This window comes from Musa acuminata, chromosome BXJ2-5 (assembly GCF_036884655.1).
Source record: "Musa acuminata AAA Group cultivar baxijiao chromosome BXJ2-5, Cavendish_Baxijiao_AAA, whole genome shotgun sequence".
Classification (NCBI taxonomy): domain Eukaryota; kingdom Viridiplantae; phylum Streptophyta; class Magnoliopsida; order Zingiberales; family Musaceae; genus Musa; species Musa acuminata.
In genome coordinates this window covers 31,563,299-31,707,477 of record NC_088342.1, presented here as the reverse complement: position 1 = coordinate 31,707,477, position 144,179 = coordinate 31,563,299, and the positions used below count along the sequence as shown (strand labels likewise).

Genomic DNA, 144,179 nt, shown 5'->3' with positions numbered 1-144,179 from the left:
AGTACAATTTGTTTAACAAAAAATCTCATTCAACACTCAAGAACTAAACATATTGATATTAGGCATCACTTTATACAAGATCATGTTAATAATCATGATGTAATCTTAGAGTTTATTAATACAAAACATCAATTAGCTGATATTTTTACAAAGCCCTTAAGTGAAGAATAATTTAATTTTATTAGAAGAAAATTAGGAATATTAATTTTTCCGAATGCATGAATTTATTAAATTTCAGTTTTGGACTTTCTTGATTCTTTGGATCATTCACTTAAATTCTGTGCTGATAATTTTATGTTGTGAATTTTACATGATGATAAGGTTGTGTGCTTCAATAAAATATTTACTTTGATGTTGGAATTTTGTGCTTTGATGCTGAAAGTTTCTATGATGTTGTGATCTCTTTAAATGATGAGCATGTTATCATACAATGGTGCAATATCATATTTACTTTGATGATTATGATTTCTATTGAATATTGAGAAGTTTTAATCATATATCGGATTCTTAACTTTTGAGTGCTACAAGCACTAATGATATTATCTCATACAAGTAGTGATGATAGGCTATGATGAAATATTTAATAAATGTATGAAGTGTTTATACATATCTTGATGTTTGATTCATGGAAATCATTGACAAATGCATCTCTCACGGATTTCACTCTTATGAATTTTTAATGAGAAATAGAATTGATGTAATGCTCTTCTTACTATAAAGTTTTATTTATGAATTTTTTCTTCATGTGATACTCCTCTCCCATGAATAATTGAAGGAATTCCAATAGATATATTAATCCTTGAAAGATGAATTCTCGTGTGTGATAACGAAAGCATTTGTGTGATAATTTTTGTAGTGATTTGATTTCATATGGATATCTCGATCCTTTTCATGAATCCCTTCTCTTTGTCAAAATGAAAGCATGTTTTAACATTTTTTACTTGATTCAAATAATTTCACAAACTTAGTTCTTAATAGATTCCCTCCTTACCTTCTTTCCTCTTCTTTATGCAAAATTATGATGATAAGGGGGAGAAGTTGTTGAAATCTATCGCCTTAATGTTGATAACATTTAATGACGAGAACTTTTAAGTGTGAAACTTGCTTTATTTTTTTTTACCATACTTGCATTGTTGAATTGTTCTCCTTTTTGTTGATGACAAAGGGGGAGAAATAATACCAAAATGTGGTAAATTGATGACAAATGTATGCAATGTATTTCATCATATATACTTGAAATATTTGCTTGATAAATTTCTTTCATTATGATAAAATATCTAGAGCTTAACTTGCTATTTTATAATTGATGTCTCGTCATAGAATGATGAATTGATATCTTTGTCATCTTTCATATTTGAAATATCATACTTGAAAATAGATGTCATGCCTTGACATCATTTTGAGAAATACTTGGCATCGTATTTTGAGAATAATAGATCATGATAGGAATCATGATGTGCATGTTAATAAGTTTAATTAACTTATCTTTTCAGTTTGTTTATTGAATTCAAAGGCCTTGAATTCAAGAATGTCTTTTCTCAAGTATGGCATATAGATAGGGGGAGTTAAGGTTAACTCCGTCATCAATTGATTATCATCATCAAAAAGGGGGAGATTGTTGAATCTCGGATTTTGATGATGAAGTTAATTATAATTTGTTTGATCTAATCTATATGTTGAGAAAAGTGTGTAGGATTAACTATGATAGCAGTAAGACATAAAGCAGATGTTGTACTAGAGTCAAGATCGAGATCTCATTGGGAGTTCGAGATTTCGATGGAAATCCGGACGTTCGTCGGAAGTTCTACCGGAACCAACCGAGAAGTCCAGGAGCTTGCCAAAGAAGCTCGTTGGAACACGCCAAAAAGATCATCGTAAAGTCCAGGAGCTTGCTAGGAGTCCACTGGAACATTGCCGAGAGATCGTTGGATGTTCGTCGGAAGTATGTCGGAAGTACACCGGAAGCTCACCGGAAGAGCAATTGACCCACCGAAATAAGAAGCACTATAAATTATGTCTTAATTATCATAGTTAGAGCGTAAATTAAGTTAGGATTGTGAGGTAATCCCACTAACTTAATTATGGGCCAATTGGGCCCTTAATAGGGTAAAATTGGGTCGAATTAAGTACCCAATTCAGCCCTTGAAAACATGGCCGACGGTGGCACCGCCTGGAAGGCAGTGCCCTTGGTTTTCTAGGCTGTGGTACCACCTCAATTGCACGGTGGTACCATCGGGAATAGTATTACCAGTGGTGGTACCACCCCTGTTTGGCGGTGGTACCGCCCAATAACAGCGGTGGTTCTGCTAGTACCCTGGATTCTGGGGATGTGACACTTTTTAGCTCCAATTTTAAAGTCATTAGGACCTATAAAAATCCCATCATTTTATGTATGAAAAGGCACGAAAGTATTTGCTTAATCTTGAATTATTGAGTCATAAAAGTGTTGTAAAAGTTAGAGTTCTCCTCCTTCATCTCTTAGCCTTGTAACCATCCAAGAAAGATGAGTGAGACTTGTAAGGGTTCATCTCTAAACCCAGGAAAAGGAGAAAGTGATGTAAAGAGATGTTCGGTCTTCACCTATTGAAGGAAGGCCTTTAGTGGATGCCGGTGACCTCGTCGGAGGAGGAATCCGAAAGTGGATGAAGGTCACCTTGACCGAACCACTCTAAATTTCGGTTTGCTTTTCATTTGTGTAATTTACTTTACTGCAAACCTCCTTAATCTTCTCTTGCACTTTTACGAAAGCTTTCAAGTTCAACTTCTCTCTGAAACAGATTGAATCGAAACCATTTTCGTTAGAATTGGTTTTAAACAAAATGAATAATTTTTTGAAATCGCGAAAGTTTTCTGCTGCACTAATTCACAACCCCACCCCCCCCCCCCTCTTCATGCCACTCTTGATCGTAACAAAACCCAACAAAAATTGAGGCAATGCAAGGCTGGTCGAAACCTACAAACGTGAAATTACTATGTGGGTTCCTTGGACTAACGGGCTACTACCAAAAATTTGTCAAGGAGTATGGAAAGATCTGTGCACCCCTCGGTTCTCTATTGAAAAAAGATGTCTTCCAATTGTCGGATAAAGCCTCCGCTGCCTTCGATAAACTTAAGGCAGCCATGACGACAATGCCGGTGCTAGCGCTACTAGATTTCAATCGACCCTTCATCATTGAGGCCGACGTATCTGGAGTCGTAATTGGAGCCGTTCTCATACAAGATGGTCGACCACTCATATACACTAGCAAGGCATTATCTCCCTCCCATCAAAATATATCAACATATGATAAAGAGATGCTCGCCATTATACACGCAGTAAAGAGGTGGAGACCCTATTTAATTGGCTAGCGATTTCAAAATCACAGAAGCCTCAAGTACTTTTTGGAGTAGAAGATATCATCCCTTGAACAGCAAAAATGGGTAACTAAACTTCTAGGATTTGATTATGAAATTATTTACTAAAAAGGGAAAGAAAACATTGTTGCATATGCACTCTCACGACTACTTGAGCAAGCTACATTTTCAGTCATCTTCCTTCCTACCACTGGCTTCCTCGAGGACATTAGGGAAGAATGGAAGAACGATCCAGAGATCAGCAATATCATAAACAAATTGGAGGATCCAAGTGCAATAGCACACTACACTTGGGATTCGAGGGATCTACGCTACAAAGGTTGTATTGTGCTTATACCCGACTCCCCTTGCATCAAAATCATCCTACATGAAATGCACTCCACACCTTTAGCAAGGTACTTTGGATTCCTAAGAACCTACAAAAGAGTGAAGCAAAATTTTTATTGGAAAGGGATGAAAAAAATTATTTCTGAATATATGGCACAATGTGATGTATGTCAACAGCACAAGAGTGAAATAGTGGTAAGCCCATGGAAGCTACTGTTGAATCTCGGATTTTGATGATATAATCAATTGATGGGTTAATTGATCTAATCCATATTATTGAGTTAAGTGTGCAGGATTAACTATGATAACCAGAAAACATAAAGCAAGGATACCGGAGTCGAGCTCGATAGACGTTTAAGAGACCGAAAAATCATCGGAGATGCTGTCGGAACCAACCGAGAAGAAATCGGGAACGTGTCAGAAGTTCGCCGAAGAAATCGTCGGAGGCTCGCGGAGATCACCGAGAAGGCTCGGCTACTCGTTAAAGTCATCACAAAGATTGGGAGCTTGCAGGGAGTCCGTCGGAGGAAGTTCGTCGGAAAGCTCGCCGGAACAAGACTCGACGTTCGCGGTTAAAAAACTTGCTTAGGATGTTTTTTATTGTGTTATGTAGTTCACCTGTAATTAGGATTAGGATTAAGAGATAATCCTATATCCTGGTTAGGGGCCAACTGGGCCCAAAGTTAGATTTGGTTTGGGCAAAAATTAAGCCAAACAAATGAATTGGAGAGCCAGGCGGTGGCACCGCCTGGCTGGGCGGTGACACCTCCTTGGCTGGGCGGTTGCACCGTCCAGCACCCGAGCACTGGGCGGTGGCACCGCCTGGCTGGGCGGTGGAACCTCCAGCACCAGGAACCCTAAGAGAATTCAAATTTTGGAGCCCAAAATTTGAATCCTCTTGAGGCCTATAAATACCCCTCAAATCTCAGCTGAGGTTACAACTTTTGAGAAGCATTTTGATTGAGAGAAAAGTCTTAGAAAGTCTTAGCAAGTCTTGTTTTCAATTTGCTAGAGAGTTCTCCTCCTTCTTTCTTATTGAAAATTTGTAAGAGGTTGAGCTGCTTGTAAAAGGTTGTAAGAGGGGTGTTTACCCTTCCATTTCAAGAGACTTGCTAGTGGAAGGTGGGAGCCTCATCGAAGAGGGGCCTCGCAAGTGGAGTAGGTCATTTGACCGAACCACTCTAAAAATTGGCGTAATCTCTGGTTTGCTCTTTATTATTGTCATTTACATTACTGCAAATCTTCTTACTGCTTTAGTTCCTTATTACTCTTGCTGCGCAACTTTAAGAATACGCCTTCAAGTTAAATTTCTCAAGTTTCGTTCTTAACGTACGAAAGATTTTGTTAAAATCGAAGTTTTAATCCGCTGGACTAATTCACCCCCCCTCTTAGTGCCGCTCCGATCCTAACAAGTGGTATCAGAGCAAGGTTATCTCTCATATTTGGTTTAATACCCAAGAGAGATGGCTTACTCCGGCATGCAAGAGGGTCATTCTATTGCACGACCACCTTTGTTTAATGGGTCGGATTACACATATTGGAAGACTCGCACGAGAATCTTCCTCATTTCTATGGACTTTGAGCTTTGGTCTATTGTCGAGAATGGATTTCAAAAATCTTCTCTTCCGATGAGCGAATGGGATGAATCGGAGAAGAAGGTTTTTGCTTTAAATGCAAAGGCTATGAATGCCTTGTTTTGTGCACTAGACAAAAACGAATTTAATCGTGTTTCAATGTGTGATTCGGCTTTTGATATTTGGAGAACTCTTGAGGTCACTCATGAAGGCACTAGCCGAGTGAAAGAGTCCAAAATCAACATCCTTGTGCACTCTTACGAACTTTTCCGAATGAATCCAAGTGAGTCCATCGGAGACATGTACACCCGGTTTACGGATGTCATCAATGGACTCAAAGCTCTTGGTAAAGTTTTTACTAACTTTGAACTAGTAACTAAAATCTTAAGATCCCTCCCTAAAAGTTGGGATCCAAAAGTTACGGCCATTCAAGAGGCCAAAGACCTTAAAGCATTCCCTCTTGAAGAACTCATTGGGTCTCTAATGACCTACGAAATGACATGTCAAGCTCATGACGAGCTCGAGAACCCCCTTCCAAAGAACAGGAAGGATATGGCACTCAAATCACAAGAAGACCACTTGAAAGGAACATCAAGTGATGAGGACAGTGACAATGACATTGCACTTTTGACTCAAAAATTTAAAAAATATTTAAGAAAGAACAGATTTAAAAATAATACAAAAAATAAATTTGAACAAAAGAAGGACCAAGTGATTTGCTATGAATGCAAAAAACCGGGACACTATAAGAACGATTGTCCTCAAGCCAAAAAGAGAACATCAAAGAAGAAGGCATTCAAGGCAACGTGGGATGATTCAAGCGCATCCGAAGAAGAGGAGTCCAACACCAAGCAAGTTGCTCATTACGCGCTAATGGCATTAGGAGAAGAGGTATGTGATTTATTTAATGAAGATTTATCTTTTGAAGAACTATCTATCGCTTTTCATGAATTATTTGATGAATGTAGAACTGTTAGCAAGAAGTTAAGTATCTTAAAGAAAGAGCATGCTTTGCTACAAGATAAGTTTGATAGTCTTCAAACTCCTCGATGCTCTAAGTGTGAGCACTTAGAAGCAATAAAAAATGAAAATTTGCTTCTTAAGGAAACCTTAAACAAGTTTAAGGTTAGTAGCAAAGGATTAGATATGATCCTTGCACACAAGGGTCACATCGCAAATAGAAATGGAATTGGATTTGTAAAAGGATTACATCAAAATCCTACCACTTTCATAAAAGGACCTACATTACATGTTTCCTCTTATATGAAATGCAACTTTTGTTGCAAATCCGGACATATTGCCTACAAATGCCCATTTAGGAAAATTAGTTCACAAAAATTAATATGGGTTCCTAAAGGAACTATAAAGAATTCAATCATAAATAACAAAGTTAGTGGGTCAATTTTTGAGGCACCCAAAATCAAATGGGTACCTAAAAATCATCCTCTTTTGTAGACAAACCCACAAGCTAGGAGCAAGAGATGGTATCTCGATAGTGGATGCTCAAGACATATGACTGGAGATCCATCTCATTTCTCTATGCTCACTAGCAAAGAAGAAGGGTACGTTACCTTCGGAGACAACAACAAGGGCAAAATCATTGGCAAGGGAACTATTGGTAACAAATTTAATTTTTCCATTGATGATGTCTTACTAGTTGATGGATTGAAACATAATCTCTTGAGTATTAGTCAACTATGCGATAAAGGTTACATCGTTAGATTTGAATCAAATATGTGCATTATTGAAAAACCAAATCATAACATGACTATGATTGCTTTAAAACAAAATAATGTCTATACCATCAATCTTGATGAACTAAGTAATGAAATGTGCTTCTCTGCCGTAAATGATGATGCTTGGCTTTGGCATAGGAGATTAGGCCATGCAAGCATGAAAACAATATCTAAGATCTCATCTCAAGAATTAGTACGAGGAATTCCAAATATAAAGTTTATTAAGGACAAAGTATGCGATGCATGTCTGTTAGGATCGGAGCGGCACTAAGAGGGGGGGGTGAATTAGTGCAGCGGATTAAAACTTCGATTTTAATAAAATCTTTCGTACGTTAAGAACGAAACTTGAGAAATTTAACTTGAAGACGTATTCTTAAAGTTGCGCAGCAAGAGTAATAAGGAACTAAAGCAGTAAGAAGATTTGCAGTAATGTAAATGACAATAATAAAAAGCAAACCAGAGATTACGCCGATTTTTAGAGTGGTTCGGTCAAATGACCTACTCCACTTGCGAGGCCCCTCTTCGATGAGGCTCTCACCTTCCACTAGCAAGTCTCTTGAAATGGAAGGGTAAACACCCCTCTTACAACCTTTTACAAGCAGCTCAACCTCTTACAAATTTTCAATAAGAAAGAAGGAGGAGAACTCTCTAGCAAATTGAAAACAAGACTTGCTAAGACTTTCTAAGACTTTTCTCTCAATCAAAATGCTTCTCAAAAGTTGTTCTCTCAGCTGAGATTTGAGGGGTATTTATAGGCCTCAAGAGGATTCAAATTTGGGCTTCAAAATTTGAATTCTCTTTGGGTTCCCGCTGCTGGCGGTGCCACCGCCCAGCCAAGCGGTGCCACCGCCCAGGGCTCGGGTGGTGGGCGGTGCCACCGCCCAGCCAGGAGGTGTCACCGCCCAGCTCTCGGGTGGTGGGCGGTGCCACCGCCCAGCTAGGCGGTGCCACCGCCTACAGTGTTTTCAGCCCGACTACAGTGTTTTCAGCCACTAGTTGGGCTTCAATCTTGGCTCTCTAGTTCGCTGGTTTAGCTTAATTTTTAGCCTAAACCAACTCTGACTTTGGGCCCAGTTGGCCCCTAACCAGGATATAGGATTATCTCTTAATCCTAATCCTAATTACAAGTGGACTACATAACCAAAACACATCCTAAGCAAATTTTCAACCGCGAACGTCGAGTCTTGTTCTGGCGAGCTTTCCGACGAACTTTCTGCTGACGGGCTTCTAGCAAGCTCCCGAACTTGTGATGACTTTAATGAGTAGCCGAGCCTTCTCGGTGATCTCCGTGAACCTCCGACGATCTCTTCGGCGAACTTCCGAAAATTCCGACAGGTTCCCGATTTCTTCTCGGTTGGTTCTGGCAGCATCTCCGACGATTCTTCGGACTCTTAAACGTCCATCGAACTTGACTCCGGTATTCTCGCTTTGTGTTTTTTGGTTATCGTAGTTAATCCTGCACACACAAGCAAACACTCTACTCCGATCTAGACAATTATTATAACGCAAATTGACATTCTGTTGCCCGGCACGTCATTGGTTGGCGCTTCATCCGATTCTTCGGTGCATCGTCCTCTCTTGCAGCTTGTTGCCCAATCGGCGGTTGACCTCCGCAACCCCGATATCCTTGGCGCAATTTCGCTCTCCTTGGCCCGATGCCCGACGCCCGAAGCCTTCTGCCATCCAATATCCTGACGTGATCTCCTCCGACGCAACGTCAATTCCTCCTGCGTTAATTGTCTAATCCTGATCGAGTAGACCTGTATCACTCAAAATGTAGTCAAACATTTAAACACAATCAATTAGTTTCATCATCAAAATCCGAGATTCAACAATCTCCCCCTTTTTGATGATGACAACTAATTGATGACTAACGGAGTTAACCTTAACTCCCCGGAGTTTAACTAAACTCCCCCTATCAATATGCCATTGATAGAACACTTGGATTATCCCAAATCCAAGTAACATTCATCACATGTTATGAAAAACATTTAAACTATCATGCAAATATATAAAATATTTAATTCAATGCATGAAGTCATCAATATACTTCTCCCCCTATGTCATCAACAAAAAGGAGAAGTAGCTACTCTTATGTGTTTATTATATGGGTTCAAACCATTGCATGAAAAACATAATATTAAATTTTTATCATCATGCAATTTTGAAGATAGAAAATTTAGCAAGTAATGCATCATGCTTGGGACATTCAAGCTATCAAGTTTTAGATATACAAGTTTTACAGCATATAAGATAGCACTTTTGGTAATGTTCAAGATAGCAAGTTCTACATCATGCAAGCTAGCAACATTGAGATGTTCAAGAAAGCAACTCTTGCTTCTTGAAATATGCAAATTGTAAGCTAGCAAATTTTTGCTTCCTTTGCAATGTTTGAGCTAGCAATTTTGCTTCCGTTGCAAAGTGCAAGTTAGTATGTTTTGCATCTTGAGATAAACAAGATTGTATTTTTGGTATGCAAATTTATAGTATACAAGCTATCAACTTTTGCACATAAAAAGTTAGCAAAATTTTACATCTTTTGAGATGTGCAAGATGGACTATTTTGCCTCTTTTCAAATTGTGCAAGCTAGCAAATTTGCTATCTAGCAAGTTTTGCTCCCCCTTTGTCAGTGTCAAATAGAAGGGAATAACAATACAATCATGTAATTCATTTCTCTTTACTATAATATTCAAATCATGATAAGGGTAAATAATAAAGATGAAAAATGAATGTCAAAAGACATATATCATTTTTGACAAATTTCTTCTTTTGTAGATAGAAAACATGATAGGAAACAATCTTGATTCAAAAAGAAAACTCAAGTTATAAATTATCAAGATGTCAAGTAGCATGTCATGGTTTACAAAAACAAGTTTCTTGCTAGTTAATAGCAAAAAGAATCTCAATTCATGCATATAAAATCTTATGATTCACATAGAACATCTCCTCTTTTATAAAACGAGAGAATCATGATGAAGAATCTTGATTTACATAGAGTTTCAAAATATAATTATCAATATCATGAATACTAAAAGACCATGAAAATTTTGATAAATATCCTTTTAAATAGAAAACAAACTTGATTCATTCAATAGAAAATTGTGAGAAATCAAGATCATGATTTCAATAAAATCCATTAAATTCAAATCATTTTCATAATCCATGAGATTCATAAAAATAATACAAATAGATTCATCAAAATCAATAATATAGAAAAAATAATTTTCAAGAAGAAAAATGTTCTTCTCTTTTAGTTACTTCAATTCATGTGATTTATTTCATTCAAGCATGCCTCCCTTTTTTTTTATGTCAAATAAAAACATGTATCATGTTTAAAACCGAAAGTGCTAGATTTATTATGACAAGGATCAATAAGGCACTTTCATTATGGTAAAAAGAAAATCGATAATCTGTAAATTACAAGATTCATTATGCATAATTTTAAAAATCTTATGCATAGAACAAAATCATCAATCATGATATCAAGACATTTATCATTTAAAGCATTCATGATTCACATCATATGCAATACATCACATATATTATCATAATAAAAGGCATAAGTATTGCATGCATCATTCCAAATTATAAATATTTCAAATCATAATGGTATTAATTTGTCAAATTGCATCCTACCATGCATGATCATAACTTTTCATTTGTATGCATCAAAATAATCTCAAGAGTATTTCATGCATGATTTTATATCACCAAATAAGGAATATCAAGAAGAAAATAATTGGTGATGAGATAAACATTTCATGAATATAAGGAATTACATAAAAATTTTATCATGAAGGATTAGAACATGTGAATACCAGAAGACATGATTTCTTTTTGAAAAACCTACTCATTAATAATCAAAAGAAAATCTTAGGAGATCGATTAATGAAAAATCTTGATTCATAATAAATCTTAATTTGTAAATATCACGGAATTAAGATCATGATTTTAGATAAAACTCATTCAAATTCAAATCGTCTAAATCATCAAAATCTCAACATTTCTTTCAAGAGATTCAAAATGACATAAATAATTTTATTGGTCTCTTAGGTATAAATCAATAAGATAGAGAAAAAGAAAATTTTCAATAAAAAATCTTTCCTCCTTTTGTTTCAACTTATTGATTGATTCCATGCATGCATCTCCTTTTCTTTCAAATCCATGCATCATCGTTTTAAAACAAAAAAAAAATCAAAGATCATCAAGATAAAAAAGTGCAACACATAATTCCAAAAAAAATGATTTCAACTCATTACTTCAAGTCAAATCAATATCATGATTTTGATATAACTCATTTGTAATTCAAATCATCAAACCAAAATCATTTTCAAGGGATTCATATAAATCAACAAGATAGAGAAAAATAATTTTCAAGAACAATGCTTTTCTCTTTTTAGTTATTTAAATTCATGTCATTTATGCTAGATAAAAATGTGCATCAACATTTAGGATCGAAAAATGAATTTTGTCATAAAAACCATCAAGACCAAAAAATCATCATGTATAACTTTACAATCTCATGCATAAAATCATCAAATCATAGCATCAAAATTTTCAATAGTTTTATTACAACATCAAGTAAGGTTTTATTGAACATAATTTTGAATGATTCTTATAGATATTTAAAATTTCTTTAGTTTTACTTTATATGATTGACTTTATATTAGCATGCTTCAAATTTTTGTTCTTATGTCAAAACTATACATCATGTTTGAAAACCAAAGATAAGGTTCATAAAAAAAATCATAAAACCTTCCATTCAAAAGTCATGCATCGTCATTGAAAATCAATATGGAAATCGTCAAAGTACAAATTCTTGCTTCTCAAGCACATATATAAGATTAATCTTACTAGGTGTATAAGCATTATATTTATATCTAACATTTTATTGCATTAACATAACACAAGCAATTTTCAAGAAAATTAATCCTAAACTAAATTAAAAATAACTCAAGAAAGTATTATGTAATTTCGAAATGAATTAGTGGGATTTTGATTACCTCATTGTTGAAAGAGGGTGAGGCATAGTTTGCCACCTCGCCTTTCTTGATTTTCTCCTCGTCTTCGGAAGAGCTCAATTCATCCCAACTTTTGTTCTTCTTGCGTTCAAAGCAAGTAGTTCCATTCTTTTTGCTTTTTAATTTTTGTTTCATTTGTAGTTTAAGTTCACCATCACTTGAGCTTATGCTCGAGTGGTATTCATGTGTTCTATGTCCCAAATCCTTCCTATCATTTGGAAGGTTGTTCTCGAGTTTCTTTTTTGCCACATTGTTCATTTCGTAGGTCATTAGAGACCCAATAAGTTCTTCGAGAGGGAATGTTTTAAGGTCCTTGGCCTCTTGAATGGCCGTAACTTTTGGATCCCAACTTTTTGGAAGGGATCTTAAGATTTTAGTGACTAGTTCAAAATTAGAAAAACTTTTACCAAGAGCTTTGAGTCCATTGATGACATCCGTGAACCGGGTGTACATGTCTCCGATGGACTCACTTGGTTTTATCCGGAAAAGTTCATAAGAATGCACAAGAATATTGATTTTGGACTCTTTCACTCGGCTAGTGCCTTCATGAGTGACCTCTAGAGTTCTCCAAATATCAAAAGCCGAGTCACACATCGAAACGCGATTAAATTCACTTTTGTCAAGTGCACAATATAAGGCATTCATAGCCTTTGCATTTAAAGAAAACATCTTCTTCTCCAAATCATTCCAATGGTTCATTGGGAGAGAAGACATTTCAAATCCATTTTCGACTATGTCCCATAAATTCAAATCCAAAGAAAGTAAGAAAACTCTCATTCGAGTTTTCCAACAAGTCTAGTCCGTCCCATTGAAAAAGGGAGGACGAATGAGAGAGTGACCCTCTTGAAAGCCATAAAGAGCCATTTCTATTTGGGTGTTAAACCAAAGTAGAAAACCGTGGCTCTGATACCAATTGTTAGGATCGGAGCGGCACTAAGAGGGGGGGGTGAATTAGTGCAGCGGATTAAAACTTCGATTTTAATAAAATCTTTCGTACGTTAAGAACGAAACTTGAGAAATTTAACTTGAAGACGTATTCTTAAAGTTGCGCAGCAAGAGTAATAAGGAACTAAAGCAGTAAGAAGATTTGCAGTAATGTAAATGACAATAATAAAAAGCAAACCAGAGATTACGCCGATTTTTAGAGTGGTTCGGTCAAATGACCTACTCCACTTGCGAGGCCCCTCTTCGATGAGGCTCCCACCTTCCACTAGCAAGTCTCTTGAAATGGAAGGGTAAACACCCCTCTTACAACCTTTTACAAGCAGCTCAACCTCTTACAAATTTTCAATAAGAAAGAAGGAGGAGAACTCTCTAGCAAATTGAAAACAAGACTTGCTAAGACTTTCTAAGACTTTTCTCTCAATCAAAATGCTTCTCAAAAGTTGTTCTCTCAGCTGAGATTTGAGGGGTATTTATAGGCCTCAAGAGGATTCAAATTTGGGCTTCAAAATTTGAATTCTCTTTGGGTTCCCGCTGCTGGCGGTGCCACCGCCCAGCCAAGCGGTGCCACCGCCCAGGGCTCGGGTGCTGGGCGTTGCCACCGCCCAGCTAGGAGGTGTCACCGCCCAGCTCTCGGGTGGTGGGCGGTGCCACCGCCCAGCTAGGCGGTGCCACCGCCTACAGTGTTTTCAGCCCGACTACAGTGTTTTCAGCCACTAGTTGGGCTTCAATCTTGGCTCTCTAGTTCGCTGGTTTAGCTTAATTTTTAGCCTAAACCAACTCTGACTTTGGGCCCAGTTGGCCCCTAACCAGGATATAGGATTATCTCTTAATCCTAATCCTAATTACAAGTGGACTACATAACCAAAACACATCCTAAGCAAATTTTCAACCGCGAACGTCGAGTCTTGTTCTGGCGAGCTTTCCGACGAACTTTCTGCTGACGGGCTTCTAGCAAGCTCCCGAACTTGTGATGACTTTAATGAGTAGCCGAGCCTTCTCGGTGATCTCTGTGAACCTCCGACGATCTCTTCGGCGAACTTCCGAAAATTCCGACAGGTTCCCGATTTCTTCTCGGTTGGTTCTGGCAGCATCTCCGACGATTCTTCGGACTCTTAAACGTCCATCGAACTTGACTCCGGTATTCTCGCTTTGTGTTTTTTGGTTATCGTAGTTAATCCTGCACACACAAGCAAACACTCTACTCCGATCTAGACAATTATTATAACGCAAATTGACATTCTGTTGCCCGGCACGTCATTGGTTGGCGCTTCATCCGATTCTTCGGTGCATCGTCCTCTCTTGCAGCTTGTTGCCCAATCGGCGGTTGACCTCCGCAACCCCGATATCCTTGGCGCAATTTTGCTCTCCTTGGCCCGATGCCCGACGCCCGAAGCCTTCTGCCATCCAATATCCTGACGTGATCTCCTCCGACGCAACGTCAATTCCTCCTGCGTTAATTGTCTAATCCTGATCGAGTAGACCTGTATCACTCAAAATGTAGTCAAACATTTAAACACAATCAATTAGTTTCATCATCAAAATCCGAGATTCAACAATGTCAACTAGGCAAACAAATAAAAACAAGCTTCAAACCAAAAAATCAAATTAGCACTACTAGACCATTACAATTGATCCATTTAGACTTATTTGGACCAATTGATACAACAAGTCTAGGTGGAAGCAAATATGCTTTTGTGATTGTGGATGACTACTCTAGATACACTTGGACCTATTTCTTAGCTCACAAAAGTGATTGCTTCAAGTGTTTCTCCAAATTTTGTAAACTCACTCAAAACGAAAAAGGCTTCATGATTTCATCAATTCGGAGTGATCACGGTGGTGAATTCCAAAACCGTGACTTTCAAAATTTTTGCGAAAGTAATGGGTACAATCACAACTTCTCAACTCCAAGAAATCCTCAACAAAATTGAGTAGTTGAAAGGAAAAATAGAAACCTACAAGAAATGACAAGAACTATGTTGAATGAACATAGTTTACCTAAGTACTTTTGGGCCGAAGCCGTAAATACGGCTTGCTACATCATGAATAGAGTCCTAATAAGACCATCCTTATCCAAAACTCCCTATGAATTATGGAATAACAAAAAACCAAACATCTCCTATTTTAAAGTTTTTGGTTGTAAATGCTTTATTTTAAATGAAAGGGATGCTTTAGGAAAATTTGATGCTAAATCCGATGAAGGCATCTTTCTTGGTTACTCTTCCGTTTCTAAAGCTTTTCGGGTTTTTAATAAAAGAACTTTAGTAATTGAAGAGTCTATTCATGTAGTTTTTAATGAAATTTCCGATTTAAAGAAAAATGATTTTGATGATGATCTTGGTTTTGATAATTTGAATTTAAATGAACCCTCTCCTCAAAATAGCCATTTGAATGCATCTTCTTCCGAAATTTCTTTACCAAAAGAATGGAAGTATGTAGATGCTCATCCAAAAGAGCAAATTATAGGAGATACATCAAAAGGGGTTCAAACTCGTTCTTCTTTCAAAAATTTCTGTGCTAACGCCGCTTTCGTTTCTCAAATTGAACCTAAATGCATTGACGAAGCCTTAAAAGATGATTTTTGGATCATTGCAATGCAAGAAGAATTGAACCAATTTGAGAGGAATGAGGTTTGGAAGCTTGTTCCTAGACCAAGTGACCACTTAGTCATAGGTACTAAGTGGGTCTTTAGAAACAAGCAAGACGAAAATGGTATCATGGTTAGAAACAAGGCTAGATTAGTGGCCAAAGGTTTCAACCAAGAAGAAGGTATCGATTACGAAGAAACCTTCGCTCCCGTGGCTCGATTAGAAGCCATAAGGATGCTCCTTGCCTATGCTAGTAGTAATAATTTTAAACTATTTCAAATGGATGTTAAAAGTGCTTTCTTGAATGGTTTTATTTCCGAAGAAGTATTTGTCGAACAACCTCCCGGATTTGAAAATTCTCTTCTTCCTAATCATGTATTCAAATTGACTAAAGCTCTCTATGACTTAAAACAAGCTCCTAGAGCTTGGTATGAAAGGCTTAGTTCCTTTCTTATTTTAAATAATTTTACCAAAGGCAAGGTTGATACTACATTGTTTATTAAACATTTTAAAAATAATTTTCTTATTGTGCAAATTTATGTTGACGATATTGTGTTTGGCTCTTCGGACGAATCACTATGTGAATCATTTGCCAAATGTATGAGTCTTGAATTTGTAATGAGTTTAATGGGTGAATTAACTTTCTTTTTGGGATTACAAATCAAACAACTTAGTGATGGTATATTTCTTAACCAATCTAAATATACATTAGAATTGTTAAAATGATTTAACATGGATAATTCAAAAGCAATGAACACCCCTATGAGTACTGCGACTAAGTTAGATATGGATGAAAATGGTGAAAGTTTCGATCAAAAAACATATAGGGGAATGATAGGTAGTCTACTCTACCTCACTGCGACTAGACCGGATATTATGTTTAGTGTAGGACTTTGTGCTAGGTTTCAATCTAATCCTAAATTATCTCATCTTAAGAGTGTTAAAAGAATATTTAGGTATCTTAAAGGAACTCCAAATTTAGGATTGTGGTATCCAAAATCTGAAAAATTCGATCTAATAGCTTATGCAGATGCCGATTTTGGCGGATGCAGGATAGATAGAAAAAGTACATCCGGAACATGCCAATTTTTAGGACATGCACTTGTTTCTTGGACTTCCAAGAAACAAAATTCAGTTGCACTATCTACGGCGGAAGCCGAATACATTGCTGCAAGTGCATGTTGTGCACAAGTAATTTGGATGAAAAATATATTAGAAGACTATGGAATTCACCTTGAAAATATTCCCATAAAATGCGATAATACCAGTGCCATATGCCTTACTAAAAATCCAATTTAGCACTCTAGAACTAAGCACATCGACGTTAGGCATCATTTCATACGCAATCATGTTCTTAACAATGATGTTGTTCTAGAATTCATTGACACAAAGCATCAATTAGCAAATATATTTACAAAAGCTTTGAATGAAGACCAATTTGAATTCATCCGAAGGGAATTAGGCATGCTAAATTGTCCCTAAAATGAACTTCACAAAAAGGACTCGTTCTATTCCCTTCGTTTATGAGTTTGAATTCTTCCTTCTTCTTCAATTCAAAATGATCCATTAAAGTATAAATTATGATCTTAAGGGAAGAAGCTAAACAAAAGGAAGAAAATTTTTTTTTCTTTCCTCCGCATGATGCCAGCGGTGGCACCGCCAAATCCGGCGGTTGCACCGACTAGCGCTCGGGCGCCAGGCGGTGACACCGACCAGTTTGGCGGTGACACCGACCGAGTCACCCTTTTAACCCGAGGGGTTAGGGCCGGCGGTGACACCGCCCCCAACCCGAAGAAAAACCTCTCAAAAACCCTCTCCCATTCCCTCTAACCCTCATTCTAACTCTTAGAAACATTGGAGAAGGATTCTTGGTGGTCCAAGCTTTCCATCTCTCAACATAATCTCCACGAGGTAACACTTGAAATCCCTCTTTTCTTTTCTCTTTCTCTTGCTTATTTTTCACAATTTCATCATCATGTTGTCTAGAAAATGGCTCCTAAGAGATCAAAAGGAATAAGGATTGAAGGAGATTCATATAACCATGACCTTTTTAGATCAAAAGAGGTAGCCCTTAGCTTTCCAAAATTTGAAACACGATGTGTCCATAAGGAAAAATATGTTGATTTGGATGAACTAGAGGACTTAGAACCCATTAGGTGGTTTGCACACCTAGAAGCTCTACCTCTACTACAAATAGATGAACCAATCTATCCACGGTTAGTGAGATTGTTCTATGCCAACCTATATGAAGACAATGATAGCCTAAGCACTTACATTCTAGGAACATCCATTAGAATATTTGACAGCACCATTTGTGAGCTAATTGGCATAACTGAAAAAGAAAGGGGATGCTATTTTAAAGGTAAATGGGACGTCAAAAAAATAGGAGCAACCTATTCCGAAGCCGTGAAAACAATTTTTGCAAATCCAAACCTTGACTTCCTACCCAAGAGCTGTGAACACTTACTGCCTTTCAACTCTAAAATTCTTCATCATATTATCACAAGCATCATATTCCCCAAACAATTTCATCTTGACGAAATAAGTCAAATAGAGATAGGAACCATGTATTGGATTATGACCGGTCAGCATAATTGTTTTGGGTACTTGATTCGCCAACACATGCAGGAAATTATGACTAAAGATACTATATTGCCATATGGGAGGTTAATCACTAGAATTCTTCATGCCTATGACATTTGCATTCCACCCGATGAAGAATCTATTCAAAATGATCGATATAACATAATAAATAAAAACCTGCTGAAAAAACTTAGGTGCACTTTTAGCAATGGCATATGGGTTAGGCAGCCTAGAAGGACAGATCCAATTCCTACACCAATAGAACAACCCGAAACACCAATTCTTATGGGAAATGAATCTCCTCCTCCTAGTCCCTTTGGAGCAGCACCTTCAGCTCCTGTTTCCTCCTCTGAAGATATCATTATGGCGGAGCTATCTCAGATCAAATCACAGCAAGAACAAATTCAGAATCAACAAGTTGAAATTTTGAAGACACTACGACAGATGAATGAAAAAATAGATATCATGTATCAGCACTGTGGATTACCTCCTAAGGATTAAATTGATGTATCTTTTTATTCTGTTCTATTTGCTTTTAAAAACAAGTTCATGTTTGTCATCGATTGTACGATAACTGATCTTTCCTTTAGATAACTACTGTCTTAATCTGCATAGATGATGATGTCTTTTGGATAAACTATTTCTGGCAAATTTGAATGATGAACTTTGATAATGCTAAACCTTTTTCTATGATCATCAATTAGCTGGCTTGTCTCTTTTTGTTGATGACAAAGGGGGAGAACTGATGACTAACACCAGAACGATAGCATGACTAATATGAATTACAAAAACTTGTGTGATATGAATGTCTTATATGACTTGCAAATCCTTGAAAATATCACAAGATTGATATCATGAAATTTATATTGAAAATCTTTATCTTCTGTCGTAGCAAAATTCGTCCCGTATCATTTAACTTATGATTTTCATCGAAGTTTCGTACTTACTATTGTTTAATGAGGATAACGATAAAGTTCTACGATTAGAACTTATCGGGTTATGCTTGAATCCAATGGGATGGAATTCAAGTGTTTTTTATCTTCTCATAATATGGCATATAGATAGGGGGAGTTATGTTTAACTCCGTCATCAATTGATTGTCATCATCAAAAAGGGGGAGATTGTTGAATCTCGGATTTTGATGATATAATCAATTGATGGGTTAATTGATCTAATCCATATTATTGAGTTAAGTGTGCAGGATTAACTATGATAACCAGAAAACATAAAGCAAGGATACCGGAGTCGAGCTCGATGGACGTTTAAGAGACCGAAGAATCATCGGAGATGCTGCCGGAACCAACCGAGAAGAAATCAGGAACGTGTCAGAAGTTCGCCGAAGAAATCGTCGGAGGCTCGCGGAGATCACCGAGAAGGCTCGGCTACTCGTTAAAGTCATCACAAAGATTGGGAGCTTGCAGGGAGTCCGTCGGAAGAAGTTCGTCGGAAAGCTCGCCGGAACAAGACTCGACGTTCGCGGTTAAAAAACTTGCTTAGGATGTTTTTTTTTATGTTATGTAGTTCACCTGTAATTAGGATTAGGATTAAGAGATAATCCTATATCCTGGTTAGGGGCCAACTGGGCCCAAAGTCAGATTTGGTTTGGGCTAAAATTAAGCCAAACAAATGAATTAGAGAGCCAGGCGGTGGCACCGCCTGGCTGGGCGGTGACACCTCCTTGGCTAGGCGGTTGCACCGTCCAGCACCCGAGCGCTGGGCGGTGGCACCGCCTGGCTGGGCGGTGGAACCTCCAGCACCGGGAACCCTAAGAGAATTCAAATTTTGGAGCCCAAAATTTGAATCCTCTTGAGGCCTATAAATACCCCTCAAATCTCAGCTGAGGTTACAACTTTTGAGAAGCATTTTGATTGAGAGAAAAGTCTTAGAAAGTCTTAGCAAGTCTTGTTTTCAATTTGCTAGAGAGTTCTGCTCCTTCTTTCTTATTGAAAATTTGTAAGAGGTTGAGCTGCTTGTAAAAGGTTGTAAGAGGGGTGTTTACCCTTCCATTTCAAGAGACTTGCTAGTGGAAGGTGGGAGCCTCATCGAAGAGGGGCCTCGCAAGTGGAGTAGGTCATTTGACCGAACCACTCTAAAAATCGGCGTAATATCTGGTTTGCTCTTTATTATTGTCATTTACATTACTGCAAATCTTCTTACTGCTTTAGTTCCTTATTACTCTTGCTGCGCAACTTTAAGAATACACCTTCAAGTTAAATTTCTCAAGTTTCCTTCTTAACGTACGAAAGATTTTGTTAAAATCGAAGTTTTAATCCGCTGGACTAATTCACCCCCCCCTCTTAGTGCCGCTCCGATCCTAACAGCTACAACCACTACCCATACCCAATCGGTGTGGACTGACATCTCTATGGACTTCATCAAAGGGTTGCCACCTTCCGAAGATAAAAGCACAATTCTCGTGGCAGTTGATTGACTTTCGAAATATGCTCATTTTTGTGTTGTGCCAAATCCCTACACTACTACTAGTATTGCCTAGATTTTCATAGAAAATATTATTAAACTGTATGGGATGCCAAGGTCCATTATAAGTGATCATGATAGGATCTTCACTAGTAAATTTTGGACTGAGTTATTTTAGTTACAAGGCACCAAACTCAAGATGAGCACAGCATATCATCCATAAACTAACGGCCAAATAGAGATGGTGAATAAGTATTTAGAGACGTACCTTCGGTGTTTCACTAGTAACCGGCCAAAGGAGTGGGCAAAATGACTTCCTTAGGCTGAACAATGGTATAATACTACATATCACTCATCTACAAAATGTGCCCCTTATGAGGCACTATATGGTTGGCCGGCCCCTATGATTCCAAAGTATATAATTGGCTCGACCAAGGTCGATCAGGTCGACCAAGAATTGATTGACAAGGACAAACTCCTACAATTGCTAAAGGATAATCTATCTACCGCTTAAGCTAGAATGAAGCAATAAACCGACACACGATGAAGCGAAAGAGAATTTTTAATAGGAGATTAGGTTTATCTTTGCCTAAAGCCATACAAGCAACTCTCCATCAACACAGGAGCCTCCATGAAGCTATCCCCACATTTTTATGAGCTCTATCAAATCATAGAGCATATTGGAGCCATGGCGTATAGACTTAAATTGCCTAAGGGTGCCAAAATTCACCCTATCTTCCACGTGTCATGTATGAAGCTCAAATTGGCAGAACATGAGTTACCTCAGATCCAACTACCCAACACCACTGATGATCGAGATATTCAAGCCCAACCACAAGCCATCCTCGACCGCAGAATCGTGTTGCGTAATCGATGCCCCCTCTACTGAAGTACTAGTGTATTGGAATAATCTACCACTTGAAGACGCCACATGGGAATCACTAGAGGAGTTGAAGACCTAGTTCCCTAAGTTCATAGACCATCAGCCTTGAGGACACGGTTGATTTGGAGAGGGGGAGCTTGATAGGACCCTAGTAGGGTTGGGTCCTACTCAACCAAGAAGTAGCTAATAAAACCCTATGAGATTATAATAAACCCCACCTAGCCACCTCTATCCTATAAAGAAGAGTGGCTAGGGTTTATATTTGGGCCTTTGGGCTTGCTAGTCGTCGCCCCCTCTTACTAGGCTGGTTGGTTAGGGTTAAGGACAAAAGGGGTAACTCACTTAGGAAGCAACCCCTAGGGTTAAGGTTTGGAGCCCTATATAAGCATTTAGCCTCCATCTCTTTGAGAATAAGATCTATCTACTATTGCAGCCATTTGGCCAACTTCTAAGAGGGTGGAACCCCTAGCATTCTAATGAGTGATCTCCCTCAAAGATCAATCTACATAGAATTCCTCTGGGGTTCTTTCATGGTACCACCCAGTGTCAGTCTGCAAGCGGTGGTACCACCCAATAATGGCGGTGGTACCGTCAACACCTTGAAATCCAAGGATGTGACACTTTTTGGCTCCAATTCTGAAGCCATTGGAGCCTATAAATACCCCACCCTTTTCTGCATGAAAGGGCATGAAATTGTGAACAATATCTTGAAATCTTAGGGTGTTAAAAATGTTGTAAAAGTATAAAGAGTTCTCCTCCTCCCTTTCTAGTGTTGTGATCATTCAAAAGAGGTATGATGCCTGTAAGGGTTATCTCCTAAACCCATGAAAAGGTTAAAGTGTTGTAAAGAGGTGGTTGGTCTTCACCTATTAAAGGAAGACCATTAGTGGACGCCGGTGACATCGATGAAGGAGAAATCTGAAGTGGATATAGGTTACAACGATCAAACCACTATAAATTCTGGTTTACATTTCTATTATTATCATTTACTTACTTTGCAATTGCTTTAGTTCCTCCTTACTTGGCTTTCACTACCCTTATGAACAAATATGCTTTCAAGCTATCTTTCGAGATCGACTTTCTTTTTAACATATGAAGATTTATAAATCGACGCTTTTATCCGCTACACTGATCCCCCCCCCCCCTCTTAGTGTTAACTCAATCCTAACAAGTGTAATAAGTAATTAAATCACAAAGTAATAGTGATAAAGAGTAGAACAGAAATGTAAATCGATTTTATAGTGGTTCATCGTCCCGACCTACGTCCACTCTCAATTTCTCTTCCGTCGAGGCTATCGGCTTTCACTACTAATCTTCTTTCAACGAATGAAGATTGACTACCCTCTTACAACTCTTTCTCCTTTTCATAGGCTTAAAAGAGAACCATTACACCTCTCTCTTCGGCACTAAGTGCTCACTCCTCCTTTAGAAAGACCTCTAATCACTAGGAGGAAGAGACTCTACACTGAGAGAGATTACAACTTTTTTTTCATATGGATTATTTCCCCCTTTCTACTTTTTTTCTTGCTTAACCCAAGCAGAAATAACTGAGGTATTTATAGACCCCAAATGACTTCAAAAAAATAAAGCCAAAATTTAAATTCTTGAGATTTTGAGGTCCTAGCGGAACCACCGCTTGTGTAGGGCGGTACCACTGCTTGCAGCACTAACATTGAACAGTACCACTTACTAGTCACAGGTGCCTTCCAAGCCAATCACATGAGTAATGACATATGTGACATGATACATATTCTTTTTGCTTATTAATATTTTGATATTTTATCACTTTATATTGCTTGTTGCATATATGCATATATATTATGATGTCTATGGATTTATGCAATAGGAATCGGATCGTGATGAGATCACGATAATGATACCGATTTACCTTTAAACACAAATCCTAAATAATCCTGATCATAGGTTGCTAGAAAGGGACATCGAGATAACCGAACAAACTAATGTGTTATATACTCGTCCATATGTTGGAGGCAATTGGCCTCATAGCTACTCGTGTGGGGACACAAGGGCTATAGTGCATATGCTCATTTGAGAATGAGTTCACTGATTGATCCGCTCACGAAATGCTGGATGGTTAATGATACCTAATTATTAGACAGTGATTTCGTTGTCCTAGTGATATACTTGGTCCTTAGAATTGAGACATCAAGGATATCTTGTATAAGTACTCCACTCTTTGATACTAGACTTATAGGCCTAGAAGTTCTAAATGAAGCACAACAGGTCATTGAGAGTGGTAACCAAACTTAGGAGAATTATTGAGTGTCGATAGAGGATCATCCATTCTTAGTTTCATAAAAGGAATATCTCATATGTTCTTGCTCAAACAAATCTCTGGCCATGGTATTTGGATTGAGAGAGAAAGAGTTCTCCGAGAGATTCCAATTAGAGCGAGAACTCAAGTAGAAATCGTATGGGTCTGATAGCATCATGCCCAGTATACGATCTTTGGAATATTAGATAGATAAAGGACTATTGATACATGGTAATTGAGGATAGATAGGTTCAAAGGATTGGATTCCCTTGTATGGTTTGGGGACTACGGTGTAGTGGCCTAGTACGTCTGTAGTCGATGAGTCGAGTGAATTATTATAATTCACTGAGCCAGAAGGATTTCTGATAGGTATGACTCACAGCTAGCTTGATATTGGGCCTAGAGGGTCATACATATATGTTAGGCATTGCGACGAGTAGAGGTTTAGATATGAGATATCCGTTGAAGCTCCTATCTAATTGGTGTTGAATCTCCAATTTTGATGATGAAATCAATTGATAAATTGTTTGACCTAATCTATATGTTGAAATAAGTGTATAGGATTAACTACGATAGCAATAAGGCATAAAGCAAAAGATGGGCCTAGTCGAAGATTCGAACGATGTACCAGAAGCTCATCGAAAGATCGCAGAGAGCTCATCGGAAGATCGCCTAGAGTTCATTGGATGATCGCCGAGAGTTCGTTGGGAGTTCACCATAAGCTCATCAGAAGATTGCTGAGAGCTTGTCAAAAGATAGCCAAGGGCTCGTTGGAAGATCACCGAGAGTTTGTCGAGAGTTCGACAAAAGCTCGCCGGAAGACTCACCGAGAAGTTCGCCGGAGGTTCGCTGAAAGAAAAATTGACATACTAGATTAATTGCTTGCCTTAATCATAGTTAGAACATTCGTTGAGTTAGAATCGGAAAGTAATCTCACTAACTTAGTCAAGGGCCAACTAGGCCTATAACAGGGCTGAATTAGGCCGAATTAAACAGCCCATTCAGCACCTGAAACCATGGTCGACGGTGGCACCGCTTGAGACTCGGTCTCCTAGGTGTTCTGGGCAGTGGTACTGCCCAAACTGGGTGATTATACCATCGATAGTTAATGCTGCCAGTGGTGGTACCATCCTTATCATGTAGTGGTACCGCCCTTGTCAAGCGGTGGTACCACTAGAGCTCGGTCTCCGAGCTCTGTTAGGCGGTCATACCACCTAGATTAGGTGGTGGTACCACCTAGTGTCAAGTGTTAAGCTATAGTATCGCCCAATAATGGCAGTGGTACTGCTAGTACCCTGAAATCCGGGGATGTGATACTTTTTTGCTCCAATTCTAAAGCCATTGGGGCCTATAAATACCCCACCCTTTTCTGCATAAAAGGGCACAAAAGTGTTAACATAATCTTGAATCCTTGGGGTGTTAAAGTATTGTAAAAGTGAGAAGAGTCCTCCTCTCCCTCTCTTAGCTTTGCAAACATCTAAAAAAGAGGAGTGAGGCTTGTAAGGGTTATCACCTAAACCTGGTAAAAGGAGAAAGAGTTATAAAAGGTGGTTGGTCTTTGCCTATTGAAGGAAGGCCATTAGTGGATGCCGGTGACCTCGACGGAGGAGGAATCTGAAGTGGATGCAGGTCACAATGACCGAACCACTCTAAATTCTAGTTTGCATTTCGTTTTGAGCAATTTACCTTTACTGCAAACTACTTTACCTTCTTATTGCTTTCTCTATGCTCCCATACGCTTTCAAGTTAATATCTTTATGAAATGATTTTCGTCGAAATCAGGTTTAATCGAAACGAAAACTTTCGAAGCTAGTAATTTTTTTGCTGCACTAATTCACCCCCCCCTCTTAGTGCTGCTCTTGATCCTAACAATTAATATCAGAGTGAAGTTACTCTCATTTAGTTTGAAACCTAAGAGAGATGACATTTGTCGGCAACCAAGAGGGTCATTCAATCATACGTCCTCTAATGTTCAATGGGACATATTACATATATTGGAAGACTAGAATGAGGATCTTTTTTATTTCTATGGATTTTAAGCTATGGAACATTATCGAAAATGGTTTTCAAAAGTCTTCTCTTCCAATGAACTATTGGAATGAGTTGGAGAAGAATACTTTCGCTTTAAACGTAAATGCTAAGGCCATGAATGCCTTGTTCTGTGCTTTAGATAAAAACAAGTTCAATCGAGTATTTATTTCTGAAATGACTTTTGATATTTGGCACACTCTCAAAATAAATCATGAAGGAACTAATAGAGTAAAGGAGTCAAAGATAAATATTTTAGTTTATACTTATGAATTATTTCGGATGAAGCCAAACGAGACAATTATCGATATGTACACCCATTTTACGGATGTCGTCAATAGTCTAAAAGCTCTTAGTAAATATTTTTCAAATTTTGAACTTGTTAATAAAATCTTGAGATCCCTTCTAAAGGGTTGGGACCCTAATGTAATGGTTATTTAAGAGTCCAAGGATTTAAATAATTTTCCTCTCGAAGAACTTATCAGGTCACTAATGACCTACGAAATGACTTGTAATGCTCATGAAGAGCTTGAGAATAACCTTCCAAAGAACAGGAAGGATATGGCACTAAGAACTCAAGAAGACCACTTGAAAGAAAATTCAAGTGATGAGGATTATGATGATGACTTGGCACTCTTGACAAGAAAGTTAAAAAATTCATAAAAAGGAATAAATTTAAAAATGACTCTAAAAATAAATTTGAACCCAAGAAAGAACAAGTTATATGCTACGAATGCAAGAAGCCAAGATATTTCAAAAGAGAATATCCCCAAGCAAAGAAGAAACGACCAAAGAAGAAGAAGGCTTTTAAAGCAACGTGGGACAACTCAAGTGCATCCAAAAAAGAGGAGCCAACCAACACTGGCCAAGTTGCTCACTATACATTAATGGCTATCGGATATGAGGTAAGCAGCTCATTGGATGCAAATATATTTTTTAATGAACTACTAAGTGTTTTTCATTATTTATTTGATGAATGTAAATTAGTTAGTAAAAATATAAATTATTGAAAAAGGAGCATGCTTCTCTTGTTAGTGATTTTGATAGACTAAAAATTGAGCATGATGATAGTTTAACTCCTTGCATAAAATATGATGAATTAGAAACGCTTAAAAAGAAAATTTTGTATCTACATGAAACCTTAGAAAAATTTGAAATAGGTAGAAAATCCTTAAACATGATTCATGCAAGTAAGAATCATGTTCATAGAAGAGATGGAATCGGCTTTATGAGTAACATTTATAAAAATCCAACCATCTTTGTTAAAACTTTTATAACAAATTTGGGCATGTAGCTTATCAATGTCTATTTAAGAAATGTAGTACATACAAATTGATTTGGGTTCCTAGAGGAATCATAAAGAACTCCATGCAAAATGATAAGTTAAGTCGATCAATTTTTTAGGCACCCAAGGATAAATTGTTACCTAAAAATCAGCCCTTTTTGTATAAATATTCACAATCACAAGTTAGGTGCAAGAGATGGTACCTTGATAGTGGATGCTCAAGGCATATGATCGGAGATCCATCTCAATTCTCTAAGCTCACTAGCCTAGATGAAGGGTATGTCACCTTCGGAGACAACAACAAAGGTAAAATCATTGGCAAGGGAACCATAGGTAACAAATCTAACTTGTTGATCAAAGATGTGTTGTTGGTTGATGGCTTAAAACATAATCTTTTGAGCATTAGTCAATTGTGTGATAAAGGATATATCATTAAATTTGAATCCAATGCTTGCATTATTGAACAACCACACAAAAACTCCTCTATGATTGTGCTAAGACAAAATAATGTGTACACTATTGACATTGATGATCTTTGTAATGAAATATGTTTTTCGTTTTTGAATGACAATGCTTGGCTTTGGCATAGGCGATTAGGTCATGCTAGCATGAAACTAATCTCTTAAATCTCATCTAAAAAACTTATCAGAGGTATTCCTCACATTAAGTTCATTAAAGACAATGTGTGTAATGCATGTCAACTAGGAAAATAAATAAAAGATTGTTTTAAGCCAAAAAATCAAATAAGCACCTCTAGACCATTGCAATTAATTCATATGGATTTATTTAGACTAATCAATATATCAAGCCTAGGAGGTAGCAAATACGTCTTTGCCTTATAGACGATTATAGTAGATATAGTTGGACATACTTCTTGGCACACAAAAGTGATTTCTTTAGTTATTTTTCAAAGTTTTGTAAGCTTGTTCAAAATAAAAAATGCTTTATGATTTCATCAATTCGGAGTGATCACAGTGGCGAATTTCAAAAACATAATTTCTAAAACTTTTGTGAATCTAATGGATACAACTATAATTTCTCTACTCCAAGAAATCCTCAATAAAATGGAGTAGTAGAAAGAAAAAATAGAAACTTACAAGAAATGGTAAGAACCAGAACGAACATAGCCTTCCCAAATATTTTTGGGTCGTAACCGTTAATACGACATGCTATGTCATGAATATTGTTCTAGTAAGACCATTACTTTCCAAAACTCTTTATAAATTATGGAATAATATAAAACCTAATATTTCATATTTTAAAGTTTTTGGTTGTAAATGTTTTATATTGAATGAAAAATATGTCTTAGGAAAGTTTGATACAAAATCTGAGAAGACATTTTTCTTGGCTATTCTTCTATTTCTAAAGCATTTCGTATCTTTAACAAAAGAACTTTGGTTATAGAAGAGTCTATTCATGTTACATTTAATGAAGTTTTCGGTCTTAAGAAAAATGAGTTTAATGATGATCTTAATTTTAATGCTTTAAATTTAAATGAACCCTCTTCTCCAACTAGGAACTTGGATACATCTTCTTCCAAAACATCCTTACCCAAGGAATGGAAGTATGTAGATGCTCATCCTAAAGAGCTAATCATAGGAGACACATCAAAAGGGGTTTAAACTCATTCTTCTCTTAAAAATTTTTATGCCAACACCACTTTTCTTTCTCAAATTGAACCTAAATGTATTGACAAGGCCATGAAAGATAATTCATGGGTTATCGCAATACAAGAAGAGTTGAACCAATTTGAGAGAAATAAGGTATGGAAGCTTATTCCGAGGCTAAATGATCATCTAGTTATTAGTACTAAATGGGTCTTTAGAAATAAGCAAGATGAATTTGGTATTGTGGTTAGAAGCAAGGCTAGATTAGTAGCCAAGGGTTTCAACCAAGAAGAATATATCAATTATGAAGAAACCTTCACTCCTGTGGCACGATTAGAAGCCACAGGAAAACTCCTTGCCTATGCTAATAGTAATAATTTTAAGTTATTAGTTGATATCAAAAGTAATTTTTTAATGGCTTTATTTCCAATGAAGTTTATGTTCAACAACCTTCCAAATTTGAGAATGATAATCTTCTAATCATGTGTTTAAATTGACTAAACCTCTCTATGGATTAAAACAAGCCCTAAGGGCTTAGTGTGAGAGACTTAGCTCATTTCTTATCCAAAATAATTTCACTAAAGGCAAGGTCGATACTACATTGTTTATTAAAAATTTTGAGAATAATTTTTTTATTATTCAAATTTATATTGATGATATTATTTTTGGTTCTACAAATGTATCTTTATGCTAATCGTTTGCTAAGAGTATAAGCCAAGAGCTTAAAATGAGTTTAATGGGTGAACTAACCTTCTTTTTAGGATTACAAATCAAATAACTTAATGATGATATTTTTCTTAGTCAAACAAAATATGCATTATACTTGCTAAAAAGGATTAATATGGATGGTTCAAAGGCTATCAATACTCCTATGAGTACCTCTACTAAGTTAGATATTGACAAAAGTGGAGAAAGCTTTGATCAAAAAGCTTATAGGGGTATAATAGGTAGTCTACTATACCTCACCGCAACTAGACCGGACATCATGTTTAGCATAGGTCTTTGTACTAGGTTTAAATCTAATCCTAAGCTATCTCGTCTTAAAGCAGTTAAAAGAATTCTTAGATATCTTAAAGGAACCACTAATCTCGGATTATGGTATCCAAAATCTGAAAACTTCAAATTAATTGCTTATACTTATGCAGATTTTGCTGGATGTAGATTAGATAGAAAAAGCACATTTGGAACATGTAAATTCTTAGGTCATGCACTTGTCTCTTGGTCTTCCAAGAAACAAAACTCGGTTGCACTATCCACAACCAAAGTCGAATACATAGCGGCTAGTGCATGTTGTGCACAAGTCATATGAATGAAAAATACATTGGAAGATTATGAAATTTATCTTTAGAATATTTCCATAAAATATGATAACACAAGTGCAATATGTTTAACAAAAAATCCTATTCAACACTATAGAACTAAACATATTGACATTAGGCATCACTTTATACGAGATCATGTTAATAATCATGATGTAGTCTTATAATTCATTGATACAAAATATCAATTAGCCGATATTTTTACAAAACCCTTGATTGAGGAATAATTTGATTTTATAAGAAAAAAATTAGGTATGCTGAATTTCGTTGATACATGAGTTCCTCTTTAATTTTTTTCTAAATTTTCTTAATTAAGTTCTATTTTTCCAGGTCATTCACTATTATTTCTTCACTTGAGATAAAATTTAAATCATGAAGTTATGGCATGCTTAATGAGCCATATGAATTCTTCCATACAAATTTTCTCCTCTTACGAAAGTAGAACTTCAAAAATCTTATATGATGTTGGTGTAAATAAGTGTGTGCACCACGTAATGATAAAGATCTTGCACGATGAAAACACACAATGTCGGCACCACACAAATCTGCACTACACCACTACGCAGCCAGTGTTCACTGCCTGTAGGCAGTGGCACCGCCCAACCGATGGTAGCACCGCTAGTGGTCACTGCCTATAGGCAGTAGCACCGCTAGTGGTCACTGCCTATAGGCAGTAGCACCGCCTAGCTGGCGGTGCCACCGCTCGCAACCTGCCCTATATAAAGACAAGTTAGGGTTGGCAGTAGAATCGACCCTAACTCACTCTACACCTCTCCAACAAGCCCAAAATCCCTTATTTCTCTTGCTCTCTCTCTAGTAACTCAAAGGAACACTCATCCTCTATAAAATTAAGCATCAATCTCAAACCTTCCTTGGGTGATCACAAAAAGGATAAACCACTAAGGTAATCCCTAAACCAAATTGTTTCCTTCTTTGCATTAACTGTTCTTGCCTCTCATTTATTCTTCATAAATGTAGTCTCCATGACTTCTAGAAGATCCTTAAGGGACAAAGGGAAGAGGAGAGTAGATGAAACATATGATTCCCTACTTTTTTATTCTTCTTAATATGCCCTTAGATTTCCTACGATAGAGTCTAGAAATGTTCAGAAGGGTAAATACATAGACTTAAAGGAATTGAGTGACTTGGAACCTATTCAATGGTTTGCTAATCTAGATATCCTCTCAATCCTTCAAATATGTGAACCTATTTATCCTAGACTTGTTAGGCTATTTTACAATAATTTACATGTGGATGAAAATGATAGAGTATCTACTTATCTCTTAGGGCATCACATACCCATTACGGATGGTGTAATTTGTAACCTCATAGGAATTGTTGAAAAAAGTAGAGGTTATTACTTTAGAGGACAATGGGATGAAGAATCAGTTGGGACCACTTATTCTGATGCCTTAGGAATAATTTTTGGTAATCCAAATGTGTCTATCCTTCCAAAAAGCTGTGAAAATATACTACCCTTCAACACCAAATTACTTCATCACATCTCGATAAGCATTATAATTCCAAAACAATATTATTATGATGAAGTTAACCAAATAAAACTAGGAACAATGTATTGGATTATGAAAGGCCATCAAAATTGTTTTAGCTACCTAATACAACAAAACATGATTGAACTATCGAAAAAGGATATGATACTTCCATATGGTGGTTTGATCACAAGACTAATTCATGCATATGATATAGTCATTGCACCTGATGAAGAAGTCATGAAACTAGATAGATTTAATGTCATAAATAGAAACATACTAAGAAGATTAAGATGTATATTCAGAAATGGGACATGGACTAGATTACCTAGAAAGACTGACCCTCTCTCACCTGATCCAGAACCTGAAACACCAATATTTAAGAGCAATCAATCTCTTCCTACTGGTCCCTCTGAGGCAAAACCTCCAAAATAGCAAGCACCCTCTTCGTCTACTGACAACATACGGACTCGAATGGATCGATTTGAATAATGTTAAGATCAAATTTTAACTGAGTTACAGCAGATTCATTGACACCTTAACACTTTGTTTAGATATTTTGACTTACCTCTACCTAAATAGCTAATGTATATCTTTTTGCTGATGACAAAAGGGGAGAAGTTGACAAAATCTCTCTGAATGTTGTAATGTTCACTTTGCTATTGTTTTCACTTTGATGTTGTGATGTTGTGTTCATTTTGATGATGTTGTGATCTCTTTAAATGATTATGATCTCTTAAATATTAAGAATTTTTGATGTTGTGAAATTTTAATGTTACCATACAATGATGCAATATTATATTCTTAATATTGTAATCTTTTGAATATTATCATGCAATATAATGATGATGTTTCATGCATTGTAAGGCTACTTTATCATGCATGAAGTGATAATATCGTTCATTTAATATCTTAATATAGCGTGGCATGATTATTTCTAAACATTTTATCATGCTTGATTTCGCATCAAAATGTTATGATGAGGTATCATGAGCTTAACTTGTTATTTACAATTGATACCATGATGAATTGTCATCTTGCTAGATTCCACATTCGTATTATCTTTCAAAATTTGAAAATGGATACGTGGTATCATATTCTGAATTGGTGAATCATGATAAGTATCATAATGTGCATAAGTTTAAATGAACTTATTGGTTTGATGCTTGAATTCAAGAATGTCTTTTCTTAAGTATGGCATATAGATAGGGGGAGTTAAGGTTAATTCCGTCATCAATTGATTATCATCATCAAAAAGCGAGAGATTGTTGAATCTCGAATTTTGATGATGAAATCAGTTGGTAAATTATTTGACCCAATCAATGTATTGAGATAAGTATGCAGGATTAACTATGATAGCAATAAGACATAAAACAAATAATGGGTCGGAGTTAAAGATTCAGATGATATACTGGAAGCTCATCGGAAGATCGTAGAGAGCTCGTCGGAAGATCGCCGAGAGTTCGTTGGAAGATCGCCGAGAGTTCATCGAGAGTTCACTAGAAGCTCATCAGAAGATCGCCAAGATCTCGTCAAAAAATCGCCGAGAGCTCATTGGAAGATCGCAGAGAGTTCGTTGGGAGTTCATTGGAAGCTCGCCGGAAGCCTCGTCGAGAAGTTCGCCGAAGGTTCACTGAAAGAAAATTTGACATACCAGACTAATTGCTTGCCTTAATCATAGTTAGAACATTAGTTGAGTTAGGATCAGGAGATAATCCCACTAACTCAATCATGGGCCAACTAGGCCCTTAACATGAATTGGGCTGGATTGAATAGCCCATTCAGCACCAAAAACCATGGCTGACAGTGGCACCGCCTTAGACTCGATCTCCCAAGTGTTCTGGCCGGTTGTACCACCAGTAGTTAATGCTGCCAATGGTGGTACCGCCTCGGTCAGGCAGTGATACCACTAAAGCTCGGTCTATGAGCTTTATCAGGCGATCGTACCACCCAGACTACATGGTGGTACCGCCCAGTGTTAGGTGTTAGGCGGTGATATCGCCAGTACCCCGAAATCCGAGGATATGACACTTTTTGGCTCCAATTCTAAAGCCATTGGGGCCCATAAATACCCCACCCTTTTCTGTATGAAAGGTAATGAAAGTGTTAACATAATCTTGAATTCTTAGGGTGTTAAAGTGCAAGTCATAGGTGCCCAGCAAGCCAATCACGTGAGTGATTACACGTGTGACTTGACACGGAATCCTTTTGCTTATTATATTTTGGCATTTATCACACTATATTGATTATTGCATATATGCATGTATATATTGTGATGTCCTTTGATCCGTACAATGGGAATCAGATCGTGATAAGATCACAATAATGAGACCGATTTACCTTTAAACATAAATCCAAAATAATCCCGGTCATTGGTTACTCGAGAGGGACATCGTGATAACCGGACAGACTGGTATGCTATATACCCGTCCATATGATGGATGCAGCTGGTCTCAGAACTGCTCGTGTGGGGACACTAGGGATACAGTATAGGTGCTCATTGGAGAATGAGTTCATTGATTGATTAGCTTTTAGAATGCTAGATGGTTGATGATGCCTTATTGTTAAACAGCGATTCTATAGTCCTAGTCGTGTATTTGGTCCTTAGACTTAAGACACCAAGGATGTCCTATATGAGTGTTACACTCTTTGATACTAGACTTATAAGTTTGGATGTCCCAGATCTAGTACAGTTGGTCATTGGGAGTGGTAGTCGACCTTACGAGGGCTATTGAGTGTTGATAGAGGACCATCACTCTCGGCGTCATGAGAGAAATATCCCATGTGTTCTTGCTCAGACAAATCCCTGACCAGGGTCATTCGGGTTGAGAGAGAAAGAGTTCTCCGGGAGAATCCAATTAAAATGAGACTCGAGTAGAAACCGTATGGGTCTAATAGCACCATACTCGATATACGGTCTTTGGGATATTAGATGGATGAGGGACTATAGATACACGGTAACTGAGGACAGACAGATCTAATGGATTGGATTCCCCTATATCGTCTGGGGACTACGGCGTAGTGGCCTAGTATATCCGTAGTCGATAAGTCGAGTGAATTATTATAGAGATAATAATTCATTAAGTTAGAAGGAGTTCTGATAGGTATAACTCACGGTCAGCTCGATATTGGGCCTAGAAGGTCACACACATATGGTAGGCATTGCGATGAGTAGAGGTTCGGATATGAGATATCCGCCAAAGCCCCTGTCTTATTGGATATCCAATAAGCCCCTGAATTATTGGATCCCATGGATGAGATCCAATAAGAGCCCATGAGAGATTATTGGATAGAGATCCACTGATCTAAAAGGATTGGGTAATTGGATGTATATCAAATACCCACTATGGGATGATCCATTAGGTTTTAACAGGGGGCCTCTATAAATAGGAGGGATTCAAAGCCTCATAGGCTAGAGCCTTTGCTTACCTCTCCTATTCTCCTCCCCCTTTCCACCTTAAAGTAGACCTGGAGTTTTGAGGAGCGTCATCGTAGCCCTGTTGTGTGGATCATCGCTAGAGAGGAGGACGCTTGACCTCCTTCACCCTCTCCTAATGATCTGCATGGAAACAGGGATATACGATCTCTCTAGGTAATACAATCTACTCTATACGCAGTTTTAAGTTTCATGAATTTTGCGCATCAATCTTTGCATGATGACGAACATCTATTTGGGAATAGGGGATTTTGTTTTCTAGTTCTTCCACTGTGCATATGATGTCGCCCCCAGATTTCCCAATAGTGGTATCAGAGCCAGGTTGTTCGTGCGATAGATTGGTTTTGAACTACGTGTGTTGTATTTTGGAGAAACTTTTGAGGTTAAAATCGTTGACACAAAAGCGAGAAAGGGCAGCAATAGTTGCTGCCCTCGATCTGTGTGCATGCTGCGAGGTCGTAGGTAGGTAACACAAGGGTTGCATCTACAGCATCCGACTTGCAGTCAACTACTGCAGGCATGCGACCGGCAAGGCTGGCAACCCACGGGCAGAGGTGCCTACGGTCGCTTCTCCCGTGGGGTTAGGCGCCGCAGGGTAGCGGCGCTTGCCGCCGCTGCTCCTGCAGGCGAAACCCGTCGTAGGGGCGGCCACTCCGCAGGGTAGCACCGCCTGCGGGCACTGCCCCGTGGGCAGAACCACCCACGGAGGCGACGGTGCCCGCAGGGGCGCCCACCTGCAGGGGCAGCGCCGCCAGCGGGCTGCCCGCCTGCTGGCGAGGGCAGCGCCCCACCCTCCACCGCACAACCTATCGCCGGTAGGGTGGCGGTGACAACGAGAGCAGCAACAAGGGAAAAGGAGAAAGTGTTCGGACCGGAGTGGCACTAAGAGGGGGGGGTGAATTAGTGCAACGGTAAAGTATGATAAACTTTCAACGATTTAAACACTTTCGGAAACTTTGTACGATAAAAGCAACGTTTCGTTTGAAACCGTTTCGATTGCGTTTTAACTTGAAGGCAGTAATCTATTGAAGGGGTTTGCAATAAGGTAATAGCAAGAAGTAAATGCAAACCAGAGAAGACGGTAGTTTATAGTGGTTCGGTCAATCGTGACCTACATACACTTGCGAGGCCCCTCTTCGATGAGGCTCCCACCTTCCATTAGCAAATCTCTTGAAGGGGAAGGGTAAATACCCCTCTTACAACTTTTTACAAGCAGTTCACTCTCTTACAGATTTTCAGCAAGAAAGAAGGAGGTGAACACTAGCAAATTGAAAACAAGACTAGCTAAGACTTTTCTAAGACCATTCTCTCAATCAATTGCTTCTCAAAAAGTTGTTATCTCAGCTGAGATTTGAGAGGTATTTATAGGCCTCAAGAGGATTCAAATTTGGGCTCCAAAATTTGAATTCTCTTTGGTTCCCGATGCTGGCGGTGCCACTGCCTGTCAATGGCGGTGCCACCGCCTGTCAGTGTCTGACACTGACAGTGGACTGGCGGTGCCACTGCCTAGCACTCGGGTGCTGGGCGGTGCAACCACCGAGTCTGGCGGTGCCACCGCCAGACCCTTCGGTTCACCGTTTGGGCTTTAAATTTAGCCCAAACCAAGTCTAATTTTGGCCCTAGTTGGCCCCTAACCAGGATATAGGATTATCTTTTAATCCTAATCCTAATTAATGTGCTAACTACTAATTTAAAGACATTTCCTAAGCTATTACAAAGTCCGCAAGTCAAGACTTCTTCCGGCGAGCTTCCGGCGAACTTTCGGCGGTCTTCCGATAAACTCTCGGAAACCATTCTGCGGACTCCCGGCAAGCTCCTAGACTTCACGGTTTGATCTTAGCGAGTTCCAACGAGCTTCTTCGGCAAGCTCCGATCTTTCTCGATGAGCTCCGCGAATTTCTATCGAACTTTCCAACGAGCTTCCGAAAAACCCTTCGGCAAGCTCCCTTACTCATTCTCGGCTAGTTCCGGCAGCATTCCCGATGAACCTTCGGACTTCCGTTGAACTCTCGAACTTGCAACAAATCCTTCGTGCTTGACTTCGATACTTTGTTTTGCTTTATGTCTTCATCGTTATCATAGTTAATCCTGCACACACAAGCCAAAACTCTACTCCGATCTAGACAATTATTACAATGCGAATTGACATTATGTTGCCCGGCACGTCATTGGTTGGCGCTTCTTCCGATTCTTCAGTGCATTGTCCTCTCTTGTGGCTTGTTGCCCAATCGGCGGTTGACCTCTACAACCCCGATATCCTTGGCGCAATTCTACTCTCCTTGGCTTGATGCCCGACGTCCGAAGTTCTTTGCCATCCAATATCCTGACATGATCTCCTCCGACGCAATGTCAATTCCTCCTGCGTTAACTGTCTAATCCTGATCGAGTAGACTTGCATCACTCAAAATGCAGTTTAAATTATAAACACATATCAAGTGGTTTCATTATCAAAATATGAGATTCAACAATCTCCCCCTTTTTGATGATGACAACCACTTGATGACGGAGTTAACCTTAACTCCCGGAGTTTAAACAAACTCCCCCTATCAATATGCCATATTGATAGAACCGTGAATTCAAACTGAATTCAAGTCATTGCAATATTCATCATGAATACTTGCAACACATCATCATGAACATATGCATAAAACTTATGCATCACATGTCATGTCATCAACATAGTTCTCACCCTTTGTCATCAACAAAAAGGAGAAGTACCACAATCAATTATTTGTTATATGGGTTCAAATTATTGCATGAAAAACATAATATCAAGTTTTATCATCATGCAATCTAATGATTAAAGATGTGCAAGTTTAGCATGTTTGGTCTTCTTGAGATAGCTACTGCTTGCTTCTCTTTAGACTACAAGCTAGCAATTTTTACGATATGCAAGTTTTGCTACATACAAGCTAGCTAAAATTTCGAAAGCAAATGCAAGATAGCTTTCTTGTGTAAGCTCATGATTCTTGCTTCCTATTGCAATGTACAAGTTGCAAGTTTTGCTTCTTGTGATAGGCAAGATAGCACTTTTGCAAATTTTTGTTTCTTAAGATAGGCAAGCTTGTGGTGTTTAAGATAGCAAGCTCTTTCTTCTCTTTTGAGAAGTGTCATTTTTGCTTTCTTAGCAAAATGCCAAACTACCAAAAGCCAATGTTTTACATGAGGTAAGCAAACAATTTGGCAAGTGTTACATTTGCATCTTCTCTTTAGATGTGCAAGAAAGTAAACAAGTTTTTGCATTTTCTTGACATTTCAAGCTAGCAATTATCAGTGATGTTCAAGATAGCAATTTCTTCTCTTTTGAGAAGTGTAATTTTTGTCTTTTTCATGAATTGTGCTAGCAATCTATCTCCCCCTTTGTCATTGTCAAAAAAGAAGGGAAAAAAACCTTTACATCAATTTCTAAATCATGACAAAGGTAAGTAATCATTCTTATTTGTGCATCATTATAGTTTTAATGCACAAATTCATTAACATTACATTTCATTTTTTATGCACGATACCGAAAAATCAATCATCATTATGAGCATATCAAACATGATATTCAAGCATTCATGATATATCATTTTGGCAAAATGATCATAGCTATTCAAATGATGGTATCTAAATGTCAAAATTCATTACATCCTATCTTGCATGATCATTAACTTCTCATTTGTATTTCATGCATTATTTCATTTCATCTCATAAGGAATATCAAGAAGAGTTATTGGGTGATGAGATAAATATTTTATGAATACACGGAATTGTATAAAAATCATATCATAAGTGTTTCATGTATTCATATTATCACATGAAGCATACAAGACAACAATGCAAAGAAATCATGTCATGAAGGATATCAATGTGAAAATTCAGCAAAGATCACATGATACAATCGCAAAGCATAATATAATTATGTGATATATCATGAGATGATAATTTATCATATCAATGAAAGATATCCATTGTTAAACATGATATGATAATAGTCTCAAAATTTTTAATTTGTGATACATGTGATACATTGCGATACACTAAAAACTTTAATGCGATGCTTTTAAGGATATCAACCTATTTTTGATACAAAGCATGGCAAGAGCAATTATATTGCAAGTTTTCCAAGTTTTGCATTTTTTACTACTTTCGAAATAGCAATTCTTTGCTTCTCTTTATATTGCAAGATTTGTAATTCATGGTAGTGTTCATGATAGCAAGTTCTTTCAATGAAATGATCGAGCTAACAAATTTTTCTTCCTTTGAAATATGCAGGCTAGTAAACTAATTCCCCCTTTATCATTATCGAAAAGAAGGGAGAACTCAATGGCTAAAAATTTCAACCATTCAACAAGCCAAATATGCAAAGAATTCATGAAAGATATCAATAAGGATCAATTCGTGAATACCAAAGATATGATTCATGGTTCATTAAAATTCTTCTTAACAAGTTCACGATCAAGATTCATATAATTCATAATAAAACAAATTGATGTACAATCATCACACAAGACATACAAGGCAAAGAAATCTTGTTATTTCTATATTATGAAATATATGATATCAGGGCTCATGATTCATTTGAAAAGATATAGCACAAAGAGCAACTTGAAACATTCTTATCAAGATCACATTTTAAAATATTCCAAGTATCAAGATATCAATATGACACTTCATTGAATTATGAGAAATCAAAAGACAAGTTACACTTCATTTGAAGAATTCTTTTTTGATAAATGGAGGGAGCATAATGAACGATCTTGATTTATAAAGAACTTCATGTTATAATTATCAAGATCATGATTTTAATAATTATTTTCTTTAGCAAAGAATCACAAAAGCACTTTTTTTTTCATAAGAAATCTCATTGTATTATGATTTATAAATTCTTTCTCTACACATGAATCATAGGAGATATAATAGCAATGATATCATGATTCATTTGGTAATAAATAGCAAGGAGAACAATTTGTTTCATGCATAAGAAATCTCAATAAGATCACATTTCACAAGAAATTTCAAGTATCAAATATCAAGTAATCATCATGTTTCTTCAAAATTCTTAAGTCAAGAAGTCAAGGGAAAGTTCATGATTCAGTTAAAACAAAATTTCATTTAAGTTAATTCATAAAAAAAATCATAATCAAATTATCATTTTTTAGATTCATAACATGAATAACGTTATTACTATTTCATCAAAATCAATTTCGAGATTCACACAATATCATGAAATCATTAATCTCGATAAGATGGGAAAAGAATTTTCTTTTTAAGTGATTCTTTTAACACATCATAAAAAACTCATTCATAATTCAAGTGATTTACAAGATATCATAAATGAATTTATCACTTGTATTTCATCAAAATCGAGAACTCTAGAGATAGAAAATGATTGAAGCATTTAACATGATTGAAGCATGATTCATATTTAAAATGTTTCTTATGTCGTAAATACGAATCAAACATTTGTCAAATCTGAAATCATCCTCAAAATTACATTCAATAAATTCATATATGACAAGCATAGATTTATTGAAAAATCAATAAGATAGAGGATTACATTTCATTTTTATAAATTTCTATTCATTTGATTTGCTTCTTATGAGCATGCCTTTGCTTTTAATAAAAATGTCAACATTCAAGATAGAAAGGCAAATTTTGTAAAATAAATTATCAAGCATGATTCCATGATAACATCCTTTTAATATCTTGATATTCATTATCAAGTATGATTTCAAAAAGTATGTCCAAGAGAAATCATTAAGACCAAATGCATGATACACTCATTTATTTTCAAAATATTCATCATGTTTATTTTCATGAGATTCACAAGATTGGTAAACTAAATTCATTAATCTCAATAGGATATAAAATTCATTTCCATTTCATACAATTGATTTCATGTGAGGGTGTTCAAGTATTTTTGTGAAAACATGTATTATCATTTAAAATCAAAACATAAGTTTCATCATAAAGCCGTCAAGACCAAACATATCAAAAATAAAACATCATGATATCACATCTATCATCAAAAGACTATCAAGAAATTCATACATATATGTACATGCACTATGTCATCTTAATATGTCATGAGAATGTCATCTTAATTCGTCATAAAAATGATTAAACCAAAAACATGTTAATCCAAAATGAGAGTATCAAATTAACATTTACTTCAAAAACTCATGCATGACATAAAATCATCAAAATATACATGCATGGATTAATCCTAAGCATTATCACATATCATATAACTATCATCCATAATGTTGCATACATCATTCAACATTCAAAACATAACATGCATGAAACCTTAGCAATATACTTTTCATGATCAAATTTTTAATTTTTCAAAGATGCTAAAAAGAAAAACATGATATAACTTTTGAAAAATAATTTTTTATTTCCTATTCCTACTATCTAAATTAAGCACTCATGAAAAACTTCAAGTAATTTCAAAATAATTCAAGAGAGTTGAGTTACTTATCTTGTAGTCGAAGCCTATCAAAGCCCAATTCGTCGTTTCACCTTTGGAAGTTCTTGATTCATCCTTGGTTGCCTTCCTCTTCTTTGGTCTCTTCCTCCATTCAAGTTCATTGTTTATTTTAAATTTTTGTTTAATAAACTTATTAAGATTTAGTGTTCGAAGTTCAAGTTCATCATTGTCCTCATCACTTGAGTCATCGCTCAAGTGGTATTCATTTGTCCAGAGTTCCAAATCCTTCCTATTCTTTGGAAGGGGTTTCAAGTGCTCATTGGGTTCAAAATGTTCCAAAAGTGTCATTTCATAGGTCATTAATGACCCAATTAATTCTTCTAATGAAAAATCATTTAAATTTTTTGTCTCTTGTATTGCGGTTATTTTAGGATCCCACCTTTTTGGAAGGGATCTTAAGATCTCGCTTACGAGATCAAAATTCGAAAAAGATATACCAAGAACTCTTAGATTATTGACGACATCCGTGAAACGGGTATACATGTTGCCTATAGTCTCGCTTGGTTGCATTTGAAAAAGCTCAAAATCATGCAATAAAATGTTAACTTTCGAGTCTTTGACTCTACTAGTTCCCTCATGCGTGATTTCAAGTGTTCGCCAAATATCAAAAGCCATTTCGCATGTTAAAATCCGATTGAACTCATTTTTGTCCAAAGCGTAAAATAAGGCATTCATAGCCTTTGCGTTTAAAGAAAAATACTTCTTCTCCAAATCCGACCATTCGTTCATCGGTTTAGAGGGAAGTTGAAAACCGTTTTCAATGATATTCCATAAATCCAAATTCATAGAAATCAAGAAAACTCTCATTCGAGTTTTCCAACAAGTGTAGTCCAATCTGTTAAACAACGGTAGACGAAAAACCGAAAAGCCCTCTTGAAAGCCATGAAGAGCCATTTCTCTCAGGTGTAAATTCGAAATCAGAAATACCGGGCTCTGATACCAATTGTTAGGACCGGAGCGGCACTAAGAGGGGGGGGGTGAATTAGTGCAACGATAAAGTATGATAAACTTTCAACGATTTAAAAACTTTCGGAAACTTCGTACGATAAAAGCAAAGTTTCGTTTGAAACTGTTTCGATTGCATTTTAACTTGAAGGCAGTAAGCTATTGAAGGGGTTTGCAGTAAGGTAATAGCAGGAAGTAAATGCAAACTAGTGAAGACAGTAGTTTATAGTGGTTCGGTCAATCGTGACCTGCATCCACTTGCGAGGCCCCTCTTCGATGAGGCTCCCACCTTCCACTAGCAAATCTCTTGAAGGGGGAGGGTAAATACCCCTCTTACAACTTTTTACAAGCGGTTCACTCTCTTATAGATTTTCAGCAAGAAAGAAGGAGGTGAACACTAGCAATGAAAACAAGACTAGCTAAGACTTTTCTAAGACCTTTCTCTCAATCAATTGCTTCTCAAAAAGTTGTTATCTCAGCTGAGATTTGAGGGGTATTTATAGGCCTCAGGAGGATTCAAATTTGGGCTCCAAAATTTGAATTCTCTTTGGTTCCTGATGCTGGCGGTGCCACCGCCTGTCAGTGTCTGACACTGCTAGTGAACTGGCGGTGCCACCGCCCAGCTCTCGGGTGCTGGGCGGTGCAACCGCCCAGTCTGGCTGCGCCACCGCTAGACCCTTCGGTTCACCATTTGGGCTTTAAATTTAGCCCAAACCAAGTCTAATTTTGGCCCCAGTTGGCCCCTAACCAGGATATAGGATTATCTTTTAATCTTAATCCTAATTAATATGCTAACTACGAATTTAAAGACATTTCCCAAGCTATTACAAAGTCCGTAAGTCAAGACTTCTTCCGGCGAACTTTCGGCGGTCTTCCGATAAACTCTCGAAAACGTTCTGCGAACTCCCGACAAGCTCCTAGACTTCATGATTTGATCTTGGCGAGTTCCAATGAGCTTCTTCGGCAAGCTCCGATCTTTCTCGGTGAGCTCCGCAAATTTCTAACGAACTTTCCGATGAGCTTCCGAAAAACCCTTCGACAAGCTCCCTTACTCATTCTCGGCTAGTTCCGGCAGCATTCCCGACGAACCTTCGGACTTCCGTTGAACTCTCGAACTTGCAACAAATCCTTCATGCTTGACTTCGATACTTTGTTTCGCTTTATGTCTTCGTCGTTATCGTAGTTAATCCTGCACACACAAGCCAAAACTCTACTCCGATCTAGACAATTATTACAACGCGAATTGACATTATGTTGCCCGGCACGTCATTGGTTGGCGCTTCTTCTGATTCTTCAGTGCATTGTCCTCTCTTGCGGCTTGTTGCCCAATCAATGGTTGACCTCCACAACCCCGATATCCTTGGCACAATTCCGCTCTCCTTGGCCCGATGCCTGACGTCCGAAGCGTTCTGCCATCCAATATGTTGACATGATCTCCTCCGACGCAACGTCAATTCCTCCTGCGTTAACTGTCTAATCCTGATCGAGTAGACCTGCATCACTCAAAATGCAGTTTCAATTATAAACACATATCAAGTGGTTTCATCATCAAAATACGAGATTCAACAGAAAGGGGCTTAGGGTTTTAGGCAAAGCGATAGTTTTGCCCCTATGAATTTGAAAATTTTCAGTTTCTATCTTTTGTCCAAATTATGAAAATACCCCTAGGAATTTAGAAATTCCCTACATGTCCCTGATTTGGAAAAATATTAATTAATTAAAAAAGTTTAGTTGATTATTATTTTTATCATTATCTAGTAGTCCTATATGATGATGATTATTTATACATGTGATATATGATGTGTGGACAAATGATCATGGACCGTGTGATATGTGTACTTGTGATTATTATTATTGGAGTCTGCGAGCCTCTATTATATTTCTCATTTATTATCGGGCCTGCGTGCCTATGATTAAGTTGTAATCATATGAGAAGGCGCAGCGAGAGTGTGGATATGATAGCGAGACCCACGAGACGGACGATTGCAATGCATGGAGATGCATTGAGATGTCGACAGAACCGATGAGGATGAGATGGACGATCATAGGGCATGAAGATCCATCATTGCACACATAGATCTTGATGTGAGTGATCAGGCCTTCTGGCTCGGGTCTGATCACATTAGGCTGTGGTCCATGATCATCTGGTGTGATTGCTTATACACATACTAGATATGTATATATATTTGCATGCAATGTAGATATATATTAAATATGTATATGTGTGACATGTCATATTAGGAGACCAAATCATACAAATATCTCTCTCGATAATATTAAGTCAGTAAATTTGAGGTAATTAGATTGACCCACATGGCCTTCCATCATTATGGGTAGGAATTGATTCCCGGTGTAGGTTGAGTTGGTCGAGTCCCTCGAGGCTTATTTATATCGCGACTCGCTATCTTGCTTATGACATAGAGATGTCATCGTTGACCTAAGGACATGGTATGCTTGGTCGAGTCCCTCGAGGGTATATCATCAAATCAGACTCATCTTGTAACGAAGGTGTTGACTAAACTGAGCATCATGGTTGGCCGAGTCCCTCGAGACCATGGTGATTTAAAGGCCGAACAGGACAGGAATCACAAGGAGTTGTGATCGGCAAGAGTTGCCTACCTTTTGGGCTTAGTGTGATTGGTCGAGTCCCTCGGGGTTACACTAAGACGCTGATTGGATCCTGATCCCCACTAGAAGTCTACCGGAGACTTTCATTTCACATGTTGAGGGTGTCGCGTGACTAGCTAGTAAAATAGTGGGAGCATATTAAGATAGAAGCTCATATCTTGATTCTTTATTTCTTATAAAATCTGCATGTTATTTATTTTTGCTACATCTTTATTTTTAGAAAATATCACATTCAAATCTCTTACGTGGCATACTTGATGTCAACCGCCTTACTGGCCCAAATTATACGGATTGGCTCCGTAACTTGAGAATTATTCTCATGGTGGAGAAAATCGCGTATGTCCTTGATACAGTGATGCCTACGCCCGAGGAAGTGGCAAGCGAGGATGAGATCGCTCGCTACGTGAAGTACATTGATGACTCCACTCTTACTCAATGTTATATGTTGGGCTCTATGACTCCTGAGTTACAAAGACAACATGAAAAGATGGATGCCAGATCTATTCTCCTACATATCCGTAAATTGTTTAAGGAACAGGGAAGGACTCAGCGATATGAGATATCCAAGAGCCTCTTCCACGCTAGGATGACTGAGGGTACACCGGTTTAGAACCATGTCCTAAAGATGATTGAGTGGATGGAGAAACTCATAGTAGGAATGGTCCTAGAGGATAACTTGTGTGTGGACATTGTGCTTCAGTCCCTACTAGATTCCTTTTCATAGTTCATAATTAATTTTAATATGAATAAGCTTGAGGTGACTCTCCCAGAGCTCCTCAATATGTTGAGGGAGGCAGAGAGTACTATTAAGAAAGAGAAGTTAATTCTCTATACTAGTAAGACCAGAAAGAAAAGGAAAGCAGAAAAGTCCCTTAAAAAGGGTAAGGGCAAGGGCAGACCAGGTAAAGCAAAGGTTGCTAAGAAAGACCCGGGAAAGGACAAAGGCCAATGCTTCTATTGTGGCAAAGATGGGCACTGAAAGAGGAACTACAAAGAGTACCTTGCAAAAAGGGCGAAACAAAAGCTTGATGAAGCTTCAAGTACATTAATGATCAGTCTCCATTTGTCAGACTTTTATGATAACACATGAGTATTGGATACCGGTAGTGCTTATCATATATACAATTTGTTAAAGATTCTGGCAATGCCTAGGAGACTAGAGAGAGGCAAGATAGACCTCAAGATGGGCAATAAAGCAAAAGTTACTATAGTAGCTGTTGGCGAGGTCGCCCTACATCTGCCTGGTGGAGCTTTTATTGCATTAGATGTATGTTATTTTGTTCCTTCTATTATCAGAAACATTATCTCCATTTTATGTTTGATAGTTAGTGGATATAAATTAGTTTTTTAGAACAATGTTTGTTCGATATTGTTAGATGATGAGATCATCACGAAAGGAACATTGCATAATGGCTTATATATGATAGACACTACTCTACATATCATGAATGTAAGTGTGTCCAAGAGGAAACGAGATGAGATGAACAGTGCATACCTGTGGCATTGTAGGCTAGGTCACATCCATGAAGAAAAGATTCAAAAGATGCTAAATTATGGATATCTAGATCCATTTGACTATAAGTCATATGCAACTTGCGAGCCTTACCTTCGTGGAAAACTGACCAACTCTCCATTTAGTGAAACTGGAGAGAGAGCCACTAAGCTGTTGGAACTCATACATAGTGATGTATGTGGATCCATGTCAACTCATGCCATTGGTGGTTACTCCTACTTCATTACCTTTACTAATGATTTCTCAAAGTATGGATATGTGTACTTAATGAAGTACAAGTCCGAGGCCTTTGAAAAATTTAGAGAGTATAAGAATGAGGTGGAGAACCAGACTGGAAAGAGTATCAAGACTTTTCGATCAGATCGAGGAGGTGAGTACTTAAGTACAGAGTTTACTCAGTTCCTCAAGGACCATGGGATATTATCTCAATGGACACCTCCTTATATACCTCAGCTCAATGGTGTCTTTGAAAGGAGAAATCGTATGCTATTCGACATGGTACGGTCCATGATGAGTTTCGCTGACCTACTCATCTTATTCTGGGGATATACCCTAGAGATCGCAGCTTACCTTTTGAACAGAGTTTCAACTAAGTCGGTAGTATCTACACCATATAAGATATTGAAAGAGAAGAAGCCCAATCTTAAGGTTGTTAAGATTTGGGGCTGCCCTACCCACGTTAAAAGACACAACCCTGATAAGTTAGAATCGAGGACATAGCGATGCAAGTTCGTGGGATACCTCAAGGAAACTTGTAGGTATTATTTTTTTCATCTCGAGGACCAAAAGGTCTTTGTAGCTAAGAGCACAGTATTCCTTGAGAAGGAACACATTCTTGGCGGAGATAGTAAGAGCATTATAGAGTTGAGCGAGGTTAGAGAACCTAGCTCAAGCACCACTCTACGGGTCGAGTCTGTTTTGGTACTTAATACACAAGTTCCAACTTTACATAGGTCCGATAGAATATTCCATCCTCCTGAGAGATATGTGGGACATATTAGAGGAGAAGATGTTGAGGATAATGGTCCTCAGACCTACAAGGAGGCTATTATAAGTATAGACTCCAGGAAGTGGCAAGAAGCCATGAATTCTGAGATGGATTCTATGTACTCCAACAAGGTTTAGAACCTAGTTGATGTGCCCGAAGGTATTGTGCCCATCGGTTGCAAGTGGATCTTTAAGAAAAAGATCGGAGTAGATGGAAAGGCAGAGACCTAAAAAGCAAGGCTAGTGGCTAAGTGGTATCGTCAAAGGCAAGGTATTGACTATGACAAAACCTTCTCACCCGTAGCAATACTAAAATCCATCCGAATTCTATTGACTATTGCAGCATACTTTGATTATGAGATCGAGCAGATGGATGTGAAAACTGCATTCCTCAATGGCAACCTCGAGAAGGAGGTGTATATAATACAACCTGAGGGATTCGTATCCAAGAACTGCCCATATAAGGTGTGTAGGTTGCTTAGATCCATTTATGGACTAAAGCAAGCTTCCGAAAGTTGGAACATAAGATTTGATGAGGCATCAGATCTTATGACTTCGTTAAGAACGAAGATAAGCCTTATGTGTACAGGATGGTAAGTGGGAGTGCTATCACTTTTTTGGTGTTATATGTGAATGACATCCTAATCATTGGGAATGACGTAGGAATGCTATTCACAGTAAAGGCTTAGTTATCTAGATACTTCTCCATAAAGGACTTAGGAGAAGCATTCTATATTTTGGGGATTCGAATCTATAGAGACAAATCCAAGAGGATGCTTGGCTTGTCCCACTCCAAGTATATAGAAATCATTGTCAAAAGGTTTGGCATAGAAAACTCCAAGAGATGTCTCATGCTGATGAGACATGGGATATCGCTTTCTAGGAGTATGTCCCCAAAGACTCCAAAAGAAAGCGCGAACATGGATATGATACCTTATGCCTCAACGATAGGGTCTATCATATATGCCATGCTATGTACTAGGCCTGATATAGCGCATGCTCTGAATGTCACGAGCAGTTATCAAGCAGATCCAGGCTTGGAGCACTGGAAAGCAGTAAAGTGTATCCTTAAGTACTTGAGAAGGACTAAGGATCGTTTACTAGTATATGGAGGTAGTACCCTCAAGGTTGAAGGCTACACAGACTCGAGTTTTCAGTCTGATGTCAATGAGTGCAAGTCGAATTTGGGGTATGTGTACACCTTGAATAGAGGAGCAGTGTGCTGGAAGAGTTCTAAGCAAGATGCTACTGCTGACTCAACCACAGAGGCGGAGTACATTGCTGTATCAGATGCAGCAAAGGAGGGAGTCTGGGTGAAGAAGTTCATCACAGATTTGGAAGTCGTGTTGGGTAGCGAGGAGTCGATTTCCTTATATTATGACAACAACGAGGTGATTGCTCAAGCGAAGGAACCTAGGTCTCATCAGAAATCTAAGCATGTTCTAAGGAGGTTCCACCTTATCAGAGAGATCGTAACCCAAGGAGATGTAGCAGTAGAAAGAGTTCCATCCGAAGATAACATTGCAGATCCACTGACAAAGCCATTGTCTCAGATTGTCTTTAAGTGTCACAGGGGTCTGATGGGGATCAGACACATAGGTGATTGACTTTAGGTCAAGTGGAAGATTGCTAGTCATAGGTGCCCAACAAGCCAATCACGTGAATTATGGCACGTGTGACTTGACACGGAATCTTTTTGCTTATTATATTTGGTATTTATCACTTTATATTGATTAATGCATATATGCATGTATATATTGTGATGTCTTTGGATCTGTGCAATGGGAATCGGATCTTGATGAGATCACAATAATTAGACCGATTCACCTTTAAACACAGATCCTAAATAATCCCGGTCATAGGTTACTCGAGAGAGTCATCATGATAACTGGACAGATTGGTGTGCTGTATACCCATCCATATGATGGATGCAAATGGTCTCATAGCTGCTCGTGTGGGGACACTAGGGATACAGTACAGATGCCCATTAGAGAATGAGTTCACTGATTGATCCACTTTTGGAATGCTAGATGGTTGATGATGCCTTATTGTCAGACAACGATTTCATAGTCCTAGTGGTGTATTTGGTCCTTAGACTTGAGACACCAAAGATGTCCTGTATGAGTGCTCCACTCTTTGATACCAGACTTATAGGTTTGGATGTCCCAGATCTAGTACAGTTGGTCATTAGGAGTAGCAATCGACCTTACGAGGACTATTGAGTATCGATAGAGGATCATCCACTCTCGGTGTCATGAGAGGAATATCCCATGTGTTCTTGCTCAGACAAATCCCCGGCCAGGGTCATTCTGGTTGAAAGAGAAAGAGTTCTCCGGAAGACTCCGATTAGAGCGAGACTCGAGTAGAAATCGTATAGGTCTGACAGCACCATGCTCGATATATGGTTTCTGAGATATTAGATGGATGATGAACTATAGGTACACGATAACTGAGGATAGACAGGTTCAATGGATTGGATTCCCCTGTATCGTCTAAGAACTATGACGTAGTGGCCTAGTACGTCCATAATCGATGAGTCGAGTGAATTATTACAGAGATAATAATTCACTAAGTTAGAAGGAGTTCTGATAAGTATGACTCACGGTCAGCTCAATATTGGGCCTAGAGGGTCACACGCATATGGTAGCCATTGCAATGAGTGGTGGTTCGGATATAAGATATCCGCCAGAGTTCCTATTTTATTGGATATCCAATAAGCCCCTAAATTATTGGATCCCATGAACGAGATCCAATAAGAGCCCATGAGAGATTATTGGATAGAGATCCACTAATCTAAAAGGCTTGGGTAATTGGATGCAGATCGAATACCCACTGGGGGAGGATCCATTAGGTTTTGACAAGGGGCTTCTATAAATATGAGGGATTCAGAGCCTCATAGGCTAGAGTCTTTGCTTGCCTCTCCTATTCTCCTCCCCCGCTCCACCTTAGACCAGGCCTAGAGTTTTGAGGAGCATCATCGCAGCCCTACTGTGTGGATCATGCTAGAGAGGAGGACGCTTGACCTTCTTCACCCTCTCCTAAAGATCTGCAAGGAAACAGGGATATACGATCTCCCTAGGTAACACAATCTACTCTATACGCAGTTTTAAGTTTTGCGGATTTTGCGCACTAATCTTTACAGGACGACGAACATCTATTTGGGAATAAGGGATTTTGTTTTCATTTTCTTCCGCTGCACATGTGATGTCGCCCCCAGATTTCCCAACATAAAGTATTATAAAAGTGAGAAGAGTCCTCCCCTTCCTCTCTTAGCTTTATAAACATCCAAGAAAGAGAAGTGAGGCTTGTAAGGGTTATCTCCTAAACCCAGTAAAAGGAGAAAGAGTTGTAAAAGGTGGTTGGTCTTCGCCTATTGAAGGAAGGCCATTAGCGGATGCCGGTGACCTCGATGGAGTAGGAATCCAAAGTAGATATAGGTCACAATGACCGAACCATTCTAAATTCTGGTTTGTATTTTGTTTTGAGTAATTGACCTTTACTACAAACTGCTTTACCTTCTTATTGCTTTCTCTATGCTCTCATACGCTTTCAAGTTAATATCTTTAAGAAATGGTTTCATCATAATCGGATTTAATCGAAACAAAGACTATTGAAACCGATAATTTTTCCGCTACAGTAATTCAACCCCCCTCTTAGTGCCACTCTTGATCCTAACAATTGGATATTCAATAAGCCCATGAATTATTGGATCCTATGGATGAGAACCAATAAGAGCTAACGAGAGATTATTGGATAGATATTCACTAATCTAAGAGGCTTGGGTAGTTGGATAAAGATCAAATATCCAATAGGGCAGTATCCATTAGGGTTAAGTTGACAAGGGGCCTATATAAATAGGATGGAACTAAATACCCATAGGCTAGAGGTTTTTGGTTACCACCTCCTATTCTTCTCACCCCTTCACCTTAGATAGCAGGTGTGGAGTTTTGGGCAATGATTGGAGGAGCATCGTCACAGCCCTACTGTGTAGATCACTATCAGAGAAGAGGGCGCTTGACCTCCTTCATCCTCTCCTATAGATCTGTAGGGATTCGAGGATATACGATCTCCCTAGGTAAAATACAATCTTTTATATATGTAGTTTTCGGTTTTGTGGATTTTGTGCGCTAATCTTTGCACGATAATGAACACATCATTGGGAAATTTGGGGATTTTTATTTTTTGATTTTTCGCTACACATGTGATGTCACCCTTAGATTTTCCTAGAGTAGTATCAAAGCCAAGTTGCTTGAGCAAAATATTGGTTTTAAACTATATGTGTTGTATTTTAAAAAAGGTTTCGACGTCAAAATTGTTTATATAAAAGCACGAAAGGGTAGCAATTGTTGTTGCCCTTGCTGCCCTCACAGATGGAAGCGCTGCCATCTGCATGCGTGTGCTTGTGGCCGACGGCCGACGGCCTATGGGGATCGATAGCCCGCGAGTGCTGCTTGCGGGCACAGCGCCTACAATAACAATGCCCACAAGTGCAGCGCTGCCCGTGGGCGTTGTTTGCGGGCACACCACCCGCAATAGTAGCACCCGTAGTGACACTCACCCGTAGGGATGACACCACCCGCGGGTACAATGCCCGCCAGTGACCTACCCGCAAGGGCAAGCCACCTGCAGGGTGACGTTGCCCGCGAGCAAGCCACCTATGGGGGAGGCGCTCACCCATGGGCCACCAAGCCACAGGGGCGACCGTATGCAGTGGCGCCCGCCCACAGGCGAGCCGTCCGTGGGCACGGGCAGTGCCCCCCCCCCTTGCGTAATGGCCGCCGCCGGTAGGGTGGCGGTGGCCACAACCCAATAGTAGGGAAAGAGGGTTAAGGTTTTCTATGCAAAAGAAAGTTTTGCCCCTTAGAATTTTAGAAATTTCAAGTTCTATCCTTTTATCTAAAAAATTTCCTATATGTCCCAAATTTTAGAAAATATTAATTAATTAAAATTTTAATTAATTATTATTATTATTATTATCTAGTTGTCCTACATGATGATGATATATACATATGATGTATAATGTGGATGGATGATCATGGACCGTGTGATGTGTGTACATGTGATTTGATTATTATTATTATTATTGAGGCTTGCGAGTCTCAATTTTTCTAATTTATTGTCAGGCCAGCGTACCTATGATTAAGTTGTAATCACACGAAGAGGCGCAACGGGAGCATGGAAGCGATAACGGGACCCATGAGACAGATGATCACGATGAATGGAGATACGTCAAGATGCCGATAGAACCGACAAGGATAAGATGGATGATCACAGGGCATGGAGATGCATCGTTACACACATAGATCTTGATGTGAGTTATTAGGCCCATTAGCTCGGGCCTAATCATATTAGACTTGATCACATGAGACTGTGGTTCATGATCATCTGGTGTGATTACTCATGTGATATGTGCTTGCTTGTACACCTACTAAATATATGTATATATATTTGTGTGTGATATAAATATATATTAAATATGAATCTGTGTGACACTGCATATTAGGAGACCAAATCAAAATCCCCTCTCTCGATAATATTAGGTCGGTAAACGTGAGATAATTAGATTGACCCATGTGGCCTTCCATCGTTATAGGTAGGGACCGATTCTCGATGTAGGTTGAGTTGATCGAGTCCCTCGAGGGTCACCTATATCATGATTCACTATCTTGCCTATGACATAAAGATGTTATCGGTAACCTGATGACATGGTATGATTAGTCGAGTCCCTCGAGGGTGTATCATCGAATCAAACTCATCTTGTAACGATGGTGTTGACTTAACTAAACATCATGGTTGGTCGAGTCCCTCGAGACCATGGTGGTTCGAAGGCCAAAGGAATCACAAGTTGTTGTGATTGGCAAGCGTTGCCCACCTTTCCGGGCTCAGTGTGATTGGTCAAGTCCCTCGATGTTACATTAAGATGCTGATTGGATCCCAATCCCCATTAGAGTTCTGCCGGGGGGTCTCCAATTCATAAACCGGAGGGAGTTATATGTTTCGCGAGAAAATAGTGGGAGTAGATGAAGATAGAAGTCTATATCTTATTTGTTTATTTTTTTACAAAATCTGTATGTTATTTATTTCTACTACATCCTTATTTTTATAAAATGTCGCTTTCAAATCCCATATGTGGCATACTTAATGTCAACTACCTCATTGGTCCAATTATACGAATTGGCTCTGCAACTTAAAGATGACTCTACACTTGCTCAGTGTTACATGTTGGTGTTGAATCTCGGATTTTGATGATTAAGTCAATTGACAATTGTTTGACTAATCAGTGTGTTGAGATAAGTGTGAAGGATTAACTACGATGAAAGTAAGACATACAGCAGGAGTTGCGCGGGAGTCATGACAATGATCACGTTGGGAGTTCGAGAGCTCGACGGAAGTTCGGACAGTCGTCGGAGGTTCTGCGGGAACAAATCCGAGAAGTCCAGAAGCTTGCCAAAGGAGCTCGTCGGAACTTGCCAAGTGGATCGTCGCAGTCCATGAGTTTGCTGGAAGTCCGCAGGAGAATCACCGAGGGTTCATCGGATGATCGACGGAAGTTCGCCGGAAACTTGCCGGAAGAAGCGAGTGACGCACCGAAGCAAGCTGCAGAATATGTCTTAGGAAATAATCGTAGTTAGTACTTTGATTAAGTTAGAAATGGGAGGTGATCCCATTAGCTTAATCTTGGGGCAATTGGGCCCCTGAAGAACTCAAATTGGGTCGAATGGTTCAACCCATTCGGACCCAGGTTGCTGTGGGAGGTGCAACCGCCCAGGCAGGGAGGTAGCACCGCCCAGGCTATGTCTCCCAGCGAGACTGGGCGGTGCAACCGCCCCAGCCAAGAGGTGCAACCGCCCAGGGCTCAGTCTCTGAGCGAGACTGGGCGGTGCAACCTCCTCTGTCAGGAGGTAGCACCGCCAGAGCTCAAGTTTCGAGCTCTGCCAGGCGGTGCAACCTCCCCAGTCAGGAGGTGCAACCGCCTGAGCTCAGTCTTCGAGCTCTGGCAGAGAGGTGCAACCGCCCCTGACAGAGGTGGCACCGCCCAAAGGCTCAGTCTTCGAGCTCTGCCAGGCGGTGCAACCTCTCCAGTCAGGAGGTGCAACCGCCTGATCCCGAAATTCCGGGATTTGATCGTTTTGAGCTCCAAATTTGAACTGAGTTGGGGCCTATAAATACCCCACCCATTCAGCACTGAAAAGATACAGAACTACACCGAATTCTTGATCTTTTCTGTGATTCTAAGAGCTCAAATTTGTGTTCAGTCCAAAAGTTCTCCTCTTTTTGTTCTTCAAGTCTTGAGTTGTAAAGAGAGGAGAGAAAGGTTTTGTAAGGGTTGTCTCCTGAGCCCGTCAAAAGGAGTGAAACTGTAAAAGGGCAATTGGCCTTCGCCTATTGAAGGAAGGCCTCTAGTTGACGTCGGTGACCTCGTCGGTGGAGGAAGCCAAAAGTGGAGTAGGTCAAGACTGACCGAACCACTCTAAATCTCTGGTTTGCTTTCATTTTGAGCACTTTATCATTACTACAAACCTCCTACATAGCTACTGCTCTCTGCGCTTTTACGAACAAGTTTCTAAGTTCTGTTCTTTCCGAATCTGCATTCAGACGTAAATCGGTGTTTTCGTACGATCTCTACATTGCGGTTTACACTTACGTTTCGATTCTATTTATAACTGCAAACTGTCTTCTGCGCATTTACGAACAAGTTTCTTTGCAGTTTACGTTTACGTCTTGATTCTGTTTATAACTGCAAACTGATTTCTGCGCTTTTACGAATGAGTTTCTCTGCAGTTTACATTTACATTCCATTTATAACTACAAACTGACTTCTGCGCTTTTACGAACGAGTGTCTAAGTTCAAATCTTTCCGAATCTACGTTTTGACGTAAAACTGTGTTTAGACGCAAACTGCGCTTAGACGCAATCTGCGCTTAAGACGCAAACTGCGCTTAAACGCAAACTGCGCTTAGACGCAATCTGTGCTTAAGACGCAAACTGCGCTTAAACGCAAACTGCGCTTAGACGCAATCTGAGCTTCGACGCAATCTACGCTTAGACGCAAACTCAAACTACGCAAACTACGCTTAGACGCAATCTGAGCCTAAGACGCAAACTGCACTTAGATGCAAACTACGCTTAGTCGCAATCTACATTTAGACGCAAACTGCATTTAGACACAAACTGCATTTAGACGCAAACTACGTAAACTGCGCTTAGACGCAAACTGTGTTTAGACGTAAACTGTACTCAATCATAAGTAATCTTAGAATCGGCTTTTGCATCAAAATAGTTTCTATCAAACAAACACAGCTTTCGTTTTTAATCGCTGAAAGATTTCCGCTGCACTAATTCACCCCCCCCTCTTAGTGCTCTCGATCCTAACAATTGGTATCAGAGCCCGGTTAACTCTCAAACGGATTAAAACCCAAGAGAGATGGCTTACGCCGGAAACCAAGAGGGCCATTCCATTACACGTCCACCCATGTTTAATGGGACGGACTACACCTATTGGAAGACCCGAATGAGGATCTTCCTTATTTCTATGGACGTTGAACTCTGGAATCTTGTCGAGAATGGTTTTTCAAAGTCTTCTCTTCCAATGGTCGATTGGAATGATTCGGAGAAGAAGGCTTTCGCTCTTAATGCAAAGGCTATGAATGCCTTATTTTGCGCACTTGACAAAAACGAGTTTAATCGTATTTCGATTTGTGAAACTGCATTTGATATTTGGCACACACTCGAGGTGACTCATGAAGGCACAAGTAGAGTGAAAGAGTCAAAAATCAATCTTTTGTTACACTCTTTTGAACTTTTTCGGATGAAACCGAGTGAGACTATTGGCGACATGTTTACCCGTTTCACGGATGTTGTCAATGGTCTAAAAGGACTCGGAAAAAGTTTTTCAGATTTTGAGCTCGTAAATAAGATACTAAGATCCCTTCCTAAGAGTTGGGATCCTAAAGTCACTGCTATTCAAGAGGCAAAAGATCTAAACAACTTCCCTCTTGAAGAACTAATTGGGTCATTAATGACCTACGAGATGACTTGCAAAGCTCATGAAGAGCAAGAAGACATCCTTCCAAAGAACAGGAAGGATATGGCACTTAGAACTTTGGAAGACCACTTGAGAGAAAACTCAAGTGATGAGGACTGTGACGATGACCTGGCACTTCTAACAAGAAAATTTAAAAAGTTCATTAAAAGAAACAAGTTTAAGAATGATACTAAAAATAAACTTGAACCCAAGAAGGATCAAGTTATTTGCTATGAGTGCAAAAAGCCGGGACACTACAAGAGTGACTGTCCTCAAGCCAAGAAGAGAACAACAAAGAAGAAGGCGCTCAAAGCAACATGGGATGATTCGAGCGCGTCTGAAGAAGAGGAGTCTAACACCGAGCAAGTTGCTCATTACGCCTTAATGGCCATCGGAGATGAGGTAACGAATTTATTAGATGCTGATTTATCTTTCGATGAATTATTAAATGCCTTCCATGACTTATTTGATGAATGCAAGATTATCAATAGAAAATACAAATTGTTGAAAAAAGAACATGATAGTCTTACTTGTGATTTTGTTAAGTTAAAAATTGAACATCATGATAGTTTAAATTCATGTATCAAATGTCATGATCTAGAAACTTTTCAAAAAGAAAACCTGCTACTCAAGGACACCTTGAAGAAATTCGAGGTTGGTAGCAAGTCATTGAACATGATCCTTGCAAACAAGGGTCACGTTCCAAAAAGAAGTGGAATTGGATTTGTGAGAAGTCCTCACCTAAATCCAACCACCTTTATAAAAGGCCCCATCTTACATGTTCAACACCAAGCAAAATGTAACTTTTGTTGCAAAATTGGACAAAAGACACTTTACTGTCCCTTCAAGAAAATTAGTCCAAACAAATTGATTTGGGTTCCTAAAGGAACCATGATAAACTCTATGCAACATGATAAACAATGTAGATCTATCTTTGAGGCACCCAAAAGCAAATGGGTACCTAAAAATTATCCTTTCTTGTAGAAACCCACATCATCGCAAGCTAGGAGCAAGAGATGGTACCTTGATAGTGGATGCTCAAGGCATATGACCGGAGATCTGTTAGGATCGAGAGCACTAAGAGGGGGGGGGTGAATTAGTGCAGCGGAAATCTTTCAGTGATTAAAAACGAAAGCTACATTCGTTCGATAAAAACTATTTTGATGCAAAAGCCAATTCTAAGATTACTTATGATTAAGTGCAGTTTATGTCTAAACACAGTTTGCGTCTACACGCAATTTATGCAGTTTACAGTTTGCGTCTAAATGCAGATTGTGTTTAAGCGCAGTGCAGTTTGCGTCTAAATGCAGTTTTACGTATAAACACAGTTTTACGTCTAAACGTAGTTTTACGTCTAAACGCAGTTTGCGTCTAAACGTAGTTTTACGTCTAAACGCAGTTTACGTCTAAACGCAGTTTTACGTCTAAACGTAGTTTTACGTTTAAAAGTAGTTTACGTCTAAAACACAGTTTTACGTCTAAACCGAATCAAGACGTAAACGTAAACTGCAAAGAAACTTGTTCGCAGAAATCAGTTTGCAGTTATAAACAGAATCAAGACGTAAACGTAAACTGCAAAGAAACTCGTTCGCAGAAATCAGTTTGCAGTTATAAATAGAATCAAGACGTAAACGTAAACTGCAAAGAAACTCGTTCGTAAAAGCGCAGAAGACAGTTTACAGTTATAAATAGAATCAAAATGTAAGTGTAAACCGCAATGTAGAGATCGTACGAAAACACCGATTTACGTCTGAATGCAGATTTGAAAAGAACATAACTTAGAAACTTGTTCGTAAAAGCGCAGAGAGCAGTAGCTATGTAGGAGGTTTGCAGTAATGATAAAGTGCTCAAAATGAAAGCAAACCAGAGATTTAGAGTGGTTCGGTCAGTCTTGACCTACTCCACTTTTGGCTTCCTCCACCGACGAGGTCACCGACGTCAACTAGAAGCCTTCCTTCAATAGGCGAAGGCCAACTACCCTCTTACAGATTCACTCCTTTTGACGGGCTTAGGAGACAACCCTTACAGAAGTTTTCTCTCCTCTCTTTACAACTCAAACTTGAAGAATAGAAAGAGGAGAACTAGCAGTTTTGAGCTCTAAGAAACACAGAAAGATAGCAAGATTTCGAGTGTGTGTTCTGTGCTTTTAGTGCTGAATGGGTGGGGTATTTATAGGCCCCAACCCAGTTCAAATTTGGAGCTCAAAACGATCAAATCCCGGAATTTCGGGATCAGGCGGTTGTACCTCCTGATTGGAGAGGTTGCACCGCCTGGCAGAGCTCGAAGACTGAGCCCAGGCGATGCCACCTCTTGATTGAGGCGGTTGCACCTCTCTGCCAGAGCTCGAAGACCGAGCTCAGGCGGTGCCACCTCTCTGTCAGGGAGGTTGCACCGCCCAGTCTTGCTCGAAGACTGAGCTCAGGCGGTGCCACCTCCTGGCTGGGGAGGTTGCACCGCCCAGTCTCGCTGGGAGGCTTAGCCCAGGCGGTGCCACCTCCTGGCTGGGGCGGTGCCACCTCTTTCACTATTTCAGCTCACTTGGTTTGGCTCCAAACTTGGCCCAAACCAGTCCGAACTTGGGCCTAATTGGCCCCTACTTGGGTTATAGGATTAACACCTAATCCTAACCCTAATTAACATGCTAACTATGATTTTAAAGACATTTTCTAAGCTATTACAAAGTCCGCAAGTCAAGACTTTTTCTGGCGAGCTTCCGGCAAACTTCCGGCGGTCTTCCGATGAACTCTCGGAAACCATTCTGCGGACTCCCGGCAAGCTCCTAGACTTCACGATTTGATCTTAGCGAGTTCCAACGAGCTTCTTCGGCAAGCTCCGATCTTTCTCGGCGAGCTCCGCGAACTTCCAACGAACCTTCCGGCGAGCTTCCGAAAATCCTTCGGCAAGCTCCCAACTCATTCTTGGCTAGTTCCGGTAGCATTTCCGATGAACTTTCGGACTTCCGTCGAACTCTCAAACTTACAACAAATCCTTCGCGCTTGACTCCGACACTTTGTTTCGCTTTATGTCTTCATCGTTATCATAGTTAATCCTGCACAATTAAAGTAAAACTTCGATCGAGACAATTAATCCTAAGCAATTAACCAAGTTGTCCGGCATGTCATTGGTCCCTCGACGCTTCGTCCGATTCTTCGGCGCATCGTCCTTTCCTGCAGCCTATTGCCCAATCGGCCTGTTGACTCCGCAACTCCGATATCCTTGGCACAATACCCGCTCTTCTTGGCCCGATGCCCGAGTCCACGGCCCGAAGCCTTCTGTCGATACGTCGACCGATCCACCGGCCCAACGTCCAATCTTCTGACATGTTCCTCCGGCACAACATGATGTTCCTGCTTTAATTGTCTCATCCTGATCGAAGCACCCTGCGTCACTCAAAACGCAGATTAAATCATAAACATATATCAAGTAGTTTCATCATCAAAATATGAGATTCAACAAGATCCATCTCAATTCTCTAAGCTCACTAGCAAAGACGAAGGCTATGTCACCTTCGGAAACAACAACAAGGGTAAAATCACAAATACAACCTAGATACAATCCTGTTTAACTTTTCAAGAATTAGAAACATATGATTCTCAAATTCACATATCCCTGGATTTTCGAACCCATCAATTTCATCCTTTCATAACCTTCTAACTTAACTCGTATCATGAAATCACTAACTCTGTCATGATCTTGCAAAACTTATCAACTTGAAGAAACTATCACAAACTTGTGTACGACATTGAGAATGTACACGTTAAAAATCTACCTTGATCGTACCAAAGTCCCTGTCTTAAATTGAAAATTCTTACGTAATTACATAGGAAAAGTTGAATGAAAACTCTCCTCAAGACGAAAAATTTTCAGATCAAGTGTTCACCAGGCGGTGGCACCGCCCTAACTGGAGGTAGCACCTCCAGCTGTCACGGGTTGCAAGCGGTTGCACCGCTCCAGCCAGAGGTGCAACCGCCCGCAACTCTGCCCCTTTATAACTCAAGCTAGGGCCGGCGGTGAAACCGACCCCAACTCACTTCCTTCCCTCCTCTACTCTCCTAAGTCTCCTCCATCCCCATTTCCCTCATCTTAGCATCCCAAATACTCTTCATTTCGAAGCAAAGCGTCAACATTCCTCTCTTGAAGTTCCCTCTCTTGAAGATCTCATTAAGGTAATCTCTAAAACTCTGTTTCTTGATTCATTTGCTTTTGCTCATCACTATTATTCTAAACAGCAGTAGTTATGGGATCTAGAAGATCCTCAAGGGACAAGGGAAAGAGGATATTAGTAGAAGATTTTGATTCCACCCTTTTCAATTCAAAATACCATGCTGAAAAATTTTCCTCTTTTGAACTTAGGAATGTTAACAAGGGAAAATACGTAGATTTAAGTGAGCTAAGAGACTTAGAAACAATCCAGTGGTTTGCAAACTTAGATCTACTCCCTATCCTACAAATTAATGAACCCATCTATCCAAGACTAGTAAGATTGTTTTACAACAACATACAAGTAGATGAAGAAGAAAGGATGTCCACCTATCTCTTAGGACAACATATTTTGATTACGGATAGATTCATTTGCGACATGATAGGCATTCCCATGAAAAGCAGAGGACTTTACTTTAAAGGAGCATGGGATGATGAAAATGTTGGAACAACATACGTTGAAGCCCTACAAACAATTTTTGCTAATCCGAACTTAGAATTTGTTCCTAAAAGTTGTGAACATTTATTGCCTCTAAACACTAAGGTACTTCATCACATCCTAACTAGCATCATTCTTCCTAAACAATATCATCATGATGAAGTAAGCCAATTAGAATTAGGAACTATGTATATGATCATGAAAGGACATGACATCTGCCTTGGTTATCTAATCCAACAAAACATGTTAGAACTATCTAAAAAAGACATGATGCTCCCATATGGTGGTATGATAACTAGAATAATGAAAGCCTATGATATTCTAATACCACCGGAAGAAGAAGTAATAAAAGTAGATAGATTCAGCATAATTAATAAAAATCTACTTCACCGACTGAGATGTTTTTATAGAAACGGTAACTGGGTTAGAATGCCAAGAAGAACTGATCCCCCTCAACCTGAACCAGAACTGGAAACACTTGTCTTTAGGGGTACCCAATCTCCTCCGATCTGTCCCTTTGAGGAAACACATCTATTGGAGCAAACTCACACGTCATCTGTCGAAGACATCGGGATTCGGATGGATCGATTCGAACAAAGACAAGAATGACTTGAACATCGACAAGATCAAATCCTAACTGAGCTGCAGCAAATACATCGACAATTTGATTCTTTATTTAGGCACTTTAATCTTCCACCTCATGAATAAACTTGTATGAATACAATAATCCGCTGTTGTTGTAAACTCCTTATGGACTTTATCTTTGATATGGCATGTTGAAAACTCCTTATGTTACTCATCATGAAGGACTTTGTCTTTAATATGGTTACCTGCTATGTTATAAACTCCATATGTTACTCTTTACCTTGATCTGTAAGCATATGCAAAGTGACAAACATCTCTTGTTGTTTATCTCAGATTTTACATTGAAACTAAATGTTTTGAAAACCTTATGCCTTGATAAATATAAAGTGACATACCAATGTAGTTAATAAGTCAGCAATATGACATTGATACGAAACATCAACTAGCTGATATCTTTACAAAACATCTAAGAAGAGAAGTAGGAATGTTGATGTATCCGAATACTTAAACTAGTTAAAATTATTTTTCGGATGTTATTGATTACTATTACATGCCTTGGTATCACTTGATCAAATAACATGTTGAAAATTATGTGACAAATGTTTTTGGAAATTAGTAGCTTACTCATATCCGAATGCATGGAAAAGTTCATCTTATTTTCGGTTTGAATGCTAAAAATAGGATTTTCCTGTACACTCTTATGAAAACCTTTGAAAAATGAGTTTCCTCCTTCAAGCAACGAGCTATAACATAACAAGGAGAAGAAATATTCAATGCATGTCAAGCCTTCCTTTATGTGCTTGATAACCTGCTGGAATCACATCTACCATGCTTTTTAAGAATGCTACCATGCTTTTTGTTGATGACAAAGGGGGAGAAATATATGAATTGATATGTTTGCTAATATATGAATTGATATGTTTGCTATCACTGATGCTATGATTAGGCCATACTTGCATCACCAAGAAATATATGATTGCCATATGCCTTGTATCAAGATATCAAACAAAAATTTGCATCGTACGAACTGATATCTTACCATGTGATGCAATGCTACACTTGCTAAAATATTCGAAATGAGTACATTATGTAATGATATCAAAATCTTGTTTCACAGCTTTACATGTCGATATCTTACAATATGATGAATTGCTACAATTACAATCATTCAAACTTGTTAAATTTGAAAATGTATGTCAAGCCTTGACATCATCTTCAAAGAGATACATTATGATAGGAATCATAATGGGAATATGTCTCTTGAATTTATAAAGTTTTTAAATTCAAGAAGTATGGCATATTGAACGGGGGAGTTAAGGTAAACCCCATTATCAATTGATTGTCATCATCAAAAAGGGGGAGATTGTTGAATCTCGAATTTTGATGATGAAGTCAATTGACAATTGTTTGACTAATCAGTGTGTTGAGATAAGTGTGAAGGATTAACTACGATGAAAGTAAGACATGCAGCAGGAGTTGCGCGGGAGTCATGACAATGATCACGTTGGGAGTTCGAGAGCTCGACGGAAGTTCGGACAGTCGTCGAAGGTTCTGCGGGAACAAATCCGAGAAGTCCAGAAGCTTGCCAAAGGAGCTTGTCGGAACTTGCCAAGTGGATCGTCGCAGTCCACGAGTTTGCCGGGAGTCCGCAGGAGAATCACCGAGGGTTCATCGGATGATCGACGGAAGTTCGCCGGAAACTCGCCGGAAGAAGCGAGTGACGCACCGAAGCAAGCTGCAGAATATGTCTTAGGAAATAATCATAGTTAGCACTTTGATTAAGTTAGAAATGGGAGGTGATCCCATTAGCTTAATCTTGGGACAATTGGGCCCCTAAAGAACTCAAATTGGGTCGAATGGTTCAACCCATTCGGACCCAGGTTGCTGTGGGAGGTGCAACCGCCCAGGCAGGGAGGTAGCACCGCCCAGGTTATGTCTCCCAGCGAGACTGGGCGGTGCAACCGCCCCAGCCAAGAGGTGAAACCGCCCAGGGCTCAGTCTCCGAGTGAGACTGGGCGGTGCAACCTCCTCTATCAGGAGGTAGCACCGCTAGAGCTCAAGTTTCGAGCTTTGCCAGGCGGTGCAACCTCCCCAGTCAGGAGGTGCAACCGCCTGAGCTCAGTCTTCGAGCTCTGGCAAAGGGGTGCAACCGCCCCTGACAGAGGTGGCACCGCCCAGAGGCTCAGTCTTCGAGCTCTGCTAGGCGATGCAACCTCTCCAGTCAGGAGGTGCAACTGCCTGACCCCGGAATTCCGGGATTTGATCGTTTTGAGCTCCAAATTTGAACTGGGTTGGGGCTTATAAATACCCCACCCATTCAGCACTGAAAAGATACAGAACTACACCGAATTCTTGATCTTTTCTGTGATTCTAAGAGCTCAAATTTGTGTTAAGTCCAAAAGTTCTCCTCTTTCTGTTCTTCAAGTCTTGAGTTGTAAAGAGAGGAGAGAAAGGTTCTGTAAGGGTTGTCTCCTGAGCCCGTCAAAAGGAGTGAAACTGTAAAAGGGCAGTTGGCCTTCGCCTATTGAAGGAAGGCCTCTAGTTGACGTCGGTGACCTCGTCGGTGGAGGAAGCCAAAAGTGGTGTAGGTCAAGACTGACCGAACCACTCTCAATCTCTGGTTTGCTTTCATTTTGAGCACTTTATCATTACTGCAAACCTCCTACATAGCTACTGCTCTCTGCGCTTTTACGAACAAGTTTCTAAGTTCTGTTCTTTCCGAATCTGCATTCAGACGTAAATCGGTGTTTTCGTACGATCTCTACATTGCGGTTTACACTTACGTTTCGATTCTATTTATAATTGCAAACTGTCTTCTGCACTTTTACGAACAAGTTTCTTTGCAGTTTACGTTTACATCTTGATTCTGTTTATAACTACAAACTGATTTCTGCGCTTTTACGAACGAGTTTCTCTGCAGTTTATGTTTACATTCCATTTATAACTGCAAACTGACTTCTGCGCTTTTACGAACGAGTGTCTAAGTTCAAATCTTTCTGAATCTACGTTTTGACATAAAACTGTGTTTAGACACAAACTGCGCTTAGACGCAATCTGCGCTTAAGACGCAAACTGCGCTTAAACGCAAACTACGCTTAGACGCAATCTGAGCTTCGACGCAATCTGCGCTTAGACGCAAACTGCGTAAATTGCGCTTAGACGCAATCTGAGCCTAAGACGCAAACTGCACTTAGATGCAAACTGCGCTTAGTCGCAATCTGCATTTAGACGCAAACTGCATTTAGACACAAACTGCATTTAGACGCAAACTGTGTTTAGACGTAAATTGTACTCAATCGTAAGTAATCTTAGAATCGGCTTTTGCATCAAAATAGTTTCTATCAAACAAACGCAGCTTTCATTTTTAATCGCTGAAAGATTTCCGCTGCACTAATTCACCCCCCCCCCCCTCTTAGTGCTCTCGATCCTAATAGTTGGGCTCTATGACTCCTAAGTTATATAGACAGTATGAAAAGATAGATGCAGATTCATTCTCCTATATGTCCGCAAACTGTTTAAAAAAGAGGGAAGGACTCAGCGATATGAGATATCTAAGAGCCTCTTCTATGCTAGGATGACTAAGGGGACACTAGTTCAAAACCATGTCCCAAAGATGATTGAGTGGATAAAGAAATACACAGGTCTAGGACTAGTCCTCGAGGATAACTTGTGTGTGGATCTTGTGCTTCAGTCCCTACCAAATTCCTTTTCATAGTTCATAATGAATTTTAATATTAATAAGCTTGAGGTGACTCTCCCTAAGCTCCTCAATATGTTGAGGGATGTAGAGAGCACTATCAAGAAAGAGAAGCTAGTTCTCTAAACTGGTGAGACTAGAAAGAAAAGGAAGGTAAAAAAATCCCTTAAGAAGGGCAAGGGCAAGGGAAGACCAAGTAAAGCAAAGGTTGCTAAAAAGGACCCGACAAAGGACAAAAGCTAGTACTTCCACTACAGCAAAGATGGGTATTATAAGAGAAACTACAAAGAGTACCTTGCAAAGAGGGTGAAACAGAAGCTTGAAGAAGTTTTAGTCTCCATTTGTTAGACTCTTATAACAACTAATAGAACCCTAGTAGGGTTGGGTCTTACTCAACTAAGAAGCAACTAATAAAAACCTTATGAGATTGTAATAAACCCCACCTAGCCACCTCTATCCCATAAAGAAGAGTGGCTAGGGTTTATATTTGGGCATTTGGGCTTCCTAGCTGTCTCCCCCCTTTACTGGGCTGGTTGGCTAGGGTTAGGGGCAAAAGGGGTAACTCACTTAGGAAGCAGCCTCTAGGGCTAGGGTTTGGAGCCCTATATAAGCATGTAGCCTCCATCTATTTGAGAATAAGATCTATCTAATATTGTAGCCATTTGGCTGACTTTTAGGAGGGAGGAACCCCTATAGCATTCCAAGGGTTGATCCACCTCAAAGATCAATCTACATAGAATTCCTCTGGGGTTCTATCATCTAGTATCAGAGCAGCGATCTTGTTGATTTTGCTACCACCTCTGCTACCCACCACCAGCCAAGCAATTCCCATAATTGCTCCTGATGTCGCCACCTCCACCGTCATCTTCTGCCGTAGATCAAATCAATCTACTGTCGTCACCTCCAATTGCATCAAGAGATATGGTATTCTCCTATCACCAATACTTTTTACTTCTATAATTTTTTATTTAAAATACTAAGAAGAAATCTTCTTATCTATCCCATGCTATGAATTCCTTTCGTCATAAAAGTTATCATCTTTGCGAACAAAGGATTGCTTCAGAAAATTTCAACCGCATATTGTTGCCTTTGACTGATCTATTTGCTATCCTTTTTGAACGAAATTTATTATATGCTTCATAGATCATCTTGGCTTCCATCTAAGATTGATATACTGAGGAACTCATCTCTAAATGGTGGCGTTTTGACCCAATGAATAGAGAAAGTTTTACACAAGGTAAATGGTGGCTTTTTGATGCATCTCCGGTAGCAATCAAAGGGGAAGAAAATAGAAATTGAAGATCAAAATCTCGCCCAATTGCTTGTTGAATTTGCTAACATTTTTGCTAAGTTGCGTGGTCTTCCTCCTACTCGGCAACATGACCATTAGATTCCAATTCTTCCGGGCAAGCCACTAGTGAACACTCAGCCATACCATTATCCTCACCTCTAGAAGGATGAAATTGAAAAGATTGTAAAGGAGATGCTTGAAACAGGAGTGATTCGGCCAAGTTGCAACCCCTATTCCTCACCGGTGCTACTTGTATACAAGAAGGATGAAATTTGACGGAAGTGCAGCTTTCTCCAACAAAAAGTAGAGTACCTTGGGCACATAATATCATAAGAAGGAGTGGCGATAGACCCAACAAAAATTGAAATAATGCAAGGCTGGTCGAAACCTACAAATGTAAAATTACTACGTGGGTCCCTTGGATTAATGGGCTACTACTGAAAATTTGTAAATGACTATGGGAAGATCATTGCACCCCTCACTTCTCTACTAAAAAAAGATGCCTTCCATTGGTTGGACAAAGCCTCCGCTAGCTTCGACAAACTTAAGGTAGCCATGACGACAATGCCAATGCTAGCGCTTCCAGATTTTAATCGACCCTTCATCATTGAGGCCGATGCATCTAGAGTCGGAATTGGAGTCATTCTCATACAAGATGGTTGACCACTCGCATACACCAGCAAGGCGTTGTCTCCCTCCCATCAAAAAATATCAATATATGATAAGGAGATGCTCGCCATTGTGCACGAAGTAATAGGGTGGAGACCCTATTTGATCGGTCGACGATTTCAAATTAAAACTGACCATAGAAGCCTCAAGTACTTTTTGGAGTAGAAGATATCATCCCCTAAGCAGCAAAAATGGGTAACTAAACTTCTAGGATTTGATTATGAAATTATTGACAAAAAGGGGAAAGAAATCATTATTGCAGATGCACTCTCACAATTGCCTGAGCAAGCTAAATTTTCAGCCATCTCCCTTTCTACCATCGACTTCCTCAAGGATATTAGGGAGGAATGGAAGTAGAATCTAGAGATCAACAACATCATAAAAAAATTGGAGAAGGATCCAAGCGCAATGGCCCACTACACTTGGATTCGAGGGATCTACGCTACAAAAGTCATATTGTTAGGAACGAGTCGGCACTAAGAGGGGGGGGGTGAATTAGTGCAACGGATAAAAGTCATCGATTTCGAAAAATATTCGTTGGTTGAAAACTGATCAGAAAGATGTTAACTTAAAAACACTTTCATAAGTGTGTAATGAGGAAGTAGAGCAATAAGCAAGTAAAATGATTTACAGCAAAGGTAAACAGTAAAGTAAAAGGCAACAAACTGATTATATAGTGGTTCAATCATCATGACCTACATCCACTCACGATTTTCTTCACTCGAGGCCATCAGCTTCCACTACCGATCTTCCTTTAATGGGCAAAGACCAACTACCTTTTTACATCTCGATTCTCTTTTTAACAAGTTCAGGAGAGAACCTTTACACCCCCTTTTTATATAGCTTCCCTCACACTCTCCCTTAGAATGGTCTTTAAACTTTAAGAGGAGGGACTCGACACTTTACAAGGGTTTTTAACTCTAGAAACATAGAGTTTTTGTTTAATTTTCTTACTACTCTATGCAGGAATAGCTGGGGTATTTATAGACCCCAAATGGCTTCAAAACATGGAGCCAAAATTCAAATCCCCGAGATTTCGAGGTACGGGAGGTACCACCGCCTACACTGGGTGGTACCTCCGCTTGCATTGGGCGGTACCACTACCTGCAACCTGACACTGGGCGATACCACAGCCCAATCTAGCGGTACCACCGCTTGACACCCTGCCACTGGACGGTACCACCACCTAGTCTAGCAGTACCACTACTTGATAGTCTCTTGAAGACTATGTCTAAGCGGTACCACCACCCAGACCGATAGTACCACCGCCTAACATAGTCTCGAAGACTGTGCCATGATGGTTTCACCTATTGGGTCACTATTTGAGCCTTTTTATTTGGCCCAACACATCCCAAACTTGGGCCCAACTGGTCCCTAATTGAGTCGGCCTAATTACATTCTAAACTGAATCAATTAGAATCTAAACTAACTCGATCTAGACATAATTGATTACAAGTAAATCCTATGTTATCCGGCATGTCATTGGTTCTTCTAGCGCTTCGTCCGATCCTTCGGCGCATCGTCCTCTCCTTTCGACGTATTGCCCAATCAACATGTTGTCTTCTCATAACATCTGATCTCCTTGGTGCAATGTTCGATCTTCTTAGCCCAATGCCCGAATTCATGGACCGAAGCCTTCTATCGACACGTCGACCGATCCTCCGGCCCAACGTCCAATCTTCTGATATATTCACTCCGACCCAACGTCTGATTCCTCCTATTTTAATCGATTTGCTTTTTCTGAACAAAGCTAGTCCTACATCACTCAAATGCACATCAGATAAACACTATCAATTGGTTTCATCATCAAAATATGAGATTCAATAATCTCCTCTTTTTTTATGATGACAACTAATTAATGACGGAGTTTAAACAAACTCCCCTTATCAATATGGCATATGTGAGATGAACCTTGAATTCAAAATGAATTCAAGTCAAGGAAATTTTAATTATTAATCCAAGCAACATGTCATCATAAAATCATGCATAATCAAAATTTCAATACATCATTCAATGCATGATCATTATCTTAACTCTACCCCTTTGTCATCAACAAAAAGGAGAAGTGCATCTAGTAAGTTTTTGATATATGATTTCAAATCATTGCATTATAAACATAATCATCATGCAAGCTAGTAATTTTCTTTCTTCTCTTTTGAGAAGTGTAATTTTTTACTTCGTTGGCAAAGCGCAAGCTAGGAAAATTTTACGTCATTTTACAACATGCAAGCTAGCAATAATGTTGAGCTTTGCAAGTTTGTAAATTTTGCTAGATGTGCAAGTTAGCATGTTTTGCTTTTTGAGATAAGCAAGATAGCACTTTTGCTTCTCTTGATATTGCAAGCTAGCAATTCTTAGTGATGTTCAAGATAGCAAGTTCTTTGGTTCCCTTTGAAATGTACAAGCTAGCAATCTTTCTCCCCCTTTGTCATTGTCAAAAGGAAGGGAAGGATATAATAGTGCAAAATATTTCAATCATTACTATGTATACAAGCCATAAATATAAAGAAATCATGTCATGAAGGATTAAGTCATGAATACTAAAGGACATGATTTATTTTGACAAATCTCTCTTTTAGTAAATAACAAAAAGAAACATGGGAATTCAAAAACAAGATCTCGATTCATAGAAAAATCTCATATATCAAATATTGAGAAATCAAGATGAAAATAAATCTTAACCCATAAAGTTTTCTTGTATGAAATGCCAAGTCATCATCATTATCACACTGGGCATGATATTAAATCAATAAATTTTCAAATCAATATTACTTGGGTATGCATGATACCAAAATATCGTTTCAAGTTTTTAATACATAACATGCATAATTTCAAACCATTGCATTTCATCCTTGCTTCATGCATGATACCAAAAATAAATTAATCATCACTCTGGGCATATCATATATGATACACAAGCATTCATGATATATCATTTTAGTAACAAATCATAGTATTGCATGCATCATTCCAAATCATAAATATTTCAAATCATGATGATATCAAAATATCAAATTACATTACATCCTATCATACAGAATCATAACTTCTCGTGAGTATTTCATGCATAATTTTATTTCATCTTATTTATTTCATCACATGAAGAATATAAAAAAAAATTAATTGGGTGATGAGATATACGCAAAATAAATACAAGCGAGTATCATAAATAAATCATGGCATGAAAGATATGATCATGTGAATACCAAAATACATTATTCATATAATAAATATCCTCTTTAAATAAAATACCAAGAAAAAATCATAGGAATACAAAGAAGAGATCTTGATTAAAAAAAATCTTAAGTAATTCTAAGAAATCAAGATCATGATTTGAATAAAACTCATTCAAATTCAAATCATCAAATCATCAAATCATCAAAATTATTTTCAAGAGATTCATAAAATAACATAAATACATTCATTGATCTCCCTTTTTGAAAAACCGATAACGTACAGATTGAGATATTCTTTAAGAAAAATGTTTTCCTTCCCCTTTTTTTTTTGTTTGATTTATTTCACACAAGCATGCCCAATTTTTTTATGCTAAGTCAAAGCATGCATCATCATCATTTAAAATTAAAAAATAAATTTTGTAATAAAAACCATCAAGACCAAAAAGTATAACACATTAAACATAAGGCTTCTTCAAACAAGAAATTTGATTCATCATTTTAATTTTAATGATAATATATTTTCCTTTTTATGTGTTTCATTTTGTGTGATTGATTTTATATAAGTGTGTTTAAGTTTTTTATATGAAAACCATTCATCTTGTTTAAAACCGAAAAAGCAACTTTCATTGCGACAAAGATTAATAAGCCATAAATTACAAAAATCATCATGTATAACTTCAAAATCTTATGCATAGTATAAAATCATCAAGCATGGTATCCAAACTTTAGCATTTTCATTGCATCTTACATCACTATGTCATTAAAACATCAAGCATGATTTTATTGAGCATTTTCAATCAAAGTCGAAAATCTATGTGGAAATCATCAAAATACACATTATTACTTCTTTAAAACATTCATAATATTAATCTTATTTTGTGTACAAGTATTAGATTTATATCTAATATTTTGTTGTATTTTCATAAAACATGTAATTGTCATTATCATTTTCAAAATTAGTAGCATGATCCCAAAATTTTTATTTTTATTTTTATTACATCATGTAATTTTAAAAAAATTATTTGTAATTTTTCTAAACTAATTTAAAAACAACTCATGAAATACATTATGTAATTTCGAAATAAAGCAAAGGGGTTTTGGTTACCGCATCGTCGAAAGTCATTAAGGCATAATTTGTCACCTCGCCTTTATTGATTTGTTCTTCATCTTCAGATGAACTCGATTCGTTCCAAGCTGCCTTGAGTGCTCTCTTCTTTTGTGATAATATTTTTTTAAGTTCATTTTTATTCTTTAATTCTTGTTTAATGAACCTTTTAAATTTTATAGTGAGAAGTTCGAGTTCATCATCACTTGAGCTTTTGCTTGAGTGGTCTTCATTTATTCTAAGTGTCAAATCCTTCTTATTCTTTGAAATGTTGTTCTCATGTTCGTTTTGTGCCATACAACTCATTTCATTGGTCATTAAAGACTCAATAAGTTCTTCAAGAGGGAAAGTATTCAAATCATTGGCCTCTTGAATACTTTAGGATCCCAAGTTTTAGAAAAAGATCGTAAAACTTTATTAATAAGTTCAAGATTCGAAAAATATTTGCCAAGAGCTTTTAAGCCATTGACGACATCTGTAAAACAGGTGTACATGTCAACAATGGTTTTATATAGTTCCATACGAAATAATTCAAAATCATTCATCAAAATATTTATTTTAGAGTCTTTAACTCTACTAGTGCTTTTGTGTGTGATTTTGAGTGTGTGCCAAATGTCAAAAGTCGTTTCACAAGTAGAAACCCGATTGAATTCATTTTTATCTAAAGTACAAAATAAAGCATTCATAGCTCTAGTATTTACAGAAAAAGTTTCTTCTCCAAATTATTCCATTTGTTCATTGGAGTAGAAGACTTTTAAAAATTATTTTTAATAATATTTCATAAATTTAAATCCAAGGAAAGCAAAAAAAACTCTCATTCGAGTTTTCCAATAAGTATAGTCCGTCCCATTGAACATGGGAGAACGAATGATAGAAAAGCCTTCTTGAAAGCCGAATAGAGCCATTTCTCTTGGGTGTTAAACCAAATGAGAAAAGACGTGGCTCTGGTACCAACTGTTAGGAATGAGTCGACACTAAAAGGGGGGGTGAATTAGTGTAGCGGATAAAAGTCATCGATTTCAAAAAATATTCGATCGTTGAAAATCGATCGGAAAGATGTTAACTTAAAAACACTTTCATAAGTGTGTAATGAGGAAGTAGAGTAGTGAGCAAGTAAAATGATTTTCAATAAAGGTAAACAGCGAAGTAAAAGGCAGCAAACCGATTTTATAGTGGTTCGGTCGTCGTGACCTACATCCACTCTCGATTCCTCTTCACTCAAAGTCATCGGCTTCTACTACTGGTCCTCCTTCAATGGGCGAAGACCAACTACCCTTTTACACCTCGATTCTCCGTTTGACAAGTTTAGGAGAGAACCTTTACACCCCCTTTTTATAAAGCTTCCCTCACACTCTCCCTTAAAATGGTCTCTAAACTTTAGGAGGAGGGACTCTACATTTTACAAAGGTTTTCAACTTTAGAAATACAGAGTTTTTATTCACTTTTCTTACTACTCCATGCAAGAATAGCTGGGGTATTTATAGACCCCAAATGGCTTCAAAACATGGAGCCAAAATTTAAATCCCCGAGATTTCGGGGTACAAGCGGTACCATCGCCTGCAGCCTGACACTGGGTGGTACCACTACCTGATATAGTCTCGGTGATTGTGCCATGATGGTTTCATCTATTGGGTTACTATTTGGGCATTTTACATGGCCCAACATTGTCTAAACTTGGGCTCAATTAGTCCCTAATTGAGTTGGCCTAAGTACATTCCAAACTTGGGCACAATTCTCGTGGTGGTTAATCGACTTACGAAATATGCTCATTTTTATGCTGTGCGAAATCCCTACACTACTGCTAGTATTGCCTAGATTTTTATAGAAAATATTGTTAAACTGTATGGGATACCAAGGTCCATTGTAAGTGATTGTGATAGGATCTTCACTAGTAAATTTTGGATCGAGTTATTTCGGTTACAAGGCATCAAACTCAAAATGAGCACAACATATCATCCATAAACTGACGACCAAATAGAGGTGGTGAACAGGTGTTTAGAGATGTACTTTCTGTGTTTCGCCAATGACCGACCAAAAGAGTGGGTGAAATGACTCCCGTGGGCCGAATGGTGGTATAATACTATATATCATTCATCTACAAAATGTGCCCCTTATGAAGCACTATATGGTCGGTCGGCCTCTATGATTCCTAAGTATGTAATTGGGTCAGCCAAGGTAGATCAGATCGATCAAGAATTAATTGACAGGAAAAAACTCCTATAGTTGCTAAAGGATAATCTCTCTATCGCTCAAGCTAAAATGAAGCAGCAAGCCGACACACATCGAAACGAAAAAAAAATTTTAGTAGGAGATTGGGTTTATCTTTGTCTATAGTCATACAAGCAACTCTCCATCAACACACGAGCCTCTTTGAAGCTATCCCCACATTTTTATGGGCCCTATCAAATCACAGAGTGTATTGGAGTTGTGGCGTACAGACTTAAATTGCATAAGGATGCCAAAATTCATCCTGTTTTCCATGTGTCATGCTTGAAGTCCAAGTTGGAAGGATACGAGTCACCCTAGATCCAACTACACAACACCACTGATAATAGAGATATTCAAGTCCAACCATAAGCCATCCTCGACCGCAAAATCGTGATGCGTCGTCAACGTCCCTCTATTGAAGTACTAGTGCATTGGAATAACTTACCACTTGAAGACGCCACATAGGAATCATATGAGGAGTTGAAGACCCGGTTCCCTAAGTTCATGGAACCTCAACCTTGAGGATAATGTTGATTTGGAGAGGGCGGGCTTGATAGGACCCTAGCAGGGTTGGGTCCTACATAAGTAAGAAACAACTAATAAAAACCCTATGAGATTGTAATAAACTCCACCTGACCGCCTCTATCCTATAAAGAAGAATGGCTATGTTACCCCTAAGGTTAAATATAATTTGTGTGAAAGACATGATCATTTTACATCTAAATATTCATTTAAAAAATATGACATGCATAAATTTGTTTGGATTCCCAAAGGAACCATAAATGACCTTATGCCATAAAACAAGATAGGTAGATCTAAACATAAGTAACCTAAAGTCAAATAGGTACCTATAGCAAACCCACCTTTCTTGTAGACATCTCTAAAATCGAAAGCTAGGAGCAAAAATTAAAATCTTAATAGTGGATGCTTAAGGCATATGACCGGAGATCCAACACCCTTCACAAAGCTCGCTAACCTAAACAAAATAGTTTTGATTGAAGATGTTTTATGTTTAATGAATTCATGCTTGATGATTTAATGATGATTTTTATTATTTATGGCTTATTGATCTTGATGATTTTTGTAATGAAACTTATTTTTCGATTTTAAATATGATGCATGATTTTGACATAAAAAACTTCGGCATGCTTGTATGAAATAAATCGCATAAATTGAAACAACTAAAAAGAGGAAAGCATTTTTCTTGAAAATTTTTCAATCTCTTTCTTATCAAGTTTTCAATAAGAGATTGATGAATCTATTGATGATATTTTGAAATCTCTTGAACCATAAAAGTAATTTTGATTATTTGAGATTTCTTATTTATAAATCAAGATATTTTATGATTTAATCTCCTATGTTTCTTTTTTTGTTTTTTTAAAAAAGGAGTTTTATCCAAATCATGATCTTGATTCCTTGATTATTATAACTTGAGATTTTTTATGAATCAAGATTATTTACTATGATTCTTCTTTTTTCGCTACTTGATTTATCCAAATGAATCATAACTTTTCTCTTGATTTTTTTATATTTGATACATAAAAAGTTATCTTATTACTCCTTTGTATTCATGAAGTGTATATCTCATCACCAAATTAATTTTTCTTGTTATCCTTTATATGATGATTTAAAAATTAATATAAAAAAAATAAATTGTACCATTATATTATTCCTCTCTTTTTGACAATGACAAAAGGGGAGAAAGAATTGCTAGCTTGCTCATCTTAAAAGAGAAGCAAAGATTGCTAGCTTGCACATTGCAAAAGGAAGAAAAAATTGCTAGCTTGCAATCTCAAGCAAAAGTGCTATCTTGCCGATCTCAAGAAGCAAAACTTACAAACTTGCACATTGCAAAAGGAAGCAAGAATTGCTAGGTTGCACACTTCAACAAGAAGCAATAATTGCTATCTTACACATCTCAAAAGAGAAACAAAGCTTGCACATCTCTAAAACTTGCTAAGCTTGTATGTTCTATAGAGATGTAAAACTTACATGTTTCAAAAAACTTGGATAGTTGCACTTTTCTCCTTTTTGTTGATGACAAAGGATGAGAAGTTATGATAATGATTTGAATCATGCATGGTATGATGTACCTTAATAAATTTTAAAATTATAATTAAAATTATGCATGAAATTATCATGATTTTCTGCATTCAAATATTCTTTTAATATGGCATATTGATAGGGAAAGTTTAGTTTAAACTACATCATCAATTGGTTGTCATCATAAAAAAGGGAAAGATTATTGAATCTCAAATTTTGATGAAAAAATCAATTAATGAAATTATGATCTAATATGCATTTGAGTGGCATAACTAACCTCGATCAAGAAAAGATAATTCAATTAAAATAGGAAGAATCAGACATTGGGCCGGAGTGGAACATGTTAGAAGATTGGATGTCAGGCCGGAAGGACTTCATGCCATGAGTTCAAGCATCGGGTTGAAGGATCAAATATTGCACTAAAGAGATCAGAAGTTATGAGAGTCAACATGCCAATTGGGTAATAAGCTAAAAGAGAGGACGATGCGCCGAAAGATTGGACGAAACGTCGAACGAACAAATAACATATCAAACAATATAAGATTCATGCTTATAATCATATGTGTCTAGATCGAGTTAGTTAGGTCCAATTGAGTTGGTTTTATGTGTAACTATGCCAACTTGATTAGGGGCCAATTGGGCTTGAATCAGGATTGAATTAGGCCTATTATTTGGCCCATTTAGTGACCTGTAGTAGGGTCTGACGGTGGTACCACCCAGATTGGGCGATGATACAGCCCAAACATAGTCTCTCAAACTATGTTAGATGGTGATACCACTAGTTGTTAGTCTGGCAAGTAATGGTACCACCCAGTACTAGCGGTGGTATCGCTAGTACCCCGAAAACCCGAGGATTTGAATTTTGACTCCAATTTTTGAAGTCATTTAGGGTCTATAAATACCCTATAAATTCTTGCTTAGGTATAGCAAGATAGTAGAACAAAACTCTATACTTCTAAGATTATAAACTATTTTAAAGTTTAGAGTCTCTCCTCCTAGAGCTTAGAGATAGTCCTAAGGGAGGTGTGTGAGGGAATACTTGTAAAAGAGTGTATAAAGGTTCTCTCCTGAGTCTGTGAAAAGAAGAAAGAGTTGTAAGGGTAGTTGATCTTTGCCTATTGAAAGAAGATCGGTAGTGGAGGCCGGTAGCTTTGAGTGAAGAGGAATCGAAAATGGATGTAGGTCATGACAACCAAACCACTATAAACTCGGTTTATATTTACTTTATGCTTTTCATTCATATTGCAAACTAATTTACTTGCTCACTACTTTACGAACGTTTTCAAGTTAAACTCATCTTTTCGATATGGCTTTTATCGGATGAGATTTTTGAATCAATGAGATTTTTCGAAAGCACTAATTCTACGCCCCCGCCCCCCAGTGCCGAAACAATCCTAACAATACACTCCTACATGGGAATCACTTGTCATTGGATTGATAGTTATTGAATCATGCAAAATGAATTATTTCTTTTAGAGTTTTCAATGAACAATAATATTTATAAAATAATAAAAATAATTTTAAAAGAATATTATTTTATTTTGATTTTTTTATTGGTTTTAATAATATAGCGATAAATACCACTTCTATTTCATAATTACAAAAAGTTTGTCAATCTACTTTTCAAGTGCTTTTTATAATATTAGATATGCTCATCATGTTATGTATATATGTGTATAAGAATTTGGATTATTTGAAACTTTTTTTCTAAGCAAGCTAATTCAATCTTGTGGGGTTATCTATAAGTAATGAAAAAATGAATCAGATTTTATAAATTGAGTATCAAAAGATCTAAAAGATTTAATAGGGATGTTTCTACATGATGAAATTCCACGTATGAATTGCTTAAAAAATATTTTGAATATAAAGAATTATTATGCACATTATTACAAATAATGTTAGGTAAGTTAGTTTTGTTGAATCTCAGATTTTGATGATGAAATCAATTGATGTGTTTGTGATCTAATCTACATTTTGAGTAATGTAGGAAGCTTCGATCAGGAAAGACAATTAAAGTAAGAATAATCATGTTGGGCCGGAGTAGAACTTGTTAGAAGATTAGACGTCGAGCTAGAGGATCGGTCGACATATAGGCAAAAGGCTTCAGGCCATGGGTTCAAGCATCAAGCCAAGAAGAGCGGAAATTACGCCAAGGAAATCGGAGTTGCAAAGGTCAACTGGCCGATTGGGCAATAAGCCGCAAGAGATGACGATACGAAGAAGAATCAGACGAAGCGTTGATAAACCAATGACATGCCAGACAATATTTGATTTAACTTTGTAATAATTGTCTAGATCAAAGTAGGTTTTAGGTGTAATTAGGTTGGAATTTGGCCAACTCAATTTGGGGCTAATTGGACCCAAGTTTGGACTGTGTTGGGCCAAGTGAAAGGCCCAAACAATGACCCAATAGGTGGAACCATCAGTGGCACACTCTTTAAGACTATGTCAAGCGATGGTACCACTAGACTGTTCAGTGGTACCACCTAGTAGTAGGGTGTCAGGTGGTGATACTACCAGATTGGGTGGTGGTACTGCCCAATATCAGTGTTGCAAGCAATAGTACTGCCTAGCACTAGCGGTGGTATTGCCAATACTCGAAAGACCCAGGATGAGACTAGTTTCAGCTCCAAGTTTGAATCCATTTAGAGCCTATAAATACCCCTCCCATCCCTAGTTAAGACATACAAGCACAAGAACTTAAAAATGAGAAAACACTGTAGCAATCACTTGAGAAATCCCCTCCTCTAGTTCTAAAATTTAGAATTCTGTTTAGGGATGAGTGAGTGCTTGTAAAATATTATCTCCTAAATCTGTAAAAAGGAGAATAGGGGTATAAAATGGTAGTTGATCTTTGCCCATTAAAAGAAGATCATTAGTGAATGCCGATGGCCTCGATGGACGAGGAATTGGTAGTGGATGTAGGTCACAACAATCGAACTATTATAAAAATCTGGTTTGCATTTACTTTAAGTCCTTTACTTTAAATTACAAACCGATTTCTTACATTCACTGTGCTTCCGTACGTTTTTAAAATTAAACATTTTCGATATGAGCTTTTATCATACGAAGATTTTTAAATCGATGTGATTTTATTGTTGCACTAATTCACCCCTATCTCCCAACCATCACCACCCCCCCTTTTTAGTATCAACTTGATCCTAATAGTTAGTATTAGAGACATGTTCTTTTCTCATTTGGTTTAACAGCTAAGAGAAATGACTCTTTTTAGCTTTCAAGAGGGTTACTCTATCATTCACCCCCCTATGTTCAATGGGACAGACTACACATATTGGAAAACTCGAATGAGAGTTTTCTTGCTTTCGTTGGATTTAAATTTATGGAGTATTATTGAAAATGACTTTCAAAAACCCTCTAGACTAATGAACGAATGGATTGATCTAGAGAAGAAAATGTTTTCTTTAAACGCTAGAGCAATGAATGCTTTATTTTGCGCCTTGGATAAAAATGAATTCAATCGAGTTTCTATTTGCGAAACAGCTTATGAGATTTGGCACACTCTTGAAATCACACACGAATGCACTAGTATAGTTAGAGATTCTAAAGTTAATCTATTGATGCATGATTTTGAATTATTTTGAATAAAGCCAAGCGAAACTATCATTAACATGTACACTCGTTTTATAGATATCATCAATAGTTTAAAAGCTCTTGGTAAAAGTTTTTCGAATCTTGAACTTATGAATAAAGTTTTGCATTCTTTTCCTAAAAACTGTCATACAAGAGGCAAAGAACTTAAACTATTTTCTGATTAAAGAACTTATCGGGTCATTAATAACCTATAAAATGATGTACCATAATGAACTTAATGAATATGAGGATAACCTTCCTCCGAAGATTAGGAGCAAACCGATGAAGACGAAGTAGCGAACTTCTCCTTGATGACTCTCGACTTTGAGGTAAACAACTCAAACGAAACTCCTTTACCTTATTTTAAAATTACTTGATGCTTTTCATGAGTTGTTTTTAAATTAGTTAGTAAAAAAATAAAAAAAAATTATAAAAAATATCATGCTTCTCTTTCTAAGTCATTTTTAAAAAATTAAAATTTGAGCATGACGATTACATGTTAATTCCTAGCACTAAGCATGAAAAGTTAGATTCACTTAAAAAGAAAATTCTATTTCTACAATAAACAAAATGATTTTGATTGAAAATGCTTTATGTTTGATGAAATCAATTTTGATGATTTAATAATGTATAATGATGTAATGATGTAATGAAAATATAAAAAGTTTTGATACAATGCTTGATGATTTTATTCTATGCATGAGATTTTGAAGTTATACATGATAATTTTTTTGATTTATTGATCTTGATGATTTTTATGATAAATCTTGCACTTTCATTTTAAACGATGATATATATTTTGATTTGACAAAAAAAAGTCAAGGACACATATGAAATCAATCACATGAATTGAAACAACTAAAAAAGGAATTCATTTTAAATTTTTCTTTATCTTATCAATTTTTCAATAAGAAATTGATAAATCTATTTATGTCATTTTGAATCTCTTGCAAGTGATTTTAATGATTTGTTGATTTGAATTTGGATGAGTTTCATCTAACCATGATTTTTATCTTGATTTCTCGATATTTATAACTAACTTGAGATTTATTCTATATGAATCGAGATCTTTTACCCTCGATGTTTTTTTTTGCTATCTACTATCCAAATGAATCATGATTGGTATCATTGCTATGTTTCTTTTTGTCGTTTACTAAAGAAGAAAATTTTCTAAATGAATCATGATTTTTTAGAATTATATTTTTTTTTTGTGATTCATAATGAATTGAGAGATATTATACATGAATCGAGATCCTTTATGTGTTCTCTCATGACTCCTTTTGCTATATGAGTGTTTTTATCTATATCATGACCTTGAGTTATTGATATTGATACTTAAAATCTTTCTACGAATCAAGATCTTGTTTTTGAACTCCCGTTCTTTTTTTCTATTTACTATGATTCTTTTTTTCGTTATTTGAATCATCCAAAAAGAATCATAATTTTTCTCTTAATTTTTTTATATTTGCTCACAACTTGAAAGTTATATTATGAATCAAGATTTTTCACAAATTGTCCTCTTACGATTCTTCTTGGTATTCTCTAAAAAGGGAGGATGCATTCAAATTAACCATGATATATCACTAGACTTCTTAATGTTTATAATTTGAAGTTTATTATGTATAATTTTCTTGTATTTATGATTTGTATATCTCGTGATATGATTGAATCATTGTTGTAAAAAATGAAGGAAATTGTTAGCTTGTACATTGCAAAAGAGAACCAAAAAAGTGCTAGCTTAAATGATAAACTTAAATCTCTTAAATGCATAAACTCTTTTTATACATTTTTTGGATGAACTTGATTTCTTGATTTTTATGACTTAAGTATTCTTTTTAAATCAAGATCGTTTCCTATCATTCCTTCTATTTACAAAAGAAAAATTTTGTCAAAAATGACACATGGTCTTTTGGTATTCATGAATTAATCTTTATTTTTTATGATTAAAATATTAATGCAAATTTATCTTTATTGTTTATCCTTGTCATGATGTGAAAATTGGTGTAAAGGAAAAGGAATTATAAAATTATATTTTTTCCTTCTTTTTGCTAGCTTGCATGTTGTAAAACATATAAATCTCAAAAACTTACTAGTTGCGCTTCGCCTTTTTATCGATGACAAAGGGGGAGAGTCATGACGACAATCATGCATGGGATGATATACTTAGATATTTTGATTATGCATGAGTTTATTGTATATCTTTTTATGATGCATGATGATAATTATGCATGGGATGTACTTGGATATTTTGATTATGCATTAGTTTATGTTACATGCAAAGATATGATTAATTGAGTCTTTTAATATTCATGATGCATGCAATGCAACGGTGAAATACTTATAATTTTTTGAATACAAAGACTCTGTCAATACGGCATATTGATAGGGGGATTTTAGTTTAAACTCCATCATCAATTAGTTATCATCATCAAAAAGGGGGAGATTATTGAATCTCAGATTTTGATGATGAAATCAATTGATGTGTTTGTGATCTGATCTGTGTTTAAGTGACGTAGGAAGCTTCGATCAGGAAAGACAATTAAAGTAGGAAGAATCATATTGGGCCAGAGTGGAATATGTCAGAAGATTGGATGTCGAGCTAGAGGATCGATCGACGTATTGGCAGAAGGCTTCAGGCCATGGGTTCAAGCATCGGGCCAAGAAGAGCGAAAATTACGTCAAGGAAATTAGAGTTGCAGAGACGTAGGAAGCTTCGATCATGAAAGACAATTAAAGTAGGAAGAATCATATTGGGCCAGAGTGGAATATGTCAGAAGATTGGATGTCGAGCTAGAGGATCGATCGACTTATTGGCAGAAGGCTTCAGGCCATGGGTTCAAGCATCGGGCCAAGAAGAGCGAAAATTACGTCAAGGAAATTAGAGTTGCAGAGATCAACTAGCCGATTGGGCAATAGGCCATAAAAGCGGATGATGCACCGAAGAATCAGACGAAGTGCCGATGAACCAGACGAAGCACCGATGAACCAATGACATGCCGGATAATATTTGATTTAGCTTTATAATAATTGTCTAGATCAAAGTAGGTTTTAGGTGTAATTGGGTTGGAATTGTGCCAACTTAATTAGGGGCCAATTGGGCCCAAGTTTGGGCTATGTTGAGCCAAGTGAAAGGCCCAAACAATAACCCAACAAGTGGAACCATTGGTGGCATGGTCTCCGAGACTGTGTTAGGCAGTGGTACCGACCAGCATTAGCAATGGTACCGCTAGTACCCGAAAGACCCAGGATGAGACTAGTTTTGGCTCTAAGTTTGAATCCATTTGGAGCCTATAAATACCCCTCTTATCCCTGGTTAAGACATACAAGCACAGAGAACTTAAAAGTAAGAAAACGCTGTAGCAATCACTTGAGAAATCTCCTCCTCTAATTCTAAAGTTTAGAATTTTATTTAGGGAGGAGTGAGTGCTTGTAAAAGGTTATCTCCTAAACCTGTAAAAAGGAGAATATGGGTGTAAAAGGGTAGTTGATCTTCGTCCATTAAAAGAAGATCATTAGTGAATGCCAATGGCCTCGACTGAAGAGGAATCGGTAGTGAATGTAGGTCACGACGATTAAAAATCTAGTTTACATTTACTTTAAGTCATGTACTTTAAATTACAAAATAATTTCTTACCTTCACTATGCTTTCGTACATTTTTAAAATTAAACATTTTCAATAGGAGCTTTTATGGTATGAAGATTTTTAAATTGATGTGATTTTATCATTGTACTAATTCACCCCCCTCTTAGTACCGACTTGATCCTAACAAGCTTATATCATAGTATTGGAATGTGTATGAAATAAGTTTAGAAATTTTAATTTTTTTTAATAATGTAACATATATTTTGTCGGATGTTTATTATCCTACTACATATATTTTTTTAGTTGTTTGTATTAATATTATTGGTGTATTAGAATAATATTAATATGATAATGATTTAAATATAACAATAATTACTATGAAATCAAAATGAACAAATTACTTTTATGAAATTCCATCAGATTATTTAGTTGTGTTTTTTATCCTCATACTAGAGTAGATGGCTTAAGCAATTATTTAATCACTTACTATGAAAGTTTAGGAGTAGATACTGATTTTGGTGATAAAATTAGAGATATTAAAAAATTAGTCATTAACTTATATGATCATTATAGTGCTTATTGTAATAGACAACATGGTACCTTTCGTACTTCTCCATTTATGGATCAAGCTAGCGGAGGTAGTAAAATATGTAAGGGAGAATAACTATTATTATAAAGATAAAAAGAATCAAGGAGATCAACAGACTCAAACTTCGAACTTGTTACTTATCTAATAATTTATTTTGAGTTTGGTTACAGTACTACGGATATAAAGTTTTCTATTTTGGAATTATGAGTGTGATACACAATAATATTTTTATTCTTGATGATAATCTCGAGGTAAATATTAATGACTATAATATTGACGATAGTTGTTAAGTAAGCCTTATGCTTGGTAGGATAGATCTTAGATGAAGCTCAAGCATATATAGAGGATTGGAGAAAAGTGACGAAATGAAAATAAGTGATCATCCAGGAAGATAATAATCTCCCCTTCAAAGTATCAACCAAAGGCACGAGCAGATCGACACCGAAAGTGATTAAACCATTACTGGGTTTTTTCTCAATTCTTTCAGTCGAATTAGTGGACAGTGATGTCGTTTTAGTCTGTACGATGCAGATTGCAGAAGATGATATTTGGATTGATTTTTAGCAATTTTCCCAAGTTACAACTTCATGGCCATTTAATATTTCTAACCTGATTAAAAAAGATCAAAATATGGGATTAGAAGGCCTTTTAAAGTTCTTAGTTGAAGGTCTTGGTTGAATTGAATGTTAGATTGAAAGAAAAAAGTTGTGTCAATTGTTTGGTAATATGAAAATAGAGGTTCAGCAGCTAGGAGTCGAATCAATCTTATATAGGGTTTCTTATATTCTGATATCTGTTCGAGTGAAGTCAATATTATAAAGGTTTGGTAGGCCACTGTAGCTAAAGATCGGTCCTTGCCATTAATTTGCTGGACTTTATTATTCTGCAAATCAAAGGGTTATGGCCCAATGAAGCACTCAACCAGCTATCTGGCTTTTCAGTTTTACCTATGCTTGTTCTTCGCCATAAGCAGGATATAATAAATTGTGGCCTCTTTTGGCTAAGGGAGATGTAGTGCTAAGTTAAGCACATGAAACCACACGAATGCGTTACTTGTTGTTACTCATAGCAATCATCCCTCGACTTCATGCAATCGAACTTGAGATGTCTTCAATGAACGTAGTGTCTCCCATTCAGGTGAAGGAAATGTCGGTGGTTCATCCAACTCAAAATTTTCAAGGATCAGAAACTACTATTAGTGCCTATTTCATGTAGTTTCATTGCTTGTTCCAAGTAAAACGAGTTAATAAACATCAGCTTTGAAGGCTGATCGTTTTACGTCATCAGGAATACATTACCAATGGAAAGCATTAGCCTCCACCACAAACATCAGTCACTAAATCAGACGCGTGGCATATGTTTGTTATTCGTTCACAACATATCTAGAACACAAGCACTGGTTGTATTTATACAGCTCATAGAACGCAAACAACAGCATAGCAACTCGGGGGACCTTATTCACATTTCTAACGAGAAATACTGGCACGACTTCGGTTATTACCTCCGTAAATGAACAATAGAACTATCAGTGATACACCCATGTGCTTCACGATGAAACCAACAAAGGGAAATCAAACAAAGAACTACTATCATTTTGTGACAAGAAGGAACTAGTTCACAGTAAATGCTAACCACTATGAGAAAGAAAAACATATCCTGAAGAAAAAAAACTTAAAGCATAATACTATTCATAGAAATAAAAACTCTATCAAAACTAAGCATCAATTTAATCTTTGAATCTGTTTACCTGAAAATATCCACTATGATTCAGTATTTATTGTTATCTTTGATCTTCATCAGTAGTTTCTACAAGTTGCTTCCATGGTCATATTCATCTGTCAGTGTAGCTGCCAAAAAACATATCCTAGAGGTAAAAGAAATTTCAGAAAAGAATGAAATACTATACTGAAAAAGATTGCTGATTAATGCTTTTTGAGTTGCATGTTTTACTATCTGAATAATATTTGTAATAGTATGCCTAAATGGATGTGAAATGCTAGAGTGCCTAAATGGATGAGAAATGCAAGAGTGAATAAATGGGATGAAATACTATAACAAGCATAAATGATTTCTTTCACTCTAGGTACAATAAGTGCCAGAGATGCTAAATTCATCCAGACCAATGTAAAATACTTCACATGGATAACATAATGACAGAAGTTTGGTTTTCATTAACTAGCATGTCTGGGAACTCTATGCATCTACCACTTGCTTAACCAGCCCTTTGTTCAATGATTTTCTGTATAAAAATTTTGCTCCCACCAATGATTTTAGCAACCGTCTTGAGACTCAGCCTTCAATCTTTACAAAACTTTAAATCATATTTCTCAACTAAAATAACATAAAAATTTAAAGCACATGAGACGGACACTCAAAAATGGAAATTTGTGAAGGTTACCAACCTGGAAAATGGCTCAAATTTACAACAGTAATAGAGAAGGCTAAAGAAAAATGTGCATAGATGTACGAACCAGAGTAAAAATTTCTTAGCATAGCATTTTACTGTTATCAACTAATTAAGACAAACATTAGCTATATCTTATTATTATTAGAGAAAAGATAGGTGCAAGGGGGAACAGAAAAAAAAATGTAGTGCAGAATTATATGAAACTAGAGTAGGAATATTTATTATTTGAGACTGCCATTAGAATTTCTGGAGTTGACCAATGTACTTCTGTGGATTAATTAGTTATATAGACCCCCAGTACATAGAAATAATGGGACTATAGAGCATTTTTCAAATCCAGAAATAGTCAAAGAATTGGTGAATCTGCTATCTACTTGAGCAAGTAATGACACCTTTTGTAATGCCAAATCAAAACACAGTGATCCGTATATGGAACAGTTGGAAAGAAGTTCTATGTTGTTGGCAGAGTTTCGGTATGTGGTTGATTCAGTTAAACAAGGATTTCAAATCAGGTTGACTATAGTGTAAGATGTGGTTAACTGTGGTTTTAGATCGTGCTCTTAGGCTCAGCTGACAAAATGACACATCAGAGAGCATTTATTCAATCAACAAAAAATTAGATGTGTAAGGGTACTATGCAACTACTTATGCATAACCTTCAAAAGAATAGCATACAATTACCTCAAGATATTGGTGAAGGCTACTTGAAGCATGGATATGCCCAGTGTTCAAATATGACTGTGCATATTCATCAATCCTGTCTAGCCTGAATTTTTTTTATAAATCCAATTTGCATGAGCATGAAGTCATGAATGTACTAAATAATAAAAGTAGAACTTTCTAGAAAGCATTTACCTGTATACATAATTTACCATGATGCCTCCACTTTGTTCAATGCCCTTGTCTGAACTATCTGCCATCCAGTTTAACCTTTCAATCATCTATAACAACCGTTGACAAGCATTGAGTTCCTCAAAAAATGCATTAATGAAGTGGATAACATGTTTAGATACTTCAAATAATTTTGGTCTCAAATGGAATGAAGCTATTACAATGATTGTCTAGGGTTACAACATAAAAGCAACAAATTTATTTAGAAACTATATAGTCATAAGACACATAAAAAATTTCGACAAATAATGATAGTACTTGCTCTTCAGAACATCAATAACTGCCATTGTGCTTATCTTGGACTATTATTTTATTGATAATGGTATGATTTTTTTCGTTCAGTATTTCAGAAGGATTCAATATTTCATACTCTAGAAATTTTACTAACCATGTCAAGTAAGCCCAACAAAATTGAAATATAGGAGAAATTTGCATGGCAACTGATAAAAAGGGATAAATTACAAGGACAGGCCATGCTTCCAGAATTTTGAGGGTAAAAACTTCTTTTATTTTTGTCCGTGCCCAAATATGAACAGGGGACCTCTAGTGTATGAGTAGCATGATAACTAATTATACCATCTGACAAAGTTTTAAGATACCTAATACAACCCTCTTTATTCTGAGCTTGGCATTGACTGTGAAAAGAGTTTAACAATAAATATGAATGAGTGGAGTAGCTACTTAGATCCCCTTGTCCATTCAAGAAAGGACTTTGTGTGTACTAATATATGCTTCAAGCAATTAACAAGGATCAAAAGAAGTGGCAGAAAATATTGAGTATTTATAAAGAACTAAAAGTTTGTTCCATCTATCCTAAATGATTTTCTTCTTCTTCTTTGTCTTTTTTTTTTTTTTTTTGGTGAAGCAAAGAATAGGCCAAAGCCTATTCAATTCTAAATGTTGGCACAACTTCATATTTCATTCATTCATTAATTGGTTAATTCCTCAAAACTCCAACTCATTCTTTCATTTAGCAGAGTTGCAGTACATGTTTCCTGAGGCAAGGAGTTTCAGAAGATGTTACAGCATACATCTTAATATTTGAACACCAAGGTCATACTGGTTACCTATGCCTACTTAGCTACAAGATTCTCTTATTATTTAAAGTGCTATATCTATGTATATACAGGTCTCATCCAACCCTAGCAAAATATGATATTTTTCTATTCACATCATACTAGTTAAGGCCACCTTTGGTTAACTAATTGGATAAATCATTCAATTATCAGCAAATATAATATTTCTACTGAAGATCCTTGCAAATTTCTCTCTCATAAGTCAACATTGGTAATTTGGAGAATGAGTATCCTTTACATACAAAGGTTTAGCCATAATAGCTGCATCTTCTGGTAATGTTATTCTATCATAATCCTACTCCAGGAATGAAATAATAATTGCACATATAGAGTATGACTCGACAGCATGCAAAAAACAAATCTTCCAAAGTCTACAATGGATTTATGTTTTGGTTGAAATAGAACATTTTCCGCTGAAATTTTTCATTCTAATGCACCACTAGCGCGTGAAACATAATAATAAGATGATTAACATGGATATTAAATCTTAACCAAATTGCGACAAGCCAACTTCTAATAGACATAAAAGGCTCACGGTTTTCCACCCATGCCACCAGCATGCCAAATTATTTCGAGAAAAGAGGAACAAAGGATCAACACACAATGATAAGTTATATTTTAAAGATATTGCTCATGAAAAGGTGAAATTAAATTGAGATATTTTTGGAGGGGTGAAACTAGTGTGCAGGGATCTGTCTTCATCTTGTTGGAATGAAATAGCTCTACTTCCATGTGTGGAGATGATATATCTCATGAGACAAAAAAAAGGGAAGAAAAAGGGGTGGCATGGCTGTTGCATGATATGGGAGGACTTATAGGGAAAGGCTAGAGGGGCAGTGTGGAGAGTGGCATGAGTCAGGTAGAGGCATTTAGACTGCCTTTGAGAACACATTTGTATTATAAATATGCATTTAGAGAAAGGGGCTTAAATAAATGTATAGTTGTGAAATGCTTTGAGTGTTTGGTAAACAATAGATGAAAACTGCATTTTAAATGTGCATTGACATAAGTGTTATTTTATAAAAATGTATTTCAAAAGTCTATTAAATATTATATGATAATTTTACTCTTTTAATATTTTTAATATTTATTCAAAAATAAATACATATTTTCATTTAAATTAATTAATAAATAAAAATGTATATAATCTTACAAAAATTTCATATGGCCCATTATATAATAAATAAATTAACCATATAAATGAAAGTAAAATAATATTTGAAAATAATAAATAAAATTTCAGACTTGTGAGAAAAGGGGTAACGAGAAAAATCAAAAGAATGGATGAGAAGGGTTACAATTTCTATGGTAATTTTGTGAATTTAGATAATTCCATAGGGTACTTTGGGAATTTAAAAAATTATATTAGTCCCACAAAAGTAGAAATGCTAATGCGAGGATTTTCAATGTAGTATCCAAACCAGATATAATTTTAAAAAGGCTTACCAAATACCAATTCATATTTAAAATGTGCATTGGGCCTTCAATACACATATCAAATGTGTTCACAAACACACCCTTAAACAAATGCCAATATTAGTTGGATTCAATATTTTTACCGAAGCTATGTGTCAAAAATCATAATCCATAGTTTGTAGTTTGTACTACATGATGTTTATACATTGACACTCCCTAGACCCCACAATGGTAGGAGCTTCGTGCACTAGGTACGCCCCTTTAGTTTGTACTATATGAAGTTTTTACCTTTTTGGCATAATATACAATAATGATAATATTCATCCTAACTTTTGTGACTAGATAGTAAATAGGACCAAATTATTTGTTAGAGAGTAATCGTGTATCACTAGTCTACAATTCTCTTCAGTCTACTCTTTAAGTAAAATAGAAAGAAAACCAGTAGAGCATTATTACGATACATCAGGTACTAGGGATGGAGAAAGATATTGCTACAACATGAAAAGGTACAATATAACTTGAAGAATAAAACAAGATACAACATGGTGACAACACTCGGCATCATCCAGTTGAAGTCCTAGAGAATAAGTGGAGATATTAATCTTAATAAATAAAACAAATAACCAATGAGCATCTGTAACTTATTCATCATGGGAAAAATCATATAATGAGCAAGGTACAGGAGTTAATAATGGAAGAAGCAAAAATCAATAATATAAGCCTATTGATTATCATCCAATACTTACCAAAATGGAAACAGATGGCAGTTCAAAAATCATTTATCCATCTTATTTAGCATCAAAAAGTTAACATTCAAGAAAAACATGATCCTAATTAGAAGTATCAACAAAGTATCCTCAAGTATCCCAAATTATCCAATTTATACTACGACACTTGAGCCTGTATCCATAACATGCATAACCCTTAATCTAGGCTCACAATCATAGTGAGATCACTGTCGTATACACAATAACACATTCATCTTCATAATAGATTGCATCTACTTTGTCCAAACTATTCTACACCAATAACAAGCCAAAACATCAAGACTAAGGTCAAGAGGCTCGGACAGAAAAGACAAGACAAAGATAATAAACAAATATGAAATATAAAAAGTAAAAACAAAATATCAAAACGTTGTATCCAACTTATCAATAAAGATAAACATAACATGGCATACCGATCCATTTTGCAAATGGAAGTTAGCGACCACATCAAGAGCTTTCCCTCGTTTCTTCTCTTTAAGGATGTACCTACAAGTGATAGCACAAATAATAGTCATAAAAACATAATCAAGATCCTATATGATTTTGATCAAAAACACACAAGATTGGTTCATGGTGTTCCCTATCTCTACAAGAAACTGATATCTATTTTTCCAACAATTAAGGAATATCATTCTTTTACCTATAATAAGCTTAGTTGGGTCTGTTAAATTCATATTTTAAGAAACAAATTTATATCCTTTCAAACATTGTATTTGCTTAGTTTAATAGAAAAAAAAGAAGTTCCAAATGACATTTTGAGATTGAAAATATTGTTTGTTAGTTAATAGTGAAATCTCATCACCTCCTAGTAGAAGAAGAAACAAATGGAGATTGATCCCGTTATATCTTGGTATTGCCTAGTCTAACAGAGGAAAAAAATGCAGTTAAGACATTTAAGCTTGAAAATTTTTCTTATTAGTTTCACAGCCAAATCTTGTCACCCACTTGGCAAAGAAGAAAGAAATGGAGATTGATATTAACAATCATGACTAAAATAGTTTAAGTAGAGCAAAAATAATGTCATCCATCTTAGTCATGACACATTAGGAACTGAATACATGAAGATTATTTGTTGTTTTGAGCTCACAGGTTGAAAGAAACATTACCAACCAAAGATTTACTGTTAACACATAAAGACAAAAGTCACACTATGAAGATTCATGACCAACAATGTTTAATTTCAACTGTGAAGATCCTGAAATGAACCTGTTATGCATATTGATTTAAGAAAAGTTTCACTAAAAATTTTGTAGTTGTAGAGGGTTCACTTCACACAACTGGGTAACATCATCAGATACTGGGACAAGATTTGACTCTGAATCAGCAATAGTGACATATAAAGTAATGAAATACTGAAAAGAAAATGAAAGACACTATATTATTATGGACATCATTCTTGGTAATTGCTAAGTGACAAATTGGATTTTCTGATTGGTGCAATATTCTTCAAATTGTTAATATCCAATCATGTTCTTGAATAAGAAAGACAATCAATCCCTTTTAAAGTTCATAAAAATACTTAAAAAAATCATATATTTACTTCATCCACAAACCTTGCACACAAACGAAGTAGAGGGGGTTTTAGTGCTTCACTCAAGATATCAGACTTGTTCCACTCTCTTGATGTCAGTAATTTATACATTATTTCCATAACATCTTTTCCAGAATCGTGTTCCCTGTGACAAAACAGAACCCAGTAATATGATGCTAATGATAACAGATATGGAAGTAGAACAAATAAAGTTCAAATAAAATATGTAGATAATGTGACACCTAACAAGAATCTCAATAACTAGTTAGCATCATAATTTAATGGGCCTTTTTGTTGGCTCATTACCATTCCTTGACATATTTTGGTTATGGCATTTATAATAAGTAGACGAGGGCAGGCCTTGGTACGAAAGTAAGATTGCTCCTTTACGACCTTGGAGACCAAGGTTCGAGTCACAAATATAGCCTTTTTAAATATTTAAAGGTAAGGATGCATACATAACTCTCCTCAGATCCCACATTGGCGAGAGCCTCGTGCACTGGGTACATCCTTTTTACTTTATAATAAGTAGATAGCTTCAAAAATTCAACTTAATCCTTCCTCTCCTTGTAACTTCTCTCTTCTTTCTCATTGATATTTGTCCATTTCCTTTACCTTGCCTTGTCACCCTAAATTCTGCTCAACTTTTAACTTAAGAACATGGATAGCATGAATTGTCAGTTTAATTTGTATTAGGTACATATCCAATGTGATAATTTTATAATACTTCTTGGATGAATGGAAAGTATCTGATATCTTATCAATCCATTCATCACAATAGAATTTTAAGGATATTTTTCAAATACTTACTAAGAGATTTTTTCGATGTTAATTTTTCAACAAAGATGAAAAATATTAGATGGATAAATGATAAATAGATGGTTTATGTATTATTTGTATTAAGCATTGTATCAAGATAGTTTCATAGATTCTCAACATTTTGCACTATGTAGAGCCCTTCTTTTCTTTTTCTGTGGAATTGGTGTCAAGCCTGGAATCTGTTTCTCCTCTTATCCAAGATACTTCAAGCATATTTTTTCAGTCTTAATGTCCTTGCAGTCTTCTCTCCAGGCTCTTCGGTGACAATGGAGGAGACATTTTCTTCAGTTTGCAACAAGCCTTTAGTTTGAGATGGATTTGCTATGATTTGTTGGTTACTAAAAGACCAACATTGCAAAGATGTTCAAGGAAATAGGCAAGCTGGTGTTCCTTAAAAATTTCCATTCTAGGAGGATTTAACATCCTAAGGAGAAAATTCATCATAATACTTTTATCCTATGCTCTACAAAAGTCATGTGATGTTGATCGATGTACAGAGCCATAAAAGTTAAAGATGTTATCATTTCATCCTCAGGGAGAAGGATGTCATTCCTGAAAATTTTGCTATATTCTTTTATTGCCATGTACCTTGTGTCCATGCACTCTGATTTATCAAACTCAATTTCAGAAGCTGTACCCGACTGCAGCCATTTAAGGTAGCCACTGAGTATCATCTCTTTTTCTTCTGGAAGAAGGAGGTCCTCTATGAAATTTGAACCAGAGCCTTTTTCTGAGAAGTGCTTCATATCCTCAGTCTCCGATTTAGAAAGTTTTATTTGAGAAGCAAACTTTGGAAGAAGCCAGTGCATATATCCAGGGATTGGGCTAAGAGTAGCAAAAATCTTCACATATATTTAACAAGAAATGGAAGTATATTAGTTTCAGCAAGCACAACAAACTGACACGTACCAACAAAATCAAAATAAAATTAAAAAGCTCAAGTGTTCTTATATTGTTTTTTAGATAAAAAAGAACTTATCGGGGACCTAGAAGTTTGTCCTTTTGGTTTCTCTATATAGAAAAGAAATTTCACTCAAGTTTTAGAAAAAAAAGTCCACCATGTCCCTTGACATTTATGATAATGCGCATTTGGTTAACTCATCGGATTTTGTCTCAATCAAGACCCACACCCTCCTCTATGTGATGGAAATCAGGCCATATTTTGCAGACGTGAAAAGAAAAAGGACCAATCCGAATCATGCACAAAGAAGGAAGATTATTTTACAAGACTATTCTGGAAGCTTTATCATTTTAAAAGTTGACCATATACAATGTATTGAATCATCATGATGTGATTTTTATTTTCTTCTTTGTTAGTACTTTTCTTCTTGTATTTGTGGCCTATATAAAGATATCAAGAATTGTATTGGGATTGGTCTTAGAATGAATAATATTGTTATTTCTCACAAAATATGTGAGTGCTGATTTCTCCTCTCCTTGCCTCAGTCAGCTTGCAATGAAAACCTATGGATCGATCTCTCAATCATGGTTCACCTTATCGGTCTGTACTAGTGTATCGATCAACTGTCGGTATGGTATGTACTGAGCCATACCGAGTGTACAAACATACAGCACATGAGGGCATATTAATGTACCACTCGTATCGAGCGATATGCTACAGTACGGCGAACCTTGCACTCAACATCATAAGCCAACTAGAAGGATGTTCAAAGCCCTCCTTGACCATCTTAGTACGTGTTGAACTCTAGAATTTGTTCTTTATTGCATAAATTAATAGTTCTGCAAATCAAATTTTGTTTTCCTCTCTCTTAGTTTTAACCTTTTTTTATTTATTACCCACCTATCAATTCTCTCATGTTAAGCATCCCCTTTACGGTTGTCCTACACCACTAATGCATATGACTAGGCTTGCCATTATCGCTTCTAGACCAATAGCCATGTCATGACCTATTTTGTTACTAAATTTTCTACACTACTATCTCATACTCATATTTTTTGAAGGTCTCATGGCTCCTCAAGGTCAACACAGTCCCTAACCATACCAGAGTTGGTAGAGAGAAAGAGTAAAGTATCAAGTGGTGAGAAGTGGACCGTAGGACACAAGTAAAAGTCCTTTTCAAATCTTATATAATCTTGCATTAAGATGATGAAGATGATGAGGAAGAACTAGTGTTTCTTGAAGAAGAGGAAGAACTAGGTGAGTTGTAACCACTAGTTGAACCACTTCTTTGTGATGTGAAGAATTTTATACATGCTCCTCAGGTGTAGCTCTGATCCAATAGGATACACTTCTCAGCATACATCAAGAGGCTTTCGCTCCATCAAGATGCAGCTTAGCTCTTGGCAAGGATCTCATTTGTCATAGGCCAAGAGGATTTTCCTTGTTAACTCTGTACCTAATGTTATCCCTTTGCACTCTCTTGTCATTACTTGGATGTCGGATTCTATTCTTAACAATATTAATCGTATTATTAGGTATTTTCATTGGACTAAAGGTGATCACTCTCGTGGCCTTCATTTGATTTCATAGGAGGTTGTTTCTACTCCTAAGTCTGCTGGGGGCATTATGTATTCATGAGATTCATTTGACTAAATTGGCTTTACATGCTATGTGAATTTTTCAATACTTGAATGAGGATGATAATTTGTGGGTTAAAATGGTAAGAGCTACATATGCGAACATTGATCCTTGGCATATGTCCATAGTGTTTAAGTGTAGTTGGGCTAGAAAATTTTCCTCAAAGCTTTAGAACAATTATGTTTTGGTTCGAAGCATGTTGGTAATGGGTCCACTATAAGGATTTTTTCCGATAGCTGGATTTTTTATCTTCCTCTTGAAATGAAACAGCTTTCTTTAGTGTTAGTTTGAGATCTGAACCTTTTTTTTTGTTAATGAGTTGTTTGCTAATGGTGATTGGAATCATTCCAAATTGTCCCAATTGTTTAAATCTTCCCTATCTAATAAGGTTAGTAGGATTGATATTCCACTGACACCCAGCAACAATTCTTGGATTTGGGTTCATGAGAAGCATGGCTTAGTAACAGCGAGATCTGTTTTCAGGTTTTTTCAATCCCAAATTTTTGACTCCTCAAATATTTGGGATGGGTGGCAATACTTGGCTTCCTACGATTCCGTACATCAAGGTTTTCTATTGGAACTCACTGCATTGCCACCTCCCGACTTTTGAAAGGTTGGCAAAACTGGAAATTTGTGAACATGAAATTTGTGCTTTGTACAATGATATCCCTGAGTCCATTAATCATCTATTCTTTCAGTGCACCTTTGTTGTTAATCTGTGGAACCTTATTGAGGCTCATGTTGACATGCAATTTGAGATGTTTTCTAGATGGTCTCAGGGTGCTTGATTGAGGAGGAAGAAATGCCTCTTCTTGTGTTGCTGATATGTCAAAATCATTGATTGCTACTGCACTCTGGATTTTACGGAAAGCTTGTAATAATGTTGAGTTTCATGGAGTTAATCCTAAAGCTAGTACTCTATTGTATAAGGTTTTGGCACAATTTTCTGTTGTTGACCAACTATCTTTGTCTGAGGGGCCTGTGAATAGTCCTACTCCTACACTTGTTAGATGGGAAAGAACTAATCAGAAATGGGTCAAGATTAATTGTAATGAATCTTTGCACCATCACTTGGATGGAGGTGATGGTTTTGTGGCAGGAACAGATGATGCCTCTTGTCTTTTTATTGGTTATAGGTACTTCGAGTTGTCAGGATGCTTTATATGCTGAAGCAGTGGCTACCATGCAAGAGGGCTTGCGATTGACCCATATAGAGACTGACTCCATGCTTATGGTGGATAACAAGTGATGCAATCCACCATGGAAGATACTGAAATTAATCTGTAACATCTTATATTTTTTGGAGAACTTCTCAAGTATAGAGTCATCCATGTATCCAGAGAAGGAAATATGGATGCTCACTGGCTTCCATTTTATGCCACAACGAACAGATTGTCTGGCCTTGGCTTGTGGAGAGAGGTTAGCGTACTTATGTAAATTTTTTGGTTCACTCAAATGTGAATGGAGATGCAACTTTTCGTTCTAATTAGTAAAGTTTAGTTTTTCTTTCGGGAAAAGAAAATAAGTTTTCGCTCTTCCTTCTAGTTGACACTATCCACCCACTCAGTCTTGTAGCCAATGATATTGTCAAAAGGCTTAGACGAAACTGTAAAGGAAATTGCACCAAAGCCTTGCCTTCCATGCAAGGTACAATTTAACTTCTAAATTTGGCCAACAGAACAACATGGAAGACAAGCAAAGTATCAAAAGTTGCTGAAGACAGCAATTTAAGAGGTTGCATAATCCAAACAACACTTATTTTTCATACTACTACTACCACAGCCATCTTCTCTCGTATTTCTTCTCCCTCCTCTCCAACTTCACTACATCCTCTCAACAACTGACATACTTTTATGCAAGGACCATGTACCCATTTTGGCTATCTAATTAGACTGGTGCATACTGGTCAATACCGGTGTAACTTGTGTTGGTACATACTGATGTTTAAGAGAAGAAGAGGAAGAGGCAGTGGAGGAAGAGGAGGAAAGAGGAATGAAGAAGAGGAGATAGTTAGAGGAAGAGGAAGAGAAAAGGCATACCTGAGAAGTGATTAGGGCAAAGGCCATGTGCGGTGAAATTGTGCAGTGAGCTCATGGCAAGCAGAGGTCGTTGTGTGCAGTAAGGTTGCAGCCCACATGAGAGTGGAGGTTGGTTGCAATGAGAAGCGGCAGTCGCAGATGTGTGAGAAGCGAAGGCAGCTTGCATGAGAAACGGAGGCTGCGTGCATGAGAACTGAGAAGTGATTAGGGTTAGGAAAATTTCCCTTTTAGATGGGCAAACCAAACTGAGGGTGGTCTGCATACCAGTTGATGCCCGAACAAGTATGTACCGCCCGTTTCGGGCATCAACCAACTAAACATCATTCATTGCTTTTATGATACTTTGAGTTTTAACCATTGGACTTGGTAGCAACTGAAGTTCTAAAACAAAGTAAGCTTCAGCTTCAATGGAATGGAATGTAAAAGGCATTTAAGAATATGCAAAGCATTATTACACGTGTCAGAAAGTGAAGAATGGGGCCGTCAATTCTTCAGGGTCTAGATTTTAAGATCTTATAGCTTCCTAAGAAAGCTGCAGAGAATAAGAGCACTTACTGAAATATGTGGCATATCTCTTCTTAGTAGATGGATCACCCGTTTGATAAGAAACTTCCCTAGATTGATTCCTGATAAACCTGGCTGCCAATCATCAAAAGTATTCAACTTTGTGACATGGATTGGTAAAGGATAAATGGCATGGCAAATTTATATAACACCTCAAGGGAAATTATAAGATAAAGCTTAATGTGTAGCCTACAAACAAAAACTGATGGTATAATAGCCAAAAGATATGTCAATTGCAACAAACAATAAGGTTAAAAGAAAGTGAATGCGTATAGAGTACAAATTGCTTCAATCAATTCAATGCATTAAATACCAAGGTTCTCAATTTGGGTCCATACTAGTGTACCGAGCCCTACTCAGGATAGTACATACCGAAGCATACCGATGATACACCCAAAAAGAGCTGAAAAACCTCCAAAAATACCGAGGTGTACCGACCGGTATGCCTCGGTAACAATCGAAATCCAGGGTATACCAACCGATACACCTCAGTAACGATCGAAATTCGGGGTGTACCGATTAGTACGCCTCGGTAACGGTCAGATTTCAACCATTACCGCCCAATATAGACCTTGTATCTCCGGATATGGGGTCAAAACACTGGTACCGCCCAATAGAAGGCGATCCAGGTATCGATATCCTCTAAGACCGGTATGTACCACTCGTACCGAACTGTCATGGACAAAATTATAAACGGGATGTTTGATGTAATGCTTGTGTATGTCCGTATCTTTCGGTTTTGTTTATGCTTTGCACAGCATATAAAGGGCTGGCAGTAGGCTTAGCAGCCCCATTTTCTTAAGTTTTAGTGGTCGTCCTAGGCTTGCAAACAAAGGTTGTGTCATGTGAGCACTTGTGGGGATTTCGGTCTATAGTGGATTATTTTGGACTCTTTGTTGTGCAACCATTCAGAGTTTGTAAAGTCTGTTTGTAATTTGCATTGGCTACGAAGTGTTTACTGAAATGATTGCTTGTGAATCCGAGTGAGATGCTTTCTCTAACCCGTTTACTCTTTTGTAGGGCCTAAGAGATCATAAGAGGTTTCGAGGAGGCTGACCTTTGTGAACAGACACACAAGGGTGTCGCACGACTTAGGCAAAACCAACTAAGTGCGTGACATATGGTATCAGAGCGGGACAAGCACTCATAGAAACACTTGGCATGCAATCATGGGGGACCTAACGGGGCTGCATTGAGGGTAGCCAGCACGCGCGACCGTTTAGGGGAAAACGAGCATGGAGATGTAGGGAAAAAGAGTCGCTCAGAAGAGCGGGCATCTGAGATTGACATTTAGAGAAATGGCCAACCTTTCGTGCAAGAGGCACCACGAGGACAAGCAAGCTGGGAAGAATGCATAGCGCACAAAGGTTAGGATAGCTGAGTTTGAGCTACGACTCAACGTTGGCAACCATACTTGATGGTGCTCAAGGCAAGCGAGGCGCTTGGTAAAGGATGAGACCATGCAAAGTGGAATGGGTTGTTCAGCGACCAAAAGAGTTGTGCAAAGCTCACAGAGGTGAGGGAAATTGCTAACTCGAAGAATTTAGTACTCATGCAAGGGCTTGTATGCGATCGATGAAGTGTTTGTGGCTATCCCAAGGCGACCGAAACTCGACATCATGGAGCATTGAAACTTTCTCTTCAGCATGAGAAGGATACGTCCGTAGAAAGCTGAAGTGTGCAGCGAGTTCAGCATGTTGCTAGGCCTTGAGGGGTGCAGCAGGGGCTGTATTAGCGAGGAGTCTCAATCTAGCAAGTGCATTTGCGGGGGTAGAACAATACACAGTTTGTTTAGCAAGGTGGAGTAGTCCATGGGGATGGTGGTCTCTGAAACTTTCAGAGGGAAGGAAGCAAAGAGAAAAGTTACTCTAACGAGACAGATATCCAGGAGAGATAAGTCCCGACTCTCCAAAGGGAGAACCATGTGCAACGGACCGCACATGCTAAGGAGTACCTCAAAACAACTTCACAAAGCTCAATGGATCGAACTAGCAACGAGGAGTCGTCGCATGATTTCGCTTGAGATAATACATTGGGGTATGTATTGCAAGGTCAAGTGAAGGAGTGACCAAAGGCAACACAAATGAAGGCACACTTAGAGCCGAAATGGAGATCAGACTCAACAAAGGGCTGACCCGTGGAATGGTGGGCGCGAGGGCCACCATCAACTCAATGCAAATCGAGGAGTGGAGTAACTTAGGTGTAACTGGGTGAAGGACCCAAACCGCATGAAGGGAGTTAGCATAGAAGATAGAACGTAGAGCAGAGGCACAAAGCTTTCCTTAGACAGAGGTCTAGGACATGAACTCTTGCAAAGGCAAGAGTGGGATAATGTCGTTCCATGGGTCTCTCATTTTGATGGTAGGGGCAAAGGCCTAAAATCCAGACAATGGTGCACCAATTTCAGTAAAGTCGATGGACTTCGAGAGCTACTAAGCGACGAACTATCCTAGAGCGGTGCTTCATCTAGGTGTGACCCGAGAGCAGGTGGACGAAGGTCGATTGCCACAGGAGCGACCACAATCGAAGGTGAAAGAGACCCTGCGATGTGTTGGCAGAGGCCACACATAGAGGGATCACAATCTGAGTTCGTCCCACAAGGATCAGAATGCAATAGAGATGTTACCAGGATGTCACGGACAAACTTCTAAACAGGATGTTTGATGTAATGCTTATGTATGTTCGTGTCTTTTGATATGTTCATACTCTGCACAACATGTAGAGGGACGGCCGAAGGCTTAATAGTCCCATTTTTAGTTAGGTTGGTGGCCGCTTTAGGCTTGTAAATAAAGGTTGTGTCATATGGACACGTGTGAGAGATTTTCGGTCTGTAATAGACCATTTTACCCTTTGTTTTGCAACTGTTCAGAGCTTGTAAAGTATGTTTGTAATTTGCATTGTCTATGAAGTGTTTTCGGAGATGTTTGCATGTGGATCCCGAGTGAGGCGTTTTCTCTATTCTGTTCTCTCTTTTGTGGGTCCTAAGGGACCATAGGAGGCTTCGGGGAGGCTGACCTTTACGGACGGACACGCAAGGGTGTCGCACGACTTAGGCAAAACCAGCTAAATCCGTGATAGATGGTATCAGAGCGGGACAAGCACTCATAGAAACACTTAGCATGCAAACGAGGGGGACCTAGCGGGGCTGCGTTGAGGGCAGTCAGCACATGCGCGACCGTTTAGGGGGAAAACGGGCATGGAGATGTAGGGAAAAAGAGTCGCTCGGAGGAGCGGGCATCTGACATTGGCATTCAGAGGAATGGCCAACCCTTCGCGCAAGAGGCACCACGAGAACAGGCAAGCTTGGAAGAATACGGAGCGCACAAGGATTGGGATGGCTGAGTTTGAGCTATGGCTCAACGTTGACAACTATACTTGATGGAGCTCAAGGCAAGCGAGGCGCTTGGTAAAGGATGAGACCATACAAGGTGGAATGAGTTGCTCAACGACCAAAAGAGTTATGCAAAGCTCACAGAGGTGAGGGGAATTGTTAGCTTGAAGAATTTGGTACTCATGCATGGGCTTATATGCGGACGATGGAATGTTCGTGGCCATCCCAAGGTGACCGAAACTCGACGCCATGGAGCATTGAAACTTTCTCTTCGGCATGTGAAGGATACATCTGTAGGAGGCTGAAGTGTGCAACGAGTTCAACATGTTGCTAGGCCTTGAGTGATGTAGCGGGGGCTGTATTGACGGGGAGTCGCAATCTAGCAAGTGTGTTTGCAGGAGGCAGAACAATGCACAGTTTGTTCAGCAGATCGGAGTAGTCCAAGGGGATGGTGGTCTCCGAAACGAAGAAAGATGTTGCTCCAACGGGACAGTTATCCAGGAGGGATAAGTCCCAGCTCTCCAGAGGGAGAATCATGTGGGATGGACCTCACAAGTTGAGGAGTACCTCAACAAACAACAACTCCACGAAGCTCAATGGACTGAGCAAGCGACGAGGAGTCGTCGCATGATCTCGCTTGAGAGAATGCATTGGTGGATGCATTGCGAGATCAAGTGGGGGAGCGACCCAAAGCAACACAAATGAAGGCACACTTGGAGTCGATATGGAGATCGAACTCAAGGGAGGGCTGACCCGTAGAATGGTGGGCGCGAGGGCCACCATCAACTCAATGCAAAAACAAGGAGCGGAGCAACTTGGGTGTAACTTGGCGAAGTACCCAAGCCACATGAAGGGAGCCAGCATAGAAGATGGAACATGGAGCGGAGGCATAGTGCTTTCCTTAGACAGAGGTCAAGGATATGAACTCTTGCAGAGGCAAGAGCAGGATCATGTTGTTCCATGGGTTATTCATTCTGATGGAGTAGACTCATCTTGCATGGTGCCAAAGACAAAGGGAGCTTCTGGGCACATGCACTTTATCTCGGAGGAGCATTTGATAGAGGAACTAAGGCAACTTAATTTGCGGAGGCGAAGTTGGGTTCAGAAGGCCTTAGCACGGGGCAAGAGGACTTAGAGGCGGGTACTCTTGAAGAATATGCCACAGTGTTGCCATTCAAGTTGCCATGAAGGAAGCGGTGTGCAGTGAAGATTGTGCTGGTAAGGGCAGAGGCCCAGGATCCGGACAATGGTGCACTAATTACAGTGAAGTCGGTGGACTTCGGGAGCTACTAGGTGACGGACTGTCCTAGAGCGGTGCTTCATCTAGCTGTGACCCAAGAGTGGGTGGATGAAGGTCGATTGTTAAAGGAACGAACAAAATTGAAAGTGGAAGAGACCCTGCGATGTATTGGCAGAGGCCACACATTGAGGGATCACAATTCGAGTTCATCCCATAAGGATCAGAATGCAATGGAGATGTCACCAGGAAGCGACATGGTGCAGCGGATCGTGGTGGAACAGTTCGTGGCAATGCGATACACACAACCTAGTCCCGTGAGGGACTAGATCATATGGAGGTATGATCGGAAGCTACTGGAAGCTCCACTTCGGTGAACAACACGACGGCAAGAAGGGCTATGGATTCAAGGAGTGAAGGCCATAGTACCGCAGAGGCGGGTCTTCCGTGCGTGCATCGAATTTCGCATCGGATGAAAACCTTGGTCATCAGCATATGGGGGCTGTGTTCCACCAAGGGAAAAGTTCGAATGCAAGTACCAATGAGTCCCATGGGAGGGACTTGATCATACAGAGGTATAATTGAAGCAGTTGGAGAGTTGGACTGCTCCAGAGCTCATATTCGCTTAAGGGAGCCCGGCATATCAGAGGACAAGGTCGAGTAAGTGAATGTTGCTACCAAGGAAGCTAAGGAGAACAGAATCGGTGCAAACCCTACAACGTGATGGCAGAAGCCATGTATGGGAGTTGCAGTCTGTCTTTCCATCGACCAAAGGGAGCTACTTGGAGAACATAGAGGTGTTGAAGTAGGGGTCGAAAGGGGCGAGGAAGCGACAATGAGTCCAGAGGGACTTAGCTACCCAAAATCAAGCATCAGTTAGAATGAAGGTGACTCGGAGGTGTGCCACAGAGGCATATCTACTGATTGTGAAGAAAAGGGATGTAGATGCGAGGCGACGGATAATAGTGCCATGGGCATGGCAACGCCATGGTACCGTAGAGGCGGGACTTCCGTGAAAGTCATTGATCCCTTGCTCTCATGGAGGGAGAGCACTTGGTCATGAAAGGAGCCGAGGAGGTGGAGCATGTAGAGGCAAACTCCAAGTACCGAGACAAGGCTGAAGGGCAGAGGCCAAGGAACTTCGTAAGACCGGTGTCAACGAGTTTCTCATCAAGATAGTCGAAAGTGAAGGACTTCGGGTCATACAAGAGTGCACGACCAAGGAACGAAGCAGGCAATACGCGGTGCTATACCTTCGCTACTCAAGGGAGTAGGCGGCAGGGTTGATGGAGAAGACGGTACAATCCCAGAGACGACCAAATCTATTAGAGAATTACTCCAAGTTGGGGTGAAAACTTCCTACATTCCAGAAGTTCGATGGCATTGAGAAGGTGAATCACAATAGCTAACTTAACGCAAGGAGTGCAAACACTTCAAGTGCTTCAGAAGTGTGAGCAAAGAGCAGGCGAAGGCCAGTAACCAGCTCGATGCATGGAGTACAACCTCGAGGAGGCGGGCGAAGTCAAGTAATCTTTGCCTTCTCAACTCTTAAGAGAATGGGCGAAACCGAGTACCCCAATTCTCTTATCTATCCAGCAAAGGAGCTCTACATATGTTCAAAGACCCTTCGAAGATAATAGAAGACAATAGTTGTCAAATCCTCACCAACGGTGATCAGTGTTACTGAGAGTAGATTGTCCGCTTCATTTCCCAACGAAATGCCAATCGAAAGCGGAAGTGATGCGAACCTACTTGGATGTGACAACTAAGTGAAAGAAGAGTCAATGAGCAAATTTTGTGGAGGAAGGACCCAAAAACTTCAGAAGTTTGCGAGGCGATGCTCGTTAAAGCTCCAACAAACATCCACCTAGTTCAAGTAGCATGAGGCATTTGAGAGACTAGCACAGTAAGGATGGTCTTTTCCTTCATCTGGACGATCCGCAGGAACCAACAGGGATCAACACAACTCAGCCAACCCCACACTAGAGTCAAAGTCATTGGCGAGTTGAAGCAGCATGGCGGATTAAAGGTTTGACTACTCAAAAACAGCAACGGAGAGCAGCTGGGAGCCAAGAGGCGCATTGTAGCTAGAGCAGAAGATTGAAGACTCAACAAAGGCGAGGAGTTGCAGTGTCGACAAAGGCTTCAACGAGGACGTCGAAGGAATAAGTGGAGGAGAATGTCACGGACAAACTTCTAAACAAGATGTTTGATGTAATGCTTATGTATGTCCGTGTCTTTTGGTATGTTCATGCTCTGCACAGCATGTAGGGGGACGGCCGAAGGCTTAATAGTCCCATTTTTAGTTAGGTTAGTGGCCACTTTAGGCTTGTAAATAAAGGTTGTGTCATGTGGACACGTGTGAGAGATTTTCGGTCTGTAATGGACCATTTTACCCTTTGTTGTGCAACTGTTCAAAGCTTGTAAAGTCTGTTTGTCATTTGCATTGTTTATAAAGTGTTTTCGGAGATGTTTGCTTATGGATCCCGAGTGAGGCGTTTTCTCTATCCTGTTCTCTCTTTTGTGGGTCCTAAGGGACCATGGGAGGCTTCGGGGAGGCTGACCTTTGCGGACGGACACGCAAGGGTGCCGCACGACTTAGGCAAAACCAGCTAAGTCCGTGACAAGGAGGCGACATGGTGCAACGGATCGTGGTGGAACAATTTGTGGCAATGTGATACACACGAATCTAATCCCGCGAGGGACTATATCATATAGAGGTATGATCGGGAGCTACTGGGAGCTCCACTTCGGAGAACAACACGACGGCAAGAAAGGCTATGGATTCAAGGAGTGAATGTCATGGTACCGTAGAGACAAGTCTTCCGCGCATGCATCGGATAAAAGCCTTGGTCATCAATATATGGGGGTTGTATACCACCGAGGGAGTATACCGAATGCAAGTACCAGTGAGTCCCATGGGAGGGACTTAATCATGCAGAGGTATGATCAGAGCGACTGGAGAGTTGGACTGCTCTAGAGCTCATATTCGTTTAAGGGAGCTCGGCAAGTCAAAGGATAAGGTTGAGTAAACGAACGTTGCTACCAAGGAAGCTAAGGAGAACAGAATCGGTGCAAACCCTACAACATGATGGCAGAGGCCATGCATGGGAGTTGCAGTCTGTCTTTCCATCGACCAAGGAGAACTGCTTAAAGAACACAGAGGTGTTGAAGCAAGAGGTCAAAAGGGACGAGAAAGCGACGACGAGTCTAGAGGGACTTAGCTACCCAAAACCAAGCATCGGTTAGAATGTAGGTGGACTCGGAGGAGTGCCATAATGTCGTAAGGTAGATCTACCGATCGCGAAGAAAGGGATGCAGATGTGAAACGACGGATAATAGGGCCATGGGCATGGCAACACCATGGTACCGTAGAGGTGGGACTTTCGTGAAGTCATCGATCCCTTGCTCTCGTTAAGGGAGAGTGCTTGGTCGTGAAAGGGGCCGAGGAGGTAGAGAATGCGAAGGCAAACTCCAAGTACCGAGACAAGGCTGAAGGGCAGAGGCCAGAGAAATTCGTAAGATCGATGTTAACGAGCTTCTCATCAATATAGTCGAAAGTGGAGAACTTCGGGACGATACAAGAGTGTACGACCAAGGAACGAAGCAGGCAGTACGCGGTGTTGTACCTTTGCTACTCAGTGGAGTAAGCCAACTAGGTTGATAGAGAAGACGGTACAATCCCAGAGGCAACCAAAACTATTAGAGACTTACTCCAAGTTAGGATGAAAACTTCCTGTATTCCAGAAGTTCGATGGAATTGAGAAGGTGAATCATAGTAGCTAACTCAACGCAAAGAGTGCAAACACTTCAAGTGCTTCAGAAGTGTAAGCAAAGAGTGGGCGAAGTCTAAGTAACCAGCTCGATGCATAGAGTACATCTCTCGAAGAGGCAGGCGAAATCAAAGTAACCTTTACCTTCTCAACTCTTAATAGAATGGGCGAAACCGAGTACCACAATTCTCTTATATATCTAGCAAAGGAGCTTTGCACATGTTCAAAGACCCTTCGAAGAAACCAAATGAAAGACAATAGTTGTTAAATCCTTACCAATGGTGATCAGTGCTACTGAGAGTAGATTATCCGGTTCATTTCCCAACAGAATGTCAATCGAAATCGGAAGTGATACGAACCTACCTGAAAGTGGCAACTAAGTGAAATAAGAGTCGATGGGCAAATTTTATAGAGGAAAGACCCAAAAACTTCAAAAGTTTGTAAGGCGATGCTTGTTAAAGCTCCAACAGACATCTACTCAATTCAAGTGGCATGAGGCATTTGAGAGACTAGCGCATACTAAGGATGGTCTTTTCCTTCATCTGAAGGATCCGTAGGAACCAACAGTGATCAACACAACTTAGCCAACCCCACACTAAAGTCAGAGTCATTGGCGAGTTGAAGCAGCATGGCGGATTAAAAGTTTGACTACTCAACAACAACAGCAGAGAGCAGTTAGGAGCCAAGAGGCTCATTGTAGTTGGAGCAAAAGATTAAAGACTTAGTAAATGCAAGGAGTTGCAACGTCGGTAAGGGCTTCGACGAGAACAACGAAAGAATAAGTGGGGGAGAATGTCACAGACAAAATTATAAACAGGGTATTCGATGTAATACTTATGTATGTTTGTGTCTTTCGGTTTTGTTTATACTTTGCACAACATATAAAGGGTTGGCAGTAGGCTTAGCAGCCCCATTTCTTTGGTTTTGGTGGCCGTCCTAGGCTTGCAAACAAAGATTGTGTCATATAGGCACTTGTGGGAATTTCGGTCTATAGTGGACCATTTGTAATTTACATCGTTCAGAGCTTGTAAAGTCTGTTTGTAATTTGCATCGGCTATTAAGTGTTTACTGAAATGATTGCTTGTAGATCTTGAGTGAGACGCTTTCTCTAACCCATTTTCTCTTTTGTAGGGCCTAAGAGATCATAGGAGGTTTCGGAGAGGCTGACCTTTGCGGATGGGCACGCAAGGGTGCCGTACGACTTAGGCAAAACCAGCTAAGTGCGTGACAGGGCGGTACATATCGAAATTAAAAACCCTATTAAATACAATGATTCATTTGTTCACAGGCAATTTAGAAAAGAGTCAGAAAAACATCATAGCTTCTTTGAAGTTCTTTAACATGGAATGAAGATTTTCTCCTAACTAGTACTTTGATATTTTATTTGAGAACAAAACTACTAATATCACAAGTTATGAAGAGTATAATTATATATTAAACTGTAAACCAATTACATGGCTCCTAACAGCAAATTAAAAAGAAAAATAGTGTCGAAAGATCTAACAAGAACCTAACAAGAAGTTGCTACAAATAATTCATGTGATATATTTATCATGCGAGATCTGCTGAATTATATTTGTCATGTAGATTTCCTTGTCAAATTTACTTATAAATGAAATTGCATTTTTAAAATAAATGAAAGATTATTAAATAGCTTATATGAAGCAAGTACACAACCTCATATAATAATTAAGGAAATTTCCCATACTTCTTTGGCCGAAGGTTTTCAATTTCAGATATCAGATCTATATCGGTCAATGGCCAGATCAGTACAGATCTAATCTGTTGCAATATTTACTAACACATGGTATGTCGAAGTGTACTGTAATACATTTTGCTTGGGATGGGGGAACGAATGAAAAGGAGGCAGTGGGCTCGTAAGTGGTGGTAGATGGGCTGTAGTGGTCGAGCGACCGAAAACAGGGAGGGAGATGCTCGTGGGCCATAGTTCATCAAACCCTTCAAAGAAAAAAAAAAGCTTCTTAAAGAAAAGGGACCAGACCACTCAAAAGAGGGCAGTCCACATCTTGGTCCATGCTCAGACCTGTCAATATGGACCAGTCTAGAAAAAAAAATCAAGTTCCTTGCTTTGACCAATCAAAAAACATAAGGCCATTAAGCAGATATGTATGACAATCTAGACTATGAACAATATGAAACCAAGTTATCATTGAAACTAGGGTTTGCCTTTTTAGGTACCGGACCCGTTTCGACAATCTTCTAGAATGGTACATATCGATGTACCACAGTATGCCAATGCGTACCGATGGTTCGGCAAGGAAGAAAAAAAGGGAGAAGTACAATCGACGTTGGAGGAATAGAGTAGGAAGGAGGAAGGAAGGAAGGAAGAGGGAAGTGGAGGAAGAAGAAGGAAAAAGAAGAAAGAAGAGGAGGAAAAGAGCAGTGACAGAGTACCTAGGAAGCAGCTGAGCAGTGACAAAGTACCTGGGAAGCAGCTGCAACAACAATGAAGCGACGGTGACAATGGCGGCATCTTACACGAGAAGAGGGCTTGCATTTGCATTTTACGTGATGGCAAATCGACAACAACAACAGTGGCGAAGCCACGACGACATCTTACGCGAGAACTAGGTTCGTATTCGCAAGCCCTAATCTCTTTTTTTTCTTTTTTAACACTGATTTAGATAGGGGCCCCACCATTTCTTTGAATTTTTTTATTAATTTAAGTATTTAACTGAATCGCCTGAAATGAGGGTGGTCCATATATTGACCAACGCTCGGACCGGTACATACCACCCATACCGTACCATTTTGCGTGGTACAGCAAACGTTGAATGCAACTATGGTGTCTTTTTGCTGGTCCAAATATAATAAACAAAATTGAAATTAAAATAATGATTTCGGAGAATATTAGAAAACACAAGAAAAAAGGAGATGATATCTATTCGTTTATGCAGATCTGAAACACAGCATATAAAATTATGACAACTTTGGAATAAACAAATCATTCTAGATCCGAAAAGCATGCTTGCAGTGGTGATCTTTCAGAGTATGTCACCAAGACAGCTCTATGCTGGTAATGCAGTTTGATGCAGTATTATTCATCTTGTCAAACTTACATATTTAAGCAGTCCATTATGTAAGTCTAATCCATATTAAGTTACCTTTACACTACTCACTTTACATTTAGCATCAGTAAATTTCCCCCAGAGCTTGTCTCAAACAGAATGTCTCAAACAGAAATTTATGCTTGATTAAACTATTGCACGATTTTGATATTATGATCAGATTTCCTGCAAAGCAATCTAAAATTCTGTAGAATAATTACCATGGTTCTTTGGTGAACAAACTTATAGGAACCTAAAGGATTTAAATGCATGAATCATGGATATTAACATGGGTGTTGACAAAAAAACACACAGAAACAACCAACTTATGTTTTTGGCTAAAACATATGTTTTTGAGCAAATAATATCGTGCTCCAATATGGGAACAAGGCCCACTAACTGGGTATATGTGTTACCATTTCTCAGTCAGTTTTTGGGTTGAACAATTGTATTGATTAATAACCAGAACAGTCCTGCTCCAAGTTGCCAATTAAAACTTATCAAAATGATCTTTTGGTTCAAGGATTTAGTCTTTTAAAGGATCAGTTATTTCTCAAACTTAGCTTAAAAAATTGCTTTCTGGTATTCTGTTCCAAAAGTAAACCAGCTGTGCACACTCTGTACAAGCTGAAACATAAAACCTTGGATATGCCAAAGAGGCTGTAAGTTTCACTGTCCAAGCTAGTGAAAATTCGATGCATCACAAAAAGTGAAAAGCACCAAAAACATTAAGTAATTAGAACATCACAGATGATATTACTTCACAATTCTATGAACATATGAGCAACTGCAGGGTTTATAGTATAACCGATAAACAAATATAGCGACTAAGGGTATGTCACAATGCTAAATCCACCTATCTGATTTGCCATTGCAGTCACTGATAGAGGAGGCAATTGTAGACTTTGAAACATCTTCCTTCTGGAAGATACATCAAAGCTATCACCACATTCTCTTTGAAATGGTTCATAGATATATAAACAAATGAGCATCATCTTAATATCACATCAATTGAGTGCTATGAGCAATAACATTTCTTTTCAAAAATAAAATTAGGTACGTGAGCAAATTTAGCATTCAAATCCATGCAGGATCAAGTTCATTGCAAAAAAGAATTCTGAGACAAGAAAACAAACTTCCATAGTATCAGAATAAGATCCCAGCTTGCCTGAGTTGCTGATATTGAATATAACAATGCACACGTGGCTTCAAATTCAGGAGTTGGAGGACTATCCCACAATACCTCCTATTTACCACCAAAACCATGAAGTTATAAAATTCAAGGAAGAATGTTTCAAAGATATACATAACAATATACAATGAAATAAATTAGTGTGTCAAACTTGATCACCTGTATAGATGTAGCAACATCCTTCAAAAGTGCAACCTCAATAAAAATAAGTGGTTCACCTAATAAAAAGGGAGAAAAAGACCGGTCAGATTCACATAAAAGTGCTAATTTGCAACAGTTATTTCTGCACATATCATTAAACTCCCTAGTGACTACTGAAGCATATGTTGTATTACCGGTCTACAAATAATTGGGAAACTATATAGTATAAAACATACTGATGTTTTATAAATTTCTAAAAGAAATAGGAGCCCATAAATAACAGTATAGATATTCCATTTTAAGCCAGTTATGGGCAGTCCCATTTCTTGACCCATGGTAATAAAGATCCAAATGAACTTAAGCTTTACAGATAGGCTGTCTGTTGCAAGATGACCTTTGGAAAGAATAATCATAGATCAAGTGCACCAAATATGAGCAACCGAAGCCAACTTCCAGATCTAAATGAGTCCATTGAAAGTAAATGAATTTTGTGTGTTTCCAGTGCTATTCACCTTGGACTACTGATCCGTAGACCTTATGTCAGGCCCCGGATTGAAAATACAAAAGACATAGGATATCCAGTACGTGACCATCTTCACATTAATATTCAGAGTGACCAAAACTGATTCAAGTTATTAATAAAGGTCATAAGTCTTCTTTATTACAATATTATTTCAATAACCAATGGTATTTAAATTAAAAACACAATAATTGAATTTCTTGAGATGAACTACTTAGTGATAGAGGGAGATCTTTTCTCCCTCAATAGACTACAACAACAACAAGAAAGCCGCAAGTCCCAACTATTTGGGGTCAGCTACATGGATCTTATGTCATCATTGAGACCTATAAAAAGCCATATGCTTAGTTAAGTTCAAAGCAAGGTTCGCAATACCGTATCGTACCGGTATTTCGACCTGGGCTCGGTACCGGTACGGTACGGTGTACCGAGCGGTACACCCAGGTGTACTGAGCACTGTAGCAGTGGCCCGGTAAGGGGCGGTCCGCGTACCGCTAGCTTGTCGGACCGGTACGTACCGCCCGTACCGGGCGATACGATTCGGTATGGCAGACACTGGTTCAAAGTACTTAAATCTTTATTTATAGTTTCTATTTAAATTTTTTTAGGTCTTCCTCTATCTCTCTTGGTACCACTAATATTAATCATTTCACCTCTTCTAAGTTCTAACTACTACATCCGAGTGTATCATAATCACATGCCTACACCATCTTAAATGATTTTCTCTCATCTTATCCTCTATTGAGACAATACCTAATTGTTCACGAATAAAAGTATTTCTTTTCCTATCTTTCCTAATAATTTTACACATTCATTTCAACATTCTCATCTTAGCTCAAAAAACTGTTCTAAATAATAATTAATCAAAAAAATAATTCAGCAAACATGCTGAGTAGGGATCCTCGAAAAATCTATAAATTCATAAATATTTTTTTTTTATCAAATACATCAATAGATTAAATTGAAGTCTCATCTACAAAATCATGTCAAATATCTAATATATATACATATACCATGTAGAAAAATCATGTGCAAATAGCATTAACATGCATGCACAATCATTATGTACATGTAGCATCATCAAACAATCTAGGTGTAAAGTTGGACACCCACGAGATGCTCACCTAACGGTAGATGGAGAGGCTTACATCCTCGAGATAAGTTTTATTCTTCCACTGACGAATGGAGAGGTTTACATTTTCAAGTTCAATTTTTACTCTCCCAATGACGAATAGAGAGAATCCAAATTGTCACGAACGGTCGTCGCGCACTCGCAACAACTCCGTTCAACGAACCGTTTGTCGCTCACACCTACATGTATAGCTGCTTGACAGCATGTTTTCTCTTAGTTTTGGGTCATTTTACTTGTAAAAATGTAAGTTCGAACAAGCTACAGTGTTACAAAGCGACCGCTCACTGAACCGAGCAAAATAGCCCCAAAACAGCTCCGTTTTCGTGTGGCGTGGGTTGATTTCTAGAATCTGCCTCCGCTCACCAAAACGTTAGCCATCTTAGCCCCTTGGAACCCCCCGGGTGGCACAGGGCTGGATGGGGCTTCGGTATAGTACCGGGCGTTGAACACTCCTTCGCAAGTTCGCACGTTGCCTTGACGGGAACTTGTTGTCCTGCCCGGGACTCGGTGAGCAGCTGTTTGTGGGCTTGCAGCTGTTCGTTCAACCTTCTAAAGCCCTTGTTTTCCCCCTCTCCCTCTTTTCTCTTGTGCACGCAAGGTGCTCGCTGAATTGCTTGTAAAGCTTCCCCTCTTTTTGCGAGACGTCAGGACTTGTCCGTCGCTCGTTCCTTCGAACTAATCAACTTTCTCTTTTACAGGTCCTTCGGGACCTGCGAGAGGTTGCAAGTGGGCTGATCTTTGCGGAGCAATATCGCAAGGGCGAAGCGCGACTTAGGAAATGCAAGCTAAGTTCGCGTCTTGGCCGCAAGGGTGCTTCACGCCTTAGGCAATTCCAGCTAAGGCCGTGACAAAATGGCACTCCCAATTGTCACGAACGGTCGTCGCGCACCCGCAACAACTCCGTTCAACGAACCGTTCGTCGCTCACACCTGCATGTACAGCTGCTTGACAGCATGTTTTCACTTGGTTTTGGGTCATTTTGCTTGTAAATATGTAAGTTCGAACAAGCTGCAGCGTTACAAAGCGACCGCTCACCGAACCGAGCAAAACAGCCCCAAAACAGCCCAAAACAGCTCCGTTTTCGCGTGCCGCGGGAGGGTTGCGGAGAACTGCCTCCGCTCACCAAAATGTCAGCCATCTTAGACCCCTGGAACCCCCCGGGTGGCACAGGGCTGGATGGGGCTTCGGTTATATACCGGGCATTGAACTCTCTTTCGCAAGTTCGCACGTGACCTTTACGGGAACTTGTCTTCGCGCCCGGGACCAGGTGAGCGGCTGTTTGTGGGCTTGCAGCTGTTCGTTCATCCTTGAAAGCCTTGTTTTTCTCCCTCTCCCTCTTTTCTCTTGTGCACACAAGGTGTTCGTCGAATTGCTTGTAAAGCTTTCCCTTTTCGCGAGACTTCGGGACTTGTCCGTTGCTCGTTCTTTCGAACTAACCATCTTTCTCTTTTACAGGTCCTTCGGGACCTGCGAGAGGTTACAAAGTGGGCTGATCCTTGCGGAGCAATATCGCAAGGGCGAAGCGCGACTTAGGCAACGCAAGCTAAGTTCGCGTCTTTGCCACAAGGGTAACTCGCTACTTAGGCAACGCAAGCTAAGTTCGCGTCTTTGGCCGCGAGGGTGCCTCACGCCTTAGGCAATTCCAGCTAAGGTCGTGACACAATGGTGGTTAGCATAATGCCTCTCACCTGCCAAAGTGAGGACACATTCCTTCCAACATCAAATGGAGGAATCGTCGCCTTATCTAATGATCCGATGATCCCAAAGGGAATCATCCCATCAATATTGACTTGCCCGACCTTGGCAAGAAAACACATCCGAACGTATCATTCTCTCATATCACATTGATCAATTTTTCATTCATTAAATCAAACAAGTGTTTGTACTATTATGTAATATAGCATTACCTTACATTATCAGAATTCATAATATGTTTTCAAAGTGTCACTTTCATATAAGAAATAATTTATCAAATCATAAATATCAAGCATTATAATAAGCATACTCATGATATAGTAGGAAAATAAATAATAAGCGAACTATTTAAAAATCAATAGTCAAGTTCAATCCCTGAAAATCAATCTGAGATTTGAGCCAAACTCAAATTTATCTCAACATGACTCAAACCAAGGCTATTGGACTTGGTACAACTAATCTAGCACTTGCAAACCTAACATAATTTTGACTCGCACAAGGTCAAGTTCACAGGCGACCTGGTTTTGGCTTGAGCTAGACCTACGTCCACACTAGGTCCAACATAGCCCCTTTTTATTCTTAAGTTTAAGAATTTTAATTCCCATAACAAATGCAAATTTAAATTTTAATGTTCAACCATATAATTAATACCAAATAATTTATAAATAAAGTAAAACATGAATAACATCAAAGTCATTCATAAATTATTTATTCATGATGTAAAATTTCATAATTAAAATAAATAAATATTAAATTAATGATATTAAAATTTAAAGCACATAGACACATGTATAATCATAAAATTCACAAATAAGTATATAGTTAAATTAACCTAAAATACAAATTAATAAATATCCATTAACAACAATTGATAAATTAAATATGATAACCAATTTCTAAAGTATAACATCATGGGCATAATTAAATTAATTAAAATTCAAAATTGACAAATCATGATTTAATTATAGAAGAATTAAATCATGATTTACAACAACAATAAATATCTTTTAATAAATTAATTTACAAAATATAAATCAATAATATACTATCAACATCAATTAATAAATTCAACATGATGCCCGAATTCTAAAACATAAGATCATATACATAATTTGGTTTTCTTTATAACTAAATTAATGATTTATAAAACTATAATTTTTAATATACACAAAATTTCATGATTTAATGTCAAATATAGCAAAGAAAAGAAATATTATTTTATATATAAATAAACTAAATAAATGTATCCAAATAATAAAAATAGTGTAGCAGCCTACCTCAAGTTGATGTCACCCTTTCCCCTTGAAATCCAATATTCCTAAGCCACATGAAAATGAAGAGGGGGGGCTTTGGCTTATAAAGAGATAGATTTACTTCTTGGTTTCCTTAAAAATACATTTAGAGCTAACCAACATATGGAATAGGAGTTACAATTAATTGGTGGGTTTCAAGGACACTATGAGATGTTACAATTACATGCAAAATTTGATTCATACATATGAAATTACACCTTAAGAGAAGTTAATCAGTGGTACTTTCTGGACATAAAGTTCTTGCTATAAATAAGCCTCTAATCAAGTCTATTTTGATATTTTCAAATGCAATCAAAAAGGAAAAGACGAGGTGTTAACTCAACTTCCTATGATGCCAAAGCTAGCTAACCTGGAATTGCTGGATGTAAATATCCAAAGCAGCGACGACCTTCACTTAGTCTTCTCTTTAGATCTAGCAAGTTTCTGATTGGATGGACAGCCTAAATAGAATAAAAAATTTATTTTGCAACTCTTAATATTTCTTTAAATATTCATAGTTTAATGACAATGATTGCTGACATATTTAAATTTGGAAGATGTCCCACCTCATATGCCACAATTTTCTCCAGCAAGGATGCAGAATCATCCCATGTGATCTGGTGAAGCTCCAAGGATGCTGGACTAAGCCAGGTGATAAGCTTTTCCTTCAAATATGTCTCTAAAGCACGCAAAGATGGCACATTTTCCTTCCTATATTCTCAAAAGTAAAAGAAAAACTTTACGGGAAATAGCACAAAATGAACTGTCCATTCAGAAAACCTCATGATCTCATCTTAAAACTTGTTACCAACTTGTGAAAGTGAAACAACTTCGACTCTTGAAATTACTTTATCAGATTCTACGTCTTCATTAGTCGTCTTAATTAGTTAGACATTTAAGAGAACTCAACCGTATACTGCCAGCACTAAATGCATTTTTTCACCTTCAAAACCTTCCACAGTATATCAGGTTCATAGGGCATGATTATGCTTATATGCTTTGTTAAAAAAAAATTTAAAATACATGCAGCACATGTCAAATAAGCTGTCCATGGCCTGATCTCATCCAAAATTGAAAAATAAATAGTACTTGGACAACCATCTTTAAAGCAAGTACTTACCAATCCAAAGGTTGTTCCAACTTGCTAATAATCATGACAAACGATGCAAACTTCGTCTTTGATTATCTTATAACTTTTTGTGAATACCAGGTTTACATACTATCAACAAGCTTGATTGAATATGTAACTCAGATCCTTAGTGTCACATCCCCTCCCCAACCCCATCAAAAAACAAGACAAAAGAAATCCTCATATATGCCTCATTTACCTAGCATGGGAGAAATAGAGAGTAGTGGTTACCATGGCTGCAAGGCTGCAAGCTTATTCTACATACATTAGTTAAATATGCTATCAAACACCTACCAATGGCAGAGATCATGACAGAAATTATGGCAAAGATTACGAGATTTATTTTACCATAATTAGTGTATTATATCAATGGCAGAAATTATGGCAGAGATTACGAGATTTATTCTACCATAATTAGCATATTAACTGTGTATATATTCTTACCTAAAATAGATTGTACAGCAACTCTTATTTAATGGAAAGGATCCTCAAGAGGAGGTCATTCAACCAGTTACTCAAAACTTGTCATGGTATTAGAGCCAAGTTCTCAAATCTATAACTGAATATTCAAATTACTGTCAGCTTTGCTTCCGTCTTTCGAAGTTTTCTGGTCTGCTTTTATTTTTCTTATTCTGGGTTGATTAATTTCTTATCAACAACTTCGCTTTGAGATTTTTTTTGGTCGATTAACTTGTGGTTGACAGCCTTGCATTGAAATCTCTGCATTTGAATTTTTTTTTAAGAATGTTTACTCTGAATCTTTTTGGAAGAATACCTACAGAGAGACCTTGGCTATCAAATTTACAGGAAAGAATTATGCAGCATGGGAATTTCAATTCAAAATGTTTTTGAAAGGAAAGGAGCTTTGGAGTCACATTGATGGTCTTCTACTTCTCTTGAAGATGATAAGGAACTTAGCCAATGGGAGGCAAAGGGTGCTCGAATTATCTCTTGGGTTTTAGGATTTATTGAAGCCCATATGGTGAATAATTTATGCTCCTTTGATACAGCTAAAGAGATGTGGAATTATCTGAAGCGCATATACCATCAAGATAATAGTGCGAGACAATTTCAACTAGAACTCGAGATTAGTAACTTCAGTCAAAGTAATCTCTCTATTGAGCAATACTATTCTGGATTTATTAATCTATGGAGCGAATATTGGTCCTACATCTACTAGCACCAATCAGCCTGTTATTACTCCAAAAATGGTCCAACAGATGATTTCCACAGCATTCTCTGCCATTGGATATCAGGGCCAAGGTAAGATTGTTTCTTCTACTTGGTTTGTTGATTCTGGAGCATCCAATCATATGACTGGCTTGCCTAATTCGTTACATAATCTATGGCAGTATACTGGTACACAAAATATTCAGATTACTAATGGCGGTAATCTTCCAATTACAACCATTAGTGATATTGGACCTTTTTTCATCATGTATTTGTCTCTCCTGGGTTGTCTATGAGTTTAATTTCTATTGGTCAAATGGTGGATAATAAATGCGATGTACACAGTGATTTAAATAGCGCTAGGCGCCAAGGTCCAAAAACGCCCGAGGCGCTAAGCGCTCGCCCGAGCGAAGCGAGACGCTAAAATATAAAAATATATAATATAATTATTTAAATAAAAATATGATATTAAATTAAAAAAATTAAAAAATCACAATATCACTTTAACAAAAAATCTAAAAATTCAAAACAATAACAATAATTTCAAATAAATAAAAATTAGCAGTATTAAAATCAAAATAATATATTATGTTATTATCAATCTAATAAATAAAAAAATATTGTTATTAGTATATAGTTAACGGTATATTATTAATATACTGTTAATAGTATACTATCGAGTCGACGTGAGAAGAGGAAGCAGCGAGAAACGGGAGCGGAAGCGGGAGCAGGAGAGGCGAGCGGCGACAGTGGTAGTGGCAGCAGTGAGAAGTGGTAGCGACAGCGAGAGCGGCGAGCGACGACAGTGGCAGCGGCAGCGACAACGGTAGCAACGAGCAACGGGAGCAGAAGCGAGAGCGACGAGCAGTGATAGCGGTAGCGACAGCGACAGCGGTAGTAGCGGGAGCGACGACAGTGGTAGCAACGGCAACGGGAGCGATAGCGACGAGCAGGGTTAGGGTTGGAAAGTTGCGAGAGGAAGACTAATATCTGTGTTTTAGTTGGTTCGATTGAACCAACTAAAGCACCGGAGACCGAACCATACCTAAAACGCTGGTTTGGTCATCTGTTTTAACCCAGGCGCTCGCCCAAAGCGCTCAGCACCTGGGCTCGGGCGAGCGCCTAAGCGGCACCTCTTTGAAGCACGCCGCTTGGAAATGAAGCGAGGCGCTCGAGCCCGAGCGCCTATTGAAATCACTGATTGTACATTTCTCTCGTGATGGTTGTCTTGTGCAGGACCAAGTGTCGAGGAAGGTGATCGCAAGGGGGCCTAAAGTGGGAAGATAATTTCCATTGCAATTTACTATTCCTAGAACTTTGTCTTTGGCTTCTATTACTGTTAAAAATAAGGCTGGAGTTTGGCATAGACGATTAGGCTATCCAAATAATGTGATTTTGTCTAATTTAATGAAGCGTGGTTTCCTTGGTAACAAAGATCAGTGTTCTACTCATAGATTGCCTCTTGATTGCTCTACTTATAAACTAGAGAAAAGTAAAACTTTACCTTTCCCAACTTATGGTGGTCGTGCTAATACATATTTTAAGATTATACATAGGGATGTTTGGGGTATTACTCCTGTCATTTCACATGTGCAGTATAAATATTTTGTGACATTCATTGATGATTATAGTCGTTTCACATTAATATATTTTCTACACACCAAAGCTATTCATTATTTTTCAAACTTCTATGGCTTATATTGAGACATAAATTTTCACCTGCATTAAGGTTTTATAGTTTGATAATGGGGGCGAATATATGCCACATGACTTTCAAGCCTTTTTGTAACAGAAAGATATTATATCTCAATGATCATGTTTTTATAACCCTCAATAAAATGGGGTAGCTGAACGTAAAAACCGTCAACTGTTGGATATGGTTCAAACGTTACTCTTGGAGTCTTCAATTCCACCTAAATTTTGGGTGGAAGCCTTACCCACTGCAATTTATCTGATTAATCGTCTGCCTTCTCAACAATTGAATTTTGATGATCCTTACTATCGTCTTTTTTGTATGCATCATGATTATCACACGTTACACACATTTGGATGTGTTTGCTTTATTCACTTGCCTCATGAGCGCCACAAGCTTACAGCTCAGTCAATATGGTGTGCTTTTATAGGTTATAGCACACCTCAAAAGGGGGTTTTGTGTTATGATGCTATTGCTAATCGTCTACGTATTTCTAGAAATGTGATTTTCTTTAAACATGGGTGCTATTTTCAACAACATGTTTCCCCTTCCGATGGGGTCCTCCTTCCTAGCTTTGATGATATCTCTCCACCAATTGAGTGTTTTAAACCCGATATTGTCTCTCAACGACGACAACCCCCATCATCACAAATCCTTCTCGACCCTAATCCAGTGCCTGCTCCAATGGCTCTTCGGAGAACCCCCTGTATCAGCCATCGTCTACCACTTTAGCTAATACTACAATTCTACCTCTTATTCTTAGGCAAGTAAACATGCATGTTTGGTGAAAGCCATGCAAGAAGAACTTTAGACTCTTCAAGAGAATCATACTTGGGATATTGTTCCTTGTCCTACTGTTGTTAAGCCCATTAGTTGTAAATGGGTATATTCCATTAAGTTGTGGTCTGATGGCTCACTTGATAGATATAAAGCGAGGTTAGTGACACTCGATAATCGGTAGGAGTATAGGGTAAATTATGAGGAGACATTTGCACCTATAGCAAAGATGATGATGGTGCAACTTGTTCTAGCTATTGTTGCTTCCAAGGGCTGGTCATTGCGATAGATGGATGTTAAGAATGTCTTTTTACACGGATATCTTAAGGAAGAAATTTATATGACTCCACCATTAGGATTATTTTCTACACCCTCTTCTGATGTTTGTAAGCTAAAACGATCATTCTATGGTTTAAAACAGGCTCCACGTGCTTGATTTGATAAGTTTCGATCTACGCTTATTAGCTTCTCCTTTGTCCAGAGTCAGTACGATTTCTCTTTATTTCTTTGCAAGACTGCTAAGGAAATCGTCTTACTTCTAGTATATATTGATGATATTGTTATTACAGGAACTGACTCTGAATTGATTTCTCAGCTTCAAGAGCATCTTCAGGGTTCTTTTCATATGAAGGACTTAGGTCCTTTATAGTATGTTTTAGGCCTTGAGGTGCATTCTAGCTTGGTTGGTATTTTCTTACACCAGCATAAATACATCCATAAGTTAATTGTTTTGGCTGGCCTTCAAGATGGTCATTCTGTTGATATCCCCTTAGAAGTGAATATTAAATATCATCGTGATGAGGGTGATTTTCTCTCTGATCCCTCTTTATATAGACAACTGGAGGGGAGCCTGAACTATCTGACTATTGCTCAACTTGATATTTCCTTCGTTGTTCAACAAGTTAGTCAATTTATGCAGGCACCTAGGCACCTCCACCTGGTCGTTGTCTGTCGCATTGTTCGATATTTGCAAGGCACTTCTACCCAAGGTCTTTTCTTCCCTGTCGACTCTCCTATTCATTTGGTTGCATATAGTGATGCTGATTGGGCTGGTTGTTATGATACTCGACGTTCAATTACTGGTTGGTGTATGTTTCTTGGTACCTTTCTCGTTTCTTAGAAAAGCAAGAAGCAAGATTGGGTATCTAAGTCCTCCACTGAGTCTGAGTACCGCGCTATGTTCTCTGCATGTTCTGAAATTGTTTGGCTTTGGGAACTGTTGGGTGAACTTGGGTTTCCTCAAATTGAGCCTACTCCACTCCATACGGACAATACTAGTGCTATTCAAATTATTAATAACCCAGTATTTCATGAGCGCACCATTGAAGTCGATTGTCACTATTCGTGAAGCATATGATGCTCACGTCATCTCTCTTTTGCATATCACCACCGATCTCCAAACCGATGATGTGTTTACTAAGGCTCTCTCCCAACACCGACATCACTTTCTTATTGACAAATTGATGCTTTTTGATCATCCAGCATCAATTTGAGGAGGGATATCAATGGCAGAGATTATGGCAAAAATTATGACAAAGATTACGAGATTTATTTTACCATAATTAGTGTATTATATCAATGACAGAGACTGAGATTTATTCTATCATCATTAGTGTATTAGCTGTGTATATATTCTTACCTAAAATAGATTGTACAGAAACTCTTATTTAATGGAAAGGATCCTCAAGAGGAGGTCATTCAGCTATTTACTCAAAACTTGTCAACACCGTGATAGCATAAACAAATTTATTTAAAAGTAAAAACTATTATGTTGAAACTTAGGTTCTACAAAAACAACAATCATGCTCATGATCAAACAACTATTGTGGATTTTTCACATTATTCATAAAACAGCCAATCACTGCATATATCAAATCAAACGAAGGTGGTGAATTTCAAGTTCTGATCAGAATAATTTTCTATATATTTCATGGAAGACCAAAAAAGAAACTGAACAAGATCTAGATTGAATTCAAGGAACAATTTAACAACTGCAATCAGAACATCAGATGAGAAACTTGGTACAATGATATGCAAAATAGTAAAGTTAGAAAGAAAAGAAAAGTGGAGTAGCTCTGAAAGCAAGGTTTGCAATACTACCGTCTAAAATTACAAACCTTGGCTGAAAGAAAGAAAATGATCAACATGAAAAAGAAGGCTCCATCAATATACATGCAGTCAAACTATTCTAGCCCTTCTATTGATTGTGAATGGCAGTTGTGGTGCTTGTGCATGAACACTCTTTTATGCACATGACTCTAATAGGCACACTTCAAGGAGCCACCAAAATTCAACAGACCTATTCAAAATCATCATTATCTGTAATTACATATTAAAAGTGGACAGGCATCTTGATTTAGACGTACCACAGCAAATCCCCCTTTATAATACCATAGAGCTAGCAACTGATGAAGGCAAGATCTCCTTGATGTGGATAATGTCAGTAAGTCCTCTCAACACTCATGCATATGAGTAATGCGTACAAATGAACCCCTCTTAATAATATAAGATTGCAGCCCTGCTATTATGCCTAAAAGAAAAAAAATTACACAACCAACCCCAATTGCCTTGCACAAGTAGAAAAGGCATCTAAAGTATAAGTGCAAGTACCATCATTTGTCTGCTAGTCTAAATTGAAAATTCCAGACTATTAGAAGGTATATGTGCTAATCAACAATAACGATAAATGAATGAAATAATGAAGATGTCTGGTTTTGCCAAATTAAAACTATTTTATGGCATGTATAGAAAATCTGCTTGTAACCTAGAAAAGCAGGAGCCTTCAAACTGACGTGAAAAACTATATATAATGGATTAAGGACAACTAAAATCAGAATCCAGTTTAGTTATGTCATGGTCTCAGTTCTTAGAGCCTCCAGAAATATGGGCCTTTTGTTGGATTCACGGTGTTCTTTTTATGTATTTCATACCACTATTTTGGCTTGAATTGCAATGTTTCATGTGACCTTTGATAGCAGATAGTGATTAACTAGGCTACTAGCATTATTCCATTATAATAAATATCTTCAATGCTTAAAAATAGCCTTTCAATACAGTAATAGTATGTTATTGATTATTTTGACTTCTTAAAAAACTCTGTTATGGATTTGCACCTCATAATAGGTTGCTTATGAAAAAGGTACATGGTCTTACACGAAAGGATATTGATTGTGATATTTGTCCAGTGTCATATCTCAAGGGCTTTTATGCAACATGCTTCAAGCAGTATGATAGATGGCAGCAGAGAGGCCTATATTTTGTTACAAGTTACAAGTACCACCTTGATATGGCATTATTTGAAGTCTATAGCTTTTCAAAATTATCTAATCAATGTAGGATGTGGAGTTAAAACAGTATATGATGATGGCCAAATGTAAATTGGCAATAAGATTAAAAAAAGACTGAACCCAGTGTCTGAGGCTTCTTCCATTGCAATGTGTCTAGAGATTATAAAAATACAGAGTGTTACCTTATTTCCATGAATCGAATTCTAGTTACACAGGTTGCAACAGAGTAACCTTACTGCTAAAGCTGACAATAGGGGTACCAGAAAAACTAATTCTTTCTTGCTTTTACAATTTGATAGTTAGTCAGCTTATGTACGATTACAATTGTGTTTCCCCTTTCAAGATATTTTTCTCTTATAGATTATATAGGCAATAACAATCAAGGCTAGAATTACAAAAACAACAAAATTTTGAATCACATAAGACATGTATCCCAACAACATTAATGAGCAATTATTCATCACATGATAAAAGATGCCGCCATAAGATCACAACAAGGTTATATGGAGTGAGATTTAATCTTCAAGAGTTGATCAATTGGCACAAAGAAATCTGAGGCCAATATGCATGACTACATATCAAATTTGATTAAACTAGCCACGATCGAGTTGCCTGCATATATATTCAAAACCAAAAGCAGATATGATTCTTACGCTAACTGAGAGAGAAGATCAGCACGAAGGACGGTCAACAGCTTCAGTCCACCAGGATGTGCGTTCAGTCGTTCAAAGAAACCAGCATACATAGGCTTGAGAGCATCCCGAAGATTCCGCTCCATCCTATAAAACACAGCAAGAATACCCCCATCTTCAAGCACACGATTCTCTTGATTCACATCGGCGGCTGATTAAACAGAGAGACAATATTTCACAAAGATCCTCCATAAGGGAATCAAAAATTTTAAAGAACCAAAAAAATGAGGAGGAAACAGAGCACACCATTGGAATCAATACTATGAGGAAGCCCGACACTAAGATACTGCCGCATGAGCTCACAAACTCGAGCTCTGTTGACATCATAATCCCTGGCAAGGCCCAGAAGCAGTTCCCTGCGCCCTTCCTGAGATAGGCCCAAATAAGCCTACAAGAACCAGCCACGATATTCAGATGACGCTTCAAGGCTTAAATTGACATCAAGAAGAGATCATAGTCTGACCTGCGAGAAATCTTCAAGATTGGCGTCCATCGGCTCGGTTTTGTCGGTGGGGATCGAGAAGGACGCCCGCATCAATTCTTTGACATCCTTCAAAGAAACCCTAAGAAGGAAAAGAAAGACTGGTAATGAACCCGAGATACCGAGCGAGAACGCTAAAAGAACAAAGAACCGAGTCAGGAGGGCGGGATGAAGAGGACCTCCGTGCGCCGGTGCTGCTGCCATCGTCATCAGCGTCGCCAGAGCAGGTGGCGCCCTGGAAACCACAGATCGGGATAGGCTTCAGGAACGCGAATGAAAGAAGGGTTCAAGAAGGAAGATCAAAAAAAGAGTTCATAAAAGGAGAACTCGCGTCAATCGCACAACCACCTGAGGTGGAAGAGGGGGGCGATCGGGGCGGAGGAGCTGCTGCCGATGGACGGGGTGGGTGGGGGACGCCATTCGAGCTCTCATCAGGATCGCCAAACTCTTATTCTTCATCCCCCGACGAATGCGAATAACCAACCGACATTGCGCGTCTGCGAGCAGCTACAAAATTTAGACACACAACATCAAATCGAATAGCTAAAACAAAATGAAGTAATTGAACTCATCATGGATCTCTAAATGACGCCTTACGTTTAATATACTGACGTGGGAGACGAAACAAGTACCACGAGCCACGCCAATGAAAACACGACACGTGGTCAATCCGGGATTATCCCTTGCGTCATATTTCTGATGCAACGAAGGTAAAAGACCATCTCTCTTTCTTTTACTGTTCGATCTTGGGTTGTGCTTTGATTTATTACCGGAGGAGTATTCGATCGGGCATAAACCTCAACAAAAAATATATTTCAAATAAGATTTCTTATAAAACTTGTTCTCATAATAGAAGTAGAAAAAAATATAAGAACCACCCACCTCCAAAATGAAGTTAGAGAACGAAGAGTTAAAGGCAAAAAAAAAAGTATGCTTTAATTAGTGTGATATAGTATCTATTTATACATGTTGAAAGAAAGGATTTTTTTCAACTAAGTAGCAAGATTTTCTTGTGCAGTTAGGAAAATCTCTTTGTTATCATGCCTCCGTAAGATTGAGCTTCTGTTAAGGATATTGATCTTGGACCGATATAACTATTTACGAGTGAAAGGCTTCGTGAGTAAGTCTGCTAGTTGATCAGTTGTATGTATATGAGAGATACAAAGTTGATGTCTAACAACTTGATCTCGCACGAAGTGAAAGTCGATGGCAATATATTTCATACGTGAGTGGAACACTAGATTGACACATAAATAGGTAGCTCCAACATTATCACAATATATTGTATGAGTGAGGGTAGAGTTGACGTTGAGTTCCTTGAGGAGATTTGTAACACAATTGAGTTCAGTAGAAGCGGTAGCGATAGCACGATATTCAACTTCAGTTGTAGACCATGCGACTATCTTTTGCTTCTCAGAACTCTAACTGATTGGATTAGAGCCAAGAAAGACAATATACCCTAACGTGGATGTTCTATCATCAAAATTTTCTACCCAATCAGTATCAGCAAAGGCATAGAGATGAAGTGGAGTGTGTTTGCGAAGAAAGAGGCCATAATTGAGGGTCCTTTTAAGATACCGTAAAATTTATTTAACTGCAGACCAATGTATAGTAGAAGGCTTGTGTATGTATTAAGTTAATTTATTGACTGCAAAGGAGATAACTGGATGAGTGAGAGCCAAGTGCTGTAAGGAGCCAATTACTTGTCGGTATTAAGTTGAGTCTATAGTAAAGCTGCCATTACATAATTCGAGTGATTCACTAGTAGAGAGAGAAACTATAACCTTTTTTGCATCCTACATATTTGTCTTTGATAATAAGACAAATATGAAATATATGTACCAATAGGAGGGAGCAAAATGAAAGTCTACAGCGACAACAGTGATCAGAGAGGAAGTGATCAAAGAGGAAGAAGTGTTGATGTAGATCATCGTCGCCTGAGGTCTTCGTTTGAAGAAAGCATTTAACTCTATGCAATATTATATAAAGTTATAGATCTTTGTTGTAGCAGTTCTACAGTTGGGAATCTAGGCGGTGAAGAATGTGAGAAGTTACAACATTCACATCGAGTGATTCACTAGTAGAGAGAGAAGTTATAACCTTTTTTGCATCCTACATATTTGTCTTTAATAATAAGATAAATATAAAATATATGTACCAATAGGAGGGAGTAAAATGAAAGTCTACAGCGACAACAGTGATAAGAGAGGAAGAAGTGTTGATGTAATCATCGTCGCCTGAGGTCTTCATTTGAAGAAAGCATTTAACTCTATGCAATATTATATAAAGTTATAGATCTCTGCGTAGCAGTTCTGCAGTTGGGAATCTAGGCGATGAAGAATGTGAAAAGTATTGTTGCGTGCTTTGTCGCCGAATATTACTGTTGTACTTAGCTTAGCAGCGATGCAGTGATAAGCAGCAAGTGGCATGGAAATGGTTCTAGATGCTTGTCGAGGCGAAGGAGTTCGGGTACACCGTAGAAGGTGGAGCAGGATGCAATGGAGCTGCACTCACCTTGGTGTAGCTTTGTCAAAGGCCACGCCTCGCAGGATGTTGTAGTGTAGTGGTTGCCCTTGGCAGCATGGTGGTGATAGAGAATCTACAGCAATGAACAAGAAGAAGAGAGTGTGGGGAAGAGGTTCTATTCACCACCAAAGTGTGGGCAGCAGCTTCGCAGACGAGCTGTGTACGTCGGATCAAGGGTGAAGTCAAGGAGTCTGTTCTTGGAGGAGGGTTGTTGAAGAAGAACTGCAATAGGTGCAGTTCAGGGAGCAATGGCAGAGAGCAATGATGGCCGGAAAGCCGGAGCGTCCTCGGTCACTTTGCTCACTGTCGCCTCTGCCTCTTCTTCTCTAAACCACTCCTCCTATCCAACAACGATGATCTTGGCCGTCTCTGGGGCGCGATCGCCTAGGAATCGATCCACAGTGATTGGGTCAGATTCTGTGGCTTTGGTGCTTTGCTTGGGCAATGGGGATGAGGCGCCCCTTTCTCGCTCGAGCGGGATGGGACGTGATCAGAAGTAGGAAGCTGGTGGTGCCGGGATCGAAACTGGTGGTGCCGGGGACGTTCTTGTCGAACCTGGAGCCCCCATTGAAGTTCGAGATGTCGTGAAGTGTTTTAGACCACCAATTGTAGCGAGGAAGCTCAAGGCACTACATGTCAGTGTTCTTGTTTGTTAGAGCTGGCCCCAAGAAATTTATCAAAGGGTAATTTGGCAACACAATAAAGATAATAAAGCAAAAGAATAAAAGATATAAGAATACCATATTTACGTAGTTCAATCAATTGACCTAGGACGAAGGAAGAGAAAATCACTACTATAAAAGGGACAATTACAAATGCCTTAGGAAGATGTTTCTAGGCCATAAAACACTTGAAACTACTAAACAAAAAAGCCTAAAGCAAACAATTAGGTATTCTTGTGGTGCATCTAGCTTCAAAGCCCAAGCCCTTATTTATAGTTGCAAGAGGAGATAACAAGCTTAATTTTCCCGATGTGGAACTATGTGGGACTTACCAAACTAACAAATCTCCACCTTGACATGTCCCAACATTGACAATTAATAAAACTTGCTTCATCTTCTTCACAAAAGCCCCAACGGGCAATCACCAATAATGAACACCAACCAAGTTCAAGCACTGCTTGAACTTGTAAATTGGAAGAGGCTTCGTAAGCATATCAGTTGGATTGTCTTTCGTATGAATTTTCTAAATAAGGACCTTTCCCTAAGCAATGATATCCCGAATAAAATGAAACTTCACATCGATGTGTTTCGTCCTCTCATGATACATTTGGTCATTAGTCAAATGAATAGCACTCTGACTATCACAGTAAATTGTAGTAACACCTTGATGCAGACATAATTCGCCGAACAAACCTCTTAACCATAAAACTTTTTTGATCGCCTCTGTCATTGTCATATATTCTGCCTCTGTAGTAGATAAAGCAACGATAAGTTGTAAGGAAGCTTTTCAACTAACTGCACAACCGCCAATGCAAAAAACATAGCCCGTCAAAGATCTTCGTTTATCAAGATCCGCAGCATAATCAGAGTCGATGAAACCAACCAAAGTGTCATGATTTTTCTTAAACTCCAAATAAGCATCTGAAGTCCCTAGAATACCTTCATTCCTTTTGAAGACCCATTTGCATCTAATAATTTTCTTACTCGAAAGTGGCTTCACAAGATCCCAAGTTCTATTCTGATGGAGAGATTCAATTTCTTCATTCATCGTAATCAACCACTTAGCGGAATTATTACAAGAAACTATATCCGAGTATGTAGTAGACTCACCAACTTCACTTGTTTCTTCTGCAACAGACAAAACATATACAACCAAATTTGCATATCTTTGTGGTAGTCGAATATCTCTTCGTGGTCTATCCTTGGTTATGGAATATTGTTCTTCCTTTGGATCATCTTCGTCAGTAGACTCGGGACCATCTACTGGCATTCTTTGAGTAGAAGAGTTCGATTGAAAAGAATCAGAACTACTAATCTCAAGCTCCACATGCTTCTACGCACTATCATTTAGACAACTAGTAGATTCCTCTTTGGAAGATAACATAGACAATTTATCAAAAGTAACATCTCTACTGATTATAAATTTTGGAGACTCGGGACCATCTACTGGCATTCTTTGAGTAGAAGAGTTCGACTGAAAAGAATCAGAACTACTAATCTCAAGCTCCACATGCTTCTACGCACTATCATTTAGACAACTAGTAGATTCCTCTTTGGAAGATAACATAGACAATTTATCAAAAGTAACATATCTACTAATTATAAATTTTGGAGATTTGGGATCATAACACCATAATCTTTATCCTTTCATCCCAGAAGCATACCCAAGGAAAATACACTTTTTAGCTCGAGGCTCTAATTTTCCTTCATTTACAGGCATGTATGCTGGACACCCAAAAATTTTTAAATCAGAGTAATCAGCAGGAGTACCTAACTAAACTTCCTCTGGAGTTTTAAAATTAAGTACTGCAGAAGGAGCGTGGTTGACAACGTAACAGGCCATATTAATCGCCTCTGCCCAAAAGTCCTTTGTCAACCCTACATTTGAGATCATACACCTTCCTCTCTCCAAGAGTGTTATTTTCATATGTTCGGCCACACCATTTTGCTGAGGCGTCATCCTAATAGTGCGATGCCAAACAATTCCTTTATTTTTGCAGAATTCATCAAAGTCACCTTCACAAAATTCCATGTCATTATCTGTTCGAAGCCGCTTAATCTATTTACTTGTTTGCTTCTCAATCAAAGCCTTCAATTATTTAAAGTTTAGAAAAATATCATTTTTATGCTTCAAAAAATAAACCCAAACTTTCTTAGAATAATCGTCAATGAAAGTCAACATATACCTGGCACCACCCTTAGGCTGAACATGAGTTGGACCCCAAAGGTCTGAATGAATATAGTCAAGAGTATCTTTCATTTTATGAACTGCCGGAGAATTAAACCTAACTCTTTTCTGCTTTCCAAAAATGTAGTGTTTACAGAAATCCAATGGCCTAGTACTCTGTCTGCAAAGAAGACCCCTTTTGCTCAATATGTTCAAACCATTTTCGCTTATATGATCCAAACACATATGTCATAATTTGATGATGTCAGAATCAGACAATGATAATGACAAGACTGCAACCAAGCCTGTGACAATAGTTCCCTACAAAATATACAAGCTGCTTGACCTACAAGCTTTCATAACAACAAGAACACTTCTAGAAACTTTCATAACTCCATCTTCAGCTATGTATTTACACCCAAGAGCCTCTAGGGTGCTTAAAGAGATAAGATTCTTTTTTAAATTAAAAACATGTCTAACATTAGTGAGCGTCCTCACAATACCATCATGCATTTTAATTCGGATTATGCCTCTACCAATAACATCACACACGACATTATTGCCCATCAAATAATTCCACCATTGAAGATTCATATGTGGAAAACAAATCTCTATTGGGACACATGTGATAAGAACAACCCGAATCTAAAATTCATTTATTTTTAGACCTCGTCCTGTCATTAGTAGCAAAGAAAATATTTTCAATATTCTCATCAGCTACTACACTAGCTTCAGCGGACTTAGTAGTTTTCTCAATAATTTTTCTCTTTTGTTTTAATTTATTTTTTAATTTAAAGTAATCAGCTTTAATGTGCCCATTTTATGACAATATCTGCACTCCAAATTTCTATGTTTGGATTTAGATATAGATTTAGATATACTACTGTCAAATTCCCTTTTATCCATTCTACTCTTGACAACCAGACCCTTAGCTTGATTCCTTCTACTTTCTACAGTGATATCCCTGTCTATCTGCTCCTTAGATTTTAGTGGAGATTTAATTTCCTGATACGAAATTATTTCTTTTCTATAAATCATAGTATCACAAAAATACTTAAAGGATTAGGGAAGAGAATACAAAAGTAATAGGCCTTATCCTTATCATCAATTTTCGCATCTATATTCTCCAAATCCATAACTAAGGAATCAAATTTATCAAAATGTGAGAGTACAGATATACCTTCAGTCATCCGAAGCATATACAAACTCTGCTTCAAGTAGAGACGATTCTCCACTATCCTCTTTATATACAAAGCTTTAAGCTTATCCCACATGCTATTGGTCGTAGTTTTTGTAGCTACTTCCCGTAAAACCTCGTTAGAGAGATTTAGAATAATATTTGATCAGGCCTTCTTATCCATACTCGTAAGATCTTCCTTTGATGTATCATCTGGAATGTTCTCAGCTCCTTGTAATGCCAAATCAATTCTGTCTTGAACCAAAATGGCCTCCATCTTGAGCTGCCACATGTCAAAGTTGATATTTCTATCGAATTTCTCGACAATGATCTTTGTTATTGTTATCGATTCCAAATGATCCTGAAACCAAGCTCTGATACCAGTTTGTTAGAGCTGGCCCCAAGAAATTTACCAAAGGGTAATTTGACAACCTAATAAAGATAATAAAGCAAAAGAATAAAAGAGACAAGAACACCAGGTTTACGTGATTCGATCAATTGACCTACATCCATGGACAAAGGAGGAGTAAATCACTACCATAAAAGGGACAATTGCAAATGCCTTAGGAAGATATTCCTAGACCATAAAACACCTGAAACTACTAAACAAGAAAAGCTTAAAACAAATAATTAGGTTTTCTTGTGGTGCATCTGGTTTCAAAGCCCAAGCCCTTATTTATAGTTGCAATAGGAGATAACAAGCTTGATTTTTTCGATGTGGGACTATGTGGGACTTGCCAAATTAACATGGTTCCTTAGAAGCGTCAACTTCTCCTGGCGTGTCATGCTACAGACTAGGTTCTTCGCCCTGGCACGATAAGGTAGTGACTTATCATAGAAGGCAAACTTGGCAATGCTGAGGTTGAGCTTCTTGTAACGGTGGGGGTTACAGACATGCTTTGAAGTTGTCAGCATAAGAAATAGTGGCGATCTACTTTAAAGTTGTTAGTGTAAGAGACAATGGTGATCGTTGCAGCCACGGAGAGGAATAGAAAAATGGATAGAGGAGAACAATGAGCGGCTGGAGGGCGACTATAGCGTAATGAAGGGGGGGGGGGGGGGGGACGGGGATGTGCAGGGAGGGGGCGCTGGACGGGAAACAGGGGCGGTAGTGGTCGCTCGAAAATGTGACTACGGTAGCCCTTTCTCTCGCTCTTCTCAAAGCTCTGATACCATGATAGAATAGAAAATGAAAAGTTAAAGACAAAGAAAGTACATTTCAATTAGTTAATTAGTATGATATCGTGTCTATTTATACATGTTAAAAGAGGATTTTTTTCAACTGATCAATGAGATTTCCTCGTACAGTTGGAGAAATCTTATCTGCTATGCGGGAAAATCTCATCTGTTATGCGGTTGAAAAATTTTCTCTGTTATAAAAAACTTAACAGGTAAAGACAAAGACTTGAAGAGCGGAAGGAATTGACCTATGGTTGTGAAATATGGCATCATTTCAATTGTTCCACAAGCACCACAAACCATTAGCAATTGAATATTGCTGAATATTTATTTATCCAATTGTTGATCCTCACGTAGCAAATCTCTTTTAAACCAATAACTAAAGTATTAACAACTATAATCAATCAATAGTTGCAGAGAAGTCTACAACTCCGTGGTAGTAGGGGTATTCAAATAGAATATGAATAACAACATTAGAAAATAAATAACTAGAGATGGCATCTCAACACTTCATGCATATGATAAACCGTCAGTGATTTTTTCAGCGAAGGAGCTCGAGACTAAAATGAGTTTTTTACTAGGAGAGTGGCCTCTCCTCGGTACTCTCACCGCCTCTCAATTCTTTTTCCTATATAAATAAATGTCTTGAGGAACGTTTGATGGTTGCATGAGAATGTATTGCCTGTGATGGAACTGAAGACGGCCATTGCATGTTTCCATGATGAAACAAACGACTAGAGAAAAACGTGAGTGGCAGTATCATCAATCATTAGATCAATGTGATTCATGGGATTGGCCGACATTTTTACCTAGCTTCTTGCTTCGTTCCCGATGGGGAGTAGTTAGGAACTCAAGTTATTGGAAGGAGACGCTTCCTAGCTATATTCCAATCAACGATATACCATCCGTCTCTATGTCCTTTACATCCCAACAAACCAAGGCAAAAGAGACCCATATCGATTGGTGCAACCTCCTCTCATGGTACTCCACAAACGAGCCATGCAAGTTTGACGATGGTCTGTGTAACAGTTTCAAGAGAAGAATAGTAAGAGAGAAGTTTGTGATTGATGGATATTTCCTTGTCAGACCTAATATTCCCGAACTAGGGTGATTGGGAGAGATTTGACACGCTCCAGCTTACTCCACTACATGAATTAAATGACAACAAAAGCATGATAATTAACGACCATGATAATAGGTTTTAGCTTCTTCATCTCCTAGTTGACTTCTCAAGCCATGTATCGATGTATCCATGGCTAACAGCACTCTGCATTGATGATTGACAATAAGTCACCCACATTAACTCATCCGTCGCACAGGGCACGCCCTTATTAATATCTTTACTATCTCGGCTAATGTAAGTCTAGAGTGCATAGCTCCTAAGTACAAGAGTCACACCCTAGGCCAAGCCTTGGGGAGGTGAGCAAGCAACAATCTCTTGACTCTTTATTCTCTTATTTTTATACAACTCATATTGCTGTCTTTCGTCCCCTTCATTTTACACTGACTTAAGCATCGAAGAAATTAAGCCGGGAAGTATCCTGACGTTGACTTGTTGTGCAGGATCACTTACGACTAGGAGACAACCCCGCAGCATAAAGATGACTTGATAGCCAAGAGAAGACATTGCGATCAAATAGATCCCAGTTCCTCTACTTAGCCTCATCACTCCAAGATCAGATCAACCTTAGTAAACCGCCTGCTTGTAGACTTCCTATGCTTGTTTGTCATATCAACACTCCCACATCATCGTGGAGGAGACATAAGAATTGACTCATCAATCGATGATATTCATGCACAATCATAAGACATTAAAAAAAAAGCATCATGAGAACTCACCCGTGAGTTTCCGGAAGAAAAATAGTTCCGAATGTTACCGGAAAAGTTCATGCCCCCCACCACTGCAGAAGATGATCCAAAGTTGAAGGAAACCTAGTAGTGATTTGATAGCCCACTGTCCAAGATTTTCTGAGGGTTAACTTACAAAATTTTTCTGATTCTTTATATTCGAGTATTATTTATCTTTCTCTTCAACCATAGCAGGATCGAGGGTAAAAACCTTTTGGGAAAAGGAATTAACCCATAAGTTGTTTAGTTTATCTATCTATTATGGCAAAGATTGGAAATAATGTATTTTTATATAGCATGTATTGAATCGTTCAAATACTAAGATTATGCACATATATCTCTCATGTTAATATCCATTCTCAAAATAAAAATTGGATTAATTTCTGTCAACCATAGTTATCAATATCTATTTTCAGTTAAGAATTATATATATATATATATATATATATATATATATATATATATATATATATATATATATATATATATATATATATATATATATATATATATATATAAACTTAAATTGGAGGTTGGAGGAATATAAATATAAATATCTATGTATATCTCTGAAAATGTTATTACCTACCTATTAATGTTTTCCTTTCTGCATTTACTAGAGAGAGAGAGAGAGAGAGAGAGAGAGAGAGAGAGAGAGATGGTTCAAGCATATTACACCTTGTTAAAGTCATTATTCCTAGTTCCTTAAACCAGTCATCCTCCACCAAATTAAGCTCCGATCCTGCATGCCGAACTAACCCAGCAGCATCGATGTGGCCGGGAAAAGAAGACAGATAGATAGATAAATGGATAGACAGATGCATGCACCCTTATCCTCCAAACAATATTGGACTACAACTGTGTTTTGGGCGTATGCTGCTACTTTGCTCTCACAGAAATTTCCGTGGTGGTTCCTCAAAAGGTACGTAAAGCTGAGCTAGCTGCAGTTGCCACTTGCTCTGATCTCTTTCGGTGGTGAAGACATGAGGAACAGCTGATTGCTTATTACATGTATGTATGATGAGAATTGAAAGATTGTAACTTGTTGATCGTGAACGCACCAAAAGTAAAGGCTTCTGGATACATCCCTTGATGGTCCCAAAGTGATCTCCTTATATATCGGAGCACATGCATACTATTATTGCTATCTTTTTTCCTCACAATGTGAGGTTACGTTTGATTTTGGGATTAAAGTTAATTAATCATGACTTTACCAACTAATTGTTGGGTTGCTTTATTTGGTTTAATTCCTATTTTAATTAATATGAGAGTCCCTCGATTCTTGGATTTGGTGGAATGGGGGCTGTTGGAGTTCAACCTCTTCTAGAAGCAGTCCTGTTTGTCTACAGTCAGATTCTATCTCATCATACTCTGTATCCTCCGACAGATAAGGATAAAATAGGATAGACATTTACTTATTCGTACCACTTTTAGATTACAAGTGCTCATGTAGGTCTCTCATGTACATGTGACGGGGCAGAATCATTCTTGTTCTACGCAAAAGTCTGACTCTAACGTATGTTAATAACAGATTATATATATATACATATATATATATATATATATAGAGAGAGAGAGAGAGAGAGAGAGAGCATAGTATTTTGATGAAAGGAGAGCAAGAGAGATGATATGAATGCATGGGGATAAGTGATCCGGTCATACAACACAATCTGGTGCATGTTGACTCCATCAGCAGTATTGTACAGTACAGTAGTCCGTCATGGGAATTGTGGTGGGGAATGATATCGAGTGTGTCGCCTCCGCCAAAATCCTTGGCTGCAACTAAACCCAAGGTAGCATCCATTTGATACGGTCATACACGGACATAGCACCCAATTGCAAGATCCCCTCCAGCCCCGATCTGACCACCCACCACAAGCCTTCCCACACAAATGGATGGTTATGAGAACTTTTGGGATGGAGTCGATTTGTCGCTGCCACAATGAATATGTATTAGAAAAATTATATCCCTCTACTTGTATTTGTATCGCTAATACTAATCGTAGAACCTCTTTTAACTATAAAATCTATATATAGTCTCCTTAATCGGTTCTCCAACATTGTATCCTCAACTGAGACTACACATAATTATTCATTATTTTTTATATTTTCTAATAACTTTACACACATACCTAATGTTCCAACAATTTGAGATCCATTACATCATTTTTCTTTTGCCACACATGGACTTTTTAAATATAATTATCTTTATTTATATTTAAAGTATTTAAATATTTATTATAATTATTTAGTAAGGCATTTTTAGATTTTTACTACAAAATATTTAGATTTCCTTAATCATTCTCATCTTTAGATTTTAACTACTAAATATTTATTATAATTATTTAGTATTGCCACACACACATTCCTTTAACATTCTCATTCTCATCTTGATATATATGCGTGTGTAATTTTTTTTATCCATTTGACTCATAAATATTATCAATGTTAGCCTAAGCCCAAATGAAAAATGTGAAGGGTTACATTAAAAAATTAATAGCTAAAATAAAGCTAAGTCAGATATCATGAATATAGATCTTAATCGATTTTAGTATAAAATTAGATCATCACCCGAAAGTGACGTGACGCACCTTCACCACCTATGTGTCTCAAATTACAATCGGTGAACTAGGAGATTGCCTAGAAATAACCCATCACATTAGTGCCTAGATATAGTGTCAAATAGGCAAGGATTCTCCAAATAGGTAATGAAGTTAGTCGAAGAATCAGAGTGTTATGCTAGTTATTGGAATATAGAAATACTTTCAGGAAAGAGATTATAATTGGTAAACATTGATCAGAAGAAAAATAAATATTATTTATTTATAAGAGACTAAGTAAGTAAGAAAAAAAATCTAGAGAGATTGATAGTGCTATATTTAAAATTTGATATATTAAAAAAGTTAAATATAGAAATGATATAGAAATTATTATTGATAAGGATATCAAGAATAATGTTATAGATATAAAAATATTTATAGATAGAATTATAGCTTTAGAATTTATAAAAAAAATATATATTTTGAATATCTTTAATGATATGCACCTCAAGTCGAATTAAATGTTCAAACTAAAAGAGAATTTCGAAAACGCTTATATGATATTACTTAAGGAATACCTATAATTGATATGCTTATAATTTGAGAATATTTAAATGATCATATAGGAAAAACATATAATGAATATAAAAGAGTACATGAGGGCTCTAGTTATAGGGAGAGAAATAAATATGATAGTATAATTTTAGATTTTATAACTTCATATGATCTTATAATTGTAAATATTTACTTTAAGGAGAGAGATGAATATTTAGTTACCTATAAAAGTGGTCATAACTACAATCAAATAAACTTTATTCTCACTAGAAATGTAGATATAGTTATTTATAAAAATTATAAAGTTACACATAACAAAAGTTTAACAAATCAATATAAATTTATGGTATTACATATTTACCATAAAAATAGAGGAACAAAAGATAGGAAAAAAATTTACTAAGACTAGATGGTAAATTTTTAAAAATGATAATATAAATATTTTTAAAAATAGGATGAAAAATGAGAGGACTTGAAATTTAGATTAGATAATATTAATACTATTTAGACTATGATGATTAATCAAATTAAGAGTAATAAAGAAAATTCTTGGTGAAAATAAAGGTATAAGTGTCATAGAGAGTTGATAGTGTGAGGAAGTTGAAAAATTTTTTTACTAAAAGATCATGTTACAAAGATTAACAAAATTATAAAAATAAGAAAAATTTAAAAAATATAAAGAATCTGAAAACAAAGGGCTAAAAAAATGGTTACCATGATAAGATATAAAACTTATGATATTTTTGTTAAATCTCGTCTTTTGATGATGAAATCACTTGATATATGTTTATGATTTAATCTGTGTTTTGAGTGATGCAGGATGCTTCGATCAGGATGAGACAATTAAAGCAAAAAAAATCATGTTGTGCCGGAGGAACATGTCAGAAGATTGGACGTCGGGCTAGTAGATCGGTCGACGTATCGACAGAAGGCTTCGGACCATGGACTTGGGCATCGGGCCAAGAAGAGTGGGTATTGTGCCAAGGATATCGGAGTTGCGGAGTCAACTGGTCGATTGGGCAATAGGCCATAGGAGAGGATGATGCGCCGAATAATCGGATGAAGCGTCGAGGGACCAATGACATGTTGGGCAACTTGGTTAATTGCTTAGGATTAATTATCTCGATTGAAGTTTTATTTTACATGTGCAAGATTAACTACGATGGAAGAAAGACATGCAGTAGGAGTTGCGCCGGAGTCAAGACCATGATCATGTTGGGGGTTTGAGAGTTCGACGGAAGTCCGGACGGTCATCGGAGGTTCTGCAGGAACAAATCCGAGAAGTCCAAAAGCTTGCCAAAGAAGCTCGTCAGAACTCACCAAGTGGATCGTCGCAAGTCTAGGAGTTTGCTGGAGGTCCACCGGAGCATCGCTGAAGGTTCATCGAAAGCTCGCTGGAAGAAGCAATTAACACACCGGAGCAAGTTACAGTAAATGTCTTAAGAAATATCGTAGTTAGCATGTAGATTAAGTTAGGAACAATAGGTGATCCCATTAACTTAATCTGGGGTCAATTGGGCCCTTGATAGACCCAAATTGGGCCGAATGGATCAACCCATTCGGACCAGAATTCCTGCTAGGCAGTGGCACCGCCAGGGTCGACGGTGGCACTGCCCAGGAGATGGTCTCCCAGGAAAGCTGGGCGGTGCAACCGCCCAGGTTAGGCGATGGCACCGCCTGGGCTCAATCTCCGAGCGAGACTGGGCAGTGCAACCGCCTCAGTCAGGCGGTGGCACCGCCTAGGCTCAGTCTCTGAGTGAGACTGGGCGGTGCAACTGCCCCTGTCAGACGGTGGCACCGCCCAGAGGCTCAGTCACCGAGCTGCCAGGCGGTTGTACTGCCCCAGTCAGAAGGTAGTACTGCCAGGACCTTGGAAATCCGGGAAAAGACATTTTTGAGCTCCAAATTCAAACCAGTTTGGGGCCTATATATACCCCACCCTTTCCTGCATGGAAGGGCACCGAAAGTCCAATCTTACTCTGTGATTTTTAGAGCTTAAAAGTGTTGTAAAGGCTAGAAGTTCTCCTCCCTCTTTTCTTTCAAGTTTTCATCTTTCAAGAGAGAAGAAAAATTTTGTAAGGGTTGTCTCCTAAGCCCGTCAAAAGGAGTGAAACTGTAAAAGGGTGGTTGGCCTTCGCCTATTGAAGAAAGGCCTCTAGTGGACGTCGGTGACCTCGTCGGAGGAGGAAGCCGAAAGTGGATGTAGGTCACGTTTGACCGAACCATTTTAAAATCTGGTTTGCATTTCCTTTGTGCTATTTATCTTAACTACAAACTACCTTCCTTATTTTACTTCAAATACATTTATGTAAGCTTTCAAAGTTATTATCTGCACGAAACGATTTTTACGTCGGAATCGGATTTCAACGTACAAATGCAGTTTCAATTGTCGAAAGTTTTCCGCTGCACTAATTCACACCCCCTCTCTTAGTGCTCTTAATCCTAACAAATTTTTTTTTATAATAAATTAGATATAAAGACAGTGAAAAAGATATATATCGAATTACTAAAGGTAGAAAAAGAAAGTGTACGGATATATGTAATATTAGATGTATAAAAAATAAAAATCAAAGAATACTTATTAATGATAATGAGATTAAGGAAAGATAAAAAAATTATTTTAATAATTTACTTAATGAATATTCCACACAAGATTTAGATCTAACGATAAATAATAGTAGTAGATTTAATAATTATAAAATTATTCATAAAAAAATAGAGTTATTGAATTAAAGGACATATTAAAGAAGATGAAAATAACTAAGAGTGTGAGACCTGATGATATCCTTATTGAGGTTTGAAAAAGTTTACAGGATAAGAGAGTAGCTTAGTTGACTAATTTATTTAACAAAATTATATGATTCAGAAATCTATCTAATGAATAGAGAAATAGTTTTCTTAGTGTTAATTTGCAAGAATAAAAGAGATATATAAAATTATTTAAATTATGAAGAAATTAAAATCATAAGCCAACTTTAGGAAAGAATTATCATAAGTAAGACTTGAAATAAATATATCTAAAAATTAATTTAATTTTATGCTTGGAAGATCAACCATATAATTGATTTATTTATTAAGATAATTAATGAAAAAGTATAGAAAGAAAAGAAAGATTTATATATAATTTTTATTAATATAGAGAAAGCATATGACAGGTTCCTAGAGATTTATTATGATGAGTTTTAGAAATGAAAGTTGTATCCACTAATTATACTGCTATTATTAAAGATAGATATGATAATATAACTACTAGTGTTATTCTATAGGAAGTATGTCTAGTGAGTTTCCTATTAGCATACAATTACATTAGGGATCACATTAATTTTCTATCCTTTCACATTGATATGAAATAAATTTACTAGTCATTTACATGAAAGTCCTCCATGGTATATATTATTTATTGATGATATTATTTTAACTGATAAGAGCCTAAGTTGAATTAATTATAGGCTTAAGCTATTGTAATCCTTAGAAACCAAAGGTTTTACATTAAGTAAAATTAAAACTAAATATATAAGATATAATTTTAGTAATTCTAGGAATAAACAAGAGAATATAGTTATGCTGAATGGACAAAAGGTTTCCTCAAATAAAAATCTTAAGTATCTTAGGTCAATTATCCAACAAGTTAGAGAGATCAATGAAGATTTTTTTTTTTATAAAAAGGTAAGAATAGTATTAATATAATAGGAATAAAACGATAACAATATATCATTCTACTACGACAATGCATAGAGACAAAATTAAAAAGACCAAGGCCTATGAAATGAAGGCAAAATAGAAATAAAAGTTGACTCCATCAACAAATAGAATCATAATTAGAATAAGATATTCCCCACATGACGTTTCATTTGTTTCTTAGTGGTGCAATATTTTTCCACAGTTAAAGGTTAACAGTTAAAGGTCAGCAAAAATAGACTGTCTATCTTCCTCCACCTCCTCCTCAAAATCATTAATCACCTCAATACTCGTGAGGATGTCAACGATATTAGAAGTTATCTTAGTGACAAGGTAGTTAGTTATGATAGAAGAAGGCTTAAGTAGACCACAAGGAGCAGAGATAGTAGACTCAGATAACACAAGATGTAGAGATAGTAGAGACAATCTGCATAGACTCAGATAACACAAGATGCACTACTTTAGTAGGACCAATATCACAGGCTACTGATATAAGAATCGCTTCTAACATAATTAGCATAGAGATAGCTAGCATGAAATGACCAATATCGCATACAGTTGGCACAAAGGTAGTGGAGGGAGATCTCCGACGATAGAGGAGCCATCGGTTGGTTTTGGACCCACACAATTGTGTGGGCTACAATTTGATAGCATGACCAAAGATATGATAGTGTGAACATAGTCTAGCCTAACTACATAGTCATTAGTATCGTTAAGAGAAAATGTAGGATATTAGAAAGTTAGGAAGCCATAGGAACCTTGATGCACATCCATGTAAATCCAATACGCTCCTTAGAACTAGGAAGCTAGTCCATAAATAAAAGCTTCTCATTGCCATTAGCAATAGTGCTAAGAAATTTAGGAGTCCACATAAAAAGAGGAAGGTTAAATATTTTTAAGAGGATTGGAATAACCAAAAAATCAACCTTCTCCAGTTGAAAAGCTTGTTCCCATTGTCAGATTATAAGGAATTTATTCTAAATATACCATGGGCCAAATTCAAGCAACCTAGAAAAGTCGATATGGCCTCCAAAGCTAAAAATAAAAGAACTAGCATCGAATGAGAGAACTTACAAGGGATCAGATGGTTTTCATCGAATAGGAGAACGACATTAAGAGTCTTATATGATCATCAAATATTTTTAAAATTAAAAAAATAAGATAGTTATGATACCAATAATATTTTATAGATCTAAGTGTTGGGCAATTAAGAGATAATATATATAAAAAATTTATGCTGTTAGGATGAGAATGTTAAGATGAATATATGGAGTTACTATAAAAGATATGAAAAAAATATTTTTATCCATGAATAACTAGATATTACTTTGATAGATGATAAAATAAGAAAAAAATATTTGAGATGTTAAGGATTGTACTTAAGAGACCTCCAAAAGAGATAAACTGATTAATACTAATGGTAAAATGAAAGGCAAAGGAAGACCAAAGAAGACTTTAATCAAAATTAAAAATAAAGATTTAAATACTGTAAATTTAATTAAACATATAATATTTTAAATGACCCATAAATACCTAATAGGACAAAAAAGATTGAGTACATATATGCTGTAGATGTCAAGACTACCATCTTTTTAGAATAACATATAGTTTCCCAAGACACCCTATGAAAGCTGTTATGATTCAAAGAAAATGAGATATAAAATGTTCAAGCCGATTCACTACCTTCTCGGGAAGTAGAAACGAGGAACACTAATACATGATCTTGCCAACTATAATAGTTTTGATAGTTCTAAGTCATCCCACATAAGAAAGAACTTTAAAAATCCAACTTTATATTTGTGACGGAATATATATAATAAGAGGTAGGTAATCCCTGAATAACATTATCTTAGTAATAAGAGGAACTCTAAGAAATTTGACAGGAAGTCTTCTATTTGGCATTTAAAGAAGTTTAGGGATAGATCATTATAGCTCATTGGAGCAACTAACAGAAATACTAGATTTGTGCAAACTTGCATAAAGCGCTAAATGGTAAGCAAACTCGGTCAAAATATCACGAATGATATTAGGAGAAGCCATGTCGGTATTAGAGAATATAAAAAGGTCATCTACAGAAACTAAATAAATAATTTTTAAGGAGCAAAATTTATGGGGAGTCAAAAGACCTTCCTGAGCAACACTATTTAACATGTCAAAGATATTTTGCATAATGATCACCAAAAAAATAAGTTGTCATGGAATAACCTTGATGAAGTCCTCAAGATCCTTAAAAGAAACCTACAGTAGAGTTGCTAATATTAATAGTGAAAGTTAGATTCGAAATGTACGTTTTGATCCAACCAACAAATTGGACAGCGAATCAAGTTTGTATAGAAAATGAAGAATAAAAGATCAGTCTATAAGCTTATACGAGGGATACTTATGTATAATCTCATGATAAAGTGTGACATTCTCATGGATGAATCTATTCTTGATAATAGCATCCGATTTACATCAATAATTTCAAGAAGAATCTACTATAATCGATTTGCAATGATCTTCAAAATAAAGCGATATACTACTTTACGGATAAATGATATCAGATAAGATAGAAAATCTCTCTACTTTGTTGAGGGAAATCCTCCTTATCATTTATCCCCTCTTTGTCCGCTGTACGGCACCGCTGTATGGCACGTGATGCCTTCGCTGCTACCCTAGTCGTTGCCATAACCACACCCGGCATTGCCATCAGGTGCGGCCGGCTACTCACCCTCAGCAGTGGATCCCTCTCCCTCCTTCCCTCTTCTCCTCCTTGTGGCCTTCTTCTTCACCGACGCTACCTGCACCGGCCCCAGGCTCGGGTTGTCGATCGTCGTCCTCGCAACTACCATGGTGGCAGCATCATCTTCATCAGGCTATGATCTGCATCAATCGTAAACCGCTACCTCGCTATCAACCATCGATCCTCAGCTCCTGCTAAGCGCTAAACACATTCACCAAACGCAGAACTCGTCCCAGCAATCCACCTAATCACTGCAGATTTCTCCATTTGATCACTGTAGATTTCTCCACCTAATCGCTATAGATTTCTCCACCTAATCACTACAGATTTCTCCTCCTCTAGTATCGCTGTAGCATCACTGCAGCTTCCTCGAGCATCGTTGCAGCTTCTTCCTCTGCCGCAACAGCCGCAACAGCCTTCTTTGTAGTAGCAATAGTAGTATTAGTAGCAGCGATCTGCTCTTGCTCTTCTCACAAGCCTCCTCCCTCCCTCATCCTTTTCTATAAAGATCACTCTAAAAAAAAAAGAGAAAACAAAATGTCTGGGATGTCTTCCTTATCTTCTTCTGATATTCCAGTTACTATTTCTGCAGGGACTTATAGTACTTCTCCTACATGGCTTATATCCATCAATGCTACCATGCTAATCTCTTTCAAGTTATCAAAGGGTGACAACTATGCATCCTAGTGGGCTCAATTTTCTAATCTCTTATTTGGATACAATTTGCTCGGCTACATTGATGGCTTCTTCAGTTGTCCGCTAGCCATGATCAACATCCCCGGAGAACCCAGTCCAGTACCAAATCTAACTAAAAAATTATGGTTGCGTCAAGATCGTCTCATCCTTC

General features: G+C 37.9%; 1 protein-coding gene across 9 annotated transcripts; it reads right to left on the bottom strand.

The window, feature by feature from the left end:
• Positions 1–84,862: 84,862 nt before the first annotated feature.
• LOC135581072 (uncharacterized) lies at positions 84,863–124,854 on the bottom strand. Of its 9 annotated transcripts, none has more exons than XR_010487024.1 (17): positions 124,624–124,854; positions 124,458–124,513; positions 124,261–124,360; positions 124,044–124,185; positions 123,759–123,948; positions 115,616–115,760; positions 115,420–115,510; positions 110,429–110,487; positions 110,246–110,323; positions 97,660–97,743; positions 93,115–93,368; positions 91,730–91,852; positions 90,590–90,662; positions 86,882–86,967; positions 86,708–86,792; positions 85,367–85,483; positions 84,863–85,163 (listed from the first exon to the last, which is right to left on the bottom strand). XR_010487024.1 is itself a non-coding variant. In XM_065109145.1 (16 exons), exons 1-16 carry the CDS (start codon positions 124,735–124,737, stop codon positions 85,451–85,453), a joined length of 1,713 nt encoding a protein of 570 aa, XP_064965217.1. In that variant the 5' UTR covers positions 124,738–124,854; the 3' UTR covers positions 85,172–85,450. The 9 variants fall into 9 exon arrangements, 5 of the variants coding, with proteins under 5 accessions (XP_064965217.1, XP_064965218.1, XP_064965219.1 ...); XR_010487025.1 differs by having other exon boundaries at positions 85,367–85,466; positions 124,624–124,853; XR_010487027.1 differs by lacking the exon at positions 84,863–85,163 and having other exon boundaries at positions 85,172–85,483; positions 86,882–86,939.
• Positions 124,855–144,179: the final 19,325 nt, after the last annotated feature.

Bases quoted from the DNA above. Each gene is read 5' to 3' on its own strand.
- LOC135581072 (XM_065109143.1), bottom strand. From the start codon at position 124,737: ATGAAGAATAAGAGTTTGGCGATCCTGATGAGAGCTCGAATGGCGTCC. The intron at 97,744-110,245 runs GCAAGCTGGGAT...GATGATTGGCAG, and splicing joins ATTCAATATCAGCAACTCAG to CCAGGTTTATCAGGAATCAA. The intron at 93,369-97,659 runs GTAAGTGCTCTT...ATATATGTGAAG, and splicing joins GAGATATGCCACATATTTCA to ATTTTTGCTACTCTTAGCCC.